Source organism: Panicum virgatum, chromosome 7N (assembly GCF_016808335.1).
Source record: "Panicum virgatum strain AP13 chromosome 7N, P.virgatum_v5, whole genome shotgun sequence".
In the NCBI taxonomy this organism is placed as follows: Eukaryota; Viridiplantae; Streptophyta; class Magnoliopsida; order Poales; family Poaceae; genus Panicum; species Panicum virgatum.
Window position 1 is genome coordinate 11,856,185 of NC_053151.1, and position 144,179 is coordinate 12,000,363.

General features: G+C 47.0%; 4 protein-coding genes and 2 pseudogenes across 9 annotated transcripts; 3 read left to right on the plus strand and 3 right to left on the minus strand.

Moving 5' to 3' along the window:
• Positions 1-29,674: 29,674 nt before the first annotated feature.
• On the minus strand, positions 29,675-41,399 carry LOC120681446 (annotated as a pseudogene).
• Positions 41,400-41,622: 223 nt separating this feature from the next.
• Positions 41,623-46,698, plus strand: LOC120681447. 2 transcript variants are annotated; one of them, XM_039962943.1, is made up of 4 exons: positions 41,623-42,313; positions 42,402-43,676; positions 43,797-43,863; positions 46,452-46,698. In XM_039962943.1, exons 2-4 carry the CDS (start codon positions 42,424-42,426, stop codon positions 46,455-46,457), a joined length of 1,326 nt encoding a protein of 441 aa, XP_039818877.1. In that variant the 5' UTR covers positions 41,623-42,313; positions 42,402-42,423; the 3' UTR covers positions 46,458-46,698. The 2 variants fall into 2 exon arrangements, with proteins under 2 accessions (XP_039818877.1, XP_039818876.1); XM_039962942.1 differs by having other exon boundaries at positions 41,867-42,313; positions 42,420-43,676.
• A 28,881-nt stretch (positions 46,699-75,579) lies between these two features.
• Positions 75,580-78,722, plus strand: LOC120680938. Its single transcript, XM_039962509.1, has 3 exons — positions 75,580-75,712; positions 76,467-76,675; positions 78,444-78,722. The coding sequence occupies exons 1-3, from the start codon at positions 75,580-75,582 to the stop codon at positions 78,465-78,467; spliced, it is 366 nt and encodes a 121-aa protein (XP_039818443.1). The 3' UTR covers positions 78,468-78,722.
• A 3,471-nt stretch (positions 78,723-82,193) lies between these two features.
• Positions 82,194-83,651, minus strand: LOC120680939 (annotated as a pseudogene).
• Positions 83,652-87,926: 4,275 nt separating this feature from the next.
• Positions 87,927-90,528, minus strand: LOC120680683 (chaperone protein dnaJ 10-like). 5 transcript variants are annotated; one of them, XM_039962190.1, is made up of 5 exons: positions 90,214-90,528; positions 90,074-90,133; positions 88,936-89,018; positions 88,486-88,512; positions 87,927-88,316 (listed from the first exon to the last, which is right to left on the minus strand). In XM_039962190.1, exons 1-5 carry the CDS (start codon positions 90,298-90,300, stop codon positions 88,274-88,276), a joined length of 300 nt encoding a protein of 99 aa, XP_039818124.1. In that variant the 5' UTR covers positions 90,301-90,528; the 3' UTR covers positions 87,927-88,273. The 5 variants fall into 5 exon arrangements, with proteins under 5 accessions (XP_039818124.1, XP_039818128.1, XP_039818125.1 ...); XM_039962194.1 differs by having other exon boundaries at positions 90,074-90,091; positions 90,214-90,477; XM_039962191.1 differs by having other exon boundaries at positions 87,927-88,321; positions 88,491-88,512; positions 90,214-90,476.
• Positions 90,529-93,052: 2,524 nt separating this feature from the next.
• On the plus strand, positions 93,053-93,802 carry LOC120680940 (testis-specific gene A8 protein-like). Its single transcript, XM_039962510.1, has 2 exons — positions 93,053-93,514; positions 93,791-93,802. The coding sequence occupies exons 1-2, from the start codon at positions 93,053-93,055 to the stop codon at positions 93,800-93,802; spliced, it is 474 nt and encodes a 157-aa protein (XP_039818444.1).
• Positions 93,803-144,179: the final 50,377 nt, after the last annotated feature.

Consider the following 144,179-nt stretch of genomic DNA (forward strand, 5'->3'; position numbering starts at 1 on the left):
AGCCCTTTGCACCTCGTCATTCCACCACCAGGTATCCTTTGCTTCTTGTTTACCCCCCTTACTCACTCCAAACACTTCTGAAGCCACCCTCCGAACACATGCTGCCATCTTTAGCCACATGTCGTCTGCATCTTCTCCTTCTTCCCATGGCCCGGTCTCACCTAGCATCCTCTCCTTAATCGTTTGCGCTGCTTCCCCTCTAAGCTTCCACCACTTCGTTCTGGCGATCTTGGCACGTTTGTCCCAGTGGACACGTACCCGAAACCGAAAGTCCGCCACTACCAGCTTGTGTTGAGGGACAGCACACTCCCCAGGAATCACCTTACAATCTAAGCAAGCACGTCTATCCTCCCTCCTTACAAGGATAAAGTCGATTTGGCTCGAATATTGTCCACTATGGAAGGTCACTAGATGGGATTCCCTCTTCCTAAAGTGAGTATTCGCTATCACCAAGTCGTAGGCCAACGCAAAGTTCAACACATCCTCCCCCTCTTCGTTCCTACTACCATACCCAAAGCCCCCGTGCACTCGCTCGAACCCTACATTAGTCATGCCCACATGACCGTTGAGGTCTCCTCCAATGAAGAGTTTCTCGTTGATAGGCACGGTACTAACCATGCTATCCAGATCTTCCCAAAATTGCCTCTTGGTGCTTTCCCCAAGACCTACCTGAGGGGCATAGGCACTGATCACATTCAGAGCCTCCAACTACCAGCCGGACTAGGATAATCCGGTCACCTTGCCTCCTAACATCTACGACTCCATCCTTAAGGCTTCTATCGATCAAGATGCCTACACCGTTCCTACCCGATGTTGCCCCCGAGTACCAAAGCTTGAAGCTAGTGCCCTCCACCTCCTTCGCCTTCTGGCCCTTCCATTTAGTTTCCTGGACGCATAGAATATTTACACGTCTCCTAATTGCAGCATCGACTAGCTCTCGTAGCTTACCTGGGACCCTACGTTCCAACTACCTAGACGAATCCTAGTTGGCTCGGCTAACTTCGTTACCCTTCGCACCCGTCGAGGGAAGTGCGAAGACCCTTGCTTATTTTTCACTACACCCGGGCGTAGATATAGCGCGCCACTAAGGATGCGACGACCCGATCCTTGCTTGCTTGACACCGTGCCCAGATCGCGACACGGCGCGTCACAGGGGTGACGACCCGGCCCTTGCTTATTTAACACCATATCCAGGTTCCGACATGGCGCGTCGCTAAGAGGGTTACGCCCCAACGGGATTCTTTTGTGTTTCATCTCCATAAGAGTGGCTAAATTTTACGTTGGCTCGCCAAGCCTAACACAACCCTCCTCCTTTATCAGGGCTTGGGACCACGCTCTATTTATCTACATCTATTCAAAATCGTTAGCAATTAATATATGAGTTTTTCTTTTGTTACTTGCTTACATTTTTTGAGATGTTGCGCATTTATCATTCATATGAATGAATTCGATTTGTATGTTTTTTGCCCGTAGCAACGTCCGCAAGTAAAAGGTGCACCGGTATCGTGTGGAAAAATAAACCCTCGGGTCGTCAATCTGCCAAACCATGCGACCGCGTTCCAAATGCACGGCGCCGGCGGGTGGGACCTCCCCGCGATCGCCCACGTCATCGCGTCATCACCCACAGTAGGAAACAACACCCCCATGTTGGTCGTGGCTCCTCTTCCGCATGCGATCCTCTTGAAATCGGCTAGGCAATGATGTCGCGCTATCTGTTACTGTGTTAATTTCACGAACTTTGCTTTTTGGATTAAATGTCACTCTAGTGTCGGTGTTTACTTTTACAGTATTGTTGTCTTATCGTGCGATCCGTGTGTTTTTAGTACAAAAGTTTAGCTGTCCCGTAGCAACATACGGGCACGATACCGGTGCACCTTTTACTTGCGGACGTTGCTACGGGCAAAAAACATACAAATCGAATTCATTCATATGAATGATAAATGCAGACGAGTCGGTTAAGAGAGACCTTAAGGATTGGAATATCTCTAAGTATTTAGCTATGGACAGAAGCGCTTGGAGACTAGCGATCAATGTGCCTGAACCGTGATCTTTGTTTACTTCTCTGTTTATCCCTAACTCTACCTTTTGTCTTGTGCTTGTTTTTGTGTTTCTCTTATCCTGGTTCTTGTGGGTTTCATCTCTAACCTACCCCAACTGGCTTGGGACAAAAAGGCTATGTTGTTGTTGTAGATAAATAGAGGCGTGCTCACAGAAAAAATTCATTTTACAATTATTACAACTTCTTTATTGTGAACAAACAATTTTAAGATCGCTTATTGCAAGATGCACACAGGCTGCTTTAATGACCTCCGCCAGCACATGCCACCTGCACCTCCTGTTCTTATTCCTGGCCGTTGCAGCAATTGTAAAACATAACCCTACAATTATTGCAAAAATCCTTCAAGTAGTAAACTACAATTGTTAGTAAAATTTGATCATACACCTTTGCTAGAAGTTGGCAATGGTGACATGGACCACCGAGCTCTCGCTAGGCCTGATCTCACTTACAGCACATTCAGTCACCTAAAGCAATTCAATCGGGGAAAAATAAAACATTAAAGGCAACATAGGAACAACCAGAAAAAAAAACTACCAACAATTTTCCATTCCCTAATACATGACGACAATTAAGTTTTCACTTGGCTTTTTTCCTTTTAAAATGAGAAGTTATTTCCCTAGACAACCAAAATATTGGCATCACGACACATTCATTAGTTCATTCATGAAGAGAAAAAAACTCCAGGCCTCCTCAACACTGTCAGACTGTCCTAAAGACACTACATTAGTTTGATTGATTTTCCTGCTGCTTAACAAAAGGAAAACCTCATGAGACCTTGGATGGAGCAAAAAAATTACTTGTATTGATGGGATACCAACAATAATATTGTCTTCAAATGTAAACTATTGGCTGCGGTCCTTGATCAGAGTATTTACATCAAAGTTGTTTTTTGTCTAAACAATTGTTTACCGAAGGAAGTGATACATATATTGCATTATTATATGAAATAGTTCTTATAGAGGTCTGAAAGAAAAAGGAAAGGCTGACCATTCTAAATCAACTCTGCAAAGCTGATGGTGCTGCCCAACCTCTCTAAATCAATTGAAAGGTAGCACTCTTGATCGTGGGGGCACAAATGGCTCACTGATGAAGGTTGTGATAGCGCCTTGAAGCCACCCATCTCAACCTGAAAAGCACCAATGTAGACCAGGAAAAAGAAAATCAACTCGTTAGACATTTAGAGGAAAAGAGTTTCCACACAAGCAACTGCTATACCTCAGCTCCAGACGCTACTTGACAAATTCCTGGATGAAAAACAGGTTATAAACCACAAGGCTGCTCTTCCAAAAACAGGTTATAAACCACAAGGTTATAAACAGGTTATAAACCAGTTCAGAGTCATGTCCAACAAAAGCAAAAGAGATACGACATAAGGAAAGACCGTGCCCACGGTCTACGCATCATCCACGGCAGGATAGAACTAATGCTTGCAGTAGCCATAGAACATATTTCCATCTACAACAAGCGGGACAAACCCTGAGTATGAGATTGTACTCAGCTAGACTTACCCGTCATAAACTAAAAATAAAGTGACTAACAAGGATCATGCAAGGCTTTATCAGGTGTGGCTAGCTCGAAAACATTTTGCATAAAAAGCATAAGTAGCATAATTATTAGCAACTTTAATCCTTCTAGCAGCAATTTATATATATAAACTTAATTAATCTAAGTTGGCATCTGTACTAGAGCAAGAACTGATACTTCGTGTACCTAGAAAAATCTGATAAAATTACAGAAGCTCACACATGCTTCCAGAAGCCTACTGTAAAAATTTCATAGCATTTGGACAAGTATAGCAGCCTACACAAAAATGACAAGCTAGCAGGCTGAAATCAACTTAAAATACTTTACACAGTGAAAAGTGTCAAACAACAGATCTCATAATTTTCCTACTTTCATCTTAGCATAAGATTACTATAGAAAATTATTCATGCATAGATCTTACATATCTTTGCCATAATTAAATTCACAAGAAACTAGCATTTAATCAAATTAAATAGCAAAGCTATTTCCAAACATGCTTACTGTAAGTTACATATTTTTCTTGGCTACAGCATATAAAAACTAGACTAACAACTGGAATCACATTTTTAGCATTTACCAATCTTTAGTTATGCCTTTTCCTACTAGCATTTAACAAAATAAATAGAACAGAATATAAAATTACAACAAAGGTCACATTTTATATTTTAGCAGATAATACACATCACAAGAAAACTAACAAAATTTGTTTCATCACCATTGGACATTCCTAGCTCAATTATGAATTTTACAAACTTATCAACAATTCTGAAAAAGAATAAAAGAAAACATTCAAACCCTAAATGCTAAGAACACCCGATCCAGTGCACCCCGGCACGCGGGCCACGAGTCAAACCCCAACCACACCTGTCATCCTCACGAAGCAGGGGACGACGCTGACCGGCGGGATCTCGCTGACAGCGAGGTCTCCGGCGGCGCGAGTACCCCCATCCGACTCCTCTCCTCCTTCCGCATCAGCTGGGCTACTTAGTTCGGGTCAAAACATCGATGAACCAGCTCAGCGACGCGCATGGCGGGAAGCGGCTGCTCGATGGCGAATTCACCGTTCCTGGCCACAGCGACCTCCATTAACTGCTGTTCCGGCTTTGGGGTGCTAGGGCGAAGCTAGGGTTAGGGTTTGCGGCCTAGGGTTCTATGGAGGCGAAGCTTCGACCGCGTGCATGGCCGCTCAGTGACGAGCACAACGGCGGCGAGCCGGAACCCTAATCAACTAAACTGTCATCAATTTCTCCTTCTATAGATCCTAGGGAACTCTAAATGCTAGAGAGGAGGGCGAGAAACGGTCGGAGCAGGCCTTGCCCTCGGCGGTGCGAGCTCGGCAAAGCTCCGGTAAGGTCGGCGGCGGCAAAAACTGCCCTAAGGTCCTCACCTGTGCTCCGTTGGCGCTGCGTTCGGGCTCAGAAGATGGAGCGGGAGCTAGCGAAATGATGCGCGTGCGTGGAGGAGCAATGGCATGGAAGCAAGGCGCGCGACGCCGGTGAGACCGCGGTGGCGCTGCTGCTGCTTTTCTTCGCGGCGAGAGCGAGAGGGAGAGAGTGAGGGAGTAGAGCGCGAGCTGGCGCCTTGACGCTCCTCCTTGCCATGGCCGTGGGCCCAGTGCCGGCGTACGGCAGCCTGGTGGCCCGCGCGGCCTGGCCACTGTTGGCCTCTGGTCGTCCGATTTCAAATCGGCAATGGCGATTCAGTTGGCCATCAACCGACTAAAACCTGCCTCTTTCCCTCTATCTATCTCCTAAACTGTGTGATGGTTTTCCAAACCAATTGTCCCAATGTGAACAGCTACATGTAGGGATCATCTTTGGTTAAAGGATCATGGCCTAAATCGAGCTAGTTTGTAAAGTACAAGGCTCCAAAGTAGGGTACCTTGAAACTGCAAACATAGTTTGGACTTAGCCAACTTTCAGCAACCTAAAACAACCCTAAAAACTGACTTGTGGGCCCTTTTTGACCATGTTAGGCACTGATCTAGACTTTGGCCCTTAAACAAAGTTTGTTCCCTATAAAATTCTCTACACTTTTTGTTTAGGGACCACTGACATGCAAAGCCTCTACCTAGTTGGTACTGTTAGGTCAAACAAAACAGCTCCTATGGTCATTATAAGTAAGCCATTGGTTAGAAGCTTAATTAGGCAATGCCATGAGCATGAACATTGCTTAATTTTATATCCTAAGTGTGTCTAAGTTGGTTTAATAACCAAATAACCACAACCACTTGCATTTCCAAGAATAATCATTAAGCACATACACATAATTAAGAACTTTTCATGGAAAACAAGCAAAACAAATGAAGTATCATTTCATGCTTATGAATGCAAATGAATGGATGATTCTTATTGTGGCAGAACCACCTGAATTATCCCGGCTCAAGTGCACTGGCCATCACCATAAGGGCAACACCAGCTCAAATGCACTTCAAACGGAACAATTCTTGGTCTGTCGGGTAATGTCCCGATACAACCACCTGTTCTCGGATCGAACAAGCATACCCCGCACGAAGGCGAGTCCAGATATATTACAACCCCAATTTTACAACACAGGCAAAATAATGATTACAAATCAGTTCAAACCATTATTACAAAACCAACTTTAGTAAAACAATTATACAAGCCATAACTATAAGTTCAGAGTTTAGACAGCGGAAGATAAAACATGACGGCTACAACATGTCGCCAAAGTATACCAGGCTAGCCCAAGCATGGTATCACTCGTCATAGTCATTGCCGGTCGAAGACGTATCCCACTCTACGGACCAGCCAGGAGGCAAAGAGCAGGGATAGGTCAAACTAGTAACCTGGTCCTCAAAACTCATACCTAAAAAAGGGTTCCAACAGCAAGGCTGAGTATTCTAATACTCAGCAAGACTTAACCGACAACGGGTATACTTAACCCACTTTAGCTAGACTATGCAGGGTTTGTGAGGTTCTGGTTTCCTTTGCTGAAAAGCAATAAAGAGTAGGTTCTTATTTCACATTTTAGCTTTCAAGTTCTAGCTGGATTAACCATTCTAGGTTTGCACCTAGCTATACAAACATGGTATAGAAATTATTTGCATTCAACAAATTGAGTATGATCCTTGTTTCACTTCTTACTCTATGCAGCAAAGGGATTAAGCAGTCTCATTTCATCGTGAGAGGCGGACGATTCTGAATCGAAATTCAACCTTGCAAGGATAAACCTAGCACACACGCTTGAAGCACCGTCGAGTCACTTCCAAGCAACCTTTGGCTTTTCTTTCCGGTTCATGGATCAGGGCCACTCTCCCCGACTATAGGGCTCTCCCTCATCCCACAGGGCACTTTCTCTCGTCCCATAGGGCACTCTATACCTCGTCCCTCATAGTCGTAAAGTAACACTATGAGTTTCCATATCCTTTATCATGTTATTCATCTTATCCCTAAAAGAGAGTGGGAGGTATGTCCACTTGCCGGGCCGAGAAGTTACTAGGCTTGCCGCGTACCATATTTACGACATGTGGCTAGTACTTTCAAATGCTTAACCACCACTACCACACACTGTGGCCTTAGCAATTTCATGTACACAGACGGATTACCGATGAAGAGGTTGACCAAATCCGTCCATGGTCCTTATAGTGGTTGCAGAAAGGTAAACAAGCAATTCCTATAGAACTCGCGAGTGACAGGTAATCACTCGACTTTTACCGGTCCTATAAGCTTAGCAATTATTCGAACTCAGGTCTAGTGTTCAGTACATAGGTTCCTAGGATCATGCATCTAGGGTTTCAATTCAAAACCTAAGAACTGTAAATGCACAAGTAAGTAATAACAGTAAATGATAATAATTTGAAATATAGGTTATGTCCGGGGCTTGCCTTCTCGGTAGTCGCTAACTATTTCAGCTCTAGGCTCTTCCGAACTTTGGTCCGGGGCTTCAGTTAGTATGGCGGTGTTCGCTTGAGCTTCGAGATCACCTCCTTCGGAATCCGGAATCAGCTCATACGTCCCTTCCGACAAAGTAGTCGTATCTATATGTAATGCAAGAACAGTATTATAAACCCACATGGGCAATCATTTATAGAGTAGTTAATTAACAAATCTAACTACACAAGGCATCATGATCAACAGCACAAGAAAGCTATACTAACTTCATAAAGTAAGTGGTGGTTGATTCCTATAGCAATTAAATCATGGTTTGCTAATAAATGAACAACTCAGAGCACAAATAGTAATAAATTTAGAAAAAAATACTCTAAACAGAAAATGAACAGAGTAGCCTACCCTGTAAAAATCATGCTAAAACATGTAGCCATTTAAACACAACAATTCATTCTTTTAGATAACAGTTAGAACAAGATTGAATTACACAGGCTAAACCATAGCAAAACAGAAGCTCAAAATTTAACAGAGGACCTACACAGGCATTAATTATCTACTGTAAAGTTTTGATGATTTTTTCTACATAGAATTAATTCTGAGAAAATAAACAAAACAGACATCAGATTAGAAAGATTCATTTTTAACTCCTGTTCTAATCATGAACTGGGTCTCAAAATTTACTTACAAGCTAAACTATTCAAAAATATCACTCAGAAATATTTTCATGATTTATCATCAGAATAAACTATTTATCATAATTAAAGTCTACTAAACAAGTATTAAATCAAATAAAAAGCTACACAAGAGAATTGAGCACGAAATTTTTATAGAAATACTAGTGTTACAAGAAAAAACTACCATAAAAATTTCACTGCAGTACAAGGCTTCAATCATCAGTAAAGGGAAAAGAAAAAAACATCTAGTCTTTAATTACCTAGTGACACAAATCAATTTATACAGCAAAAACTTGCAACAAACACACAGCTTATTATGATTCTACTGCATAGAGCTTTGCACAAGGATTCCAAAACATCAATATTTGCTATTTTACGAATTTCCTACGAATTTCTACTGAATTTCAAAGATCACTGCAAAAATTACAAAGGAGTCCTTAGAGCACTATTCAACTGAGTCTAGAGCTTCGCAGACAGCCCCCTGGAGTTTTGATTCTTCTCAACTAGAGGCCCTTGGCCGGGTCAAAGAGGGGGAGGCGGTGGTTGACCGGCCAAATCCTGGCGAGGGGCTCACCGACGGCGAGGGTGGAGGGGTGTGGGAGCTTCACGGGTTCAAGGCGCACCCCAGGGTGGTCTTGGGGTGCGGGGAGGGGCTCGGAGGTGGCGGCTCGACGGAGCAGGGCGGGTCGGCGGCGGAGGAGAACGGCGGCGGGGTGACTCCGGTGAGGATTGGGCGACAAGAAGTGGTCGACCAACTGCGCGAGGGCGAGGCGGATCTAGTGGCGGGGTCAGCGCGGGCAGAGGAGGGGCGGAGCTACGAGTTCCACTGCGGGCAGGGGGCGGCGGAGCTCGAGCTACGACGACGAGAGGGCTCCGGTGAGTTCTGGGCGAGACGGAGTTGCCCGTGAGCTGTGCGGGGATGAGGTGGAGCGATTGACGGGGTCAATTGAGGGCGGGGAAGTGCGGAGGTGTGGGCTCGACGGTGGCTTGAGCTCGCCGGCGTTCTGGGTGGAGCGGCGGCGCGTTCTGTGGCGTGGGAGCAATGAGCAAGCGAAAGGGCGTGCGGAATGGGACGCTGGGGTTTATGTAGTGCTCGTGCGCACGCTAGGAGAAGGCGGTGGCCTCTGCAGTGGCTCGCCACCGCGGCGGCGAGGTGGCGGCCGCGCGGGCGGCTCTGCGCTCGGCGGGGCGCGTGGCACGGCAGGGAGGGGCACAGCGCGAAGCAAGAAGCGGTGGAGTAGCTCCGGGGCGACGCGTGGGCGCCAGCGCGAGCAAGAGGTGGCTCGGGGGCGGCCCAGAGCGGCGGGCGGGCGGCGTACAGCGCTGGCGGCGGGGAGCAGAGGAGTTGTCCTGAGGTGGAAGAAAATGGACTGAAAATTCCAGGGACCAGTCTGTAAACCAGAAATAACTTTTAAAATAGGGCTCAAATGAAAAAGTACCCAACATGAAAGTTGTTCAATTTTTCAAGATCTACAACTTTGATGTTGTGCAAAAATTTATTTGATCAAAGATTCAAGAGCTAATTTTGAAAACATGAAAAGGATTTTGAATTCCAGGAATTTTGTCTTTTTCAATGCAATTTCACTTTAAACTTAGACTTAAAAGCAAAATTTGCTGCCATGCAATAAATGCACTGAATTTTGCAAAAACACCCTCCACAAAGCTATAATTGCACATCCTATTCAAATTAAACTATAGAAAGGACCTTGCACAAAATCATAATTACACATATAACCTTTTATATTTACAAAAAGATCATTTTTCAAGCAATCAAGCACATGATGCATAAAATAGATACACAACTATTGTGCAGACCCCTAGGGTGTCACACTTATGCTCATGCAATGCAAGTGCAAAATTCAAGCTCAACACTGGGGTGTTACACCTCATGCGCTGCCGCCCTTGGCACCTCCCGTCGCCGCGCATCGTCGCGCTTCTGTCCCGCCGTCTTCCTGTGGAGAACGAAAGGATCCTAGCACGTGGGTCATGGGGCTACCCTCTATTTATCAGAGGAAGAGCCCTGGCCATGTGGGAGGCAGCGGCCTGTTGTAGAGCTGGAGCTTAGAGGAGAAGAGAACGGGGATGAGCCGAGGCTCCATTCCCCTGCTAGTGACAAGCGGACGTCCCTGTTGACGTCCCTATTGACGGATGTGCGACGTGGCGTAGTGCCAGTGGTTATATTCTATTACGTCGTGCACATTTAAGACGCCCGCAGGGCGCCGCACCCCTCATGTCCCGTTCACACCACACGTGGCAGCCCCAGGGCCGGCCGAGTGGGCAGAGCCGTGGCCGGGACCCTGGACACGTGGCGCGCCTGGGGCCGGCCGAGTCGGGCAGAGCCGCAGCCGGGGCCTCGGACACATGGTGCGCCCGGGGCTGGCCGAGCGGGCAAAGCCGTAGCCGGGGCCCAGACACGTGGCGCCCCGAGGCCGGTCGAGCGGGCAGAGCCGTAGTGCCGCGGCCCCGGACACGTGGCGCCCCCGGGGCCAGCGGAGCGGGCAGAGCCACAGCCGGGGCTCTGGGCACGTGGCGCGCCCGGGGCCGGTCGAGCGGGCAGAGCCGCAGCCGGGGCCCCGGACACGTGGCGCCCCCCGGGGCCGGCCGAGCAGGCAGAGCCGCAGCCGGGGCCCCGGGCACATGGCGGTTCAGGAGACTCAGATTCGGGGTAGTGCAGTTTGTATGTTGAACTGCTGTGCGTTCCAGCTGCTGTTCGCTCCAGCGCTGAGTCACCCCCTCGTTGCGAGAGTTAGCCATACTATAAAGAGGGGAAATCTTTCGGGAATTACGATTGTCAAGTGCCACTAGGTGATATTGATCATGTATATGCATTAGGACCTAGTGAGCTAACATAACCCTTTGAAAGGTCCCTGTTTGGTTTTGGTAATTGAGTGACAACTTTAGGTGGACTAATTTGTGTTTATGTTCAGATACACAGGAATTAGTCCACAGGTACATGTGTGTGAGCAACATATGCCATGATGGTGAAAATAGCTTGGAGATGTTGCAAGGCTCACACATGTGTTGATGAAGGAGCTCATTGCATATGAGACATGACATGGAGTCATGTGACCAAGGTGGAGAAGATCAAGATGAGGCTTGGCTTGATAGACCGGTTGCAAGTGTGAAGGGCAAGTCAGAGGCTTTGAAGTGATGGACCGCGAGGCGGTGAAGCTTGAGCAAGACTTGGCGCCAATGGACCAATGCAACAGTGAAGAGCAAGTGAGGTCAAGATCGATGAACCAATAGGCTCTCGTGATGATATGGTGTGGATCATATCATTTGGTGATCGTGTTGGTGCATATGTTGCATCAACACTTGGAGGAGATGGAATGGAATGCGCAAGGCAAAGGTATAACCTATAGGGCATTTTCATTTCACCGGGCATAGGTGTGTAGAGAAGTTGATGACCGGGTTTAGGATACATGGCCGTACTATCAAGAGGGACAAACTTGTTTGAATATCGGTCATCTAGTGCCACTTGAGCGATCTAACATTGCGATGTTGCTAGGATCGAGTGGCGTGGTGAGTGCAAGCGAAAATGGTTTATGAAAAATCTTTAGAAAATGCTAACTTGGCTCATGACATGATTTGGAAATCATTTGAGGGTTAGCAACGCTTGTGGAATGAAGATAGAGACACCGTGGATTGAATTGAGTAATCAAAACGGAGCTAACGGAGGTTTTTGCCTCGGGGTGGTCACCGCCCTAGGGGGGTGGTGCACCACCATGGCTATGCGGTGCCCACCTAGCTTGGGCAAAGAGTGAAGGCATGGTTGAGGAGGTCACCGCCTTGTCTAGTGACCAAAAAGTGGTCACCGCCCTGGCACGGCAGTGCACCACCATGGCATGGCGCTAACCGGGGCGGTGGCCAGGGCAGCAAGAGCAGTCCGAGGAAAACTGGTCATATCTCCTAGATTCGATCTCCGATTTTGATGATCTAGGACTCTTTGGAAAGCTAACGAGATGCTCGACAGCCTCGTTGTGTTGGTTTTCAGGTTTGAGCAAAAGTGGGCACCGCCATACCCCGTCCGCTGGCACCGCCCTATTTTTCCAGTGAGCAGCATTTTCGCGAAGTGAGCCAGAGTGGGCACCGCACTGGCACGGCGGTGACCACTTTCAGCAATGGCTAGTTTGAAGTAGCTGTTGGAATTCGACCGTTGGGGTCATTGCCATGGCTGTCCGGTGCACCGCCATGGCATGGCGGTGACCACGCAGAAATATGCTCCAAGGGGTATAACAGCTCTATTTGGCTTGGGGGCTATAAATAGAGGTGGGTGTTGGCCTTGGGGCTTGTTGAGCACCTCGGGGAGTTTGTGTCCTTGCTTGGAGAGTGCTTGGGAGCCCTCTAACTCAAATATTCTTGATAGTGATCATCCAATTGAGTTATAGAGTGATTCTAGTGCGTTGCATTGAGAGATTGCATCGAGTGGCACTAGGTGTTCGTGTTGCAAGCCGGTGGGCTTGTTACTCTTGGAGGTTGCCACCTCCTAGACGGCTTGGTAGCAAGGGACTCCTTGGAAGCACGCGTGGAGATTGTGCGGTGCTCCGGAGGAGGATTTGTGAGGGGTACGTGCTCACCCCGCGGGGATCACGAAGAGCAACACTAGTAGAGCGTGTCATTGAGTTACCGCACTTGTGTGTGGTTTCGCTCGCGGTGCCTTTGAGAGGCATTGGCTTTGGGAGCCACAAACCCGAGGAACCACCAAGGTGTTGGTCGACACAACGAGGACTTAGCTTGGTGGCAACCAAGTGAACCTCGGTAAAAAATCACCGTGTCAACATTGTCTACTCTTCTCGGTGGTTTGCATTCTACATACACAAGCCTTGTATTTACTTACATATATATATATATCTTGTACTTGTGTAGTTGCTCTTGTAATTAGTTAGCTTATGTAGCTTGCTAGTTACCTTCTTGCTTGTATAGCTAGAAGTAGTTTCCCTTGTCTTGCTTAGCTTGTGTAGCTAAGTAAGTTGAGCTCTTGGGTTTAGCTTGTGTAGCTTTGTCCTTGAGCATCTAGTGAGCTTAGGTGGCTTTGTGCTTTTGCTTCACTAGAATTGTGTAGGTGCTCCCTCGCTTGCTAAGTACTAGTTGCTTAGGTTTGTGTGACCTTGCAAGCTAGAATTCTTTAGGAGAGCACTAGCTAGCCCGGCACCTTAATTCTTGTTTAGGATCTTTTATAAGGTTCTTGTAGAGTTATAGATAGAGGGGTGAAGTCTTGGCTAGGCCGATAGACTTTATTCTGCACTTATATCGGTTAGCCAGAGCGTTTAGTCTTAAAATGGACTATTCACCCCCCTCTAGTCCGCCATCTCGACCCTACACCCTTGCAAAATGTTTATGAAAATGCTAACACACATGCACATGGTGATGTACACTTGGTGTTTAGCACATGTGAGCAATGGTGGTGAAGTTTGGAAGTGAAAAGGAGAAGAAACAGGAACCGGACTGTGCCTGGTGCTCGGTCCGGACTGTGCTTGGGAGCATGGTCCGGATGGCATAGTTGCCAGTGGTAGAGGCTGAAGAGGATCTGGGCTGTGCATTTTTGAGGGTCTGGATCCGCAGTCCGGTTTGAGCTCTGTGGCAGCGTGGATGCGTGGCAACGTGTGGTGATCCAGACTATGCCCTGGCTTGGTCCAGATGGGGGATCCGGACTCGGTCCAGATGGAAAAAACCCCCTTGGGGACTCGGTCCAGATGGAAAAACCCCCTTGGGGAGCTTACTGGACTGGTCCGGACTCTGCTCGTGGTTGGTCCGTACCAGCACTATTTGAGGACGGTCCTGTTGGAGGAAAGGCCTCCGGACCCCGCTTCACACACCCTGGTAAGGTTTTTTAAGGCGATCGCCTGGGCCGAAGCCCGCTGGCGGCCGAACCATAGGTTCGGCCGAAGGCGCCCATCGGGAAGAAGACGGCGTCGGTCTTGGTGCAGCGGTCGCCTGGGTCGAAGCCCGCTGGCGGCCGAACCATAGGTTCGGCCGAAGGCGCCCTTCGGGAAGAAGACGGCGTCGGCCTCGGCGTAGCGGTCGCCTGGGCCGAAGCCCGCTGGCGGCCGAACCATAGGTTCGGCCGAAGGCGCCCTTCGGGAAGAAGACGGCATCATTCTCGGCGCAGCGGTCGCTTGGGCCGAAGCCCGCTGGCGGCCGAACCATAGGTTCGGCCGAAGGCGCCCTTCGGGAAGAAGACGGCGTCGGCCTCGGCGTAGCGGTCGCCTGGGCCGAAGCCCGCTGGCGGCCAAACCATAGGTTCGGCCGAAGGCGCCCTTCGGGAAGAAGACGGCGTCATTCTCGGCGCAGCGGTCGCCTGGGCCGAAGCCCGCTGGCGGCCGAACCATAGGTTCGACCGAAGGCGCCCATCGGCAAGAAGACGGCTTCGGCCTCGGCGGCAGTGGTCGCCTGGGCTGAAGTCTGCCCGTGACCGAACTATGGGTATGGCCGAAGGCTCCCTTCAGCGAGAGGATGGCTTCGGCTGGTAATATCAACACGTGTAAAGTAGGGCTGGAAATGTCCACTGTACCCCTGACTTTAGTACAGAAAGGTGTAAAAGGAGGGTTGTTGGAGGACATTATGCTTAGGCCACCTTTTTAGGGCTATAAATAGGGCGCCGCCCTCTGTTGTAAATGAGATTAGAAGAATATACAGTGACAACTACACAGCTTGTCTAAGTCTTCGGCCCGCATCGGGGCCCGAAGGCCCATCTTACATTCTACCAAGCCTTCGGCCCACATCGGGGACCGAAGGCCCCTCCCCTGTTCGTCTCTTTCCTACACGACAACATTGGCGTGCGACCGTGGGGATCGAACCAAAAGCCACCCCAACCAGTCATTGAAAGATGCTGCCAACACGAGCCTCTGTTCGGAAAGCCCAGACCCTCGACAAAAGGGTCGCGGACGAAGGGAACCACGGCCCTCCAACCGAAGATGAGGGGCGCTCCTCCAGCCGGAGCCTCACCTCCCGAGGCTTCTCCCAACGCGCCGGTTACTGCGACACTACCCCAAGCTACACCTGCCACTGGGGGAGCGCCTTCGGGAGCTCCACACGAAGCCGAAGACCGCGCGGCTGCCGCTCTTCGTGAAGCACAGAGAGCGCGCGAAGCTGCAGCTGCCGCCGCAGCTGAGAGAGTGGCGGCCATCAAGAAGCAGACCGAGCTTGCTCAAGTGGTGCAAGAAATCATGATCCGAGAAAAAGCCTTGTGGGCGCAAGAAAAGGCAGCCGAAGAAGCCGCCCAGACGTGTGAAGCCGAAGCTCGAGCTCTGAGGGGAGAACCACCGTTGCCGGATGTGATGGCCAGAGCGGGGACATCATCTGAAGGAACGACCGAAGCAGCCCTTCGTCACGAAGTGGAGACCCTTCGGCGTGAGCTCGCCGTAAGGGACAGCTTGCTAGAAATGCGTCGAATAGCAGACCAAGTGATTGAAGCCCGAAGGGAACCGGTGGAAATGGAAGAGGACACTTCACCAGTGAGAACGGGGAAACTGGCGCTCCGAACCCTGGCATCACCCGAGCCCAGAATCATGCCTTGCAACCCAGCCTCCCCTCTCTCCCTGGGGCTGCAACAAACACCGTTCCCAAAAAGGGTTCAAAATACCCAAATTTGAACTCTTCAACGGGGAGTCGGACCCCCGCCAATGGGTCGTGTCGTTTGAAGCGGCAGTAGAAGCGCATGGAGGATCAGACACAACCATGGCCAAATCCTTCCCTCTCGCAGTTGGCAGACTGGCCCTTCGGTGGTACACAACACTGCCGTCCGGAAAGATATATTCCTGGGAACAGCTTAAAGATGCCATGATAATCAACTTCCAAGGGAACTTCGATGAACCTGTCGCTTCAGGAGACCTCTTCACAGTTCGCCAGGGCCCGAAGGAATCCCTTCGAGACCCTACTGTAATCACGGCCGCTCAACAGGGCCTTCGCAGGGGAACCCCCCCTTCGGAGGCGCCTCGCCCGAAAGCCTGTTGAGACAGTTGATGAGCTCCTCGCCAAAATGGAGCAATATGCACGAGAAGAAGATGACTACCGGAGAGAAGAGAAAATGAAGGAGGCCGAAACTTTCTCCCCACGTGACAGAGACCACAGCAAATGGCGAGAGCAAAGGGATGGGGGCCCATCTCGGAGGGAACGGCCTCCTCATTCCCAGAAGAAGCCATATCAGCAAAGAACGGCCAAAGTCCATAATATTGACAAAGAGGCCCCAAGGGACAGGCATCCCGAGGGGCACAGCAGAAGAAGGAACGCAGGAAGCAGTCGAAAAGACTTAGAAGTACAAGAAGACCGTCGGGATCAGAAGGCAACAGAAAAGACAACCCAGGGCCGGAATGACAACTATCGTCACCGCGACCTGTCCACATCATACTGTGAAATCCATGGTCCGAACGCGGGCCACACAACAAAAATGTGCCCTACCATCATAATTACCAAAGCACAAATGCTTACCAGAGAAGCCAAAGCCAAGGTGGTCTATCACACCTCTTCGGCACGGCCGACCTGGGCGGGAGCCGCCAATCCGTCTTGGACCCCGAAGCCAGCCAGTGAAGGGTTGCCAGAAGAGCCTTCGGGGCCAATCCCGTCGCACGCCACATACGTTGGCATCCCAAAGGCCGAAGCCTGCGCAAAACCAGACGAAGCCCCCAGTCATATTGCAAGCATCAGCCGAAGCCACCGCATTATTCATGCCATCACTGGGGGCTCCGCAACCCCAATAGCGTCAAAGAGGCAGTGTCGTGAATACGTCCGAAGGGTCAATCATGTGGCAGCTTACCATGGGGTTCCCAAGACAAGGTGGTCTCATGTCGTAATCACCTTCTCATAAGAAGACCTACGAGGGCTTGACTACCCTCACAACAACGCCCTCGTCATCTCAGCTGATGTAGCCGGTTTGGAAGTCAGAAGGGTCCTTGTTGATGGTGGCAGTTCGGCAGATGTTCTGTTCCTCGACGCTTATGTCCGAATGGGCCTTCCGTCGTCGCGCCTTCAGCCCCCAGAAAAGCCTCTGGTAGGCTTCAATGGCCAGCCGATGGATGCAGTCGGACATATCACACTTTCTGTAACCTTCGGTCAAGGTGACAATGCCAGGACAGAAGACGTCGTCTTCGACGTCGTTGATCTGCATCACCCCTACAACGCAATCCTCGGAAGAGCATCTTTGAATCGATTCAAAGCAATCCCTCACCACAACTACCTGTGCATGAAGATGCCTGGTCCAAAGGGCGTCATCACAATCTGGGGTGACCAGGGGCTCGCCCGAGAGATTGAGTTCAGCCGAACCCCCGGCAAAAGAAGGTACACACGTTAGATGCCAAAGATGATTCGAAGGCAACACTCAACAAATGGTCCGCAAAAGCGAAGCTCGAAGGCGACACCAAAAAGGTCCCCCCTCCATGAAACAGACCTGTCGAAGACAATCCAGTTGAGCACTGACTTGCAACAAGAAGAAGAGCAGACCCTCTTGGCCCTCCTCATGCAAAACGAAGACGTTTTCGCATGGTCTCCTAATGATATCAAAGGCATTGACAGAAGCATCATTGAGCACAAACTCAATGTCGATCCGAAGATCAAGCCAAGAAAATAGGCCATTCGGAAGATGTCGACTGAAAGACACGAAGTAGCGAAGCATGAAGTCTCAAAGCTGCTCGAGGCAGGAATTATAAGAGAGATCTTACACCCCGAATGGCTTGCGAACCCTGTCTTGGTGAAAAAGAGCAATGGTTCCTGGCGAATGTGCATTGACTTCACCCTCTTAAACAAAGCCTGCCCGAAGGATGATTTCCCATTACCGCGTATAGATCAGCTTGTTGACTCCACGGCTGGCTGTGAACGAATGAGCTTCATTGACGCCTACTCTGGATACCATCAGGTGCAGATGGCAAAAGAAGACGAGCCAAAGACAAGCTTCATCACAGTAGCCGGCACCTTTTGCTACGTCTGAATGCCTTTCGGCCTCCGTAACGCGGGAGCAACATTCGCAAGGCTCATATACAAGGTTCTAGCCAATCAAATCGGACGCAACATCGAAGCGTATGTCGATGACATTGTGGTTAAAAGCCTGAAGGCTTCAGACCACCCAGCGGACCTCAAAGAAACCTTCGAGAATTTGAGAAACACTGGTATCATGTTGAACCCTGCAAAATGTGTCTTTGGTGTGAAGGCAGGCCGAATGCTGGGCTTCTTGGTCTCGCAAAGAGGCATTGAGGCCAATCCTGACAAGATCAAAGCGATAATCGACATGACACCGCCACAAAACCCAAAAGAAGTACAACGCCTCAATGGCAGGCTTGCAGCCCTCGGCCGATTTCTCGCAAGAGCAGCCGAAAGGTCTGTCCCCTTATTCCAGTCCCTTCGGGGGGCTGCACCATTCCATTGGGGTCCTGAACAGCAAAAGGCCTTCGAAGACCTGAAAAAGCACCTCGCTGAAATCGCCACGCTCACTGCGCCAACACCAGGAGCACCGTTGCTACTCTATGTTGTAGCCTCCCCTTCGGCAGTCAGTGCAGTCCTAGTGGAGGAGAAAGGGAACCGCCAAGAACCAGTGTACTATGTATCAGAAGTGCTCGCAGATGCCAAGCTTCGGTACACGGAAATAGAGAAGGTGGCCTATGCAGTGGTAATGGCAACAAGAAAGCTTAAACATTACATCATGGAGCACCCAATTACAATACCAACAACACTTCCAATCGGAGAGGTCCTTTGGAACCCCGAAGCAACGGGACGCATCGACAAATGGGTAGCAGAACTGGCCCCTCACTCCATCACGTTCACTCCAAGAGCAGCCATCAAGTCGCAAGCTGTTGCAGATTTCCTAGCCGAATGGACGGCTCCACCGAAGGCAGTTGAAGAACCAAAGGAGCCTTGTTGGACAGTGTTCACTAACAGAGCTTGGGGGGCTTCGGGTGCTGGAGCAGCAGCTGTAGTCTTGAGCCCGAATGGAAGCAAATTGTTCTATGCCGCAAGACTAAACTTCAACACCACAAACAACGCAGCAGAATACGAAGCCGTGCTCCTTGGCCTTCGGAAACTCCGAAGCCTTGGAGCCCGAAGGGCAGTTTTGAAATCAGATTCCAAGCTGGTAGCAGGGCATGTTGATAAGCAGTTCACGGTGCGAGACGATACCCTCGTAGAATACGTAGCTGCAGTCCAAAGCCTAGAAAAATGCTTCAAGGGTTTTACAATTGTCCATATTCCAAGAGCAGGCAATGAAGAAGCCGACGTGCTGGCAAAGGCTGCTGCTCAGAACCTGCCCTTGCCACCTGAAGTTTTCTTTGAAAGTCTGTGCCTTCCGGCCGTCAAAAAGGAGCATTTGATCACTTCCTCCGTTGCAGTCATCACCTAGGTTGCCGAAGAAGACAGGCGTTTAGAGATACTGGTGTACCTTAACAACACATGCACGCCAATAGATGACACAGAAGAACGTCGTTCAAACCAGCGTTGCCGAAACTACGTAGTTCATGAAGGCCGCTTGTACAAAAAGGGGGTCTGCGCCCCTCTCCTCCGTTGCCTAGCAAAAACCGAAGGACAGAAGCTACTCTCAGAAATGCATGAAGGCATCTGCGGAGCGCACAATGGACCCAGAGAACTGGTAGCAAAAGCATTCCGACAAGGGTTTTACTGGCCAACAGCAGTTCGTGATGCCGAAGACCTCGTCCGAAGGTGCCTTGGATGCCAATGGCATGGCAGGCAATCACACTCGCCCCCAACGCCTCTACAACCCATCGCTCCAGTCTGGCGTTTAGAATGATGGGGGGTTGACCTTGTGGGCCCCTTCAGCACTGCACCTGGAGGACTCAAATATGCGGTTGTGGCTGTAGAGTACTTCACCGGCTGGATTGAAGCCGAAGCCTTGGCTTCCATGCATGCAAGGCAGGTTCAGCGGTTCCTATGGAAAAACGTAATCTACCGTTTCGGCTTCCCTCGGCGGTTCACAGTAGACAACGGAACCCAGTTTGATTGTCAAGCATTCCGCACATTCTGTGAAGAGCTCGGAGTGGAGGTATGCTTCCCGTCAGTAAACCATCCGAAAGCAAATGGCAAGGTAGAAAGAGAGCCAATGGAAAGATTGTTTTAGCACTGAGCAAGAGGCTCACTGGTCTTCCGAAAGGAAAATGGGCGGAGGAGCTCCCGAAGGTGCTTTGGGCACTTCGGACAACAACCACAAGAAGCACAGGCTTCACCCCATTCCATCTGCTCTTTGGAGAAGAAGCCGTGACTCAAGAAGAAGTAAAGGCAGGGTCATTCCGAACCGTTACAACTGCTGAAGCAGACAAAGCCATCACCACTAACACAATCGAAGAAGGAAGGTTGAACGCCATCAACAACCTCAAGAAGTACGCGGAAGCAATGAAGACCAGCTATGATAAGAAGGTTCGGCCAGTAACACTACAGCCAGGGGACGTCGTCCTTCGGCGCTCCGTGAAGGCAGCCATGGTCCCAAAGCTGCAGAGCAAGTGGGAAGGCCCGTTCGTCATCACAGAGATGCTTCGACCAGGTAGTTGCAAGCTTGCGACACCAGAAGGTGATGTGCTCCGGCACACATGGAATGTCGACATGCTTCGCAAATTTCATGTGTAATTTAAAGTTCGAACTATCATGTATCCCGAATGCTACTAATAGCAACGTTTGTTATGATGCATCTTTTTTTTTAGACTCGTCCCGAAGGGTCGCTCCCTTCGGGACACAGCAGATACGAGACAAACGCAAGGGCATCGACCCTCGGCTCAGCAGGCCGAAGGCATCGGCTCGCCCGAAGCCTAATCAAAAAGGCTAAAACCCCCGTAAGACGAGCATAGGCCTTCGGCCGCCCTCGCAGAATGCCGGGCCTAAGGGCACCGAGGACCTTCGTAAGACGAGCACAGGCAGTTCGCCTCCCTCGCAAAAGGAACAGGCGATACCTAAGGGCGCCTTACCCGTAAGATGAGCAAGGGTCAACGGGCCCTCGTTCGCAGGATACCGGACCTCAAGAAGGTTCCGAAGAAAAATTTCCGAAGGCACCCTTCAGAAAGATACCATCGAAGCAACCTTATTTCAAAAAAAAAGACGAGAAGCTCGCTCAATCAGAAGAAAATAATAACAGATCAAGAAGGCGGTTCTATTCAATCAGAAGAATTAGAGTTACAAGCGTAAAATACATGTTCGGGAAAATCCCGTTCAACAGCAGCTATTTTGCGGCGCCCCCGAGCAATAGATGCCCAAAGGGCCTCGTCTACACCCTCAGGGAGGGGGCCACTAGAAGGACCCCCCGAAGAAGAACCCACTTCGGAGCGTCGAGAGCCGAACGCAACGCCTCGCCAGGGGTCTTCATCGGGTTCCAAATCTGGCACGCCTTGTCGAAAGGCCGAAGGCCGATCGCCACAAGGAACCCCTGAACCGACACCTTCGTTGGTGGGAGGATCCTCAAGGGGCTGAGCCTTAGCATCTTCGGTTACCTGCCTAAAAGAAATGTCAGCCTCCGCCCGAAGCCTTCGAAGGCGAGTCACGTGTTCAGGAAGAAAATCTCCTAGAACGCCTTCGGGATTCGCCTTTTTCCATCGGGAGAAGGCGTTTCCACGGATAAAAACGGACACATCCGTGGTTCCAACAGCAGAGCCAGGAACCCGTATGTTGATAGGAAGCACATCAAGAACCTCCACGCCTTCGGGAACGGAATTGGTTTGTTCCGAGTTCGACACCGAAGCACCACCAAAACCCCCGTTGTTTTGGCCTTTGGAACTAGGTATTCCATATTTTTCTTGTGATGCAAAAGAAGAATCCTGGAAAACAAAACCTCAACAACTTAAAAAAGAGACAGAGCATAGCACCGGAGACCAAGCATTCATAGATGCCCCAAAAGTTCGTTTCCATTAAGAACCATTCAGTTACAAAAGATAGCCTCAAAAGACCTAGTTACAAGCTACACCCTAAAACTAACCTACAACTAACCCGACGCCGAGCCCAATAAAAGGTGACTTAGTGTCAAACCTGGGTATCGGCGCCGGCCGGAGGAACGGCCGAAGCTGGCGCCCGAAGAGCAGAACGCTTCTGACACTCAGCCACCGCACGCCGAACGACCGCCCCTCCATGCGCACTCCAAAAGCCAGAATGAAAAGCCTTGGAGGTCGCCAAGCCCGCCTTTGTCAGCTCGTCCATGTCTTGTTCTCCGCCCGGAAGCGCAAAGGCGGAAGCGTTCTCGGGAAGAGAAGAGCCGTGCCGCTTGAGAAGGCCGAAGGCGACCCTCCAGCACTCCCGAGCGCAATAACCTCCGAAGACATCGGCCGCCTGCCGAACACTGCTACCGATGGCCCGAAGCCATTGGAGCCTGGACTCTGTGTCTGATGCCGGAGCCGAAGGAACCGCACCAACCGCTTGAAGACCCTCCGTAAGAGAGTCAACAGCAAGACGAGCCAAATCTGCCCAGCTTTGTTCTTTCGCAACCACCTTCTTTATGGTTTCGCGGGCATCAGCCAGCTGCTTCTCCGCCTTGCCAAAGGCAGCCCAAACCCGCTCCAGCTCCTCTTCGGCCTTCTGCCGTGCCACCTTCTCCTGATCTAACAAAAGCCGGGTAGCGGTAAGCTCAGAGTTGGCCTCTTCACGGTCCTGGCGCTCCTGTAAAATCTGAGCTTGGCATAAGCGCAGGTCCTCTTCGGCCTGGCTACAACGACCCTCGGCGAGCTCTAGCCTCCGCTTCTCCTCAGCCAACTGAACCTTAAGGTTCTCAACACTCGAAGAATCAGCTGCATTCGATTGGACCGCCTTCAGGTCTTTGCTGAGGCTTCGACAGGAAGACTGGAGTTCTTCAATGGTTTTGTGTGCTCGCTCCAGTTCCTCTTCGCGACTCCGAAGCCTCTCCAAACGATAGTTCCGGAGCATCCCACCCTAGAGAGAAAAATCATCAAAAATAGCAGAAAAATAGAATCCCAAGACAAAAGGTAAAAACTTACCACAACAGAAAACTTGGCCTCAGCGTCGCCAAGTTTGTCAGCCGACAACCGGTTCAATAATGCCGAAACACCAGCATCAAAAGAACCTCGGCCGTCATACCTCACCTCCCCTCGAACCTCGTCCTGAAGCTTAAAATCCTCTAAGATCCAAGGAGGAGAAAGGCAGATCACTCGGGAAGCAGAGGACCTTCCCGCTACGAGGAGCCGCAGCGGACGAACCAGCTATCAAAACAAACAGTAAGGCAAATGACGGCAAAGACCGAATGGTAAAATATTACAAGGCGACTCATGGATATCCTCGGGTAAAACACCAACAGCGCCTTCGGCAACGGATTTCCCAGCAACAGCTTCGGCCTGGTTCTCGCCAAGGCATCCTTCGACCGAAGGAATCTCCCCTCCGGGGAACGGGTCAACAAAACAACCATCTTCCAAATCCTCGTCATCACTAAAACCTCGTACAACAAAAGGTGAAAAAGATGTGCCCGCCCCAATCAAGGGCACAGAAGCCGAAGCCCCAGCTTCTCTGGCGACAGCGCCTTCGGCAACATCAGCAGCATCACTTGCAAAAGGCATGGCATCCTCCTGCCTAGTCAGCACCACTTCTTCCCTCGCGCCAATAGGATCCGGAAGGGCATCGTTCATGATTTCGACATAAGCATCCTCGTCAGCTTCGCCCGAACCACCAGCTCCCGAAGCGCCACCTTCCAGAACCCCTGCCGCAGGACTCGCATCCTCATCACTGACAACGCCATCAAGCCAATAATCGATAGCCCTAGCCTTTTTCGCGGTAGGAGCAGCATCGCGGTTAGCCGCCCTCTTTTTAGCTCTTGCCTGAAACTCAGGATATGGCTGAACCTCCACTCCAAAGGCTTCATAAACCCGGTTTCGCCTAGGACCCTTGATCAACTGCCGCCATTTGGTATCCTCTTGTTCAGTACAAGGACCTAGCATCCTGGACACCTCTTGATCAACTTCCTCAATTGAAGGCACTGAAAAACGATTCATAAAAAAATCGAACGATCAAATAAAAACCTTAAAAAATATAAAGAAGGGAAAACAAGACAAAGGGAACAGGAGCTTACAGAGAAAGCCTTCGGGCCAACCAGTTGATTCGAACGTAGCCAACTCGTTCGCATCAAGAGTCCGATCAGGGAAAGGAACTTGAAGGGGGCATTCGGCGGCCAGAGGAAAAATGCCTGCAGCACGGAACTCAGCAAAAAGCTCCCGAACGCCAAGGTTCCTCTACACTCGGCGGAGCACCTTCCCGGCCGTGTCAGCTGCCTCCTTCTTTTCTAGCTTCGGCATGCGAAGGAAGTTAATTGGCTGAACGCCTCTATGAAGACGAGAAGATTCCGGCACCTCATGGTAGAACCAACGCTTCCACCATTGCTTCCCGGAATGGTTCTTGTACGCCCGAACGGGCTGTTCCCTGCGGTTCCGGTTGTCAAAGTAACAGCTGCCAAATTGGAGCTCCTTTTCTTCATCCCCTTCGATCACTATCTTTGGCTTCTTAATACAAACATGAGTCAAAGTAAAACCAATGGCAGTAACAGAATAATGCTCCGAGTACAAAGACCAAATGTACGACTATAACCGAATGAAGGCATTCAGAGAAAGGTGGCAGAGATCGACTTCAAAGTTAAAAAGAATCCTCTCTAGTACGACATTGCAGGGGAGTCGAAGGCCTACTTCAAAATAATCTGTGAAAACCATGATCTGGTTGTTGCGGGGACGGGGTATCACCTCCGAAGGATCAGGCGCAGCAGCTCTTTCCCGGACAATCAAGCCGCATTCGGCTAAGTCATCAAGAACGATGTCCGTCACAGCGCTTCTCCCCAGCCTAAAAGTAGGAGGCGGGTTCTCTTTCGTCCTTTTAGGAGCCATGACTGAAGAATATAACTCAACAAAAAAGAAGACGGCTTTGATCGAGAGCCTTCACGCGAGAGCCTTCGGGCGCGCGCGGGATGAGTGGAGAAATGAAAGCACAACAAACAAATGAAACAGCCACGCCGTTTCGAAAAACGGGCCGCATTAAAAAGGAATCTGGAACAAAGATTTTTTCACGCAGATCTTAAGAAACGGACAAAACAATATAAAATGATCAAATAAAATTTCCGCCCTTTGAAAACCTCCCCTTTGGGTGCCCGGGGGGGGGAGCGGGACCCGGAGACCGTTCCGTTTGGGTCGCAGCTTCGGCCCCCTGAAGGGAAGTCCCAAACTGCGAGGGGCTACTGTTGGAGGAAAGGCCTCCGGACCCCGCTTCACACACCCTGGTAAGGTTTTTTAAGGCGGTCTCCTGGGCTGAAGCCCGCTAGCGGCCGAACCATAGGTTCGGCCGAAGGCGCCCTTCGGGAAGAAGACGCGTCGGCCTCGGCGCAGTGGTCGCCTGGGCCGAAGCCCGCTGGCGGCCGAACCATAGGTTCGGCCGAAGGCGCCCATCGGCAAGAAGACGGCTTCGGCCTCGGTGGCAGTGGTCGCCTGGGCCGAAGTCTGCCCGTGACCGAACCATGGGTATGGCCGAAGGCTCCCTTCGGCGAGAGGATGGCTTCGGCTGGTAATATCAACACGTGTAAAGTAGGGCTGGAAATGTCCACTGTACCCCTGACTTTAGTACGGAAAGGTGTAAAAGGAGGGTTGTCGGAGGACATTATGCTTAGGCCACCTTTTTAGGGCTATAAATAGGGCGCCGCCCTCTGTTGTAAACGAGATTAGAAGAATATACAGTGACAACTACACAGCTTGTCTAAGCCTTCGGCCCGCATCGGGGCCCGAAGGCCCATCTTACGTTCTACCAAGCCTTCAGCCCACATCGGGGACCGAAGGCCCCTCCCCTGTTCGTCTCTTTCCTACACGACAACAGGTCTAGATGCTCCAGTTCACACGCAGTTAAGTGATCAAAGTAGCCGTTGAGATCTGACGGTCGATGTTGAATAGAGGGCGACACGTGGATGGCCGAGGTTTTTCGGACTTGCGTGGCTTGGTTCGGACGGCCCCTAACTTGGTCCAGATGGACAGTCCGGATGGGCATTTCGTGCATAACAGCTAGTGGAGTTTGGGGGCCTCTATGAATAGATTTTGGCCGACTCTAGCTCATTCTCTTGGACAATTTGAACACTGTGGCATCCCTTTGAGCTGAGCAAACTCCCTCCCACTCATCTCTCTTTCTTGCTTGCATAATCTAAGTGAGATTGAGTGCATCCAAGTTCATTTGCTTGAGTGATAGCATCAAGTGGCACTTGGGGATCGTTCTTGCCGATGGATTTCTTATTACTCTTGGTGGTTGCTGCCACCTAGTCAGCTTGGAGGCGTGGAGGAGGATTGCAAGAGTGGTGATTGTTCTTGGCCATCTCCTGGTGATTTGTAAGGGGTCCTGTGCCTTCCCCAGCGGAGAGCCAAAGACAACTCTAGTGGATTGCTCGTGTCATTGAGCTAGCTCACTTGTGGGTAGGTTGTTGCTGTGTTCGTGGTTATATGTGGTGATTAGCATCTGAAGTATGGTTGTTGAAAAAATAGCATTGACTTACAGCTGCTTATATGTGGTGATTTGCTTGGGATTGCTGTGAAGAGGTCCTCTCTCAGTCCATGCCTCCAATGCCTACTTCAGCGCCGCCGTCCCCCTCGGCGAGCACGCCACCAGGCTGACACCGCAGCACTACCTGACGTGACGGGATCACCCTGCCGCCCAGCCATGCTCACCTTAGGGGCATGCACAGTCCATCCACCGCAGTGGCGACGTCGTCGGCCAAGAGCAGGGTGATTCCCCATCCGCGATCTACATACTTCGTCCTTCGCTTCTCCCTCCCAGTCCACGTTTTTGGAGACTTTGAGGTATGGACAGCACCACGAATTTGATGTTTTCTAAAGTTTGTTCCTCATCTAGGGTTTTCTGATTTCTGAAATTGGCAATACAAGCAGGATGGAATTATTCCCTAAAAGTTAAAACGATGTCACCTTCTCTTATATGATTCCATTCTATTTATCTTCAGTGGGATGATGCATTGGTTCTCTATAATTTTGTCAGCTGCATAAATACTTGTTTCAGCCATGCTAGCTTTGGCCTGCAACAACTTTGGCCTTGCAAACTCAAATTGAATCTCGCCAGTATCTTTTTATTTAGAGATCCAGAAAGGAGTAGCTAATGAGTTAATGGAGGCACTGGAACTTGACCCGGCAAGTGAAGAGATCAGGTCAGTTTTTACGGATTGCACTATTCTTAAAAAAAAGAAATCTCTTTCATTGCAGGCTTTCATTCTGGATGATACTTGCAGGGAGGTCACCGGGGCTCTGACGAGCGCTGCTCACTTTGAACAACAACACAACCCTTGAGATGTGCTTGCCAGCATATTTCTTTTCGTTTGGCTGTGGGATTTATAGATGTTTGAATTGCTTTGATTCTATTTTCGTTTGGCTGTGGGAATTATTATTTTATTAGAGCCTTATCTCTCGGACCATACATGAGATGGATACTTCTTTTTATCCCCTTCAAATGCACATAATGCATTGGTACTCCATTTCTTCAATAACAGTTGGCTAATTACGTTTGTTTTTCAGTAAAAATTGACATAATCTGCTCAAGTTTGATTCCTTGCCGGTTGTTATTATTTTTAATTCCTTAATCACCAATGCACCTTCATCTCTTGTGTCTTCGTTTAGTTGTCATAAGCATCACAGAAATAACGCCATGGCGTTAGCACTGGCATACAGTTATTATTAGTAGTCAAGTATTTGACATACGGGGCTCTAAAGTCTCGCCCGCCCACAGGGCATTGGAGGTTTGGCTCGACTGGCAGGTGCAAGGAACAAAAGGTCATTCCCAATATTAGGGCATGTACAGCCCACAGACAGGGACCTATCTACACAACTAAACAGACATGTTATACAACCCACAGACATGAGTCGTCTGTTTAACTGTCGGCAAGTGATTTAATGCTTACATATTGCCATGATCAATTATGAATATCATTCTTATAGACCATTGTGTTACTAGTTGATACAAAACAAATCAAACATAAATTGATTCAATATGATTGCAATATTTTTTTTTAAAACCATCACTTTTTCACACTATCAGCATTCAGCAAGCAGTGCACACTATCAAGCAACCATTCACACTGAAGCCGACCAATGCTGAAAGTACTTGGTTTACTAAACTCTGTATTTTCAGAATCTGAAAACAGTTAACACTTGTGGATAAGCTAGTACTTGGTTTCTGTATTTTCAGAATCTGAAAACAAGCTAGTACTTGGTTTACTAAACCGAAAGGCTGGTAACAACTAGCACTTCAACAGCCAGCAATATTGTGCCAGCCAAACAAAAATGAAGGAGTTCAAACGTTCCCTGACAAAGAATAGCACCGGGAATTTAACAGACATTCAGACAAGTCTGCTAGCACCTCAAAAACCATTTACAGAGGCTTAACTGATCTGCAAGTCGACGATGCTAAAACATAGAGACAGAACTTCTGATCTACAAGTATGAACACACATAAAAGTGACATGCATCCCAACCATGATTCTTCCTTTGGCCGAGCCTTTCTGCCAATTATCAACTGCTGAACGAGAACGAGATCACTAGTACTTCCAAAGTTTCAGACCCCCAAAAGAATTGACCACTAGTACTAGTAGTTCTGAGGAAAGAGATGATAATTTTGACTAGCATTTGCCATTGACCTAAACAAGAATCAGAAGATGCCAAAGAAGAAAGGGCATAAACAAAGAGGGAAGATGCTCATGAACAATGTGTGTCATCAGAATAGTTTAATCACCTGGGAGAAACGCAGCTCAGGCTGTCCGCACTCGTCGACCTCTAAATTCGACCTCTAAAGGAATAATCAGCACACTCTCCAAAAGATTCTGTACTTCCAGTTCAGTTCATGTGTGGACGTGGACCTCTAAATCAGACCTCTAAATCAGACCTCTAAATCCAATATTTTTATTTTTTATTCCCCTCCCCTACCCTCCCCTCTCCTTCCCCTCCCCCGTCGTCATCCCCGCACGAGATGCGGGCACCCGGCGCTCGCCGAATCCAGGCAGCGCTCGCTAGATCCGGCGCCGGCCGACCTCCTCCGCCCACCGCGACGACGCCTCGCCGGCCGACCCCCTCCACCCTCGCGCCTCGCCCCTCAGCCCTCGCCCGCCGCCAAAGTCGCGAAGTTTCCGCCTCCCGACCTCGCCGCGACCTCGTCGGCGACTTCGCCTCTCGCCGGCGACTTGCCTCGGCCTCCGCCCGCTACATCGCCTCCTCCGCACACCCCGTGAACCGCCGAGGTCGGACCTGGGCGGGCTCCCTCGTCGTCGACAACGCGGCGGGACGGCGACGGACATGGCGGCTCACGGCGGCGGACGGCGAGGCGCGGGCTCCGCATCCCCTCTCTCCTCTCCGCTCTCCCTAGCCCGCGCGCGGTGGATAGCGGTGCTACAGTGCACCACTCAGTTTTGTGGTCCACTGTATCTCGTGAGACGCGACCTCGCCTGGATTCCTGTTCGTGAGGGGGCTTCTAGCAAATATACCAAGATGCAGACGGGTCGAACCGATGGGCTGTACATGCTCTTAGGCTTTTCTAAAAAATAATTAAACAGTAACGGCAGGTACGAAGGCAACTGCCATAGTGAAATTAGCTGTTTGGAAATGATAATAATTTATTACAGTGCAGAAACACATCAGAGATGCACAACGATAATAATTTAATAATTTATTGTGCAGAAAAACATCTATCAGAGACACACAACGATAATAATATAATAATTTATTACAGTGCATAAAAACATCTATCAGAGACACACAACGATAATATAATAACTTATTACAGTGCTGAAAAAGCATATATCAGAGACAACGATAATATAACTAGATAGATAAAAGCAGTCGGGAAACCAGGCGGCAGTAACCCATCATGGTGCAGTAACCCATTTATGCCTGGGATAATACGAGTAGAAAAGTATGCATAAGTCAGTGATTGTACCAACTGAAATATAAGAGAGAATCTGAGATACCTTGCTTTCTCTTTGCTAGTTACACCACGAACAAAAATATAATGCAAGGTAAAGTCATTTATGACTGAAATAGAGGCGTCACTACAATAATAAACGACAACTGTGACTAAACTTCAACTGGGTCTTATTGTGGTTGCAATGCTCGGCGTTCTGAATGCTCTGTGCTTTAGGTGGATTGGTGGCTGAGCCGATTGTGTTGTGTTCTCGTATATCAAGGCCATTATTTCTATGTCCTTTGGTAGCTCTCCACAACCAGCTGTGAGACCATTTTCACCTATAACTAATAGTCCATTTGTTTGTTTAAGTGCAAATGCAACGATGAATGCAACAGCCCCGCCCAAACTAAAACTGGCTCAAGTGCGCGGGCCCACACTTTACAGTGTTCTGCATCGCGCACACGTGAAACAGTTCAAATCTGGGGGTTTTTCGGAACCAATTCAGGTCCGGAGCTGTTCAAGCCTCAGGATCTAACACAGTGTTACCACAACTGCGGCCTGTTGCACATCACAACTCGTCCAACCATTATATTACATCCATACATAACGAATTCAGATGTTCCAATTATATTCAGAGTCTCACTAGCAGCGGAAGAACTTACAGCAAGAAATAAATGTCGTAACAGAAAATACGTGAACCGAACTTACAATTACAATTACCGTCTCGAGCCCAGCGAGACATGTAACTCTTCACGCCAAACGCCTTCGTTGTCAGGGTAGCTTGAAGCAACTCCTTCGGTTAGAACCCTAAAACGTTAAATAAACAAGCTTGAGTGGGGACACTCAGCAAGACTTACCCGACTAGGACCTATAATTAATGGTCCGACTTTCAAGGGTATGCTGGATAATTTTTTAGTGGAATCTGACCTATAAAGCCTACAGCTTACTAATGATCAATCCTTATTTCAAGTTTTAGCTGCAATTAAGTGATTAACCTATAGTTGTAAGTTTTGCACCTGGACTAAGATTCAAACAAGTTCAATCAAATTTGATTGTAATTCAAACCATCATCATAAACATCATTCCTTCATATTCTCATTGTTACTACGAAGTCATGCTGAAGGACCAAGTTTCTCTGTGCCGAGAGTACGGCGATTCGAATCGATTTTAAATCTTGCAAGATTAACCCATTGCACGACACGTTGCATCTCCATGCACCGCGGCCACCGTTCACACCGCGAGTTACGAAATGTCACTGCAACCACTCAACCCCGGAAGTAACGACTCCACTCCGCAGTGGGACTCGAACCACACTTACGCAAGCTTCTGCGCCATACTACTCCCGCCAACCCGATCCACCTACAGGGTGGAGCGCGTTCCAGGTCTTCACCTCGTAACCCTCCACGGAGTTACATAGGTTTCCCGCCCGTAGGCAGCGGTATGCAATTGGTTGATATGCGAACCGTGTTCCATATCATTCACGCACTCGCTCGAACCTCAATTTCATATCTCCGTTCATGTCAAAATAATTCAGGTTTCTCAGTTTCAAAAATATGAAAATAACCTATATCTCGCGATAGCATACGACAATCCAACCATCGACTTCTACCGTTTGCAAAGCCATAGCATATGAAAACGTGTCCTACACATACTACAACAGGATGGGTACGAGTATATGTAGGTTGGCTCATGCAAAGGCTCTCAATCAACTCCTAGACCACATAAATGCACAACATAGTATGGACATATACAGTGAATATATATAAACCTAGCTTAAATAGAGGTGATGCACCGGGGCTTGCCTTGAACCGAAAAGGAAGACGACGGAGGGTTAGTTGGTTCTTCAGGCACGGACTCTTCCGTAACAGCAACATCATCTTCTCAGGTACGCCTTCTGGATCCTGTTCGGACGAAACGTCTGCGCGTCGGAAGCGTTGGAACCTACGTAGCGTATTAAAGATTTTTGAGGTTACAAGCCGAAGGCGAAACAAGAGGGTCGAGGATTAGAGCAAAGTTAACACACCATGATTTGCATAGTGCAAGGCAATGCCATGAATGCATGAGTTGAAATTTGGAATTTGAATTTGGAATTCAAATTGAATTTTAAATAAAAGAAGCCATATTTAAAGGGAATTGCTTTTCCAAAAATGTGTAAATAAGTTTGACAATTTTTCTGGCATTTAAAGAATATAAAACAATTATTGACAAATTTTCATTAATTTCGGAAAAAAGAAACTAATTTAATTAATTAGAAAAAGTATACAAAGTTAAACAAAAATTCAATTAAAATGTTTAATTAGGGTTTCTGGTCTTGAGAAATTTTTGTGGTGAAACATCTTTACTTAATACATTTTTAGTGAAGGTTTGATGCACTGAAGATAAACAATTAAATTACAAAGAAAATAACAATTTTCAAGACAAGAAAATGTATTTATTGCATTTAACCTATGAAAAATGATTTTTATGCAGAGATAAATTTTGTACAGATCCAACATATTACAAGGAGATTAAATAACATTTTTGCATATTTTTCAGAAGACTCTAAACATTTATACACAAAGAAAAGATTATTTAAACCTTCATAATTTTTCCTGCAGAAATAAATCATTTTCTTGCGCGAAAAATTTACAGGATGATAGATCATGGTATGAGGAGTACACCATAAAAATTTTATGAATTTCGGATCAAAGGAAGTATTTTTGGTGAATTTTTGGAAGACATATGCAATTTCTGGAATTAATTAAAAGATAAAAGGTTGAAAACAGAAGTGGGCCGGCTCGGAAATTGGGCCCACTACCGGGAGGTGGCCCAGAGGGCGCGTGGGGGCGAGCAGGCCGTGTGGGGGAGCGGGGCGGGCCGGAGGCGCGCTGTGGTGGGCCGCGGGCGGGGGCAGGCCGGCCGGGCCTGGCAGGCGCTGGTGGGCTGCGGGGTGGCTCGGGCCGGGGGCAGGAGGCGGCCCACGGGGGAGGTGCGAGTGGCCTGGGCTGGTTGGGCAGGCAGGTCGGGCCGAGCGCGAGGTGGGCCGGAGCGCTGGGCCGAATTAGGCCAGCGGGGAGAAGCGGCTCGAGCGGCGGGGCCTGGCGGCCGGGCGCCATGGGCGGCGAGCGGCGGCGCGGCGGGCAAGGCCGGCAGGCCGGGAAGAGAGAGGGCGGCACGGGGAAGGCTGGGGCGGTCTCGGCTCGGCCGGAGGAGGGCCGAGGCGGGCCGGCGACGTGCGCCACGGTAGGCGGCCGTGGAGGCGGCGGTCGGAGCGGTGAGGCAAGAGGGCGAGGGGCGGGGGAGATGGTCGGTAGGCCGGTGATGCTCACCGCGAGGGCTCGAGGCGGGAGGTGGACGGTGGCAGCCGGAGTGGCGAAGAGGACGCGGGGAGGCACTCGCCGCAGGGGGAAGCTCGGGCGCCGGAGGGAGATCAGCGGTCGGGGCGAGCGGAGGGGGACGGGGTGCAGGCGCGAGGGCGCTCGCGGCGGCGACGGCCGGCGGCACGAGGAGGGGCGCCGGAGGGCAGCGCCGGCGGCGGTGGGCGGAGGGCCGGCGCACGGCATGGTGGAGGAGAGCGCGCGCACGGGAGTGAGCAGAGGAGAGAGGATCGAGGGGAGAAATATCGGGGTCGTCCAAAAATATCTGGCTCGGAGGGATGACAAGTGGGCTCGGCAGAAGTTTGTGATTTTTTGGTGATTTTTGAAACAGCAGAATTCAAACTCGAATTTGGTGGATCAAATGGATTCCAAAAATTGTGCAAAAATACTCTTTGGATAGATCTTGGAAAACAGAGAGTACTAAGGCAAAATTTCAAGGCTTGAAAAGAAACAGAATTCAAGATATGGCCTTTCCAAGTTGACAAAAATTTCAACTTTGAGGAATTATTTGAGGAGCTTAAACTTGAGATAAAATCACGGAAAAATTTGTAAAATCTTTATTTGACAAGAGAAACATCACAGAATTTTTGGAGGGGTACTTGTTATAGGAAATTTTGGAGTTTCTTCAGAAGGTGCCATTTTTGAATAAATTTGGATCAAATTCAAATTTTGAAAACTCAGTTTGACCAAGCCTCTAAAGTAAAAATCTGAGGTTTGACCAAACACAAAAGTTGTAGAGAAAATTTTAAGCCACAAGTTTTATTTGGATAAAATTTTGAGTTCAGTTCAAATTTTGAGAGTTATTTCTAAATTAAAATTGAAACTCAAATTGCTTTTAAATTTAAACATGCCCTGATTATGCAAAAGCAGGTGTGATTAAGATTTTAATTGGGTTTAGTAACACGGGGTGTTACAATGAACATGTAATAATCTTATTTTCCTCACTGAATATGTTTCTTCCATATAGCCCAGAAACACATGTAAGCAATGTGACCAAACAATTCATATGCATTATGACAATGGTTTGTACGCCCTTTGTTCCAAATTACAAGTCATTCTGACTCAGCAAAAGCAATGTATCTAGACATAATGTATACATATATATGCATAGCAAAAGCTATGTACCTAGAGAGTTGTAATTTGGAATGAAGGGAGTAACTAATACAAACAAAGCTTTTCTTCTCTATATTCTGACAAAAGAGACAATCACCACTAATACTACCTCCGTTCCAAATTGAAGCTATTTTAGCTTTGTCCTAGATCAAACTTCTCTAACCTTTGACCAAAGTCTAAAGAAAAAATGCACAAACATCTACAACATTAAACTGCATTCATTAGATTAGATATATATTTTTTGATAGTTCTATTGTTTGAAATTGTAGTTGTTAATAATTTCTTTTCAATAAACATGGTAATAGGTCATAACGAGATTGAGATTCTAGAAATTGTAGGTGTTAATGCATTTCTCTTTGATAATTAAATTCATCATTAAGTTCAAAAAAATAAGTTAAAAAAAGGGGTAATAAGTTATAGTGTGAGTGACTAGACACGTTCGAGGAAAAAAAAGTCAGTGATAAAAAAGTGAAGAAACTAGAAATGTCAGCCAATACTAAATTTCAGTGCATGCTAATTGTGGCTGCAATGCTTGGAGAGGTAGCTAAGAAGACAGTGCACTGAACATAGATGCTCTCTGCGTTCAGGTAGAAGGATGGTTGATCGAATTGTATTGCAGCTTGACAACAAGGCCATTAGTATTACTTTCCTGCTCTATGGATTAGAAATATTTTTCATGATACCTAAGTTCAATGTTGTTGTGAGATCATTTTCAACCTGCAATCCTGCATGCACCAAAGGTTGGTCACAGGGGTCAGGGTCAAGGCATGTTCCATGGTCCTAGAACATCATCAAACATCTCGTTTCTGCTTAGGTCGTCACTTGAGTTGCAGAAGGACATACCATGGATCGATGGGCTGCATCAAAAAACAGTGGAGGAAAGGAAAGGAAAGGAAAATGATAGGCCTTGCTGTTGCTTCGATGTGGGAAGCAGCGTTGAACAAGACTACCACTACCTACAACCAGCAAACAGGAGTATGCGACTTTAGGACTATCAGCCACCACCTAAAATTAACCCATAGCACATGACAGGAGGTGAGGAAGAGAGCAACAAGGGAGAAGGCCTAGTAGATGTTGTTAGGGTTAAGTTAGTGGCTATTAGGCTCAATGGACGCTGAACAATTTAATGTGTCTTGTACTTTTTTGTTTTTATAATACTCTATTTATTTTCTGTAACTAAAAACACGTGGCATAAAAAATTCATCAAATCAGATTAGTTTGGACTACCCCTTGAACCCATGTTTTACTTTTTAGACACTCACGACCTGGCCGAAAGATTTCTGTGCCTATGGTTGTGATTAATAAAAGTCCATGTGTGGTGAAATGCAAATACAAAACTGAACTGAGAACATCTTATTTTTCTCATTGGATATGTTCATTTTGTAGCCAAAATTTATAACATGTTAATAATTTTACCTAAACATTTTATCTTCATAACAACACTAAGTAATAATTATAACCAATACCAATAAAAAGATCAGTTCATTTTTGACAAAGTAGGCAAGCACCACTGGTGAATACAGACAATTTTTGTGAGGTCCTCTCTTGTGATTCTAAACTAATCCGGAATTATCGGCCTTTCCTATTCGAAGTACGGTCACGAAAGCGTTCGTATGAAAATTTTCGCGTCCGAATCTCAATCCGGGCGACTCGATTGCAAGTTCGTACAGAGGAAAGCCCATATGAGCAAACCTCCATGCTAATTGCAATTCGGATCATCCGATTTCAGATTCGCACAGGAAAATAACCATTCAAAACTTTCTCGTACCCGAACTTCAAATCGGAATACCAGAAATTCCAACACTAGTTCAAAATCACAACATCGCATCGGACAAGATATACACATAATGCATGAAATAAGTTCAAGTGCGAGAAAAGGTTATTACAAAATTGATATTACATCAAATATACAAATGAATTCAAGCTATTGCAAAGTGAAGTTTTGCACCAACGATGATTAATACAACATTCATAAATTTACTTATGGTGTAGTGGAATTACGTGGGAACCCCACCCCAGGCAACACTTTGGACAAGCAAACTATTCTTCGCCGCCGTCTTGCACGTCTGCCTCGTAGAAGAATCATACACACAAGGATTGCTGCATCTAAAATCACTCAACAATAGCACATGAGTACGAAGGTACTCGCAAGACTTACCCAATAATATAAGCAAGGAATATGCATGGCATTGGACAAGGAAGGCACTAGAATAGTTTTTAAAGAATTGATTGCATGAGCATAGCAATGTAATAGGACTTGAAGTAGCACATATGAGTTCATTATTACAACTTATCCCATTAGCCCAAGATGTTTCTCATCATCCACAATTAAGCCAAAGGATCAATCCCAAGCTCCACGCTTAGGCCATACATGCTTCACCAAGCACCAAACCACAAAGATCATCTACGAGATCCAAAACTCGAGCTAGCCATTTAACCGATGGCTTGGCTATTGCAACAGATTTAAAACTCCCGAGAGATGTACCTCTTTACCCACACGATGCATATCACCCAACGTGAGTCATGCACCAACAATTCTCACACATGTCCGAAATATTTAATGTACATCCCCAAACATGAGCCAAAGGCCAACTCCCACTGCCGTGGCGATTTGGACACTTTGCACCGGGATAGCTATCCACTCAAGTCGAGTCGACGCACCAAATATCCAAGGCATGTTGAGAAAGGCTTGCCAAATTCGCACTGGCATGTGGTGGTACGATGAGTAACACATTGCTCAAGAAATTGAAAACATCGAAACGGTCCTTAAGCGATCGAGCGAGGACCAGGAAAAGCAAAGGCAAATCCAAGAAGACCGGCATAACTACCCTTGCTCAACCATCTACAACATTTTATTAACCAAGCCACATGATCCAGGCTATAAGAATTGTTGGGAAAAACCTAACAATGCGACTGACGGCCAACACCCGATCAGCCGACTTCTACCGTCATTTAGCATGGCTAAGCACTATTTTAGCGGGTCACATTTTAGTGTTTGACCAAGTGAGCTACTAGGATTACCTGGGGTATCCTTAAATCTCTAAGAGAGGAAAATGCAGTTCTTAGGGTTAAAACCAACCCACAATTCTAATGCACCCACATGTGATCACATATAAGGTCTAAGCATCATTATCATTCGGAAAGTGAGGAATATAGGATGATAGGTGCTTGTCTTGATCAACTGCAGGATCTACTGCGTCACTTGCGAAATCCGCGTCGTTCTTGTTTCCGGGTTCCTCGGCGACGGGTTCGGACTCCACGTTCGCTAACGGGTGCAATGAGATAAGAATGAGTGCATGCCATGATGCAACATGATGCTAGGATGCATAAGGATGCAAGCACAAGAGAAAACTAAGGTTACGAAGAAAAACGGAATCGGAACCTATACGAACATGAAAAACTACGATACGATTTCGAATTCGTACGGTAAACGACCGTACGAACTAGGGTTTGAAATTAAAACCTTGAAAACAGGGCATAACCTATTTTTCCCTTAAAGAACAACAAAAACTAGGAATTTTAGAGGTGGTTTCACTAATTTAGCATATACGGATTAAACATGGCAAAAAGATCAAATTTAAACTCTAATTAAAGCTACTATATCAAAACAAGGGTCAAATTACTTCAACTATATGAGCCAATTTTATGGTGAGCTACTTACGGCATACAAGATTTATGGGAAATTTTCCATGACTTTTGAAGATCATTATCACGCTCAAATGACACTGACAGGGATTCCAAAGATCGTATGGAACAAGGTATGAAAATAACTTTGCCATGAAAAATGGTAGCATCATTAGATAGAGGATGACGCAAGGGTCACAACAAAACTTGAATCACTAATTTTGGAGCTTCCTAGCTAAAGATACGAATTTTACAAGTTTGGTTCAAAATTTGGAGATTCAAAACGTCGGAGAAAAATGCTAGGGTTACCCAAACCCTAGAAAGGAAATTGCTACGAGTACGCAAGGTGCACACGGGAAATCCGGCCAATCGGCGTGCGCCACGCGGCCGGGCCCGCGCCACGGGGGCCTTCTTCCACCTCCGGCCCTCCCGCGCGCGCAGGGAAGGAGCCCGCCGGAGGGAAGCGGCAGGGGCACGGCCCGGGGCCCGCCGGCCGGGGAAGGAGGGCGGCGGGGGAAGCTCGCCGAGGCTATGGGAAGCCCGTCCCCGGCCGCAACTCGGCCGGCAGGGGACGCAGGCGGGCCGGCGGCGACGACCATCGGGCGGCGGCGGCAAGCCCGCGCGGGGAGAAGAGCAGGAGGGGAGAGAGAGGGAAGGGAAAGGACCGGGAGGTTCGCGCGAGGGTGAGGGAGCTCACCGGCAAGGCGGCTCGGCCGGAGGAGGGATGACGGCGACCAATTTTGGCCGGCGGCGGCGACGGCCACGGGAGCACGGGAACGAAAGTTTAGGGTTTGCAAATGGGGAACGGCAAAACGTGCGAGAGTGAACGCTTGAAGACCGAGTAGATAAGCTCACGGTCCACCCCAAGCCTCTGGAGAGCCCAGACACAAACCCCAGACACTCCGGCAATGTCTGTGCTCACCAGAGAATGAACACGGCCGGCGGCCTCCTCCACAGTGAACAGTGCGATTTCTCTTTTTTTTGGATTTTTCGAAAACAAGTTTTCCCCAAACTTTGGACCTTGAATTGAGGGGGTAAAACTTGCCCACAAATTATGAAACTTGGTAGGTTGATAGAGTAGAGGGAGATGAACACAACCATGGTGGTCTTGCCTCATGAAAGTTCACAGAATTCAAGATTTTTAATTTTGAAAATGGAAGGAATTCAAACTTCCGGGATTTATTTGGGGGATCAAACGAGCTCCACTTGGGATGAAATTTTGACTGAGTAGCACGTGTTCGATGACAAGCACACATGAATTTTTGGAGGTGCACTTGTTATAGAGAAATTTTGAGTTCCTTAAGAAGGGTCGAATTTGAACCGAATTTGGCCGAATTTGGAAATTTTCAAGGAAATTTGAAATCTTTTTGTAAACCATGGACACAAGATACTAATGATGACTTAATGACATGGTTTTCACCAAACTTGAAAATTGGGGTGTGACAATTTTTTGGCAGTTTACCAACCCCAGTAGAGAAAGGTTATGTCGTATGAGTACATATTGCCACATGATACAATTAAAAGCAATTTGAGACTGCTCTTTGTCACTTGATACTTTATAAATCCCAAGAAATTAATTAACTGTGGTGAGCCTTTGTAGAGAAGAATTTAGTGAAATATGTCACTCTTGCTGCAATAAAAAAAACTTTGCTACTAGACACTAATATAACATTTTGTATATTTGCTGCTACACAGGATTAATTGTCCTCTAGTAAATGTTTTAAAAAACCCATTGAGGACATTAAACCATGTTTATTGTGTTCTGCAGCAAAGATGAGTTTTTTTTTGTGTCTTTCAGCAAAAATGGCAAGCTTTTATTTAGTGAAATATGGCATCCCCAGCAGTAAAACCTAAATATGCATAAATAAAATACAACAGAATCATTGCACTATAGGTGAGACTCACCCCATAACGAAATTTTTTCTTCACCTTCCATGTGGGCAACCCCTTACATGATATCTTCCCTTTGTTCCTACAGCAGAGAGGAAAGGGGGAGGGAGGGAGTGAGCTTGCATAGCAACATAAATAAAATGTTCAAGTGAAAGGAACAATCGCAGTTTACTAGAACAAAGATTGAAAACTGGGCACCTACCAGTATGAAGGAGAGCAACAGGTTATGATATGGCACATGATGCTATAAGGACCTGGAATATCTTTTTCTTCTGCAATTACTCCGTCTGTTGCTTGTGATAATGTGTCATTACTGAGGTGGTATTGACTAAGATAAATTTTGGTCTCTCGCATGACAATGGTGTCAGGAACAATGGTAGGGAACACCTTAGAGCTGACACAGAGTGACCTCCTACCAATGAAGGGTGCACTGCCATCTATGGATGTCACATGGACAATCCTTCCCAGCATAAGATCAGCTAGCCTGTAAACTGAATAGTAAACTGCATCCCATTTTGTGCCAATCACCAAAATCTCTGAGTTGCATTCTACCAGACGGAAGTAATACAATGAATAGCTTTCATCGCTTGTTGGCCATTTAAATTTTGCAATCAACTTTGGTGATGGCTCTGATAAAGAACCAATGTCCATACCTTCCTGCTGGGGTGGGTCGATCTGTATGACCTCATGCTCACCTCTCACTGAATTAGGTCGCAGGAACACATAAAGCTTTCCTTGGAATGGCAATGTAGAAGAAAGCTTGCTGCGCTCCCAGGTTGTTGTGACCCTCCATTGCTGATCACCAGAGGTAGCAAAACATATATTCCACACGTCATTTGGCCGCATCATTACTCTGACGAGTCCATCTGCACCCACGCTGATGCTGGCACCACAGATATTTCTAAGAGAGTACCACCGAGACCCCTCCGAGCGGCAGCGCACTTGCGGCAAGAGGGTCTCCAGCGGCGGGAACTCTGCGGTATCACCGGTGAAGGGGTGAAGGAGGCGGATGGCAGTGTCATGGTCCCTCTGCAACAGGAGGATGCCATCGACGGAGTAGAGGACGCAGTGATCCTTAGAAAAGGGGCAGCCTGACGCGGACGAAGGCACCAGTTGGCAGGTTGAAGAATCGGACGTAGCCGCGGAGCTTACCGTGGCCTGGGTAGAGGCCGCGGCCCTCGGGCAGCAGCATCCACCCGTGCGGATAGAAGCGCGGGTCAAGGATGCCGCGGCCACGCGGGCAAGTAGTGCTGGACCGCCAGTGGGGACACACAGCTCGGAAGCAGATGTAATCACGGAAGTCGCCGGCTAGCACTCGCCATCCGATTAGGCTCACCAAATCCTCGTGCAGAGACGCCCACGAGGATGAATCACCGGCGTTAATCTTCCGCCGCCGGCACCTACTGCTGCACACAACTAAGGCCGCTGGGTGATCCCGAGAACACCATAGAGACATGCCACTGCAACAAATAGCAGATCTAGTTCACCAAACTAAGGGTCACAAGATGGTTTCATCGATTCTAAATTCGCCGAAGGAATAAAAATACAATTTTATTAGGGAATCACCTGGCAAAGAACCAGCGGCAGATGCAAACAATGTGAAGGGAGGATCGGTTGCCTTCGTCTTCGCAGCGGCGGCGTATCAGATGGGGTAGGAAGCCCTAGGGCTACTTTTGCCCCGGTTTTCAGAATCCAAACGCGCCACAGTGCCAAAAACCAGCAGCTGGGCCGGGGACGCTTCTCCCAGCTTCTGCCACAGTGCCACCCCCGACACCCCCGGCGCGCCGACCTCCAGATCCATCGACGCCGGTTCCCTCCCCCCCAACCCCGCCCGGCCGCTTCGCCCCTCCGCCCGACCACCCCGCCCGGCCGCTCCGCCCCTACGCCGCTCCGCCCGGCCGCTCCGCCCCTCGGCCGCTCCGCCCGCCCCTCCGCCGCTCGGCTCCGCCCCTCCGCCCCTCCGGCTCCCGGCCGCTCGGCCCCTCCGTCCGGCCCCTCCGCCCGGCCGCTCCGCCCGGCCCCTCGGGCGATGTGCATGGTTGCTCCGCCCGGTCACCCGAGCTCAGATCTGTCAGCACATTGAAAGCCACACGGCGGTGGATCGGCTGTGGCCACATACGATCTTTTGTGCCCACCTTGCGACCATCCGTGTGGCACTTCCTCTACTAAAAACCAGATTCCAGAAACCAGCTTCCAAACAGCACCTTCAGTTTTTACTCAAAAACCAGCTTCTGTAAACCACCTCAAAAACCAGCTTTTACAAAAACCGAAACTCATCCAAACAGGCCCTTAGCCCTAGGGCTTCCTACCCCATCTGATACGCCGCCGCTGCGAACACGAAGGCGACCGATCCTCCCTTCGCCTCGTTTGCATCTGCCGCTAGTCCTTTGCCAGGTGATTCCCTAATAAAATTGTATTTTTGTTCCTTTGGCGAATTTAGAATCGATGAATCCATCTTGTGACCCTTAGTTTGGTGAACTAGATCTGCTATTTGTTGCAGTGGCATGTCTCTATGGTGTTCTCGGGATCACCCAGCGGCCTTAGTTGCGTGCAGCAGTAGGCGCCGGCGGCGGAAGGTTAATGCCGGTGATTCATCCTCGTGGGCGTCTCTGCACGAGGATTTGGTGAGCCTAATCGGATGGCGAGTGCTAGCCGGCGACTTCCGTGATTACATCCGCTTCCGAGCTGTGTGTCCCCACTGGCGGTCCAGCACTACTTGCCCGCGCGGCCGCGGCATCCTTGACCCGCGCTTCTATCCGCGCGGGTGGATGTTGCTGCCCGAGGGCCGCGGCCTCTACCCAGGCCACGGTAAGCTCCACGGCTACGTCCGATTCTTCAACCTGTCAACTGGTGCCTTCGTCCGCGTCAGGCTGCCCCTTTTTAAGGATCACTGCGTCCTCTACTCCGTCGATGGCATCATCCTGCTGCAAAGGGACCATGACACTGCCATCCGCCTCCTTCACCCCTTCACCGGTGATACCGCAGAGTTCCCGCCGCTGGAGACCCTCTTGCCGCAAGTGCGCTGCCGCTCGGAGGGGTCTCGGTGGTACTCTCTTAGAAGTATCTGTGGTGCCAGCATCAGCGTGGGTGTAGATGGACTCGTCAGAGTAATGATGCGGCCAAATGACGTGTGGAATATATGTTTTGCTACCTCTGGTGATCAGCAATGGAGGGTCACAACAACCTGGGAGTGCAGCAAGCTTTCTTCTACATTGCCATTCCAAGGAAAGCTTTATGTGTTGCTGCGACCTAATTCAGTGAGAGGTGAGCATGAGGTCATACAGATCGACCCACCCCAGCAGGAAGGTATGGACATTGGCTCTTTATCGGAGCCATCACCAAAGTTGATTGCAAAATTTAAATGGCCAACAAGCGATAAAAGCTATTCATTGTATTACTACCGTCTGGTAGAATGCAACTCAGAGATTTTGGTGATTGGCACAAAATGGGATGCAGTTTACTATTCAGTTTACAGGCTAGCTGATCTTATGCTGGGAAGGATTGTCCATGTGACATCCATAGATGGCAGTGCACTCTTCATTGGTAGGAGGTCACTCTGTGTCAGCTCTAAGGTGTTCCCTACCATTGTTCCTGACACCATTGTCATGCGAGAGACCAAAATTTATCTTAGTCAATACCACCTCAGTAATAGCACATTATCACAAGCAACAGACAGAGTAATTGCAGAAGAAAAAGATATTCCAGGTCCTTATAGCATCATGTGCCATATCATAACCTGTTGCTCTCCTTCATACTGGTAGGTGCCCAGTTTTCAATCTTTGTTCTAGTAAACTGCGATTGTTCCTTTCACTTGAACATTTTATTTATGTTGCTATGCAAGCTCACTCCCTCCCTCCCCCTTTCCTCTCTGCTGTAGGAACAAAGGGAAGATATCATGTAAGGGGTTGCCCACATGGAAGGTGAAGAAAAAATTTCGTTATGGGGTGAGTCTCACCTATAGTGCAATGATTCTGTTGTATTTTATTTATGCATATTTAGGTTTTACTGCTGGGGATGCCATATTTCACTAAATAAAAGCTTTCCATTTTTGCTGAAAGACACAAAAAAAAACTCATCTTTGCTGCAGAACACAATAAACATGGTTTAATGTCCTCAATGGGTTTTTTAAAACATTTACTAGAGGACAATTAATCCTGTGTAGCAGCAAATATACAAAATGTTATATTAGTGTCTAGTAGCAAAGTTTTTTTTTATTGCAGCAAGAGTGACATATTTCACTAAATTCTTCTTTACAAAGGCTCACCACAGTTAATTAATTTCTTGGGATTTATAAAGTATCAAGTGACAAAGAGCAGTCTCAAATTGCTTTTAATTGTATCATGTGGCAATATGTACTCATACGACATAACCTTTTTCTACTGGGGTTGGTAAACTGCCAAAAAATTGTCTGTATTCACCAGTGGTGCTTGCCTACTTTGTCAAAAATGAACTGATCTTTTTATTGGTATTGGTTATAATTATTACTTAGTGTTGTTATGAAGATAAAATGTTTAGGTAAAATTATTAACATGTTATAAATTTTGGCTACAAAATGAACATATCCAATGAGAAAAATAAGATGTTCTCAGTTCAGTTTTGTATTTGCATTTCACCACACATGGACTTTTATTAATCAAAACCATAGGCACAGAAATCTTTCGGCCAGGTCGTGAGTGTCTAAAAAGCAAAACATGGGTTCAAGGGGGTAGTCCAAACTAATCTGATTTGATGAATTTTTTTATGCCACGTGTTTTTAGTTACAGAAAATAAATAGAGTATTATAAAAACAAAAAAAGTACAAGACACATTAAATTGTTCAGCGTCCATTGAGCCTAATAGCCACTAACTTAACCCTAACAACATCTACTAGGCCTTCTCCCTTGTTGCTCTCTTCCTCACCTCCTGTCATGTGCTATGGGTTAATTTTAGGTGGTGGCTGATAGTCCTAAAGTCGCATACTCCTGTTTGCTGGTTGTAGGTAGTGGTAGTCTTGTTCAACGCTGCTTCCCACATCGAAGCAACAGCAAGGCCCATCATTTTCCTTTCCTTTCCTTTCCTTTCCTCCACTGTTTTTTGATGCAGCCCATCGATCCATGGTATGTCCTTCTGCAACTCAAGTGACGACCTAAGCAGAAACGAGATGTTTGATGATGTTCTAGGACCATGGAACATGCCTTGACCCTGACCCCTGTGACCAACCTTTGGTGCATGCAGGATTGCAGGTTGAAAATGATCTCACAACAACATTGAACTTAGGTTTCATGAAAAATATTTCTAATCCATAGAGCAGGAAAGTAATACTAATGGCCTTGTTGTCAAGCTGCAATACAATTCGATCAACCATCCTTCTACCTGAACGCAGAGAGCATCTATGATCAGTGCACTGTCTTCTTAGCTACCTCTCCAAGCATTGCAGCCACAATTAGCATGCACTGAAATTTAGTATTGGCTGACATTTCTAGTTTCTTCACTTTTTTATCACTGACTTTTTTTCCTCGAACGTGTCTAGTCACTCACACTATGACTTATTACCCCTTTTTTTAACTTATTTTTTTGAACTTAATGATGAATTTAATTATCAAAGAGAAATGCATTAACACCTAAAATTTCTAGAATCTCAATCTCGTTATGACCTATTACCATGTTTATTGAAAAGAAATTATTAACAACTACAATTTCAAACAATAGAACTATCAAAAAATATATCTCTAATCTAATGAATGCAGTTTAATGTTGTAGATGTTTGTGCATTTTTTCTTTAGACTTTGGTCAAAGGTTAGAGAAGTTTGATCTAGGACAAAGCTAAAATAGCTTCAATTTGGAACGGAGGTAGTATTAGTGGTGATTGTCTCTTTTGTCAGAATATAGAGAAGAAAAGCTTTGTTTGTATTAGTTACTCCCTCCATTCAAATTACAAGTCTCTAGGTACATAGCTTTTTCTATGCATATATATATGTATACATTATGTCTAGATACATTGCTTTTGCTGAGTCAGAATGACTTGTAATTTGGAACAAAGGGCGTACAAACCATTGTCATAATGCATATGAATTGTTTGGTCACATTGCTTACATGTGTTTCTGGGCTATATGGAAGAAACATATTCAGTGAGGAAAATAAGATTATTACATGTTCATCGTTGCATTTGCACTTAAACAAACAAATGGACTATTAGTTATAGTTGAAAATGGTCTCACAGCTGGTTGTGGAGAGCTACCAAAGGACATAGAAATAATGGCCTTGATATACGAGAACACAACACAATCGGGTCAGCCACCAATCCACCTAAAGCACAGAGCATTCAGAACGCTGAGCATTGCAACCACAATTAGACCCAGTTGAAGTTTAGTCACAGTTGTCGTTTATTATTGTAGTGACGCCTCTATTTCAGTCATAAATGACTTTACCTTGCATTATATTTTTGTTCGTGGTGTAACTAGCAAAGAGAAAGCAAGGTATCTCAGATTCTCTCTTATATTTCAGTTGGTACAATCACTGACTTATGCATACTTTTCTACTCGTATTATCCCAGGCATAAATGGGTTACTGCACCATGATGGGTTACTGCCGCCTGGTTTCCCGACTGCATTTATCTATCTAGTTATATTATCGTTGTCTCTGATATATGCTTTTTCTGCACTGTAATAAGTTAATATATTATCGTTGTGTGTCTCTGATAGATGATTTCATGCACTGTAATAAATTATTATATTATTATCGTTGTGTCTCTGGTAGATGTTTTTCTGCACAATAAATTATTAAATTATTATCGTTGTGCATCTCTGATGTGTTTCTGCACTGTAATAAATTATTATCATTTCCAAACAGCTAATTTCACTATGGCAGTTGCCTTCGTACATGCCGTCGGTTCGACCCGTCTGCATCTTGGTATATTTGCAAGAAGCCCCCTCACGAACAGGAATCCAGGCGAGGTCGTCGTCTCACGAGATACAATTGACCACAAAACTGAGCGGTGCACTGTAGCACCGCTATCCACCGCGCGTGGGCCAGGGAGAGCGGAGAGGAGAGAGGGGATGCGGAGCCCGTGCCTCGCCGTCCGCCGCCACGTCTGTCGCCGTCCCGCCGCGTTGTCGACGACGAGGGAGCCTGCCCAGGTCCGACCTCGGCGGTTCGCGGGGTGTGCGGAGGAGGCGAGGTAGCGGGCGGAGGCCGAGGCAAGTCGCCGGCGAGGTCGGGAGGCGGCGACTTCGCGACTTTGGCGGCAGGTGAGGGCTGAGGGGCGAGGGCGGAGGCCCGAGGCGCGAGGGTGGAGGGGGTCGGCCGGCGAGGCGTCGTCGCGGTGGGCGGAGGAGGTTGGCCGGCGCCGGATCTGGCGAGCGCTGCCTGGATTCGGCGAGCGCAGGCTGCCCGCGTCTCGTGCGGGGATGACGACGGGGGAGGGGAAGGAGAGGGGAGGGTAGGGAGGGGAATAAAAAATAAAAATATTGGATTTAGAGGTCTGATTTAGAGGTCCACGTCCACACAAACTGAACTAGAAGTACAGAATCTTTTGGAGAGTGTGCTGATTATTCCTTTAGAGGTCGACGAGTGCGGATAGCTTGAGCTGCGTTTCTCCCAGGTGATTAAACTATTCTGATGACACACATTGTTCATGAGCATCTTCCCTCTTTGTTTATGCCCTTTCTTCTTTGGCATCTTCTGATTCTTGTTCAGGTCAATGGCAAATGCTAGTCAAAATTATCGTCTCTTTCCTCCGAACTACTAGTACTAGTGGTCAATTCTTTTGGGGGTCTGAAACTTTGGAAGTACTAGTGATCTCATTCTCGTTCAGCAGTTGATAATTGGCAGAAAGGCTTGGCCAAAGGAAGAATCATGGTTGGGATGCATGTCACTTTTATGTGCGTTCATACTTTTTGATCAGAAGTTCTTTCTCTTTGTTTTAGCATCGTCGACTTGCAGATCAGTTAAGCCTCTGTAAATGGTTTTTGAGGTGCTAGCAGACTTGTCTGAATGTCTGTTAAATTCCCAGTGCTATTCTTTGTCAGGGAACGTTTGAACTCCATTTTTGTTTGGCTGGCACAATATTGCTGGCTGTTGAAGTGCTAGTTGTTACCAGCCTTTCGGTTTAGTAAACCAAGTACTAGCTTGTTTTCAGATTCTGAAAATACAGAAACCAAGTACTAGCTTATCCACAAGTGTTAACTGTTTTCAGATTCTGAAAATACAGAGTTTAGTAAACCAAGTACTTTCAGCATTGGTCGGCTTCAGTGTGAATGGTTGCTTGATAGTGTGCACTGCTTGCTGAATGCTGATAGTGTGAAAAAGTGATGGTTTTTTAAAAAAAAATTGCAATCATATTGAATCAATTTATGTTTGATTTGTTTTGTATCAACTAGTAACACAATGGTCTATAAGAATGATATTCATAATTGATCATGGCAATATGTAAGCATTAAATCGCTTGCCGACAGTTAAACTGACGACTCATGTCTGTGGGTTGTATAACATGTCTGTTTAGTTGTGTAGATAGGTCCCTGTCTGTGGGCTGTACATGCCCTCATTTTAGGAATGACCTTTTGTTCCTTGCACCTGCCAGTCGAGCCAAACCTCCAATGCCCTGTGGGCGGGCGAGACTTTAGAGCCCCGTATGTCAAATACTTGACTACTAATAATAACTATATGCCAGTGCTAACACCATGGCATTATTTCTGTGATGCTTATGACAACTAAACGAAGACACAAGAGATGAAGGTGCATTGGTGATTAAGGAATTAAAAATAATAACAACCGGCAAGGAATCAAACTTGAGCAGATTATGTCAATTTTTACTGAAAAACAAACGTAATTAGCCAACTGTTATTGAAGAAATGGAGTACCAATGCATTATGTGCATTTGAAGGGGATAAAAAGAAGTATCCATCTCATGTATGGTCCGAGAGATAAGGCTCTAATAAAATAATAAATCCCACAGCCAAACGAAAATAGAATCAAAGCAATTCAAACATCTATAAATCCCACAGCCAAACGAAAAGAAATATGCTGGCAAGCACATCTCAAGGGTTGTGTTGTTGTTCAAAGTGAGCAGCGCTCGTCAGAGCCCCGGTGACCTCCCTGCAAGTATCATCCAGAATGAAAGCCTGCAATGAAAGAGATTTCTTTTTTTTAAGAATAGTGCAATCCGTAAAAACTGACCTGATCTCTTCACTTGCCGGGTCAAGTTCCAGTGCCTCCATTAACTCATTAGCTACTCCTTTCTGGATCTCTAAATAAAAAGATACTGGCGAGATTCAATTTGAGTTTGCAAGGCCAAAGTTGTTGCAGGCCAAAGCTAGCATGGCTGAAACAAGTATTTATGCAGCTGACAAAATTATAGAGAACCAATGCATCATCCCACTGAAGATAAATAGAATGGAATCATATAAGAGAAGGTGACATCGTTTTAACTTTTAGGGAATAATTCCATCCTGCTTGTATTGCCAATTTCAGAAATCACAAAAAGCTAGATTAAGGAATAATTTCATCCTGCTTGTATTGCCAATTTCAGAAATCACAAAACCCTAGATGAAGAACAAATTTGAGAAAGCATCAAATTTGTGGTGCTGTCCATACCTCAACGTCTCCAGAAACGTGGACTGGGAGGGAGAGGCGAAGGAGGAAGTATGTAGATCACGGATGGGGAATCACCCTGCTCTTGGCCAACGACGTCGCCACTGCGGTGGATGGACCGTGCATGCCCCTAAGGTGAGCATGGCTGGGCGGCAGGGTGATCCCGTCGCGTCAGGTAGTGCTGTGGTGTCAGCCTGGTGGCGTGCTCGCCGAGGGGGACGGCGGCGCTGAAGTAGGCATTGGAGGCATGGACTGAGAGAGGACCTCTTCACAGCAATCCCAAGCAAATCACCACATATAAGCCATATAAGCAGCTGTAAGTCAATGCTATTTTTTTCAACAACCATACTTCAGATGCTAATCACCACATATAACCACAAACACAGCAACAACCTACCCACAAGTGAGCTAGCTCAATGACACGAGCAATCCACTAGAGTTGTCTTTGGCTCTCCGCTGGGGAAGGCACAGGACCCCTTACAAATCACCGGGAGATGGCCAAGAACAATCACCACTCTTGCAATCCTCCTCCACGCCTCCAAGCCGACTAGGTGGCAGCAACCACCAAGAGTAATAAGAAATCCACCGGCAAGAACGATCCCCAAGTGCCACTAGATGCTATCACTCGAGCAAATGAACTTGGATGCACTCAATCTCACTTAGATTATGCAAGCAAGCAAGAGAGATGAGTGGGAGGGAGTTTGCTCAGCTCAAAGGGATGCCACAATGTTCAAATTGTCCAAGAGAATGAGCTAGAGTCGGCCACAATCTATTCATAGAGGCCCCCAAACTCCACTAGCTGTTATGCACGAAATGCCCATCCGGACTGTCCATCTGGACCAAGTTAGGGGCCGTCCGAACCAAGCCACGCAAGTCCGAAAAACCTCAGCCAACCACGTGTCGTCCTCTATTCAACATCGACTGTCAGATCTCAACGGCTACTTTGATCACTTAACCGCGTGTGAACTGGAGCATCTGGACCGTCCTCAAATAGTGCTGGTACGGACCAACCACGAGCAGAGTCCTGACCAGTCCAGTAAGCTCCCCAAGGGGGTTTTTCCATCTGGACCTAGTCCCCAAGGGGGTTTTTTCCATCTGGACCGAGTCCGGATCCCCCATCCGGACCAAGCCAGAGCATAGTCTGGATCACCACACGTTGCCACGCGTCCACGCCGCCACAGAGCTCAAACCGGGCTGCGGATCCAGACCCTCGAAAATGCACAGTCCAGATCCTCCTCAGCCTCTACCACTGGCAACTATGCCATCCGGACCATGCTCCCGAGCATAGTCCGGACCGAGCACCAGGCACAGTCCGGTTCCTGTTTCTTCTCCTTTTCACTTCCAAACTTCACCACCATTGCTCACATGTGCTAAACACCAAGTGTACATCACCATGTGCATGTGTGTTAGCATTTTCATAAACATTTTGCAAGGGTGTAGGGTCGAGATGGCGGACTAGAGGGGGGTGAATAGTCCATTTTAAGACTAAACGCTCTGGCTAACCGATATAAGTGCAGAATAAAATCTATCGGCCTAGCCAAGACTTCACCCCTCTATCTATAACTCTACAAGAACCTTATAAAAGATCCTAAACAAGAATTAAGGTGCCGGGCTAGCTAGTGCTCTCCTAAATAATTCTAGCTTGCAAGGTCACACAAACCTAAGCAACTAGTACTTTAGCAAGCGAGGGAGCACCTACACAATTCTAGTGAAGCAAAAGCACAAAGCCACCTAAGCTCACTAGATGCTCAAGGACAAAGCTACACAAGCTAAACCCAAGAGCTCAACTTACTTAGCTACACAAGCTAAGCAAGACAAGGGAAACTACTTCTAGCTATACAAGCAAGAAGGTAACTAGCAAGCTACATAAGCTAACTAATTACAAGAGCAACTACACAAGTACAAGATATATATATATATATATATATATATATATATATATATATATATATATATATATATATATGTAAGTAAATACAAGGCTTGTGTATGTAGAATGCAAACCACCAAGAAGAGTAGACAATGTTGACACGGTGATTTTTTACCGAGGTTCACTTGGTTGCCACCAAGCTAAGTCCTCGTTGTGTCGACCAACACCTTGGTGGTTCCTCGGGTTTGTGGCTCCCAAAGCCAATGCCTCTCAAAGGCACCGCGAGTGAAACCACACATAAGTGCGGTAACTCAATGACACGCTCTACTAGTGTTGCTCTTCGCAATCCCCGCGGGGTGAGCACGTACCCCTCACAAATCCTCCTCCGGAGCACCGCACAATCTCCACTCGTGCTTCCAAGGAGTCCCTTGCCACCAAGCCGTCTAGGAGGTGACAACCTCCAAGAGTAACAAGCCCACCGGCTTGCAACACAAACACCTAGTGCCACTCGATGCAATCTCTCAATGCAACGCACTAGAATCACTCTCTAACTCAATCGGATGATCACTATAAATATATGAGTTAGAGGGCTCCCAAGCACTCTCCAAGCAAGGACACAAAGTCCCCAAGGTGCTCAACAAGCCCCAATGCCAACACCCACCTCTATTTATAGCCCCCAAGCCAAATAGAGCCGTTATACCCCTTGGAGCATATTTCTGCGTGGTCACCGCCATGCCATGGCGGTGCACCAGACAGCCATGGCGGTGACCCCAACGGTCGAATTCCAATGGCTACTTCAAACTAGTCATTGCTGAAAGTGGTCACCGCCGTGCCAGTGCGGTGCCCACTTTGGCACACTTCGCGAAAATGCTGCTCACTGGAAAAATAGGGCGGTGCCACCGGACGGGGTATGGCGGTGCCCACTTTTGCTCAAACCTGAAAACCAACACAACAAGGCTGTCAAGCATCTCGTTAGCTTTCCAAAGAGACCTAGATCATAAAAATCGGAGATCGAATCTAGGAGATATGACCAGTTTTCCTCGGACTGCTCCTGCTGCCCTTGGCACCGCCCCGGTTAGCGCCATGCCATGGTGGTGCACTGCCGTGCCAGGGCGGTGACCACTTTTTGGTCACTAGACAGGGCGGTGACCTCCTCAACCATGCCTTCACTCTTTGCCCAAGCTAGGTGGGCACCGCATAGCCATGGTGGTGCACCGCCCCCCTAGGGCGGTGACCACCCCGAGGCAAAAACCTCTGTTAGCTCCGTTTTGATTACTCAATTCAATCCACGGTGTCTCTAACTTCATTCCACAAGCGTTGCTAACCCTCAAATGATTTCCAAATCATGTCATGAGCCAAGTTAGCATTTTCTAAAGATTTTTCATAAACCATTTTCGCTTGCACTCACCACGCCACTCGATCCTAGCAACATCGCAATGTTAGATCGCTCATGTGGCACTAGATGACCGATATGCAAACAAGTTTGCCCCTCTTGATAGTACGGCCATGTATCCTAAACCCGATCATCAACTTCTCTACACACCTATGCCCGGTGAAATGAAAATGCCCTATAGGTTATACCTTTGCCTTGCGCATTCCATTCCATCTCCTCCAAGTGTCGATGCAACATATGCACCAACACGATCACCAAATGATATGATCCACACCATATCATCACGTGACCCTATTGGTTCATCGATCTTGACCTCACTTGCTCTTCACCGTTGCGTTGGTCCATTGGCGCCAAGTCTTGCTCAAGCTTCACCGCCTCGCGGTCCATCACTTCAAAGCCTCTGACTTGCCCTTCACACTTGCAACCGGTCTATCAAGCCAAGCCTCATCTTGATCTTCTCCACCTTGGTCACATGACTCCATGTCATGTCTCATATGCAATGAGCTCCTTCATCAACACATGTGTGAGCCTTGCAACATCTCCAAGCCATTTTCACCATCATGGCATATGTTGCTCACACACATGTACCTGTGGACTAATTCCTATGTATCTGAACATAAACACATATTAGTCCACCTAAAGTTGTCACTCAATTACCAAAACCAAACAGGGACCTTTCAAACGGTTATGTTAGCTCACTAGGTCCTAATGCATATACATGATCAACATCACCTAGTGGCACTTGACAATCGTAATTCCCAAAAGATTTCCCCTCTTTATAGTATCGCTATTGTCAGCGTTGTGGGGAAGGGGTACCCCCATAACGCTAACTCTCGCAATGAGGGGGTGACTCAGCGTTGGAGCGAACAACAGCTGGAACGCACAGCAGTTCCACGTACAAACTGCACTACCCCGAATTTGAGTCTCCTAAACCGCCACGTGCCCGGGGCCCCGGCTGCGGCTTTGCCCGCTCGGCCGGCCCCTGGGGGCGCCACGTGTCTGGGGCCCCGCCTGCGGCTCTGCCCGCTCGGCCGGCCCCGGGCGTGCCACGTGCTCGGGGCCCCAGCTGTGGCTCTGCCCGCTCGGCCGGCCCCGGGGGCGCCACGTGTCTGGGGCCCCGGCACTACGGCTCTGCCCGCTCGGCCGGCCCTGGGGACGCCACGTGTCCGGGGCCCCGACTGCGGCTCTGTCCGCTCGGCCGGCCCCGGGCGCGCCACGTGTCCGGGGCCCCGGCTGCGGCTCTGCCCGACTCGGCCGGCCCCGGGCGCGCCACGTGTCCGGGGCCCCGGCTGCGGCACTGCTCGCTCGGCCGGCCCCGGGTGCGCCACATGTCCGGGGTCCCGGCCGCGGCTCTGCCCGCTCGGCCGGCCCTGGGGCTGCCACGTGTGGTGTGAACGGGACATGAGGGGTGCGGCGCCCTGCGGGCGTCTTAAATGTGCACGACGTAATAGAATATAACCACTGGCACTACGCCGCGTCGCACATCCGTCAACAGGGACGTCCGCTTGTCACTTCAGCAGCACTGCAGTGTCGTTCCTGACAGGTTCTACAGCGTTCTCTCGATACGACGGACCGCATGTTGTCCCTGACAGGGTTTGCAGTGTTCTCTCGATACGACGGACCGCACATTGTATTGACTTTGGTTACCTAGGCTTCTCCTGGAAGTTTTACCACCGGATGACAGAGGGGTCCCACGGTTTGACAAGCAGCAGGAGATCGGCCTTCGAAGGCGCTAGATTAGAAATGAATGAATAAGACAGTGAGCAGATGTACGTGCCCGCTCTCTTAGACTATAAAGGGGAGCGAGCAGCACGGTAGGACGGGACTTTTGGACGGCTTTTTAGACCAACTCTAGGCTCTCTTGTACTCAGGCTTCAGCCATCTTGTATGCAGAGCAATACACACCCCAGAGGACGTAGGGTATTACGCTCAGGCGGCCCGAACCTCTCCAAACCACCGTGTTCCTCACCCTCCGCGTGCATCTCCGGCCACCGTCAGTAAAAAGGTGGTTGCACCCTACTTGCCCCAAAAAGATTCTATTAGGGGCCCCGAGTCTTGGGGACCCCGTCTGTCTTACGATGACAGCTATCAATCCTAAATTACTCACACCCTCTGTGGTGTCTTGAGTGCAAACCAAAAACGGCCCTATCAATATACCTTTGCCTTGAGACCATTTTTGTTTTTCTCTTTCTTCTTTTCCAAGTGTAGAGTATGATCACCATCATCTTATGTCCATCACCATCTCCATGGACTCCATCTTGCTTCACCACTTGGCTAGGTACACCTTAGCTCATGCAACACTTAGCTCAAAGGTTAGTCCTAGGGTTTCATCAATTAGCTAAAACTAAACTAGGGTTTTCAGTCCAGTCATCACTTAAGTGACCGTTGAAGCTCAGTGACCGTTGCGATCCGATGAACGACGTGTGAAGCGCTAGGCCACGTGGACATTGAAGAACGATCGATGCCATGGGCGTGATCGATGGCGAGCAGCGCGTCCGTTCATCGTGTGTTTTGCCTCCTTTGTACCTAACAGTTGGGACTTTGAGTGGGGGCTTATAAATATGGGTTGGCCGGCTTTGGGAGAGCTCTCTTGGCATTTTGAACTTGTGAACATACTTCTGAGCTAAAGTAACTCTCTCCTTCTCATCTCTTTGATTGATTGTGCATCCAAGTGAGATTGAGGGTGATCTAAGTGCATTTGCTTGAGTGCTAACATCTAGTGGCACTTGGGGAGTGTTGTTGCTGCAGGATTTCTTATTACTCTTGGTGGTTGCCACCACCTAGACGGCTTGGAGCAGCAGAGGAGGCGTGGCAGGAGTTGGTGATTGTTCTTGGCCACCTCCTAGTGATTTGCAAGAGGTTCTTGTGCCTTCCCCACGGGAGATTCGCGAAAGTTAGCTCTAGTAAACTGCTCGTGTCATTGAGTTACCTTCACTTGTGGTCGGCTTCGGGTGGTGTCCATTATGTGGACGGGGTTTGTGGGAATACTCAAATAGCCACCATGGCACCAAGTGTTGTTGGTCGACACAACGGGGACGTACCTTGCCGGCAAGCAAGCGAACCTCGGGAGAAAATCAACTTGTCATTGTTGTCTCTCTTGGTTCATTGGATTTCATATTGTGATTGATTAATATCGCTTGCCACGTTCGGTATAAAGTTCTCATCCCTTGTATTTACATTTCCTAGTTGTGCTAGCTCTTTAGTGTAACTAGTTTTGAGAGCTAGCTTACTTTCTTGAAAACTAGTTTGGTTAGTGAGGCTCTTTAGTTAGTCTTTGAGAGCTCACTAACTTAGAGAGCAGTGATAGCCTGTGTGATATAGAGATCATAATTGACTAGAATTGTTGGATAGGTGGCTTGCAACACAAACACTAGGCTACGTAAAATTGCATTGTGCCATCTGTTGTACTAATCCATTTGTTCTAGTGCTTTGTAGAATTTTAAATTAGGTAATTCACCCTCCCTCCAGCCAACTAGGACCTTTCACCATGCCACTGTGGCACACAGACAGGCATAGTGAAGGTCAAACTAGTCCCTGCCCTGACCAGCCAGGCACGACGGGGGGCTCGGTCGGGCCTTTCCTAGCCCATCGGTCAGGAACGCCTCCACAGTAGCAGCAATGACGAGGGGCGAAGCAGGGGAATGGAGCCTCGGCTCATCCCCATTCTCTTCCCCTCTAAGCTCCAGCTCTACAACAGGCCGCTGCCTCCCACATGGCCAGGGCTCTTCCTCTGATAAATGGAGGGTAGCCCCATGACCCACGAGCTAGGATCCTTTCGTTCTCCACAGGAAGACGGCGGGACAGAAGCGCGACGATGCGCGGCGACGGGAGGTGCCAAGGGCGGCAGCGCATGAGGTGTAACACCCCAGTGTTGAGCTTGAATTTTGCACTTGCATTGCATGAGCATAAGCATCATCCATTCATTTGCATTCATAAGCATGAAATGATACTTCATTTGTTTTGCTTGTTTTCCATGAAAAGTTCTTAGTTATGTGTATGTGCTTAATGATTATTCTTGGAAATGCAAGTGGTTGTGGTTATTTGGTCATAAAACCAACTTAGACACACTTAGGATATAAAATGAAGCAATGTTCATGCTCATGGCATTGCCTAATTAAGCTTCTAACCAATGGCTTACTTATAATGACCATAGGAGCTGTTTTGTTTGACCTAACAGTACCAACTAGCTAGAGGCTTTGCATGTCAGTGGCCCCTAAACAAAAAGTGTAGAGAATTTTATAGGGAACAAACTTTGTTTAAGGGCCAAAGTCTAGGTCAGTGCCTAACATGGTCAAAAAGGGCCCACAAGTCAGTTTTTAGGGCTGTTTTAGGTTGCTGAAAGTTGGCTAAGTCCAAACTGTGTTTGCAGTTTCAAGGTACCCTACTTTGGAGCCTTGTACTTTACAAACCAGCTCGATTTAGGCCATGATCCTTTAACCAAAGATGATCCCTACATGTAGTTGTTCACATTGGGACAATTGGTTTGGAAAACCATCACACAGTTTAGGAGATAGACAGAGGGAAAGAGGCAGGTTTTAGTCGGTTGATGGCCAACTGAATCGCCATTGCCGATTTGAAATCGGACGACCAAAGGCCGACAATGGCCAGGCCGCGCGGGCCACCAGGCTGCCGTACGCCGGCACTGGGCCCACGGCCGTGGCAAGGAGGAGCGTCAAGGCGCCAGCTCGCGCTCTACTCCTCACTCTCTCCCTCTCGCCCTCTGTCTTCTCCCTCTCGCTCTCGCCGCGAAGAAAAACAGCAGCAGCAGTGCCGCCGCGGTCTCACCGGCATCGCGCGCCTTGCTTCCGTGCCATTGCTCCTCCACGCACGCGCATCATTTCACTAGCTCCCGCTCCATCTTCTGAGCCCGAACGCAGCACCAACGGAGCACAGGTGAGGACCTTAGGGCAGTTTTCGCCGCCGCCGACCTTACCGGAGCTTTGCCGAGCTCGCACCGCCGAGGGCAAGGCCTCTGACCGTTTCTCGCCCTCCTCTCTAGCATTTAGAGTTCCCTAGGATCTATAGAAGGAGAAATTGATGACGGTTTAGTTGATTAGGGTTCTGGCTCACCGCCATTGTGCTCGTCACTGAGCGGCCATGCACGCGGTCGAAGCTTCGCCGCCATAGAACCCTAGGCCGCAAACCCTAACCCTAGCTTCGCCCTAGCACCCCAAAGCCGGAACAGCAGTCAGTGGAGGTCGCCGTGGCTAGGAACGTTGAGTTCGCCATCGAGCAGCCGCTTCCCACCATGCGCGTCGCTGCGCTGGCTCATCGATGTTTTGACCCGAACTAAGTAGCCCAGCTTATGCGGAAGGAGGAGAGGAGTCGGATGGGGGTACTCGCGCCGCCGGAGACCTCGCCATCAGCGAGATCCCGCCGGTCATCGCCGTCCCCTGCTTCGTGAGGATGACAGGTGAGGTTGGGGTTTGACTCGGGGCCCGCTGTGGCAGTACCGCCCTAATTAATCCGGCTCAAGTGCGCTAACCATCATCTTAAAGACAATCCCGGCTAACACGCACTTCAAACGGAGTAATTCGGCAGTGCTGTCGGGTAAAGTCCCGAAGAATCCACCTAAGCGTCGATCGAACCCAAAGCTTACATGTAACCCACACGAAGGTGGGTCCAGAGAGTACAACATTTCACAAATATATTACATTACCGGGTCTTAACTTAATTATTACAACCCAAGTTCGAAGTCTTTGAAAGGTACTTGAAATTCGAAATGAAAGTAGTTCAGAGTTCATTGCAGCGGAAAATAAAACGAGTTCTAAACGACGATACATGATGTCATGATGAAGCCCGTACATGACATCACTCGGCATTGCCATCGCTGGCCGGAGTCGTATCCCACTCCACCGACCAACCAGGGGGTAAGGTACACGGCCAAGTCAAGCTAGCAATCATGTCCTCAAAAGTATTACCTGAAACAAAAAAATTGGGCCACAAGCAAGGCTGAGTATACTAATACTCCGCAAGGCTTACCCGACTAGGATATAACTAACCCTCTAACTAGACATGCAAGGCTTTTGGCTTGAGGGGTTTGTCTTTGCCAAATAGCAGTGAGTCCTTATTTTCCGATTTTAGCTTTCAAGTTCTATTATGATTAACCATTCTACATTAGCATCTATCCTAAAGCATACAGGGTGGAAAGCAATTATTTTTCATCAATCAACCAAATTTCTCATCATCATCGTTCCACTTCTTACTCTATGTGGCAAAAGGGTTAAGCAGTCTCAATATCCGTGAGAGACGGACGATTCGAATCGAATTTATTAACCTGGCCAGGCAGACCTAAACACACGCATGGGAAATGCAGTCCCCACGCGACTTTTCCCCTTTTTCCCCGGGCATGAAACAGGCCCACCGTCCTAGGGTGCCCTGCACCCGTGCGTGACCATAGACCAGACAGTGGGGAGTATGTTCCACGGCCGGTTCCATCAGGTACTTAAGCTTACCGATTACCATATTCTCGGCATGTGGTTAGTACGTTCAAACGCTTAACCACCACTACCACACACCGCGGCCTTATCCATTTTGACTAAACAGACGGGGTATCACCAGTACAACAACCCCGCCCGTAATCCTTATATTGCAGTGTGTAGTAAGCATTCAACTCCTATGAGCTCGCGAGTGACAGGCAATCACTCGACTTCTACCGAACCATTAGCCTAGCCAACTAGCGACCTACACATACTAGTGTTCAAGCATAGGTACCTAGGATCATGCAACTAAGGTTCCAAACAATTCCTGCAACTTAAATGCACAAATAAACAGGAATATAAATAGTGGCATAAACTCAAATAGGTAGAACATGCTCCGGGGCTTGCCTTCCTGAGCGTAGCTAGCTGTGGGCTCTTCCGAAACTCGGTTCGGGTCTTCAGTGACTTCAGTTAGGTTCACTTGAGCTTCACGCGGCTCACTCTCGGACTCCGGCACCAACTCGTACGTACCGTCAGGGAGAGTAGTCGAATCTATATGAAATGCATATGCGTGAGTTAATTTAGTGATACGATTTAATCAATTCTTCACTAAAGAGCCGAAATTCAACGCAACTCAAGATGATTTATAAAATATTCTGCTACATTGTTTGGGCAACCATTTATAGAGTAATAATCATTATACTGACTCCCTAAAGTAACTCGGATGGGTTGTCTCTTTTATCCCTATGCAGCAAAAGAAAGATTTTTCTTATTTATTGCTAGGTTAAGCATGTCCTTATCCTAAATAATGTTAAACATAGATTCTGGGGTTGAAATTTTTATGCAAGATACATCTCTGAGTAACTTGCCTACTGTGAAATTTTTAGCCCAATTCATGCAGCCTATTAGTCACGAAAAATAAAATCAACAGCTACTGCTAGAAACAAAGATGAATTTTGCAGGTCAAAATATACAAGTACTGGTAATGAAATTTTAACTGAGTGTTTTATATATAAATATGAGCCTTCCATAAATTTTTCACAATTAAATAAGCATTTTACAGGGCATGAAAAATAGCACAAAGTAATGCTGCATGGATCGAAATTAAATTCTATAGGCTGTTATACTAAGTTCCAGAGCCTCATATTTTACCAGCATGGTTATGAACCCAATTTCATCCCCTAGAAAAATTACCAGATTTTTCTATGCAAATAAACTATTTTTCTTGATTTAGTGTAAACATCTATACTAATAATTAGTTGGACAGGTTCCACCCATCTAGAATTTCTCAAAATTTTTGTACAGCAACAAAACATCAAGTTAAGGGTACTGTAAAAGTTTGAGCTCAGTAAACCAAGTTAAACAGTAGGTACAAACAAACTATTTTAAACAAGGCATAAAGCGAGATTTAAATAAACTGATATCTAGGCATGTCAAAAGTCTATGAAACTTTTACACAAGGTTATACATCTAATATGTAACCTACCGACTAAAAATGGCTAGCAACTCATGCTTGTAACTTGAGATCTAATATAAAGTACATTTTCTTTGTATTTTAAATGAAATAAAAACCATTGAGCAAATGAAAAAGTCCATGTAACAAAAGTTGTAGGTCTCTTCTCAAAGATTCCAGAACAGTTGAGTTTGAATTTTTCTGATTTTTCTACGATTTTTAAACGAATTTACAAGTTTACTGGAAAAATTAGAAAACATAAACTCAGATTTGCAAAGGGATCCCTGGTCTTCTCACAGAACCCCCTGGAAACCCAAAACTATTTGCGCAGGGGTCCCTGGCCGGAGTTGGGGACAGAGGCGGCGGCGGTGGGGGTTTTCCCGGCGAGGAGGGGCTCGCCGGCGGCTGGGATGGGGCCCAGGGGAGAGAGCTCACCGAGCTCTACCTAAGGATGGGTGATGCGGTCGACGGGGGCGGCCGGAGCAGGGTCGGCGGCGGCGCCCAGGGAGCGGCGGCGGCGGCTGCAGCGGACGACGGCGCTCCGGTGTGGGAGGAGGGGCAAAAGCCGGCCGGGGAGCTTCACGGCACCATGAGGAAGCTAGCTCCGGGGTCGATTGGAGTCGGGGAAGGGCGGGGAAGGGGCTCCGCGGCGAGGGGGTGCTCGACGGCGGCAATGGCGTGGGCGGCGGCATTCCGCGGCACTGGGAGGCTCTGGGTGAAAATGGGCGGGCCTGGGAGTTGCCTGGGGGTGAATCGAAGCTAGCTGGGTGCTCGATAGGGGTGGAGGAGGGCTGAGCCGGGCTCTCCGCGAGAGCCGTGGCTTGGCGGCGGAAAATGGGGGCGCGGCGGCGCTGCGCGGTGGCGCGGCGGCGCTGGCCGTTCTGGGCGAAGGGGTGGGGCTTGGGCGTGGGGAATGGGGCGTGGGCGAGCGGGCACACGCGCGGCGCAAGCTAAAAGGGGGAGTGAGGGCGTGAGGAGGGGCTGGGCGCAGAAGAGGCAGCGGCGGCGGTGCGCGCGGCCTGGCGGTGGCGTGCTCGCCAGGCGGCCTTCAAGGCGGTTCAGGGCGCAGCAAGCGGGCCGGTGGCGTGGGTAGCGACGCAGTGAAGGCGAGGCGATGATGGCGGGGTGGCGTGCGGGCGGCAGGTGCACGGCCGGCCCGTTTGGGCGCTACGGCGGCGAGGGCGGCGCGTCGCCGAGCGCTTGGCGCGGCGCGCGCGTCAACGGGCAGGGCGGTGCGAGGACGGCGTCCAGGCGCGTGCGCACTCGAGCGGGGAGGGGGTCAGCGGCGCGCGCCCAGGCAGCAGGGCAGCGAGCGGGAGCGTGCAGCGGCGCAGCGAGCGGCAGCGGCGCGCTGAGCGCTCGGGGCAGGGGAGGGTCAGCGAGGAAGAGAGAGAGAGGAGAGAGAAATGAGTGGAGAGAGAAATTTAAAAGCCCACGGTTTGACTTAGCAAAAACTCAAATTTTTCAATTGAAACTCGAAAATTTTTGAACACGAAAGTTGTTCAAAATTAAATTTCCTACAACTTTCCTTTCAGGCAAAACTTCATTTGAGCGATGGTTTGGAAGTTCAAAATTTGAATTCAAGTTTAATGATCCCGCTTGTTTTTCGGGGTTAATTCAAATTTTCATGTTAGAACTTGAAAAACTTTGAACACGAAAGTAGTTTGTTTTGTCCAACTCTACGACTTTTGTTTTGGGCAAGAGTTCATTTGAGCAAAAGTGTGAGGGTTGACTTTTTGGCGTGTTTAAACTGAATTTCGGCTTTGCAGTAATTGAGAAATTGGGGGAGGGTTTAACGTGTCATCGCATGTGAATTGCCTGTTTAATATAGTGTCAAACACCGGAGGTGTTACAGCCTACCCCCCTTAAAAGAATCTCGTCCCGAGATTCAGATAAGCAACTAAGCGAGGGAAAAGATGTACCTCCAGTTGAATTCAGAAAACCGGGGAAATTTTGATTTAGGTAGCTTTCAGTTTCCCAGGTAGCTTCCTCTTCGGTATGGTGACTCCATTGAATCTTGTACATTCCAACTGCTTTTCTTCGAGTAACCCTTTCCTTTTGATCAAGAACCTTGATAGGATACTCGACATAAGAGAGATCAGGTTCCACTAATATCTCTGTTTGTTCAATGATCTCGGTGGGGACTCGAATACACTTCTTGAGTTGAGAAACATGGAAAACATCATGTACTGCTGCTAGTCGAGGAGGAAGTCGTAGTCTATAGGCCACGGGTCCACAAACCTCAGTGATTTCATAAGGGCCAACATATCGTGGAGCTAATTTGCCCTTTACTCCGAATCTTTGTACACCCTTGGTTGGCGAGACGCGAAGATAGACATGATTACCCACTTCAAATTGCAAAGGGTCTCTCCTTTTATCAAAATAACTCTTTTGCCTAGACTGGGCGGCTTTTAAATTCTCTTGTATTACCCTCACCTTCTCTTCTGCCTCTGTTACGAGATCGGGTCCGAATACTACTCGTTCTCCGACTTGCGACCAGCTCAAAGGCGTACGACACCGTCGACCATATAAGGCCTCAAATGGTGCCATTTTCAAACTCTCTTGATAACTATTGTTGTATGAAAACTCCGCTAGAGCTAGACATTTGTCCCAACTCTTGTCATAATGGATGACACAAGCTCTTAACATGTCCTCCAGGATTTGGTTTACCCTCTCAGTTTGTCCATCAGTTTGTGGGTGATAAGCTGAGCTTCGAATTAATTTTGTCCCAAGAGATGCTTGTAACTGTTCCCAAAAGCGTGCAACGAACTGTATTCCACGATCAGAAATGATTGTCTTGGGTACCCCATGCAAGCAAACAATGCGATCGAGATAGATCTCAGCATACTTCTTGGCAGTGTAAGTAGTATGTACTGGAATAAAATGTGCCGTCTTGGTGAGTCTATCCACGATAACCCAAATGGAATCATGCTTCTGGGATGTGTTGGGTAATCCAACAATGAAGTCCATACTTATATCTTCCCATTTCCACGATGGAATAGGCAGAGGTTGAAGCAAACCGGCTACTCTCAAGTGGCTGGCTTTTACTCTCTGGCAGGTGTCACATTCCGAGACATATTTAGCAATTTCCCTTTTCATCCTAGTCCACCAGAAATTCTGCCTAAGATCTTGATACATCTTGGTACTGCCCGGGTGAATAGAAAATTTGGAGAGATGTGCCTCGTCGAGAATTTGCTTCCGAAGATCATGATTTTTCGGAACAACTAAACGACTTTCGAACCATAGGACTCCCTTATGGTCCTGACGAAAACACTTATACTTCCTTTCTCCTTGAGAGAGTTTCTGTTTAATGATCCCAACACCCTTATCATGTAATTGGGCCATAATGATCTGATCATGAAGGGTTGGTTCAACTGAAATGTGATTTAAGGTACCTTGGGGAACCATTTCCAACTGGAGCTTCCTCATCTCATGACAGAGGGTATCCGAATAGGATTCCACGGATAGGCAATGGCAATGAGCTTTGCGACTGAGTGCATCTGCTACAACATTAGCCTTGCCCGGGTGGTAGTGCACCTCAAGATCATAATCCTTGATTAATTCTAGCCACCGTCTTTGTCTCATATTTAGGTCAGCTTGAGTGAAGATATATTTGAGACTTTTGTGATCGGTGTAGATATTGCAATGAGTACCCATAAGATAATGCCTCCACATCTTTAGAGCATGAATGACCGCTGCTAATTCAAGGTCGTGAGTAGGATAATTCTGCTCATGGGGTCGAAGAGCTCGTGACGCATAAGCAATAACTCTATTGTCTTGCATGAGCACACAACCAAGACCAGTACCAGACGCATCACAATACACGTCAAAGGACTTGGTGTTATCAGGTTGAGCTAAGACAGGTGCTGTAGTCAACTGCTCCCTTAGGGTGTGGAAAGCCTTTTCACATTTTTCATCCCACACAAACTTTACTCCCTTCTTCAATAGTTCGGTCATTGGCTTAGCAATTCTGGAGAAATCCGGAATGAATCGACGATAATATCCGTCTAAACCAAGAAAACTGCGAATCTGATGAACGGAGGTAGGAGGTTTCCAGTCCATCACTTCTTGCACTTTGCTAGGATCCACGGCTATGCCTTCGCTGGAAATAGTGTGGCCCAAGAACTTCACACTATCTAGCCAGAATTCACATTTGGAGAATTTAGCATAGAGCTGATGGTCCCGAAGACGTTGGAGAACAATGCGCAGGTGCTTAGCATGGTCTTCCTCATTCTTGGAATAAATAAGGATGTCATCAATGAAAACCACGACGAATTTGTCGAGCTCAGGCATGAATACCGAGTTCATGAGATACATAAAATAGGCAGGTGCATTTGTGAGACCAAAAGACATGACTAAATACTCATAGAGTCCATACCGTGTGGAGAATGCGGTTTTAGGAATATCACATGGACGAATTTTAATCTGATGATAGCCGGAGCGAAGATCAATCTTTGAGAAAATCCTAGCTCCAGCCAATTGATCGAAGAGAACATCAATGCGGGGAAGGGGATATTTGTTTTTGATTGTCACCGCATTGAGAGGTCGGTAGTCCACACACAACCTCAAACTATCATCCTTTTTCTTTACAAAAAGGGCGGGACAACCCCAAGGTGATGCACTGGGGCGAATGAAGCCTTTGTCCAGAAGTTCTTGAAGTTGGATTTTTAACTCGGCCAACTCTTTAGGTGGCATTCTATACGGCCTCTTTGAGATAGGGGCAGTGCCTGGTTGTAGTTCAATAATAAACTCAATCTCTCTATCTGGTGGCATTCCTGGCAAGTCATCCGGGAACACATCGGTGTACTCGCATACCACAGGAATTTCTTCTAGGTTGGATGTGCTCAGGGCAAAAGCACAAGAATTGACACACTCTCTGAAGGGCAAATAGAGAGTAGTGGCTCCATATTTTGGCGAATTTAATTCCACCGCCCTGGCGGGAATATCTATAATAACCCCATGCTGAGTCATCCAATTCATCCCCAAGATGATATATATACCCTCAAGTGGTAGGAGTATAAGGTCGGTGTTGACGATTAAGCTACCCAACTTGATTGGCACAAGTCGTGTTATTTGGTTTGAAGCAATTTTACCTCCTGGGGTTGATATCATGTATGACCCTTTCGTGTGAATAAAATCCAAACCCACTTTTGCACCAAATTTTGCATCAATGAAACTATGCGATGCACCAGAATCAAATAATATAACTGCAGGTTTGTTGTGGATAGAAAATGTACCCGTCATCACTGGTGCGCCCTCAGGAAGTTCTGCAAGAGTGGTGAAATTGATACGCCCTTGCTTGACCTGAACAGTTTGCCTTCTGCCCTTGTTCTTGTTGTTTTGATTAAAGCCTTGGCCCTGGTTTTGTCGCCTGGGTTGCGGGCACTCACGGGCGAAATGAGTTGAGCTCCCACAATTGAAACAACGATTTCCCTCACTTGGACGGGCTGGCGGTGGAGCAGTTGGCCTTGGACCAGTTAATTGAGGAATAGGGAAACGTGCAACACTTTGCTGCAGTGGAGGCCTGATAACCCAACGCCCTGGCTGAGGGGCTTTCTGAGGAATCTGGGGTGCAACGTTCTGTACTATGCGATATCTCTGTGGCTGCGCACTAGAGGGTCCAGCTGGCGCTTTCCTCTTTTTCTCAGCACGGTGAGTCATGATACAGTCTTCTTGAGTGAGTGCGAGATTTACCAGCTCATTGTATGTGTCGACCCTAATGGGGTTTAGTCGTTCCTTGAGCTTGGTGTTTAAGCCTCTACGAAAACGATCACGCTTCTTAACATCTGTGTCAGCATGATAGCCCGCGTACTGACAGAGATTGTTGAAAGCTTGGGCATATTGGAGAACTGTACGTGTCCCTTGAGTAAGAGCCAGGAACTCATTTAGCTTCCTGTCCATGAGTCCTTCTGGAATATGGTGGCCCCTGAATGCAGCCTTGAATTCATCCCAAGTGACAACTTGATCAGCTGGGAGCATGCCAAGGTAGTTATCCCACCAAAGACGTGCCGAACCGCGAAGCTGTTGCGCGGCAAAACGAGCTTTGTTTTGTTCTGAGCATGGTGCCAGAAGTAGTGAAAACTTGGACTCAATTGTGCGAATCCAAGCGTCCGCATCCAGTGGCTCTTCTGTCTTATTGAACAGAGGGGGCTGAGTTGCCAAGAATTCCGGGTAACCAGCAGCTTGAGGTTGATGAACATTGGGTCCACCCCGTTGCTGTTGCTGTTGTTGTTGCCCCTGGACGAGTTGACGGAGTAACTCGGTTTGGGCGGCCAGATATTCCGCAAAGTTGGGTGGCGGGGGTGGCGGTCGCTGCGAACTGCTACCATTCGCGTCCCCGAAACCCTCAGGGTTGCCACGTGTCGCTCCCACCATCTGGAATGGCAAATTCACTCATTAGTAGGATGACATATGACAAACCCCAAGAACAGAAGGGTAAGCGCGGAAAAGTAGAACTGAAAGGAGCACGTAACAGTAGGGACAGCAACGCTGTTTGTTACAAGAAAATTCATAACTTGCACTCTGTTCATCGAAATGCGCCCAAATTTTTACAGCAGATAGATAATTTATCATACTACAACTTTGGTATTCAACTCCAAAGCTGAATCGACAGTTAAGGTGGGCGAAAAATTCAATTTCTCCTGCTCTGTCCAGTCTGTTTTTCAGCAGGCCGAGGTATAATGTTCGGGCCATCAATTTTGACACACAGGTCTAAAAATGCTGAAATTTGGTGAGCACTTAGATCATGAAATTCCCAACCACTTTGGTATTCAACACACAGCCCAGAAATGCAAGGAAACATGGATAAAAATTCAGACAAGTTTCTGCAGCGATAGACTCCACTGCAATTAAACCATTACAACCATGCATCAAGTTCTTAGCTTCCGCCTAAACGATTAAGATACTTTTACATAGGAGTGGTACTCTTTGACAAAAGCGAGGTACTCAACTCTTAGTTAGCCTATTACATCACCATCCAAAGTTAGGCTACACTACAGAGGAGTATGCGCGAACGACTACTTAAGACATCATCTAAAAGTCGTCCAGGTTGTTGACGGAAGACTCGCTCCTCACTGGAGAGTGAGCTCCCGGAAGTGGTGGCAGGGGCACTCCAGACATAGTGTCAAGTCCTGAGATACCCTGAACCTCCTGGGGCTCCTCCTCCATGGCCTCAGGCTGGGCCTGCTGAGCCTCCAACATCTCAATGTGATCAAAGGCAGCATTCAACTGAACCTGCTGGGTGGTGAACTGCTGCTCCAGAAGTGCAAAGTCAGCATCCCTGTTGTCCAAGAGGACATCACGTTCCTCAATCAGACCCTCCAGTTCGCCAACATGGGCATCAAGATCCCTGATCTGCTCATTCTTAGCAATCACTATCTCATGGCTGGTCCGTGCAGAAGCGATGATCTGGGTCATGGCCTTGGCCTGTAAAGTCTGCAAGCGGTAGAGTGCATTCATGCACTTCACTGTCATGGAGATAGTCTCTGCAGCTCTGTTCTGCTGAAGGTACCCAGTGTGTCCGACCCGACTAAGCCAGTTAGGGTCATGGGGCTGCTCTGCTGGGAAGAGGCCAATAGGAGCTAGTGTGACAGCTGCGTAATTCTTCTCACAAAACTTGTTGAGTGCTGTCATGGCTGCAACTTCCCAAGTGTCAATCAGGCGGTGTCCAACTACCTCTAGCTCCAAGGAAGCCCAGTGATCTGGAAAAGGGTGGGGAGCATGAGTCATGCGCACGCGACAGCGCGCAACTCCCATCTCATGGAACTCCTCGCCCACATAGCGCGGGGGACTGGGATATCCGGCATCGCGCATCACCTCCCAAAGAATGGAGGGAAAACCCTGCCAGTGTGTGCACTCGGAGTGTGCACGCCCATCCTCATCAAACACCAGGAGAGCAGGGGCAGCCATCTGTACAAATAGATATGCACAAGTGAGTGATGGCTGAAACAGAATTTGGGTAGTGCACGAAAACGAGTATAACTGAAAACACGGAGCTCTAAAAATTCTCAAAATTTCCAGGAACATTCCTTAGGTTCTTAGGAACAACTTTGCTAGTCAACTCAAGAGCTAGATCAGAGCCTAAGAAGGTCTTATCCTTATAGTTTGCTTTGCTGTCAGCCCAAAATTTTCAGTGACCAGAGAGCTAGTAAACTGAGTGCTGAGGTCAAACCACTAAGCCTAAAATCACCAAATTTTTACAGAAGCTTGGTGAGTAAATTGGGCACAAGTTTTGTGTTGAACACATCTGCAGAAAACATTTCTATGACGGCCTAAAAATTCGTGCAACACAGGTGCTCAAAGCTGACAGAAAAAAAAACAGGGTGTCAAAGTTTCTAGTGTACCCTATGGTATACAAGTTGGAAAATTCTCAAATTTAAACAGAAGCTAGTAGACAAGTTTTGGAGCAAAATTATCCACTGGCGCTTCTACCGATAAAGTCATCTACCATGTCAAATAAATTCACCTTCCAGGCTATAGCAGAAAATGACAGATTTCTAGATAGACCTTAAGTGAAAGGAGAGGAACCGTGCTCACGGCAACCTTAACATTCCCGACTAACCCACATCTATTTTCTTTGGCTTTCAATTTTATGAGCATGATGCATGCACGACCTAACCGTCCTTCCAAAGAAAACAATTGCCAATTAGTTTTGGGCTTACGGGGTTAGCACCGGTGGCAGGGCACAACTTACGTCTCTCCCTATATACATTTCTAGCCGAGTTCTAACCGTGCTTAACTTACGTAATCGCGGTTAGCGTACCTGCAGAAAATTGACAGATATAAATTTCATTGAACCTTTCATGCCAGCACACATGAAAGCGTCCCCATACATTACCGCTCACTATAGAAGCGGCATCCATGCGTCCCTCACTGCATGGACAGTGCTCATACGCTACCGAGGCGACGTATTCACGGTTTTTCTTTTACTCCCAATATAATCGACTGATAGTCGGTATATTGGCAGCAGCTCAAGTAGGCCACTGCTTGAGCACAGCGTTCGGTTCGCATCACCGACGGGAAGGTCAGACTCCCTCAGCTGACTGAGTATACTTTACTCCCAATATAGCCAACTAACAGTTGGTATATTGGCAGCACCTCAAGTAAGCCACTGCTTGAGGGCAGCGTTCGGCTCGCATCACCGACGGGAAGGTCAAACTCTCTCAGTTGACTGAGGATTCTTACCGTCTTACCTTGGCGTAGGTGCGTCGTCACATAATGTAAAGTACTGAATTTAAAGTACAGAAAGTAATGTGCTGGAAGTCAGATATAAATAAACCATAAGTTAGATAGCCACCTAAAACTCCCATAATATTCCCTAGGGCTTTACGTACTATATACAATCCTTAACGAACCAACGTATTTACCAAACGCGATTTTGTGGCTAAGTTTTAAGTAAAACTTTTAAAATCTAGTCGCACTCTCGGGTGTGCGCTTTGTTCGGCTCTGATACCAGCTGTGGCAGTACCGCCCTAATTAATCCGGCTCAAGTGCGCTAACCATCATCTTAAAGACAATCCCGGCTAACACGCACTTCAAACGGAGTAATTCGGCAGTGCTGTCGGGTAAAGTCCCGAAGAATCCACCTAAGCGTCGATCGAACCCAAAGCTTACATGTAACCCACACGAAGGTGGGTCCAGAGAGTACAACATTTCACAAATATATTACATTACCGGGTCTTAACTTAATTATTACAACCCAAGTTCGAAGTCTTTGAAAGGTACTTGAAATTCGAAATGAAAGTAGTTCAGAGTTCATTGCAGCGGAAAATAAAACGAGTTCTAAACGACGATACATGATGTCATGATGAAGCCCGTACATGACATCACTCGGCATTGCCATCGCTGGCCGGAGTCGTATCCCACTCCACCGACCAACCAGGGGGTAAGGTACACGGCCAAGTCAAGCTAGCAATCATGTCCTCAAAAGTATTACCTGAAACAAAAAAATTGGGCCACAAGCAAGGCTGAGTATACTAATACTCCGCAAGGCTTACCCGACTAGGATATAACTAACCCTCTAACTAGACATGCAAGGCTTTTGGCTTGAGGGGTTTGTCTTTGCCAAATAGCAGTGAGTCCTTATTTTCCGATTTTAGCTTTCAAGTTCTATTATGATTAACCATTCTACATTAGCATCTATCCTAAAGCATACAGGGTGGAAAGCAATTATTTTTCATCAATCAACCAAATTTCTCATCATCATCGTTCCACTTCTTACTCTATGTGGCAAAAGGGTTAAGCAGTCTCAATATCCGTGAGAGACGGACGATTCGAATCGAATTTATTAACCTGGCCAGGCAGACCTAAACACACGCATGGGAAATGCAGTCCCCACGCGACTTTTCCCCTTTTTCCCCGGGCATGAAACAGGCCCACCGTCCTAGGGTGCCCTGCACCCGTGCGTGACCATAGACCAGACAGTGGGGAGTATGTTCCACGGCCGGTTCCATCAGGTACTTAAGCTTACCGATTACCATATTCTCGGCATGTGGTTAGTACGTTCAAACGCTTAACCACCACTACCACACACCGCGGCCTTATCCATTTTGACTAAACAGACGGGGTATCACCAGTACAACAACCCCGCCCGTAATCCTTATATTGCAGTGTGTAGTAAGCATTCAACTCCTATGAGCTCGCGAGTGACAGGCAATCACTCGACTTCTACCGAACCATTAGCCTAGCCAACTAGCGACCTACACATACTAGTGTTCAAGCATAGGTACCTAGGATCATGCAACTAAGGTTCCAAACAATTCCTGCAACTTAAATGCACAAATAAACAGGAATATAAATAGTGGCATAAACTCAAATAGGTAGAACATGCTCCGGGGCTTGCCTTCCTGAGCGTAGCTAGCTGTGGGCTCTTCCGAAACTCGGTTCGGGTCTTCAGTGACTTCAGTTAGGTTCACTTGAGCTTCACGCGGCTCACTCTCGGACTCCGGCACCAACTCGTACGTACCGTCAGGGAGAGTAGTCGAATCTATATGAAATGCATATGCGTGAGTTAATTTAGTGATACGATTTAATCAATTCTTCACTAAAGAGCCGAAATTCAACGCAACTCAAGATGATTTATAAAATATTCTGCTACATTGTTTGGGCAACCATTTATAGAGTAATAATCATTATACTGACTCCCTAAAGTAACTCGGATGGGTTGTCTCTTTTATCCCTATGCAGCAAAAGAAAGATTTTTCTTATTTATTGCTAGGTTAAGCATGTCCTTATCCTAAATAATGTTAAACATAGATTCTGGGGTTGAAATTTTTATGCAAGATACATCTCTGAGTAACTTGCCTACTGTGAAATTTTTAGCCCAATTCATGCAGCCTATTAGTCACGAAAAATAAAATCAACAGCTACTGCTAGAAACAAAGATGAATTTTGCAGGTCAAAATATACAAGTACTGGTAATGAAATTTTAACTGAGTGTTTTATATATAAATATGAGCCTTCCATAAATTTTTCACAATTAAATAAGCATTTTACAGGGCATGAAAAATAGCACAAAGTAATGCTGCATGGATCGAAATTAAATTCTATAGGCTGTTATACTAAGTTCCAGAGCCTCATATTTTACCAGCATGGTTATGAACCCAATTTCATCCCCTAGAAAAATTACCAGATTTTTCTATGCAAATAAACTATTTTTCTTGATTTAGTGTAAACATCTATACTAATAATTAGTTGGACAGGTTCCACCCATCTAGAATTTCTCAAAATTTTTGTACAGCAACAAAACATCAAGTTAAGGGTACTGTAAAAGTTTGAGCTCAGTAAACCAAGTTAAACAGTAGGTACAAACAAACTATTTTAAACAAGGCATAAAGCGAGATTTAAATAAACTGATATCTAGGCATGTCAAAAGTCTATGAAACTTTTACACAAGGTTATACATCTAATATGTAACCTACCGACCAAAAATGGCTAGCAACTCATGCTTGTAACTTGAGATCTAATATAAAGTACATTTTCTTTGTATTTTAAATGAAATAAAAACCATTGAGCAAATGAAAAAGTCCATGTAACAAAAGTTGTAGGTCTCTTCTCAAAGATTCCAGAACAGTTGAGTTTGAATTTTTCTGATTTTTCTACGATTTTTAAACGAATTTACAAGTTTACTGGAAAAATTAGAAAACATAAACTCAGATTTGCAAAGGGATCCCTGGTCTTCTCACAGAACCCCCTGGAAACCCAAAACTATTTGCGCAGGGGTCCCTGGCCGGAGTTGGGGACAGAGGCGGCGGCGGTGGGGGTTTTCCCGGCGAGGAGGGGCTCGCCGGCGGCTGGGATGGGGCCCAGGGGAGAGAGCTCACCGAGCTCTACCTAAGGATGGGTGATGCGGTCGACGGGGGCGGCCGGAGCAGGGTCGGCGGCGGCGCCCAGGGAGCGGCGGCGGCGGCTGCAGCGGACGACGGCGCTCCGGTGTGGGAGGAGGGGCAAAAGCCGGCCGGGGAGCTTCACGGCGCCATGAGGAAGCTAGCTCCGGGGTCGATTGGAGTCGGGGAAGGGCGGGGAAGGGGCTCCGCGGCGAGGGGGTGCTCGACGGCGGCAATGGCGTGGGCGGCGGCGTTCCGCGGCACTGGGAGGCTCTGGGTGAAAATGGGCGGGCCTGGGAGTTGCCTGGGGGTGAATCGAAGCTAGCTGGGTGCTCGATAGGGGTGGAGGAGGGCTGAGCCGGGCTCTCCGCGAGAGCCGTGGCTTGGCGGCGGAAAATGGGGGGCGCGGCGGCGCTGCGCGGTGGCGCGGCGGCGCTGGCCGTTCTGGGCGAAGGGGTGGGGCTTGGGCGTGGGGAATGGGGCGTGGGCGAGCGGGCACACGCGCGGCGCAAGCTAAAAGGGGGAGTGAGGGCGTGAGGAGGGGCTGGGCGCAGAAGAGGCAGCGGCGGCGGTGCGCGCGGCCTGGCGGTGGCGTGCTCGCCAGGCGGCCTTCAAGGCGGTTCAGGGCGCAGCAAGCGGGCCGGTGGCGTGGGTAGCGACGCAGTGAAGGCGAGGCGATGATGGCGGGGTGGCGTGCGGGCGGCAGGTGCACGGCCGGCCCGTTTGGGCGCTACGGCGGCGAGGGCGGCGCGTCGCCGAGCGCTTGGCGCGGCGCGCGCGTCAACGGGCAGGGCGGTGCGAGGACGGCGTCCAGGCGCGTGCGCACTCGAGCGGGGAGGGGGTCAGCGGCGCGCGCCCAGGCAGCAGGGCAGCGAGCGGGAGCGTGCAGCGGCGCAGCGAGCGGCAGCGGCGCGCTGAGCGCTCGGGGCAGGGGAGGGTCAGCGAGGAAGAGAGAGAGAGGAGAGAGAAATGAGTGGAGAGAGAAATTTAAAAGCCCACGGTTTGACTTAGCAAAAACTCAAATTTTTCAATTGAAACTCGAAAATTTTTGAACACGAAAGTTGTTCAAAATTAAATTTCCTACAACTTTCCTTTCAGGCAAAACTTCATTTGAGCGATGGTTTGGAAGTTCAAAATTTGAATTCAAGTTTAATGATCCCGCTTGTTTTTCGGGGTTAATTCAAATTTTCATGTTAGAACTTGAAAAACTTTGAACACGAAAGTAGTTTGTTTTGTCCAACTCTACGACTTTTGTTTTGGGCAAGAGTTCATTTGAGCAAAAGTGTGAGGGTTGACTTTTTGGCGTGTTTAAACTGAATTTCGGCTTTGCAGTAATTGAGAAATTGGGGGAGGGTTTAACGTGTCATCGCATGTGAATTGCCTGTTTAATATAGTGTCAAACACCGGAGGTGTTACACCCGCGTGCCGGGGTGCACTGGATCGGGTGTACTTAGCATTTAGGGTTTGAATGTTTTCTTTTATTCTTTTTCAGAATTGCTTGATAAGTTTGTAAAATTCATAACTTGAGCTAGGAATGTCCAATGGTGATGAAACAAATTTTGTTAGTTTTCTTGTGATGTGTATTATCTGCTAAAATATAAAATGTGACCTTTGTTGTAGTTTTATATTCTGTTCTATTTATTTTGTTAAATGCTAGTAGGAAAAGGCATAACTAAAGATTGGTAAATGCTAAAAATGTGATTCCAGTTGTTAGTCTTGTTTTTATATGCTGTAGCTAAGAAAAATATGTAACCTACAGTAAGCATGTTTGGAAATAGCTTTGTTATTTAATTTGATTAAATGCTAGTTTCTTGTGAATTTAATTATGGCAAAGATATGTAAGATCTATGCATGAATAATTTTCTATAGTAATCTTATGCTAAGATGAAAGTAGGAAAATTATGAGATCTGTTGTTTGACACTTTTCACTGTGTAAAGTATTTTAAGTTGATTTCAGCCTGCTAGCTTGTCATTTTTGTGTAGGCTGCTATACTTGTCCAAATGCTATGAAATTTTTACAGTAGGCTTCTGGAAGCATGTGTGAGCTTCTGTAATTTTATCAGATTTTTCTAGGTACTCGAAGTATCAGTTCTAGTTCTACCCTATTATATGCACTAAATGAATAAATGCTTAAGGAATTTAATGAGGGTTAACCATGATGCTTTTTAGCACTTTTGTGATGAATATAAACTGTTGGGTTGGTTGGCTATGCTCAGTTTTGATTTGTTGTATGCAGCAAGCTAATAATTGCTTTATGTTGTATGTGCATATAGTTCTCCAATGTTTGGTTTGCTTAAGTATGAACTTGGTACTTATTAGTAGATGCTTAGGCTAATTCAAATAAGTTGCTAGCTGCAGGTTTTAGGCCTCTTACTGATGATGAACAACTGTACCTTATTTTGTTAAAATGTGGTAAGTGCATGTTTACTTTGCTAGAGAGGAGATATGCACCTACTCGGTAAAATAGAATCGATATTGTTGTCATATTAAAATAGCTAGTGAATAAACATGTATGGACATATGCACTTCATCACATCATGCTTGCATTTCCTTCTATGTGCATTCCCGATGTTCATTCATATATGCATGCATACATCATTCATATATGCATGCATACAGGATCCCTAGAGGGGTGATGCTTCTCAAGTTTGAGCCCATCGAGGAGGAAGTCCCACCGGAGTTGCAGTCACAGGAGATTCCAGAAGACGTAGGACATACCACCGAGCTTCCTGAGTTTCCCGATCACCAGCCCTCAACCTTTTTAAAAGGTAAGCCCCAGAGTATCATAAGACTCCCATGATTTATAAATGTTAACTTAAGTCTTTTACGTTTGATGCATTAAGTTGTAGGAGTTGCTTGAAACTTGTTGATGCATATATACCTTCCTTGTCCACTTTTATATACCTTGAATCCTATGTAGGTCTAGGATCGAATATTTGCTTAGCCATGCTTAGACCGGTAGAAGTGGGTGATTTCCTGCACTACTACAGAATCGATTTTTAGCAACGGGGATATTTTAGATCAGAGACGGTTGGTATCAGGAGCCGCCTATGATCTGGAAGAATTCCGAGCCGTCTTTAAAAATCATTTTTAGAGGATTTATTTTTAGAGTCGGTCGGAAAATCCAGCCGCCTCTAAAACTGATTTTCAGAGGCGGAGTCGGTCGGAAAATCCAGCCGCCTCTGAAACTGATTTTCAGAGGCGCGACTCTAAAAATAGATCCGGACCCGAAATTTTGATTCACTTTGATTAACAGCCGCTCTCGAGTCCGATCTATCCGGCGGCCCCCCCCCCCCCCCCTCCTTTCCCTCTCTCTCTCCTCCCCCCCCTCTCTCTCCAGCCCTCCCTCCCTCTGTCTCTCCCCTAGAGCCTCTCTCCCCTCCCCTCACCGCGAGCGCACTGCCCCTCCCCTCACCTCACCGCGGGCGGCGGCGTCGGGCGGCGGCGGCGGGCGGCGACGGATTCAGGCGGGGCGGATCCCTCGGGCGGCGGCCTCAGGCGGGCGGCGGCCTTCGGCGGATCCGGCGGCGGGCCCCGGGCGGCGGCGGATCCGGGCCTCGGGCGGGCGGGCGGCGGCGGCCTTCGGCGGATCCGGCTTCCTCCCGGAGCTCCGCGCGGTCCTGCGGGGGTTCCGCGCGGCCGTCGACGAGCGGGACCTCTCCATGGACCCCGGCTTCCTCCCGGAGCTCGCCGCGCTGCTGCCCCACCGCCGCCGCGTCGCGCTGCCCCAGGTCTTCTGAATTTTCCTCGTATGTTTTGTGATGGTTTTGATTCGGAATTTGCAGGGGAACGATGCGATGGCAACGATCGAGAATGTCTTTGCTGTTATCGAAGGTGAGGAAGAGCCTGATAGGTATTAACGCTTTGTCATTTGCATCAGCTTCCGTTTTGTAGTGACTAAATTAAGGGAGGTTCTGTTTGTTGTAGACTGTAGTAAAACCCACTTGGCATTTACAATCACTACCTTTGAACCAGTCATTGACCTTTAGATGATTAGTTCTTGAGAAGTATTCACCTACCTGACAATTTGGGGAAACTAGAACTGGCAGTAGTAATAATCTAGTAGAAAACAGAATTTGGGCAGAAAAAGGTATGATATCCTGGCAAGTTGTGCATGGCACATTTGCCCCATTGATGCACTACGGGTTTTATAATCATGTAACGCATAATCTTCTATGCCTACTATATCCCATTGGGATCCACTTTGCAGATTGGACAGGTCTGCAACCACAACCTTCTTTTGAAAGAGACTATAATCTATTTTAACTGTTCTAACTTCATATCATGTTTGAGGTAGCTTCAAGTGCTCACTTATAGGCTGTCGGTGAAATGAAGAAATATAGCTATGATTAGTTAATAGTGTTATCCAATAATTAGTATTTCCTTGAGGGCAGGAATATAGTTAGCATCGTTAAGCATGAAATTGAAAAGGCCAGACACGATTTTTTTTAGAGCTTTTAATTTATTGGGCACCGTTTCCTTGAAAGCAAACAATTAGACTCAGTCCTGGACCGTCAGAGTTTAAACAGAGATATTAGAGACGTGGCAGTCAGTAGATAGTAGACAGATTTTTTTTGCTAAGAGTGTGGGTGAGCTGAATTTTTGACACCTTGTGATACAGATATGTTATTCTGGGTAACCATCGTGATGCTTGGACGTCGCCGGGTCGCGCTGCCCCAGGTCCACCACCCCCTTCCTTGCCCCCCGTCCTCCTTGGATTCATGTTTGATTATCCTATGAATTGATACAATTGACCAATAATGTTCTGTGCATCTGTGTGCTTAGCTATTTGTTTGTTTATTATGCATCTCTTTGTTGCCGAAGAAATAATTTAGTGGAAGACAAGAACTACTTGGCTGATTGAGCACGGGCTTTAAGGGTATCTTTTTTCTGCTTGGCCTCGGCTATCTTGCTTTCAAGAAGCTACAGATGGGATACTCCACATGTTAATAAATGTGAGCAAATAGTTTAGCAACGTGAAACAAGTCATTTTCTCCATGCTGCACATGGACTAAATGAAATTTTACTCACACATCTGGTAAGGAGAAAAAGATAAGTCAGCCGCTTATTAGCTTATGACATGATGTTTCACTGACATGATCTATAAATGTTAATTCTACGAGTAATGGAAGACGGATTATGGACCTAGTATAGTATTGTAAAGTTAAATGGCACATATCATAATAGTTCGTTACAACAAGCTACTTCGCAAAATCGTTGAAGAGGACAGAGGTACTACAGAAGTACGGTCTTACAGGTAATATTCAGTAGTATGTAAGTATCTGTTCAATTTATGAAATATTTGATACGCTGTTTGGAGACCAAAAATCACATGTTTCATCATTTTTAGATGTGAACACATTGTCAGCAATTTTCTGCAAGTGAAACTTCCATGAGTTTGGCCATTTGTTCTGCAAGTTTGTCATTGTTTTTTTTTTATAGTTCTGTAATATGATTTATAACTCAAATGAAACTAAACTAACATATAATTCTTGGCAGGCGGAGGGAAAGTACCGATGTTGAGGACATGTTTCTTGCTCATAGAAGGATTGCTTGGTCAATGGTTAGCTTACTCAGAGTCTTTGAATCAAATCAGTGTGCTCATTTCCTTGCATGATGACTCCTTTTGTTTTTTTAACTTATTTTGACTTCAATAATTAGATGTGTACACTATGACTACTATTCCAAATACATTCAACTCCTGAGCAGATTAACATGGGGTTGGCCTAATTATTGGAACAAGTTGTCCTTAAGTATCTAATATTTTTTCCCTGTCTAGCCTATTTTTTGTGATAGAGTATGTGTGATTTACGATTGTCATGGATGTAAAAATAACCTTTAGGGCATACCACTCGTTTCTTTGCTAGTCTTGATTCTGTTTCGTGTTCTTTCTAATGCTATATATCTGTTACATTTATCTACATTGATAATTGAGTGGATCCTTTGTTTTTTGGAAAATAAGTCTGTAGAATATTTACTGTTATTATTTACTTTTTTTAATTCAGTTGGCCAATGGAAGGCCAGGTTCCTCCGCGAAGCGGAGGCCCGTCGCCGGTAGGCTTGGGCCGGAGCGAGGGGTCGATTAGTTTATGGTGACGATGACCTCCGGGTCTTTTATAGATAGATAGATTAATTTGGTGACTTCATTACTTAACTGACAAATCATCAGACATAATTACAAGAACATCATTTGGGATAGAGCTTGTGATAAGTGCCTCCCCTTGGACACACTCGTAATCCAAAGCAGCCAAAACATGAGCAGAACATGAGCAGCTCTGTTTCTAGCCCTACATATATAGATAGATATAGAAGAGAAGTATAATATATACTCCCTTCATCATACTAAAAAATGAAGTTGTTTTGGACTTTGACACGGACTTCAAAGCATAACTTTGACTTCTTATTTTTATAAAATATTTATTGAAAAGTGATATATCTATATTTTTATTTTTTAAGATAAATTTATTCATGTGGTTTTCATATTTCTAAACTCAATAACTTAAAAGTTAGTCATGATTTATATTTTCAATGTTTGATCCAAGTCTTGACCAAAACGACCTCATTTTTTTAGTATGGAGGGAGTATAGAAAATTGATTTGATTTTGTGGTACGTAGCTCTCTGGCCCTGAGTGACCTCCCAAAGCAGATGGATGGAAGGGCTGAAAATTTGAGACCTCAATGTCGGGTCGTGACCCACCATAATTCTGTTATTATACCGTAAAATGTTCCTCCAGTGTAGGTGTACTTGCAGTGAGGTTGTGGGGAGCACTGCAACTTAGTTATCCATTTTTGGCATTTTGCATCAGTGGCGTAGCTGTTGATAATATCTTGTGTCCAGTCAGGTGTGGATGTGGTGATGGCTGAGAGCTGCTCGACAATATATGATCCTGATTTCTTCTGGAAAGGGCATCTGCCATCTGCCACTTTATTTTCTTTTCCTTTGTTGTATTCAACCATATAGTGGAACTCAACCAATTTATGCTGGACGCTGAATCAAAAAAAAATGCTGGACGCCCTCAGTCAATCTTTGAGAGGTGATGAACTTCAGAGTCTGTTGGTCTGTTCTGATGATGACCTTACTGCCCAAAAGATAGTGTCTCCACTTTTTTAGAGCCGCCAAAATAGGGCTTTTTTCATACAAAGACTGAGCAGAGGCCTTAAGACCCAATGTTTTGCTGAAATAAGCTATTTTCAACCCTGCATCAACACAACCCCTATGCCAGTGTTGCATGCATCAGTTTCGAGTATAAAGGGAGCTGAGAAGTTAGGCAAGGTGAGGACAGGGGCAGTAACTAAGACTTGCTTGTGGTGTTCAAAAGCCAAAGTATACTCCTGCAACCAGTGAAAGTTGTCCTTCCGCAACAAATCATGGAGTGGACGACAAATGAGGCCATAATTCTGAGTAATTCGTCTGTAATAGCCACACATGCCAGGAAACTTCTGAGTTGTGTTGAGTGGTGGGTTGGGGCCAATGCACAATATCTTGAATCTTTTTCGGGTCAGTAGAGACCCCTTGAGAATAGATGACGTGTCCAAGGTACTCAACCTGGGAAACAGCGAAAACACATTTGTTTAATTTCGCTTTAAGCTGACTGACCCTCAATGTTGCTAGCACTTGGCTGACATGCTGAATATGTTCTTCTCTCGACTTGCTATAGGCCAAGATGTCATTAAAGAAGACGAGAATGAAAACCTGGAGATGAGGAGCAAAAATTTCATTCATTAAGGACTGAAAAGTTGCAGGGGCATTAGTGAGCCCAAAAGGCATCACTAAATATTCATAATGGCCAAGGTGAGTTCTGAAGGCAGTATTGAAAATGTCATAGTCCTGTATTCTAATTTGATGATAACCAGACCGCAAGTCAATTTTACTGTAAATGACTACACCTTCATCTAAAAGATCCTCAATGAAAGGCATAGGAAATTTGTTTTTGACAGTGGAGGCATTGAGCTCACGGATAGTCCACGCAGAGGCGCCATGACCCATCCTTTTTTCTCACAAGAAGCACTAGAGAAGAGTAGGGACTAGTGCTAGGCTGAATCATATGTTGGGACAACATTTCCTTGATCAAGTGTTCCAAATCACTCTTGCGATGTGGCAGGCGATAGGGTCTGAGGTTAGGTGGCTCGGTACCAGGCTCGAGCAGTTGAGCGTATCCCATGATCACAATGGCGGTGTGGTGGCAGACAACTCACAGCTGATATCAGAAAAAACAGAAGAATACTGCTGCAGTACCCGGGCCATATCGAGAAAATTGTGAAAATAGACGCCCCGGGAGGTGGCTTCTTTAAATTAGACGTCGCCTTGGGCTGGACTGCAAATCTATATGTTTCTCGCCCCCCCCCCTGCAATCACCTTCCTAAGAAAGTCTATATTTGAAGAAGCCACTTAGTCACGGCGTCTAAAATATCAATTGCCTCGGCCATATCAGGATCAGACAGTGGAACCATCTGGTAGGACTGGAGTGATATCTTGGCAGTACAGAATAAATACTAAAATGCCCTGGTGCAACAGTTTATCAAGTTGCATTGTAAGGCTATTATCACTAGAACTTGCATATGGGCTTGCAAAACACTGTTTCGGCACTGTAGCTACACTGTAGACAGAGTGGAGTTTGAAATGGAAGGTGGGATAGAAAAGCTGGTGAGAATAGCCAAGGCCTTTGCATGTGAACGAGGAGTGTGATCTTCAAAGACTAGTTGCCTACCTTGCTTGTGAATAATTAATGTCCTGTCATGGAGACCTTCCTCTTTTCTTATTTTTACTTTTTTATACTATCTTTCTAGTAGTTACATAACCTTCTATGGTCAGACACCCTAAGATAGATGAGAGCAAATATAATAAGAGCTCATTTGATGTGGCTATTCGGGGCTCAGACTTCTCTACCATAGTAGTGGGAGCCCGTGAAGCCCCCAACAACCCAAATTATAAGTCATTATAATTCTATTGGAAAGTCAAAGCATCTCAACTTTGATCAAAATTATAGAGAGAATTGTAAAGATTTATGACATCAAAGGCATGGTCTACCTTATTTTCATGGTCTACCAAATTTATGACATCAAACGGTACGGATATTTTTCGACCGTATTCGAGACCGAATTCGTTTAGAGGGGTTTAAATCCATCCGTATACAAGTCCGGATATTCAACATCCGATACCGTATCCGTATCCGAATACTCAAATCGCATATTTATGATGTCGATATCCAATCGTATCTTATCTATATCGAATCCGAATCCGGACAAAAATATGAAAACAAATATGATATTAGTGATATACGTCCATATCCGATCCGTTTTCATCCATAGTTATAGGTGACAATTTGCACTAGGGTCCGGCTAAACTATTAGCCATGGTCTGACAAACTTTTCAGACCAAGAGGCTACGCGCGCTGGCGTCCTCGGAGGCGGGGAGATGGCCATGGCGTCTGAGAGAGTCGACGGCGTCGTCGAACATCTCCTCGACGCCCTTGAGCTCCGCCAGCCCCAGAGCAAGGGCCCGGCTAAACTATTAGCCATGGTCTGACAAACTTTTCAGACCAAGAGCCTACGCGCGCCGGCGTCCTCGGACGCGGGGAGATGGCCATGGCGTCTGAGCGAGTCGACGGCGTCGTCGAACATCTCCTCGACGCCCTTGAGCTCCGCCAGCCCCAGCACAAGGGCCTTGGACGTGTCGAAGCCGTACGACTGCTCGCCGTAGACGTTGGGCAGGCTCCTCGGGATCAGGTACGCCGGGAACCGCCGCGCAAGCAGGGCGACGAGGTCGCCGCAGTCCAGCACCGCCGCGTTGCAGATGTACCTCCCGTGGGCGCCGGCGGACTCGTACGCCAGGATGTGCATGGCACCTCGCCACGTCGTCGATGTGGACGTACCCCATCCTCCCGTACACCGTGAACTTCGCCGTCTCTCCTGCAACCACAGCAGCAGCGTGCGTCTCATTGCTCACCCTTTCATAAACCTAGCATGCCACAAATCGACCTTTGCATGCATATTGTTTACGAAAGTTCAGTCCGGCAATCCCGTGCCATAGTTCTTAGAAAACAGTGTTTCACCTGTCCTGTTCATGGTCTTTCTTTAACTATTTATAAATATTATAATATATTTATCCACAGTGTGTCCCTTAAAGAAAACAGTGTTTCATTGGTATTCTCATAAGGATATATGAGACTGATGAGGCTTTTGCATACCTTGGAATAAACCGAGGAAATCAGAAGCAGTGGGGCCGAGCTCAGAAGACAGGTTAGGTCCAATAACAAAGGTCGGAAGAACAGTCACAAGGTCGATCCTGTGCTCTTTGGCAAACTCCCAGGCTGCCTTCTCGGCGAGGATCTTTGCAACGGCATACCATATCTAAAGGAGCAGCACATTGTCACGATCCAAATTACCCTTCAGAGAAAATCGTTGCACAAGATGACAGCCTGAATTTGGGTTTGATAACCTTACGCTCACCTGGAGACTTTTGCAGTACTCAATGGAGCTCCATGACGTTTCATCCAGCAACACGTTTGGAGGCAGGTCGGCTTCGTCCTTGATCCTCACGGTCGCCGACGAGGACGTCAGGACAACCCTCTTGAGGGATGGATTCTTCTTGCATGAATGTTGTGGCGAGCACGGGTTGGCAAGGGTGGAGTCGCTTGTGGCGCACCCCTGCTGCGCAGGGCGTAGTCGCCGGTAATGGTAGAGCGAGGTTTTGCCCCTCTGCTCCCCGTTTTGTTAGAGAGAAATAGACAGGAGAAAGATTACTTCTTTGTTGATCTGATCAAAGGGCGCCCAACGCTTACATATAGCCTGCTGGCTTGAATCCTACTCTAACTCTAACTTGAATCCTACTCAAACTCTAACTCAATCTCTATCTCTGTCTGATAGCCTGCTGGTTCGAATCCTACCCAAACTCTAACTCAATCTCTAATTAACCTTTTCTAGTACAATTACCATATCTATCTATAGGGCGCAAATCAGCCACTAGATTGGCCTGATTGGCCTGCCTTATTCTTGCCTCTACTGAAGTATGTTTTCCCCCACATGACATCTCTCCCCCTCCCCCTCGACGAGCAGCTCGTCCGCGAGCTGGAATTGCAGATACCGCTGGACAAAGGAGTCAACATCTTCCCATGAGGCTGCTGAAGCAGGTTGGCCCTGCCATTGAATGAGAACCTGACGAACACCCCGGGCCAGACGAGCTTTCACCGCAGCAGCTGGAACTGGAATGGCAGCACCGTGATGCATGGGAGGCAAAGGCGGAGGGGACTCCGGAGGCTGGCCGTTGAAGCGCTTGAGGAGCCCAATATGAAACACGTCATGGATGCGAGTGTTACGAATGAGAAAGCGAGAATGGATCAATTGTATTGAGACCCATAGGGGTGCATATATAGAGAGTACATGAGGGAACCCTAGACTATAGGAAATGACTCTAATACCCTTAACACCCCCTCAAATGCAACGTGAATACAATGGCGTTGCATTTGAAGAGTGGTACTAAGTACATGAGTTGAAAGAGAATAAGAAAAACACTAATACATGACTAATACATCCAAAGTCCTAAAACAACAAGGATGTCGTTGAAGCGTGCAGCTCCTGAACATGTCTTGTAGAACGATCTCCTCCACAAGTGGTGAACAACCAAGTCTTCACAAACCAGTGCATCGACTCTTCGACGGGAAGCTTGCTTTGGAGACTTTAAACTTGACAATGTGTGAGATGTGTCAAATCAAACCAAATGGATGATGGATAAACCACTGCTGCAAGACGGCAAGCAATGGGTCTTGATGACGACGAAGACCATTGGTCATGACGTGTAGCAAGACGGCTACGAAGGGACCAAGAGGGCAAGATCGCATCAAGGACATGACAAGGTTAGCTGAATCGACGGGACTCGGCTAACCAAACAGGGTGATTGGTTGATTGACATTGAAATTGTGGACTGCATAGCTTTGGACGAAGGTGATGCAACAATTGGACTTGGATGGACACTGGACTTTAACACAGATGCAATGGAATTTAGGAAATAGGCCTCAATACACTAGCAGCATGAAAGACAGCAGCAGCAAGCAGCAGACATGAGTGACGAGGATCAGGGGGTGACGAAAAAAAAAGCAGGACGTGGGCAGCTGCACAGACTTGCAGCAGACGACGACTGGCAGATGGAGGGCAGCCCCGCAATGGGCGGCGCGCGGCCAGACGGGCCACGGGCAAGGAAGGCGGCGGCCTGACGGTGGTGCGGACGAGGACAGGGGCCGATGGACGGAGGAGGCTGCTGCCGGGCGAGGACGGCGGCGGCCCGACGGCGGAGGCGCTCGCGGCCCGCGCGCTGAGGCCGCGATGGACGGACGGGCGGCGCACGGGCGACGGCGGGACGACGACGGGGCGGCGGACGGCCGGATGGGCGGCGACGGGCCGCCATGGCCGAGATCCAGCCTCCACAGGGCGGATCCGGCTCGGGGAGGCCCGTCGGCGATGGAAGACGGCGACGATGGAGGACGACGGGCGCAGCGCGGACGGGGCGGATCCGGCTCGGGGAGGGCCAGATCTGGCCCGAGGAGCCGGCGGCGGCTGCCATGGCGGAGAAGGTAGGGCGCGGCCGCGACTGGCGGCGCGCGGACGGGGACGAGGAGGCCGCGACGGCGGTGGGAGTGAAGGATCCGCGGCTGCTGCTGCTTGAGGACGAGGGCGCGGTGGGAGGGAGACGACGACGACGGCTGCTGCTGCTGCTCGATCTGCTGCTTCTACTGCTGCTACGGACGATGGATGGAAGAAAAATCGACATGCTGCCCCCGGGAGCGGAGATCGATCCTCCCGGGGGCAGCGCAGGGGAGACCGGGTTTTGCGCTAGATCGACAACCTAAGCTGTGATACCATGTTACGAATGAGAAAGCGAGAATGGATCAATTGTATTGAGGCCCATAGGGGTGCATATATAGAGAGTACATGAGGGAACCCTAGACTATAGGAAATGACTCTAATACCCTTAACAGCGAGCTCCCAGAGGAAGTTGCAGGCGAACAGCAACCTCATTGATTATCTCTATAACTTAGCGGGGACAAAGCTTGCCTGAAGTTGCTGTTTGTAGAGTCAGAGGAGTACGATGACGAACCCTCAACCAAACCCAGTCGCCCACGGTGGCGACGATCATAATAAGACTTGTATACGGACTGGGCCTGCTCCAGCTTGCTGCGAACATCTGCCAATAACTCATCATGTTCCTCCATTGTTTTGGCCACTGCTGCAACCCTGGAATCACCGGCCTCATAAGAACGGATGGTGGGTGGTTCCCTGCCATAAACCAATTTAAATGGCGTCTCGCGGAGAGATGTTTGGAAGGCTGTATTATAAGTATATTCTGCCCACGGAAGCCACCGTAGCCACTGTCGTGGCCGATCACCTGTAAAGCAGCGCAAATACATTGTGATTATTTTGTTGGTAGCTTCCGCCTGACCATCTGATTGTGGATGAAATGCTGTGGTCATATGAAGCTTGGCACCAGAAAGAGTGAGCAGCTCCTTCCAAAACAGCGAAGTGAACACAGGATCTCGGTCGGAGACAAGTGACTGAGGAATGCCATGCAGCCGTACAACTTCAGCGAAGAAAACCTTGGCAACTGATTCTGCTGTGTAAGGATGGCCCAAAGAAATGAAGTGCGCATATTTGGAGAAACGATCCACCACAGTCAGAATAACAGATTTACCACCCACTTTGGGAAGCCCTTCAATAAAATCAAGCGCAATATCAGCCCATACCATGGACGGAACAGGGAGGGGCATTAGCAAACCGCCCGGTAGAAGATGCTCTGTCTTGTTTCGCTGGCATGTGAGACAGCCCCGAATAAACTCCTGCACAGCTGATCGTAGATTGGGCGCATGGAAGTCGCGACGAAGGCGATGCAGAGTCCGCTGAATGGCTTCATGCCCATCGTTGTGGATGTCTGCCACCAAATCTTGTAGGAGTGGTGATGTTGGCGGAACATATAGCTTCGCGTTATAAGTGACGAGGCCATCGGTAACAGCCCATGGTTCCTCACGGTGTCCTGCCTGAATTTCCTCCCGGAGCGCTACCAGTGCTGGATCAGTGGTATTGGCCTGGCGCAGTTGGTCAAAAAAGGTAAACTGTGGTGCTGACAAGTGAAATACTGTGGCTATGTCGGTGTCGCGGCGGGAGAGTGCATCAGCGACAATGTTGGTGTTGCCCGGCTTGTACTCGACCTCAAAGTCAAACCCCAATAACTTGCCCACCCAATGGTGCTGGGGAATGGTTGCCAACCGTTGATCTAGGAGAAACTTGAGGCTGTAATGATCTGTGCGGATCCTGAAATGACGGCCCCAAAGATAAGGCCTCCAATGCCGAACAGCTTGTACGAGACCGATGAGCTCCCTCTCGTAGGCCGCCAGGGAAGAGTGCCGTGGTGCTGCCGGTCGGCTGAAGAAAGCTACAGGTTTCTTTTCTTGAAGTAAAACCGCACCAAAGCCAGAGGATGAGGCATCGCATTCCACAATGAATGGCTTAGTGAAATCTGGAAGTGCAAGTACAGGAGCTGTTGTCAGCGCCCTCTTGAGAGCTGCGAAAGCTGCGGCTGCCTCATCAGACCAACCGAATCCCTCTTTGCGCAACAGTACAGTCAGTGGAGCCGGATATAGCCTGCTGGCTTGAATCCTACTCTAACTCTAACTTAAATCCTACTCAAACTCTAACTCAATCTCTATCTCTGTCTAATAGCCTGCTGGTTCGAATCCTACACAAACTCTAACTCAATCTCTAATTAACCTTTTCTAGTACAAATGTACAATTACCATATCTATCTATAGGGCGCAAATCAGCCACTAGATTGGCCTGCCTTATTCTAGCCTCTACTGAAGTATGTTTTCCCCCACATGACATGAACGTAGGAACATAGGAACAACCAGTATGCCGCGGACTGTGGCTGTTGTCTGGGCACCTAGGCTGGCTAACGGCACTTTGCACTTGTCTTGATTACAGGCCAACAATTGTGGATTCGTAAAGTAATTTGGCTACTTTACTCTCTATTTCAATTTCAATAGAATATTGAAATAGATTTCCAAATGAGTACTATGTGAAATTGCACTCAGTTCTATACTTCTATGTTTTATCTGCTGTATATTGGAGTACTATGTAATGTTATACATGGCAAATCAAACCTTTAGATTGTTATTAAAAAAAAAATCTACCCTTTCATATTTTGAATACCCAGCCTCAAAATTTTGGGCCCGCCTCTGTCAGTATCATCTGTTTCAGTTGCAGCAGTCAGTTCTGCTCTACCGGAGTCTTTTGTAACTTGTCAATGCTGACTCTTTTTCTTTCATAAGTGTGTAGCCGGTTTTTCAGTGTCTCTGCAAGTTTTTCTTCCCGTTCCTTTTGAACAGCCTGCAGTTTTAGTTTTCCATTCAGCATGATATTATTGCAGAAGAGTATGAAATGCAAAAGGAAAAAGAAAAACATGGATGGGATATTGACCAACCAACAACCATGATGATATTAAGTTATTAACCATCTATCTGGAAGTTTATATAACAATCCTGCTAAAGGAACATACCTGCATTCTCTCTTGCAGCTTCCTTCCCTGTCAAATGTTGAAACCATGTGAGTAGGGATTTTGCTCTCTTATAAGATTATTTGCAGCATGAGTGAAATCATCGGTTAACCCAACAAAATCCCATCTTCGGTGGGGAGAACATTATTTGCTCTAAAAAAGTTCCAAATACGATATCCATGATGGTTAATTATGAATCCTGACTCTATGGTCTTAACACCCTCCCCTTTTGGTACAGCCTTTGCTTCCTACAATCCTACTCAAAAGATGCAGCAGAATCATGCCATTTGGTAGCACTTTGAAGCAGTGCCAAAAAAATAAAGGCCTTGGACTGGTTTGGAACAACATGAAATAGTTTAATTCACATAGGAATAGTAAAATTTTCCCTTGTTCCAACAAGCCCTAGTTCCTTTGACAAGCGGCAGCATGTAATTTATTTGTAACTGAACATACGTTGAGATGCCGTCTTTCCCATGTGAGTCATAAACTTGGCGCTGTGTGGGGTCACTGAGAACTTGATATGCTTCTCCTAGTTCCTGTTATGAAAATTCTATTGAGAACAGAATAGTATGCAAAGTTGCAAACAAAACTGTGGAAAGAGCATCATATCTTTCCTCATAAAGTGATGCCACATAATGGTATCAAATCTTATTTTGGTCATGAAGAATCATATAAGGTATATATAGCCATTCAATAGCAATGCGCAACATGTTCATTAGTGATGTAGAAGTGTTTTCACTGTAAGCAATTAAGCATTATGTCACATATTCAGATAGAGGGATAGAGGGGGAGAGAGAGAGAGAGTCACATATCACAGTTTGTCAGTATATAATATCACCAGAATCACAAGTAAAATGTAATCATAATTGTCCCTGCACACAGTCACAGACACCATACTAGTGAAATAGCCTAGCTCAATGCAACAAGTAAAGAGCATTCAACCTACATTGAGGATGTTATCTTTGGATAAACGAGTTTGTTGTGGAATTGAGAAATTCATGTCTCAAGTATGAGCAATCCTATTTCTAAAAACGAGACAAATGACAAGTCTCAACGCGACCTTTCTTTTTAAAATGACATTATGATACATGTATAATGTCTCCATTCTTAAAGCAGCAGCCAGATACCTTGTAGGCTACAAAGAAGAATGGCTATCTAAATGTGCATTACAAAATGATATGGATCAACTCTTCAGTATAAAACACTAAAACAGTAACGGAATGCATCATATATGTCTGATTTAGATTTTGTTCACTCGTCCAAATTGTTGTTTAAAAACTAAATTCCTATTAATCATACTTCCTGTAATAGATTGTTTTGACTATCCTGTTAGCAATATTAAGGTATCATTGAAGTGAACAGTCGTTCAACAGAAAAGTAATACGTCTAGCCACCTAATAAAAACCCATTTAAACCAGTAAACCCGGCAGTTAACACTGCCTAAACCTTTTGGGCATTGGCGTTGAGCAATAAGTCCCTAATCTGATTGAATCGAGGATTCTACACTGCAGGCAGAGTATCTCGCAGCAGCATCTGTAAGCTGAGCAAAGCATAGATACAACAAACTGGGAAATGGCAAAAACACATATACCTGGAACTTCTCCGCGGCCTGCGGATCATTCGGGTTCTTATCGGGGTGGACCAGCCTCGCCTGCACAACCACAACCAGCAGCAGCGACAGGAATCAGATCAAATGCCTGCAGCAGAGCAAGCGGGGAGCCGGCCGCTTACCTTGACGTAGTACGCCTTCTTGATCTCAGACTCGGTGGCGGACGGGTCCACGCCCAGCACGTCGTAGTAGCGAGTATCCTTCATCATTTTGGCTCCCTCTGGCCTCTGCTCAAGCTTCAATCTCCCCTCCGAAACCCCCCGGATCAGGCTCCAGGTGGGAGCGGATCCGTCCGGGTATTCGGTTGGTGGAGAGGTGACGGGGTGCGTCGGGCGGTGGGAGCCGGTGGCGGCGGGGCCACGGCCACGGCCACGACCACCGGCATCGGCACCGGCACGGCCACCGCCGCGTCCACGCCCGTGCCCACGGCCACCGGCACCGCCACGGCCACCGCCGCCGCCGCCGCCGCCATGCCCGAGGCCGCCGCCACCACCACCGCCGTGCCCGCCGCCGCCTCCGCCGTGCCCGCCGCCGCCTCCGCCGTGCCCGCCGCCGCCGCCACCACCACCGCCATGCCCGCCTCCGCCTCCGCCACCGCCGCCGCCGCCGCCACCACCACCGTCGTGCCCGCCGCCACCGCCACCGCCGTGCCCGCCTCCGCCTCCGCCCGCGCCCGCGCCCTGGGCCCCACCACCTTCCTGCGCCCATTGGCAGATTGAGGTCGATGCCTCTTGGGGGGCGACGGTACCCACCTGGACCAACAGGCTGATCGTTCCCAGGTCTGGCTGCGAGGACGCCAGGAGGCCTGGCACGGACCGGGTGAAACACAATGTTTGGGTCAGTCTCCATGGCGATGACGTGAGCACCTCTGTTGTGCTTGAGGTGCCCCACCCGCTGCCATTGAAAGACCACCGGTTCAGGGTCAGGGGCCGGGATTCCAGTGACTGCTTCAAAGTCATCTGGTAGGTACCATCGCCGCCGCAGCCACAAATTTCCCTTCACCTCCTTCCATCTCAAGGTCACCAAAGCTGCGTCCTCTTGGAATCTATTGGCTCTCAGATTCTTCGTGATGCTGCACCACTTTTCTTCGTTCCAGCCTCCGGCCTTGTAGTTAAACCACCAGTTTAGCCCTTGCTCCGGAGCGTCGAGGACATCGAGGGCCTGTCTCATTGCGTCCACTTGCTCAGGAGTCAATACGGCAAAATATGAGTCCCTGCTGACCATATGATCCTGGATAACACCATCCTGAGCCTCATCCCACCAGAAATGCTGGGCATTGAGCTTGATAGCGACCACCTCTTCTGCCAGCAGGAACCTCTTTTCTTCATAGGCCCAGGAGAGGGAATTGGTAAGCTGTTCGAGGGTGAAGAAGCCATGGATCAAATGCCCTACAAGCTGTATCAAAAGAGAAAGCGAATTGAAGATGTTACAAATCAGAAAAGGGTCAAACTAAATCTACGTTCCTATCCCGGCCAAATTTGGAAGGAAATAAAGGCTGCTGTACAAATCGAAACAATTAGGCGTGCCTATCAAATTTAGGGAAACGTGTGTTAATTAAGGAAGAATTCCTCTTCTGGAAACAAAATTAACGAAGAATTCGCCCCATCATCAGAAGCCAAGAGCCCATCATCAGAAGCCAAGAGCCCATCATCGGCGGGCGGAAGCGGCGCAAGGCCTTAATTAGCGCAAAACCAGTCGCTCAGCCCATACAATTAACTTAATTAACCGGCAAATCGCTGCCTCGCTATCAGCCCATCGAAAAGACACCGCCAAAGCCAGAGAAAACACCGCGGAAACAAGACTGGAGCGGCACTATACCTCGGGGAGGGGTAGCTGGTCGGCCATCTCGATCCGCACCGCACCTGTCGCGGTTGGAAGGTAGGTGAGGTGAGCTGGAAGAGCTGGAACCCTAGATAGCCGGGATTTGTTTGTTTTTTTTTATAGAAAATGTACAAGTGTCAGCTTCGGCCGGGCGTGGCGTCGGCCGTCCACCAAGCAAGATGACAGGTGGGTCCTTGGCTGAGCGAGCTTTTTGGAAAGGGGACATTTACAGTCGGGCCCTTAGTTGAGGCACATTCCTCAGTTTTAGCCTTAGTTCTCCCACCTCCTCAGATTTGACCCCCACGGCGCGAAGTTTGCTCAGTCTTGCCCTCCCACGCCGTCTCCGTCTCATTTGCCGTCACTAGCGCGCATGTCCCACCTGTAAGGGCAGCAGCGACGCCGTGGCGGTCCGTCCGAACGGCTAGGCCGTTTCCCGTTCCAATCTGGACGCGTCCCCATTCCCAGATCGAGGCTGTTCGGACGCGCCACCCCCCGCCGCCGGCCATGCCCGCCGCCGCACGCGCACCCCTGACAGCCGCCACCGCCCACGCCCGCCGCCGTCGCCGCCGCACGCGCCCCCCCCCCCCGCCCGCCGCCACCGCCCACGCCCGCCGCCGCATTGCCGGATCCAGATCGATCTGCTCGGCCTCCCTCCCCTCCGGCCGTGCCGAGCCGGCCGGCTCACTTGGCCGCCCCTCCCCTCGCGCGGCCCCTCCAGCCGCACCGCCCCGGCCGTCGCGCCAGCCCGCCCACGTTGCGCCCCTCCCGCAGTGGCCCTCCCCTGCTCTGGGAACGTGACCCAGGCCGCGCACCCGTCCAGTTGCTGCACTGCTGTCGGCGCTTCCCTCCCTGCGCCGCCTCCCCCGGCGCGCCGCCAGGCGGACGTGCGAGCCCGCCCTGCTCGTCTCCCCTCCCGCCGCGTTCCTTCCCCTGAGCTCCGGCCGTATGCCGCTCCCCGAGCCGTCGGCGGCGGTCCCCTCGCTGCGCGCGGAGGGTGCGCTCTGTTGCCTGCGCCGCCCTCTGGCCGCGGCACCCCCCTCCCCGCGCCGCCGCGCCAACCCCTCCCCGCGCCGTCCCCTCCCCGCGCCGCCGCGCCGACCCGCTGCCCTCCCCGCGTCGCCGCGCAGGCCGACGCGTTCCATGGAGTCGCCGATCCCCTGTCCGGTGTCGTCCAACGCGCCGGAATTGTCCCGCGCACCCTTGGACGTCTCCTACCGGGGCGCCGCCGCAGTCTGTCCTAAGGCGGCCTCTGCCCGACTGCCGTGCCCGGTCCGGAGGTGGCCTCCCCCCGACCGCGGCGTGGCGTGGTCCGCGGCTATCGCCGCCTCCGACGCCAAGTTGGCGGCTGCCGCTTCCGCGGAGGCTGCGGCAGAGGCTAGCGCGGCAGCTGCGGCTTCTGCGGAGGCCGCGGCAGAGGCTAGCGCGGCAGCTGCGGCTTCTGCGGAGGCCGCGGCAGAGGCTAGCGAGGCAGCTGCAAAGGCAAGGGCGGCGGGCGGTGTGGCAAGGCCGGCTGCCGCTGCTGCAAACGCTAGCGCGGCTGCTGCAAAGGCCAACGTGGCCGCCCACGAGGCCGTGAATGCCAACACCGTCGCCACCAACAAGGTAAGAAGAATTTGTTTCCAACATGGATGAATGAAGTTTGCAACATGGATTCATGAAATTTCGTCGAAAATGAGCTAATACATGATCTTGTGCACTTTGATTAGGACGAATCATGTTTGAAGAGCCATATGACACACGCCATTAACAGGCTTGCTGTGACATCCCATGTCACTAAACACATTTAACGGCTTAATCCCAGTTTCATTTGCATAAGCACTGCATGTTTATTTCGATTTCAATTCAATTTGTGAATCAAAATTTGAATTATACTCTCAGAAATTGAGTTGAACTTGAAAATTTGTCAAAAGGAGAATTGGAGCCAAACATTTATTCCACAACATTCATGTTTGGTCAAACTTCAAAATTGCATTTTAAACCCTTGGTCAATTCAAATTCAAATGGAAGGTTTAATTCAAATTAATTCAAAAATGGTATGTTACGAAGGAACTTCAAATTTTCCCAAAACAAGTGCACCTCCAAAAATTCACATATGAAGTATATCCCAAATAAGAATTTTAGCCAAAATTTGAACCCAAGTTGAATTCATTTAAACCCTCAAATAAATCCTCAAAATTTAAAAAATTTCAAACTTTGAGAGGCTATAACTCAAATTCAAATTTGTTTCAAGAGCTCAAATTTGACCGGAGTAATCTTTGTTCCATAAACTTTACAACAAGTATTTTTGCGCGATTTTTGAAATTCATTTGAATCCTCAAATCTCTGTTTGAATCATCAGTTCAAATGAAAAATCAAAAAAATGAAAAACCGTCGCAGCAGCCGTGCAACATCTCGCTTCCTCTGCTCCGCCCGGATTTCGCGCTCTCCCGTCGACGGTGAGTCACCGCCGGCCACTGTGCGTCTGTCAGCCCGTCCCCTCGGCCATCACTCCCCGTCCTCGCTGCTCCCACGCTGATCTTTTCTCCTCCGTCGCCTGGAAACAGCCGAGATCGGCTATAAAATGCAGCCGAACCTTTCTTCTTCCTCTCTGGCGTTTGCTTTGTTGCCTCTATGTGGCGTGGTGGTAAGCATCTTGAAACTTTTTGTGGTAGACTTTTTTAGCCTCTATGTTTAACCCATAAAATTTTCAGACATTAATTCAATGTTTTACTGTTATTTTATGTATTTCCTTGTATCTGTTTTAATTAGTTCTTTAATTAAAATACTTCCTAATAGCCAATAATTCCCAAATTTGAATGAGAGTCATTTTGAACTATTAGGAGCCTCTGTAAAAATATTGAGAGCTTGGAAACTTTTCTAACAAGCCAAACCTTTAATTGTCTTTATTTATTTAATTAAATTCAAACTGTTGTGATTTTGCATTAGAGTTCACACCTCAATTAAATCCCAAATTTAATTTCAATTGTTCCAACTTGCATCATGACATCACCTTGCACTCATAAATTGTTTGGTTGAATTAACCATGCATTATCCAAGATCATCACATTATTTTATTGCATTTCAACTTACGCACACATGCATACCGTACTGTCGGCAGAACTCGACGAGCCTGAGGTGCAGTACGAGCAGGACACCGACGTTGCTGCAGAGGACGTAGGAGCTGAAGGGCAAGAAGCTGCTCCAGAGGACACTGCTAACCCCGACCCTTCCTCCCTCTCCTCTGTCGACCAAGGCAAGCCCCGGTGCATTATTTAATTTAAGTTAGGCTTAATATATGCACTTATATATATGTCCATATTTATTGTGCATTTACGTGGTCTAGGAATTGTTTGAAACCTTTGCATGAGCCAACCCACAAATATCGTACCCATCCTATTATAGTAGGAGTAGGACTCGTGTACTTGGCTTTGCAAATGGTAGAAGTCGATAGTTGGATTGGTTCCGCTATCGCGAGATATAGGTCATTTGTCCTGCTTTGAAAGCTGGCAAATGTGAATCATAAAAAGTTGAGTTACTTGAAATGTTAAATATGAATTGAGGATTGAACGAGTGCGCGCAGGATATGGAATATCGTTCATATATCCGGGATATTGAACAAGGTTCTCATATCTGCCTCGTTTGACCGATTAAGGACTCGACGCGTTGTTGTGCATACCAGGTTTGAACAATGCCATTGCATACTGGTGCCTACACGCAGGAAACCTATGTAACTTCGTTAGGCTTACGAGGTGAAGACCTGGAACGCGCTCCGCTCTGTAGGTGGATCGGGTCGGCGGTGCAGGTATGGCAATGAACTCGCAAGCGTTGCAGTGAGTAGAGCCAAATGCATTCGGGCTGAGCGGTTGCAGTGACACTTCGTAATCCGCGTCGTGAATGGTGGCCACGGTGCATGAAGATGCAACGTGTCGTGCAATGGGCGAAATCTTACAAGATTGGAAATCGATTCGAATCGCCGTACTCTCGGTATAGAGAACCCTGATCCCTGTGCATATTCGTAGTAACAACGGGAATGTGAGTGAGATGATGATGGTTGGAATATAATCAATTATTGATTGAACTTGATTGAATTTTAGCTCAGGTGCAAAACTAGAACTCTAGGTTAATACTAAGTCTGATGCTAAAACCTGAATTAAGGATTCACGCCTAGTAAGCTGTAGGCTTTTCTAGGTCAGCTTCCACCAAACAGAATTCCGTCATATCCTTGAAAGTCGGAACATTAATTATAGTTCCTATTCGGGTAAGCCTTGCTGAGTATCTTTATACTCAGGCTGCTTTGATTAACTTTTTAGGAGCTTTAGCTGAAGATGACTACACTCGCTACGTCGACAAGCAAGGCGTGTGGACTTTGGATCCCCATCCCTGGTGCTGAAGATTTGCGTCCCTTTGCGTGTGTGTGTTTTGCATGCCTCGTTGGGCTAGAGGCTGTAAACTCTTAAGTATTGCTTGACGTACTCTTATGCGACGATAAGCCAGGTTTGTAATTTAAAGACTTCCGCCGTGTACTGAGATGATGTAAGTTTTTGGAACGGACGTGAAACCGTTAAGGTATTGTAATATATTTGGTTTGACAGGTTTAATCACTACAAGAAATGTGGTGATCTATGACGAAAATTTTATGATATTTTAATGGAGCGTCACAATTGCACACAATCTATGACGAATTTGAAGGTATGGACCCTAGGCCCACAACTTTATGGCGTTTTATTGAATTCGTCATAATTGAGCCCACAAAATATGATGTTTTATTAAATTCGTCATAATTTAGCCCACAAAACATGACGTTTTAACATTAATGTCATAAAAATCGTCATAGCTATTTTAACTATATGTTTTGACAATTTCATTTTTAATTCAAGTTTTTTCTTCTCTTATTTGATGCTTAGGTGGCAACCTAGTCAGCGCACAAGTGGTCTGCTGATTGGGCCCACTTGCGAGCCAGGTCAGCAGCGGTCTGCTGATTGGGCCCACTTGCGAGCCAGGTCAGCAGCGGCACTTACGCAGCGCTAGTAAAATAAAAAAAAATGCGCCTTGCGCGCAAGGTCTGGGAGTTGATCCCGCGACCTACGGCCAGGCAGTGAAGATGCTTACCACCACGCCACTTGATTGCATGTGGTTGTGTTTAGAACAATATTTTCTTTGTAGTGTTGTTGCATAACAGCCAAATGAAAAAGTGACATCCCGTGAGTCAACCCGCGAGTCCGGCCAGGCGCAGCGCTGCATCCCGCGGCACCTGCGCCGCCGCTGCATACTACGTGACCGGCGCCGGCGCCGAGGCTCCTCCCCTCCGGCGCGGCCTCCTCTCCGCGGCTCTTCCCCTCCGGCGCGCCCTCCCCTCCGTGGCTCCTCCCCTCCGGGGAGGCCCTCCACTGCGTCTCCTCCCCTTCGGCGTGGCTCGCCGCCACGGCTCGTCCCCTCCGGCACGGCGGCCTTCAATAGCTTGGACACGCTGGAATCATCGATTGGTGGGCACCCGTCTTGTCTTTCCCCTTCTTCCTCGCGTGAGCACTGGCCGGCATCCAAAGGTATATCAATTTTTTTCTTGGTTGTGTTGATAGTAGCTTATGGATTCAAGCAGATTTGTTAATTGGGGGTTTTTTTATGCAATGCTTGTCTAGATGGATCGAAGTTGGGTGCGTGGTAAATTATTTTCTCCAGAATACATGGATGGTGTCAAACAATTTATGAGCTTTATTAAAGGGAAATTCAGTGACAATTTATGAACTGAAGGGAATATAAGGCCCGTGGAACCTAAGATTGCTGCAATGTATGCCACTGAATGCAACATTGCAGTCAGGAATCATATTCCTGTGTTCAAGCACTAGAAGGAATACAAGAAGCACCCTGCGCTGTTTGAGCTATTTTTGGGAAGACTACGTGTAATTACCTTGCCCTAAATTAATTGCAATTGCCTTTCTGGACTACAATTATATTGGCATTATACTCCTAGATGTGGGCAAATGGTAATTGCACCTTATACAATTATTTTTCACTAGAATATGGAAATGTAAATGTGGCTGTACATTTTTAGCTGCTGGATTTTAGAAATGAATTTTAGTTACTGTAATTTCTTATTGCAAGTTGTTTATTCCTTGTGTTAGTTGCAAAATTTCTTATACATGTTTCAACATATGGATAGGCAAAGTTTGACATCGACACAAGTAATGAAGTAGTCAGAAAGGGTTGCTTGGAGATGATGCAATCTGCAGTTCGCCAACAGCGATACAAGCTGAAAAAAGATTTCTTTGATTCTGTTCCTCTACATCTGGTTAGGAAAACTTCTCCTGTAAAAGTGATGAGTAATGAACAGTGAATTGACCTTGTGGACTCATGGATGACCCCCAAAAAAATGGTATTTTCCAGAAAACAGGACTCTATGCTTGTACATGCTAATCTTTCACGTTTCTTACATGTATTGTCTTTTGATGTAGGAGGCAAGTCGAAAGAACAAAGATAATCGAGATGATGTAAAGTTCCACCAAACAACGGGCTCCTGCAGCTACCCAGTTTATGTAGAAAAAAAAATTGGTAAATTAGCTATGTTAATATGTACTTTATTTATTATGCTGCTGTCTCATATATAGCTGCTGTACCAAGTCATGTGTACTTTTAGCTGCTGTACCAAGTCTACTTGTAGTTGCTGTACCAAGTCATGTCTACTTATAGCTGCTGTACCAAGTCAGTTTAATATGCACTTTATTTATTATGCTGCTGTCTCATATAAAAAGTTAGTCATGTCTTTTGCTGGGCATGTGGATTCTGGAATGTTATTGTTTTGCTGAGTTGTCATGTGAATTCTGGATAAATCTTGTTATTATGGCTGTGATGTGAATTTTGGATTAATCTTGTTTTGATTAATAATTTTGGGCTGAAATCTTATTAGTTGATTATTAATATTGGGCTGAAATTTTGTGAGCTGATAATTAATTTAGGCCTGAAATCAGGCCCAACTTGGTGGCCCACTTTGAATTCAGCCCATCAACTCATGGGCTGTGTAGCTGATGTCAGCAGCCACGTCATCTGCCACGTCGATTGCCACGTCAGCCTAACTTTCCATGTCAGCAGCCATGTCACCGTCCACGTCAATTTACATGTTATCACTGCCATCCATGTCATCACCATGTCAGCAGCCACGTCATCCTCCATGTCATCAATGTGTGACATGGCAATTGAATCTGTGACGAAAATTATACTGTTCGTGACGTTAATTTTCGTCATAGAAAACGGGCTTGGGCTGGGTTTCCGGGAGCCCGGAGACATACCATGACGATTTCAAAACGTCATGGATCGAGCAATCTATAACGAAAATTTAAGGAACGTCACGAGGTGTGATCTGTGACGCTCAGTACATTACGTTATTTGAGATCGTCATAGATACTGTTTTATGACGGTTTTTCAGTGATCTGTGACGAAATCCAAACGTCATGGATCAACAGATTTTTTATAGTGAATGTTGGAACAGGTCGCCTTCGTGCGATAACACTGTACTTGATCCTGTTTGTAAATCACCGTCAAGCGGCGGGATGTTACAGCTAGTATTAGAGCCGAGTACAGCTTGCAACATTAGAATGTCGCCATATATTACGTAGAATGTACGAGTAGAAGCCCATTAGAGTAAAGGTTAGAGGTTTGGTGGCAACTATACAACCTAACCCCGGTTAAGGGCCTTTACTAAATTCTGTTTTAAACTCTGTAACGACGCACCTACGCTCAGGTAAGAAAGGTAAGATCATCCTGCCACGTGATGGTGATCGTGGCCATCCTTTTCGCGAGGATCAAATCGCGAGCGCTTTCCTCAAGAAGTGGCATACTTGGGGACAATGTCTATGTGGTTTAAGCATACGAGTTGTAAGTGTCTGTCATGAGACTGAGGTCATGATGGCTTGCTACAGGGAGGTCATCGACCTGTAGACGTTCCGTGTCGGCAGGCACGGAAAGTGAATACGTGTTCTGCACGTATGAAAGCGTTATCCATGCAGCGCTTAATGAAGTATGGGCACCACTTCTATATAAGTGTGTGTGTTGCATTTACTTTCATAAACTGCCTAAGATTTTGATGGTGTCATGATTCGCTACAACGTGTAGAATTCGACTAGATGCATATAGGAAGAGCCGTTCATGCCGCCGAATTATTCGAGTCTCGTATAGCTTTTTTTTTGTGAGAACGAATAGGACGTGCATGCATCATGTTCATTCATTAAAAATTGTACATTTAAAAGTCTTCCTAAATAAATTACAATTTATTTCTGTCTTAATATATGCCTTGCTTCTTCAGATGGCTCACACCAAGCAGACTGCCCGCAAGTCCACTGGAGGTGGAGTGCCCCGTCGTCAGCTTGCTCCCCGCAACGGAGAGCAAGGGTCAGGGTCAGAGCAGCCGCCACTTCAGAACCCATCCGAGTGGGTCGATATCCCAAACCCCCTAGCCTGTGGTTTTGGCCCACTCGTCCAGCAGGCCCTAGAGCGACTGGAGATTACCACCGTAGCGACTTACCTGGCGCGACACGGGACAGCTGACGGAGAGTCCGTGTGGGAGGTGATAGTGCAGATGCCAGCTTCGCCACTTTTCCCGGAGGAGTACCCGTGGTCAGTTCGAGTTCAGGGCGCAGAACAGGTTGAGATCATCACCAGAGCCGCTCACCGAGCCTTGACAGTCCTAGTTGAGAGACGCCACGACGACCTGCGCTGTCCATAGGGATACTTCCCTATCCGAGACCAGTCCACCCTGTCTTGGTGGCGACGAGTACAGAATCTTCGCCGTCCCAGCCGTAGCACCTACGACCTCCACACCGCTGCCATCGTCGACTACAGTCGTGCCATGTTTAGCATGGAGTTGGAGACGCAGATCCGCAGCCAGGCTTACGCCAAGGAGGCCAAGGACGCCAAGAAGCAGTTGGCAGCAGCACGTGAGCAGATTCAGAGCCTGAAGACTTCCTACGCCACCCTTCAGCGTGACACCACCCGCTACAAGGAGGACCTAGGAGAGAGCATTGATCGATGTGAGTTGACTCAGCAGAACAACCAGTACGAGCACCACAACCACAGCCTGATGGAGACCAACAGCTCAGCGTTCCACTATATTCTACACCTGGAGGAGACCATGGACGACCTTCAGGGTCAGTTAGACGACATCCAGGGTCAGTTAGACGCGATTAACCTTCCAGTCCCAGCTCCAGCCCCCGCAGCAGATCCAGAGCCTTCTTCAGGGATGGATACCGAGGACGGGATGGACATCGACGACGACGAGTAGTTGGTTTGTACTTAGGAGTATCATTGTCAGAGCTAGCTTTTGTCTTTTGTTGTACAGAGGGATGTGTTTCCCCTTTCATCTATAGTTGTAGTCTCTTTCAGTATCAGAACTTGAGAACTTGTATGGATATGTTTGTATGACTTATGGATCTTTGAGATGCATGTGAATTAAAGTGATGTATGTTCTTGTTTTACCCATTTCGAATGTCTATGATTAACCCTTGCAAATGCCTGTGAATGATGTGTTTGAATGGATCTACATTTCCCTGCATTTATGGAGTTTTCAATCTATCTTACGGGAATGTATATACAAAGACGTGACTAAATGTGGCAATGTCGTTTATGCAGATGAATACTCGTGGGAATACTTCCCGTGATGCCAACCGTCAGCAACAACAGCCAGAAGGACCGTCTGATGTGGCAATGTTAGTACAAGAGATGCGAGCCCAGCGTGAGCAATCTGATCGTCAGTTTGCCGCGTTGTTACAAGGTCAACAACCCCAACAGCGTGATCATCATCAACATGTGAACCAACCCACATCTTATTCGGATTTCCTTGCTACTCGCCCTGCCGTGTTCCTGCAAGCCAAGACACCACTGGAGGCAGATTATTGGTTAAAGACCACTGAATCCAAGTTTAGTCTGTTTGCAATGCACTGAACAGCAGAAGGTACAGTTTGCAGCCCAACAACTTTAAGGTCCAGCCGGAGCTTGGTGGAGAACGTACAGTGCTACGTTACCAGTTGAACCCCAAGTTACATGGAATCAATTTCGTGCAGCTTTTCGGTCCCACTTCATCCCCGAGGCTGTAATGAAAATCAAGTTGAAGGAATTCCTCTCACTCAAGCAGGGGAATAACTCTGTCATGGCCTACATTTCAAATTTCAACGATCTGGCTCAGTACGGGTCCAGCTATGTTGACACTGAGGAGAAGAAGAAGACTTGTTTCATCGAAGGACTATCCACCAAGATACTTAGCAGAGCACATTTCACTGCAGATGCCACCTTCAGCCAAGTTGTCAATGAGGTTTTGACTTTGGAGGAGAGACTTCGCCTTCATCAGACTGAGAAAAGCAAGAAGCGTACAGCTGTAGGACAATCCAGTGGTACCTCTCAGCGTCCACGCCTAGAGAATCGTGCACCTTATCGTGCGCCTTTCCGTGCCCCTTATCGCCCTCAATATCCTCAGCAGCAGTACCAGACTCAATATCGTCCCCCAGGGCAATTTCAACCCTTCAGGGCCCCAAATCCCCCAATGACACGCCCTCAACAGCCAGTCCGCCCTGCTACAGCAACACCAAGAGCCCTGCTACCCTGCTTCAACTGTGGACAGTTGGGACATTTCGCCAGGAACTGTACCCAACCCAGGAGACAGAACGTACAACCGACGGCAGCCACTGGCAGAGGTACAGGAGGCAGAACCAGGACCGGACGTGTCAACTTTACCGAGATGGCAGACGCACCAGCTGGAGAACCTGTCATGGCAGGTATGTTCCTCGCCAACAGTCATCCAGCAATGATGCTTTTTGATTCTAGTGCAACGCATTCATTCATCAGTTCAACATTTGTCAACAAAAACAATCTAGAGTTTGGACATACATATCATGAGTATGAAATCAGATCCCCAGGAGGGATAATAAGGTCAAATCAAGTTCTAAAATGCCTAACCTTGAATATGAATGGATATATCTTTAAGGCCAACCCTGTACTTTTGAATCACCAAGGAATAGATTTTATTCTTGGTATGAATTGGTTATCCCTACATGGAGCCATATTGGATACCCAGACCAAGACCGTACAATTGAATAGCCTAGAGCATGGTGAACCTGTAGTGATATGTTTGGAGAACCACAAAGTGACAGATGACTCTGTGCATCATATAGAAGTCGAACCCAAAAGAATAGAAGACATCCATGTAGTGTGTGAATATATGGACGTGTTTCCAGAAGAATTGCCCGGATTGCCCCCAGACCGAGAAGTAGAGTTCGCAATTGATTTAGTACCTGGCACAAACCATGTTTATAAGAAGGATTACAAGATGTCTCCCAACCTGTTGGCAGAAATGAAGATTTAGATTGATGAACTGTTAGAGAAGGGATTCATTCGCCCAAGCACTTCTGCTTGGGGATGCCCCGCAATGTTTGTTAAGAAGAAAGACCGCACAATGAGAATGGTTGTAGATTACCGTCCGTTGAATGAAGTAACCATCAAGAATAAGTACCCCTTGCCTAGAATAGACATTCTGTTCGACTAGTTGTCAGGAGCCAAGGTGTTTTCCAAGATCGACTTGAGGTCAGGATACCATCAGATCAAAATCCGGAAAGAGGACATACCGAAAATGGCGTTCACTTCTCGGTATGGACTCTACGAGGATTTGGTTATGTCGTTTGGACTTACCAATGCCCCCGCCTATTTCATGTATCTTATGAATTCGGTATTTATGCCGGAGTTAGGCCGTTTTGTAGTAGTCTTCATAGATGACATCCTGGTGTACTCCAAGACGGTAGAAGAACATGAAGAATATTTGCACATCGTCCTGCAAAGACTCAGAGATCATCAACTGTATGCCAAATTCAGCAAGTGCAACTTTTGGATGCAAGAAATATCTTTCTTGGGTCACATATTATCATCAGAAGGAATTGCAGTAGATCAGAGCAAGGTACAAGATGTATTGAATTGGAAACCTCCTAAGACCGTTCATGAGATTCGTAGTTTTCTTGGATTGGCAGGATACTATCGTCGATTTATTCCAGACTTTTCCAAGATTGCCCAACCTATGACAAAGTTATTACACAAAGGCGAGAAGTTTGTTTGGAGTCCAAAGTGTGAAGATGCCTTCAGAAACCTCAGAAAGTTGTTAACCTCAGCCCCATTTTTAGCACAGCCGGATATCACACAGCCCTTTGACGTGTATTGCGATGCATCAGGAATTGGACTAGGGTGTGTGTTAATGCAGAATGGCAGAATTATTGCTTATGCTTCTCGACAGTTGAGACAACATGAGCAGAATTATGCAACCCACGATTTAGAGTTAGCCGCAGTCGTACACGCCTTGAAGATCTGGCGACACCATTTATTGGGAAACCCATGTCACATCTACTCTGACCATAAGAGTATGAAGTACATTTTCATCCAATCTGAATTAAACATGAGGCAACGGAGATGGTTAGAGTTGATCAAGGATTATGAATTGGAGATCCGTTTCCACCCTGGTAAAGCCAACGTAGTTGCAGACGCCCTGAGTCGTAAAGCTCACTGCAATTGCCTGACAGCAAAATCACCCTTATCAACATTATGTTGGGAAATGGAGAAATTGAGTTTGCAGATGATACCTCAAGGTACGATACACAATATTAGCCTGACATCAACCCTTCGAGATTAGATAATTGCAGCTCAACGTGATGATATTGGAATGGGTCACCTACGCAGACGTCTACACGAAGGAGAGCCATTGTGTTTGAGAGAAGATGCTGATGGAGTATTATGGTTCAAAGATAGATTAGTAGTACCCAGAGATTATGAACTAAGAAGACGGATTATGAATGAGGCACACAACACCAAATTTTCAATTCACCCAGGAATCACCAAGATGTATCAAGATTTGAAGCAACTATTCTGGTGGACCAGAATGAAGCGAGAGATAGCCCGTTACGTGTCCGAGTGTGACACCTGTCAATGAGTGAAGACCGATCATTTGAAACCTTCAGGCCTATTGCAACCCCTACCCGTAGCCCAATGGAAATGGGATGACATAACAATGGATTTTATTACCAGATTACCCAGAAGTCAAAGAGGTCATGATTCTATATGGGTCATAGTTGATAGACTCACCAAAACAGCCCACTTCCTACCTGTGAAAGAAAGTTATTCCGCCAGTACCTATGCAGATATGTATATAGCCAGAGTTGTCAGTTTACATGGTGTGCCCAGGACCATCGTTTCTGATAGAGATCCCAACTTTATGTCGAAATTTTGGAAACAGTTAAACGATTGTATGGGTACCAAGATAATTGCCAGTTCAGCATACCATCCTCAGACCGACGGTCAGACAGAGCGAGTTAATAAGATATTAGAAGATCTATTAAGAGCCTGTATTTTGTCTTTTGGAGAGAAATGGGAAGGATGCCTACCCATGGCAGAGTTTTCATATAACAACAGCTACCAGAGTAGTATCAAGATGGCCCCATTTGAAGCACTTTACGGCAGAAAATGCAGAACCCCGATCAATTGGTCAGAACCAGGAAAGAGAAAACTTTTTGGACCAGATATGGTAAAAGAAGCAGAAGAACAAGTAAAAATAATACAACAACATATCAGGGCAGCTCAATCAAGGCAGAAGAGTTACGCAGATAAGAGGCGCAGATCTTTAAAATTCCAAGAGAATACGTATGTTTACCTCAAGGTATCACCAAGACGAGTGTTGACACCAAAAATTGACATTTTGGCTAAAAAGAGCAGATTTGGAGTTTTAGGCCAAAATCGGCTAAAAACAGGTGAGTAATCAGAAATCGGCTAATCGGTCATCGTTCGGCAGCATGAAACCGAAGATCAACTCAGTGGCGACGGTCATCGACATCGACGTCGGCGGCGGCGACGACTATCGACATCGACGTCGGCGGTGACGACGACTATCAGTATCGATGTCGGCGGCGACGACGACCATCGGCATTGATGTCGACGGCGGCGACGGCGGCAACGGCGGCAGCGGCGATGTCGACAGCGGTGTTGGCCAACGGCGTTGACGTCGGCGACGGCGACAACCATCAGCATCAACGTCGGGGGCAGCGACGGCGGCGACAACGGCGGCGGTGGCGTCGACGGCGGTGTTGGCTAATAGCATCGACGGCGGCGGCGACTATGGGCGTCGGCAGCGACGACGACACCGCAGACATAGTGCCGAATCACCATAAGCCCAAGTCAAGGTGGAGCCACAAGCCCGATATACGTTGAAGCCCAATTTGTCTGCGAGTTGGATTCGGACTGCACAGACAGGCCGAACGAAAACGGACGCCCAGGTCGCATACGGACTCCGTTTTGGACGTTCTAGATATGGATGGAAAGTTAAGAAGATAAGCTTTCCAACGCGACTAGTCCCATGTCCAAATTCGTCCCAGATCAATGGGAATCGTGGAAACAACATGGCGTCCAGAATCTGGTTTCTTCGGGATATCAGCTGATATTTGGGAGGCAAGAGTCCAGATTTAGTTAGAGATAAGATTAAGTCAGTTTGAGTCCAATTCTATCTTGATGTAACAGACTCGGAGAGGTCTTGCCTTGGGTATAAATATAAACCCATGGCGGCCGATGTAACAATATCTCTCAATCAATATACTTCGGCGCATCGCCAACCCGTTCTAGGGATTATCTAAGCGTCAAGCTGCCCTGGTGCTGTATCTTCTTGACCATCAGGGCGACTTGATTCTTCGCATTGTTCTGCCGCCAACACGGCGGATCGGCGCGACCACGCTCGACTAGCCGTCATCCCGGCGAGTCGTCGCGACTACGATCGGCAAGCCGTCAACACGGCAAGCCGGCGTACCTTCGTGCAGCAAGCCGTCTATCGCAGTTCGGCGTGTTCGCACGACCTCGAGCATCCTCGGTCCTTCTAGCCGATCGACCGATCTGCTCATCCTGCTGGCCGTGAGATCTTCGTATCGGCCTACAGGCTATCTTCATCGACTCCAACCTCGATGTCGACCTCAACTCCAACTTCAACATCGACTTCAGCCGGATCGCGGCATCGATCACGTCTACAACGCTTCATCGACTCAGCTGAGCGATCGATCGACGACCGTTGGTGATCACCGTCGTCGACTACATCAACGTGCTTCATTGGCTGGTGGATATCATCATCGACTACGTCGACGCGCTCCTATCGGCTGGTGGACATCTTCAATCGACTACGTCCGTAGCACTCCATCGGCTTGTCTACGTGATCGGCCGACGGCTGCAGATCTATCCTTCCTGGCTAGTTGGTCAAGCCAGGTGGCACGCCCGCGCATCTACATCATCACGCACCCACTGTGCTATACTTGGACCCGTCTCAGGAGTCACAGAACTCCCGGCTCCGCGTTGGTGAACAAGAGCGATTTCCTCATCGGCCACGACCCGATCGGCCGGTGTCCGGGAAACCGTTTTTCCGCGCCAACAAATTGGCACGCCCGGTGGGACCACTTCGTCTGATAGAAGTCAAGGTGCTGCACAACTCCATCATGAGCTATTACGACACGTCGTCTGACGAAGAATCGGAACGCTACGCGTCCTTAGGTGTGAATTACTACAATACCATGCCTTATGGTCTACAAGCTTTGGATATCCGGCTTGGCAACAGCCGATTCCAGAGATGCCATCAATCCATCGTCAGCAACCGATTGCATCTGAATTTCAAGCGTCGACATCAGAATTTTCACAATTCCCGTCGTGCGCTGACGGCAGACTCGGGGGCAATGGTGGGAAGATTGGATCAACGAGTGGGCCGATGTTATCGAAAAGGATGTCAAGCGCCAGGTGGAATCATGGTTATCGGCCAAGAAGCTGATATATGCACCGGCCAGCACAAAAGCTCGTGCCCAAGAAGTCAAAGTGGTGTCGTCCGATCAATGGATGGCCGAAAAAGGACCGACAGAGGGTTACAAGCTTTTGAAGCCCAATATGTTGAAGATTCGAGAAGCTGCTAGTTCCGCGAGGCCGATTCAATCGACGCAGGAGAAGGAACAAGACCAAGAGCAGATGCAATTGGTCCGCACTTCGGTTCAAGATCTGGAATTCCAAGCAAATCCGCTCAAGCTGATCAAGACTGAGGTGCGTATTGAAGAATCAGAAGATCAATCAAAGTCCGAATCGGAGAGCACACCAGGCGATCAGACGAGTACATCGGCCATCGACGAAGGAAACTTGGCCGATGATGATTCAACAATTGAAGAATTCTTTGATTGCCTGGATATTGTTACTTGGGAAGAGCTAGATGATGGAGCTGATTCATCAGGCAACAATGATAATTGGCTAGAAGGCGAAAAAATCACTGCCAGTGTTGAAAGATCAGAGGATAAAAGTCGATTAGTTAGAGGAGGATCACCCGAAGAAACTACAACAACATTGGTAGATAATATACGGATAGGAGAGGCCTCCGGCAAAGAACTGATGCTATCGTCACCTGATTTTGGAAGAAAAGTACAACAAATGGCCAAATTTGTGCCCAAAAATAGCTCTGAAGGCCATAAAAAGAACCAAAATCAGGAGGTTCAGTCATCGGCCGGAGGGGAAAGTACTGATTTATCGGCTAATAAGGATTGTTCCAAGTCAACGAAGGTAGCCGATTCAATAGACAGTACAGTCACGGATGAGGTCCGGTTGACCAAGACTCAAAAGCGTCGGCTACAGAGGAAGAAGTGCCAAGAACAGCAGAGGAAAGATAGCCGATGTGAGCAGGCAATCGGACAGGAACCAGATAAACACTGGGACTGCCCTTTCTTCAGATATTGCTGGGAAAATCGGATGAGGTTGCCAACTCTTGAAGACTGCCCATTGAATCATCATGTGCCCAAACATGCCGATTTTCAAATCAAGCAGAAGGCCAAGAAAAATCGATGGGATAATGAGTGCCTTCAAGGGAATAGCAACACCGACCAAATCGGCAAGATCGATGGAAGTCAAGCAAGGGTATCGGCAAAGCCAAAGAAAGTATGGCGTAAAAAGGAGAAGGTGTCGATAGCCGATAGTCAACCTAAAGAGAAGGTTTCAAGTCTACCAGGCGAGCCCGAGAAAGAAGCAAAAGGGCCTGGTAAGAAGCTGATCGGTATTACGGCTCAATCGATTGCCAGTGCATCAAGCGCATCGATTGGCAAGGAGTCAGAAAGGTCATCGGTTGGAGTCACCGAGCGTCGACAGGACAAGAAGCACTTGCAGCCGTCAGGATTGGTGAGCAGTCGGCCGATGACAAGGAGAGGGCCGATTCAGAAGAAGCCGATAGCTAAGCCTAAGGAACACGTTGAACCATCGGCAAGGTCCATAACAGCGTCGATTCGAACGAACCAGAAGGGATCGACGCCGATGATCAAACTCGGGGGACAAGCCTATCAATCGACGAGAGGACCTGCAACAGTGTCGGCGTGGGGAGCAAATGAATCGGCGAAGGGAAAAGTAGGGGTGCCAACGTGAAAATCGACGCAGATAGATGTACAAAAGCCGATCGACGGAAGAACGACGCCTGATCGACAAGCCGATTACAAGGATAACTTTGAAGCATGATTCCTCATACTTCAAAGCTGGGGGGCATGTGTTGACACCAAAAATTGATATTTTGGCTAAAAAGGGCAGATTTGGAGTTTTAGGCCAAAATCGGCTAAAAACAGGTCAGTAATCAGAAATCGGCTAATCGGTCATCGTTCGGCAGCATGAAACCGAAGATCAACTCAGTGGCGACGGTCATCGACATCGACGTCGGCGGCGGCGACGACTATCGACATCGACGTCGGCGGCGACGACGACTATCAGTATCGATGTCGGCGGCGACGATGACCATTGGCATTGATGTTGACGGCGGCGACGGTGACGTCGGCAGCGGTGTTGGCCAACGGCGTTGACGTCGGTGACGGCGACAACCATCAACATCAACGTCAGCGGCAGCGACGGCGGCGACAACGGCGGCGGTGGCGTCGACGGCGGTGTTGGCTAATAGCATCGACGGCGGCGGCGACTATGGGCGTCGGTAGTGACGACGACACCGCAGACATAATGCCGAATCACCAGAAGCCCAAGTCAAGGTGGAGCCACAAGCCCGATACACGTTGAAGCCCAATTTGTCTGCGAGTTGGATTCGGACTGCACAGACAGGCCGAACGAAAACGGACGCCCAGGTCGCATACGGACTCCGTTTTGGGCGTTCTAGATATGGATGGAAAGCTAAGAAGATAAGCTTTCCAACGCGACTAGTCCCACGTCCAAATTCGTCCCAGATCAACGGGAATCGCGGAAACAACATGGCGTCCAGAATCTGGTTTCTTCAGGATATCAGCTGATATTTGGGAGGCAAGAGTCTAGATTTAGTTAGAGATAAGATTAAGTCGGTTTGAGTCCAATTCTATCTTGATGTAACAGACTCGGAGCCGTCTTGCCTTGGTTTATAAATATAAACCCATGGCGGCCGATGTAACAATATCTCTCAATCAATATACTTCGGCGCATCGCCAAACCGTTCTAGGGATTATCTAAGCGTCAAGCTGCCCTGGTGCTGTATCTTCTTGACCATCAGGGCGACTTGATTCTTCGCATTGTTCTGCCGTCAACACGGCGGATCGGCGCGACCACGCTCGACTAGCCATCATCCCGGCGGGTCGTCGCGACTACGATCGGCAAGCCGTCAACACGGCAAGCCGGCGTACCTTCGTGCAGCAAGATCGTCTATCGCAGTTCGGCGTGTTCGCACGACCTCGAGCATCCTCGGTCCTTCTAGCCGATCGACCTATCTGCTCATCCTGCTGGCCGTGAGATCTTCGTATCGGCCTACAGGCTATCTTCATCGACTCCAACCTCGACGTCGACCTCAACTCCAACTTCAACATCGACTTCAGCCGGATCGCGGCGTCGACCACGTCTACAACGCTTCATCGACTCGGCTGAGCGATCGATCGACGACTGTTGGTGGTCACCGTCGTCGACGACATCAACGTGGTTCATTGGCTGGTGGATATCATCATCGATTACGTCGACGCGCTCCTATCGGCTGGTGGACATCTTCAATCGACTACGTCCGTAGCACTCCATCGGCTTGTCTACGTGATCGGCCGACGGCTGCAGATCTATCCTTCCTGGCTAGTTGGTCAAGCCAGGTGGCACGCCCGCGCATCTACATCATCACGCACCCACCGTGCTATAATTGGACCCGTCTTAGGAGTCACAGAACTCCCGGCTCCACGTTGGTGAACAGGAGCGATTTCCTCATCGGCCACGACCCGATCGGCCGGTGTCCGGGAAACCGTTTTTCCGCGCCAACAACGAGGTGTAATGAGATTTGGAGTAAAAAGCAAGTTAGCCCCAGGTATATTGGACCTTTTAAGATTCTTCAGCAAAGAGGTCCTGTAGCCTATCAATTAGAGTTACCTCCCCAATTGTCAGATGTACATGACGTGTTTCATGTATCCCAACTCAAGAGATGTCTTCGAGTACCTGAGACTGAAGAAGTGGATGTCCAAGATATTGAGGTTGAATCAGATTTGACTTATTAGGAGTATCCTATCAAACTTTTGGATCAGAAACAAAGAGCAACGAGACGCAAGAGTATTACCATGTACAAGATTCACTGGAGCAACCATACAGAAGAAGAAGCTACATGGGAGACTGAAGAAGACCTATGGGAGAGATTTCTAGAGAACATGCGAGCCTTAGGAGTCAAGCCAATGTCTAAATGATAAGCTTCGTAGGAATTAATGAAGGAGATACTTCAAACCAAAGATCCCTTTTGTTGTAAATTCTACAAAGCACATTATGAGCCCCAATGTAATATAAAGCTTTCCCTAGTATCATTCTTTTAGTCTACTTCTGGTAATCTCGGGACGAGATTTCTTTAAGGGGGAAGGCTGTGACATCCCATGTCACTAAACACGTTTAACGGCTTAATCCCAGTTTCATTTGCATAAGCACTGCATGTTTATTTCAATTTCAATTTGTGAATCAAAATTTGAATTATACTCTTAGAAATTTAGTTGAACTTGAAATTTTGTCAAAAGGAGAATTGGAGCCAAACATTTATTCCACAACATTCATGTTTGGTCAAACTTCAAAATTGCATTTTAAACCCTTGGTCAATTCAAATTCAAATGGAAGGTTTAATTCAAATTAATTAAAAAATGGTACGTTATGAAGGAACTTCAAATTTTCCCAAAACAAGTGCCCCTCCAAAAATTCACATATGAAGTATATCCCAAGTAAGAATTTAAGCCAAAATTTGAACCCAAGTTGAATTCATTTAAACCCTCAAATAAATCCTCAAGATTCAAAATTTTTCAAATTTTGAGAGGCTATAACTCAAATTCAAATTTGTTTCAAGAGCTCAAATTTGACCGGAGTAATCTTTGTTCCATAAACTTTCCAACAAGTATTTTTGCGCGATTTTTGAAATTCATTTGAATCCTCAAATCTCTGTTTGAATCATTAGTTCAAATGAAAAATCAAAAAAATGAAAAACCGTCGCAGCAGCCGTGCAGCATCTCGCTTCCTCCGCCCGGATTTCGCGCTCTCCCATCGACGGTGAGACACCGCCGGCCACAGTGCGTCTGTCAGCCCGTCCCCTCGGCCATCACTCCCCCTTCCTCGCTGCTCCCACGCTGATCTTTTCTCCTCCGTCGTCTGGAAACAGCCGAGATCGGCTATAAAATGCAGCTGAACCTTTCTTCTTCCTCTCTGATGTTTGCTTTGTTGCTCAAGCTCGGCCAACGCTTCAAACCGAAGCACCACCTCCCCAAGAACCCATTTGAAGCACCGGAAGCCCTCCCTCGCGACACAACTCGCCGGCGAGCCCTCTCTCGGCCGAAACCCTAGTTTTGCCTCTCCTCTCGGCTACCGCAGTTTTCCGACATTCTCCCCTCCATGCAGGCACCGGGCGAGGACGAGGACACCCCGACGCCTCTCCCTACGAAGACGCTTCGCCTCTCATGCCGTGACGCGCCCGCTCGAGCTCGCCGCCACCCGAGGCCCTAGATCTCCTTCCCGCGAGCACACCGCCACACGCCGTCGTCCTCCGGCTTCGCCGACTACCGAGGTGAGAGAGCTCTTCGAGACGGTTCCAACGCGCCTAGCCGCTTAGATAATGACTGTAGCGAAAATGGCCTCTCATGCCATATTTCAATATAATGTTTTGGCGATTGATGACACACACAACACTTGGACTAATATGATTGTTAAGATGAACATTCCCAGGCTTTTAGGTTCAAGTGATGACAAAGAGAAGATAGGCATAGCTAGGCCCGAAGGGCCGCCCCTATGGGGGTTCCGCTTCAGTCCAAGGGACAAGAATTGAAGAGACCGTGAAGAAATCCAAGTCAAAAAGATCAAGACGAAGCAAATTTTCTATCACCGGTTAAACCGATGATAAGCAAATTTGTACTCATCGGTGAAATGAACTTGGCACCGGATTAACTGACGTTGGGTGTTTTACACTCACCGGTGTAATGGACTTGGAGGCAGAAGAAACAACAGAAGTTTTACAGGCGCCGGTTAAACCGACGATCAAGGCAAAGTAAGCGTTGGTGCAGTTGTCCAGAGACTCCATTTTTTGGGGGTTTCTGAGATTACATACACCGGTTAAACCGACGTTAGTTTTAAGAGCGTCGGTCGATTGATCAAGTAGCCGTTGAAGCAGTAACGGCAAGTTGCTGGGAAAATACACTCACCGGTTAAACCGGTGATGACAAAAACTGGAGCGTCGGTTTAACCGGCATTAAGGGATTTTGTCAGCCTTTTTCCCAACGGCTAGTTTGGAGGGTTGGGCTATATATATGCCACCCCATGGCTCATTTGAGAGGGCTGGAGACCAAGGAAGTATACAAGAGCCAAAGATCATCTCCAACCACCATAGTGCTTCATTGTACATCATATAGGCTTAAGCACACTTGTGAGAGTGATTAGTGCTTGTTTAGGCTTAGTTCTTGAGAGAACTAGCTTGAGTGAAAGCCTTGCTGCGGCAAGCATCTTGTGATCCGTCGTGTGACCCTCCGTCTTGGTGTGGAGTGGCAACGACACTTTGTGCGGGGGAAGAGGAGACCCCCTCCTTGGTGGAGAAGCTCCGTAGTGGATTTCGGCCGGGTGACAGAGAGAGACGGTGGCGGTGCACGAGACTCGGTGTCTTGTGGGCACTCGCCTTTACTTGCCGGCAACGCCTTGGTGGTGTGGTGCAAGACGGTGATCGGAAGAGCCTCGGTGTCCCGTGGACGTAGGCGTTTGTGCCGAACCACGTTACATGACCGTGTTTACTCGGGAGTTTGCATCCCTCTTGCACTTACCTCTTTACTTACCGTATTACGTTTCCGCATTTACTCTATCTTGCGTTCCTTTACTTTCCTAGTTGGTTTGATTAGGATTGGCTAGGTTGCAAGTCTTTTAGGGGTAAGTAGAGAGTAGCATAGATAAACCTTAGTCATAAGTAGCATGTATAGGACGTGTTAGGTTTATCTTATGCAAATAGATTGAGCCCTAGGTTAAAAAGTGATTAGCGACCCTATTCACCCCCTCCCCCTCTAGGGTCGGACACCACGGTGATCCTTACAATGACCCACTGTAGCCCGAGAACGAAGCTCACCGGAGTTGAGCGCATGGCGCCGCCGCTCGCCGGTTTCCCTCCTCCCTCCGGCCGCCGTCACTTCCCCTGGGCCGTCTGCCCCGCGCGGCCTGCGCAGCCCCCGCCTCGCCCGGTCGCCCTATGGGGGGGGGCGACAGGCCCTAAATATAAATTTTTTTCTTCAAATTTGCAACGAAGTCCCTGGCCGGGGGCGCGCGCGTGCAGGGGGGCCTGTCGCCCCCCCCTCGGGCGACCGGTGGCCCCCGCCCACAGGCGCAACAAAGGGGCCTGTCACCCCCCCCCGCGGGCGACAGGGGGGGCCTGTCGCCCCCCCTCAGGTGTCTGGGCCATGCCCCCCTATATAAGCATTCTACCCCCATTCCCTCCTCATTTGAGCCCAAAAATTCCACCGAAAATCCAGAAAAAAAGAGAGGGCTGAGGAGAAGGAAAGCGGCGAAGCCCTGCCGGATTCCACACTTGTGATATGCAGGTTAGTACATTTAGTTTATGTATTTTTCCATTGGTATTGTAGAGTAATTAAATTTAATTAGTGCTATAGTAGAACCATTTAAGTAGGAGTTTAATGATACTTTAGTTACGTAGTAGTTAATTAGTTTAGAAAATTAGTACTACGCATTTATTATTACAATTGCAGTACTATTAGAGACGTGTTTATAAATTAATTATGATTTAGAATAGAATTTTGTATATGCAGTATAGAATTTGAGTGTCATCACGTAGTTATGAATACTTATATGTTGTAGTTGAATTCCATACTTAGTTTTTACGGATTATTGAATAAGGTAGTGAAAAAAGAGTATAACTCGATAAGTATTCTGTGATATACAGATATGTCGAGCAAGATGCAGTTTCAAGTATTTTATGGTGACTATAATGTTTTGTATGGGCCAAATGGAGTAGACCTTTCTGCCTTTAAGTGCACATCTAGCGCCATAGATAAACCTCTGGAAAGGAGTTTTGGTTCCATATGTAAGTGGCTGCAGCGTGGGTTCCGTGTTGATCCGTTGACATATGTGATGACCGTCCAGTCTCTTGTTAATTGGGAGGTATAAAGTGATTTATGGGAATTGATAATGATACACAGCACTGATGACTGGCAGAAGTACATGCAAGCAGCTCTAGAGCGTGGGTGGCCTCTGGCCATTCTTTTTCAAATCCGGGAGAAGACACAAAATGAAATCCAACATGGTGCAGATCAAGCAACTCCGAGTATTCGAAGAGAGACCAACTATGTTGAGCAAGATGAGTCAGAAGAGATAGAGAACCAAAACATGGGACCACAGGGCCTTGCTGATGAGGGAGAGAGGATACATAGCATTGTGGACAAGATGGAGGCAGAAGACCAAACCGCAATAGAGATGGAAGAATATGAGGGCTCATCTGATGACGAGCAGTACTCATTGCCAAAAGAGTGGAAGGAACATGGTTTTGGCAGTCATGTCGCAGAAGACGTACGAAATCAGGAGTGGGAGTATAGAGGGAATGAGGTAGTGCAAGGTGCAACATATCCAAACATTGAAGTCGTAAAAGATGCTGTGAGACTATGGGCAATATCATTGAAGCGAGAATTTAGAGTCGTGAAGTTTGGCAGTAAAAAATATGAGGTGAAGTGTGTGAATGATGGATGTCCATGGCGAGTACATGCATTCAAGGGAAAATGGAAGTCGAACTGAAAATGTTCTATTGTGACAGAGCACACTTGTTTGCTGTCAGAAGTTCAGCCCTCGCATGGCAATATATTATGCGACTTTGTTGCAAAGCAAATATATGGGTTGATTATGGACAACCTAAATTATGAGCCAAAAATAATTGTTTGACACATTGAGCAGACTTACCAGTACACCATTAGTTATTTGAAGGCATGGCGGGCTAAACAAAGGGTGTTCGAGATGCGGTTCGGCACATACGAGGCAGCATATGATAACCTACCTCGTATGTTATCCCAGGTTGCTGCTAGAAATCCTGGAAGCTTTTATGACACATACCTCGTACCAGCCGTGACTAGGGGGCAAAGCATTTTGCAAATAGCCTTCTTTTGCATAGGTGCTTGTGTTAGGGCATTTCAGTGTTGTCTTCCAGTGATCTGCATTGATGGCACATTTCTGACTGGAAGGTATAAAGGTCAGATACTCACTGCAATCGGGGTAGATTGCAACAACCAAATAGTTCCGCTCGCATTTGCATTTGTTGAGAATGAGAACTTAGACAGTTGGTATTGGTTCCTTGAACGAGTGAAGGTTCATGTTGTTGCTGCACGTCCAGATGTGTGCCTTATTAGTGATAGGCATGCAGGTCTGCTGTAATTAATACTGAAATTGCAACGTGGAACTGCGACAACGCCTCCATTGTGGCCCGATGTCCAAAACAGGTGGTGCATTAGGCATATGGGTGCAAACTTCTATGACCACTTCAAGAATAAGGATCTTAAGAACAGGTTCAAGAGGTTGTGCACCCAAAATCAACAGAGAAAATTCAATGCATTATGGTAGATGCTTGATCAGTTGACTGCAGAGCTAGTGAAGGTAAGGGCATCAGGAACAGGCACGAGTCAGGCTGCAGAGGCTAGGGATTCAATTGAGAAGCCATTTTCACACTGGATTCGAGGTGCACCTAAGGAGAAATGGTCATTCCTTTATGATACCAACGGAATACGGTATGCTATTCAAACAATGAACCATGCCGAGTATTTCAATATGGTTATGCATTCTTGTCGTGCCTTTCCTCTTGTGGGAATTATTGAGTTCATCATGTATGGGTGCATAAAGTATACCAGAGAGCGTTACATGGCTGCAAGCATAAACATCAACAACTCCCAAGTTCAGTTTTGCACAAGAGTGACACAATATATGCAAGAGAAGATTAAAAAGGCCAAACTGCACCGCGTCATATCGACAGGTACAATGGAGCATAGATTTGAGGTTCTATGCAAGGATAGAACTGGTCATGGTATCCGTAGAGATAGGGTGGTACAGGAGAGTTTGATTACAGTAGATGGCAAAGCCTTCTGCTCCTGCATGAAGCCTAAGTTATTGCATTTGCCATGCTTGCATCTCATTGCGGCATGTGCAGAGTCTGGGTTGCAGCCAGGAGTATTTGTTTCACCTTACTTCAGCAAGGAAGCAGCTATATCCACCTGGGGACATGAGGTATATGGGATTGGAATAGTGGGGCCTTTCATTCAGGATAATGAGAATAAGATGTTTATTCATGATCCAGCCACTAAGAAAGGCAAAGGCCGCCGTCAGACACGTCGTATTCGGAATGGTATGGACGAGTCCGAAGCAAGCAAGGCACAAAAATGTTGCAGCCAATGTGGAGCATTGGGTCACAACGACAAGAAGTGTCCTCAGAATGCACTTCACGATGCTGCTGACGTCGGTCCTTCCGGAAACCCCAGAGATGGAGCACCTCCTACGTTCAGACGACCATCGGCGAGAATTGCTCGTGGAAGGCATTCGGTGTCATGATCCACAATTGTATCGAACATATCTGTAATATGTAGTAATCGTGCGTCCAGTTTGTATGGAACATATCTGTAATGTATAAATATCGTGCGTGGAGTTTGTATTGAACCTATCTGTAATATGTAGTAATCGTGCGTGGAGTTTGTATCGAACCTATCTGTAATGTATAAATATTACACGTCTAGTTTGTATGAAACATATATGTACCTATGTGTTCTCATATATTTTTGAATGCAGGTATGGAGATGGACTCCTTGCTAGACCCAGTTATCGACTCGAGCCACATGTCTTACTTTGCAGCAGTTGAGCACCGAGCCCTAGAGGTGCTACGTCCTTGTCCACCCGGGGAGGCGATCTCTATACACCACGATTGGTGTGACAGGTATGTAATGAACTATTATTGTTTATCACTTATGTATTCGTTGGTATTCCTTTGTTTCGACAATTTTGTTTATTGCAGGTTACGTGAGGCCGGTCTACTGACTCTGGGCCATCTTGTCGAGGGTGTGCCTATTCAGCTCGACCAATCCCTCCTGACGGCGCTCGTTGACAGATGGAGGCCGGAGACACACACGTTCCACCTCCCGTGTGGGGAGATGACTCCTACGCTGCAGGACGTGGCCTACCTCCTCGGTCTCCCTATCGTCGGGGAGGCTGTAGGGCCGTGTGTGGTGGCGGCCTCGTGGAAGGATGACTTGGAGGCCCGTTTTGCCCTGGTTGACCGCGTGGAAGAAGCAGGTCCGATCAACCCGCACCTGCGAGCAGCAGGTCCTTCGAAGACCTGGTTCCTACAGTTTACAGTACGCATTCATTGCATATTTAAATTTAATTGTTACAATTCACATGTTGCATTGTCAGTTGAAACCATTAATCTTAATTGTTTATGCAGCCTGCCCTATTGGCTGCGGATGCCGACGAGTACAGTGTGACCAGATCGCTGGAGGCGTACCTACTTTGGTTGTTTGGTTACATCATGTTCAACAACACTCATGGCAACTCGGTCGATAGGATTCTCCTTCCGTATGCACGGGAGATTGCAGATGGAGACGAGGACGTACCGGCCTACAGCTGGGGTGAGGCGGTACTTGCAGCCACTTACCGTGGACTCTGCGACGGCTGCATGAAGACACATGGGAACGCTATCCTGGCAGGGTGCCCACTACTGCTTCAGCTTTGGTCGTACGAGAGGCTAGCCGTTGGTCGGCCCATGGTCAACCACGAGCCTTACCACGGGGCCATGTACGGCGACGAGGAGGACGACAGGCCCACTATAGGAACTCTCTGGATCTGGCGTCAGGTACGTTCGTAACAAATCTAATTTTGTTATTCATTGTTACATGATGCATTAGCGCACTTTTAATTTTACTTATTCGGAATGCAGAGGTCCTGGGCGCATGCGCAGGTTAGACGCGCATATCTTGAGTTTGTTTCGGAGCTCGACATGCTGACGCCCGAGGACGTTGTCTGGGAGCCTTACAGCCCAGAGGCTGTGGCTACCCGTGCACCAGCAGGCCTGTCTTCGCACTTCTCCGCGAATGCGAGCCCGTGGCTTACTACAGCCGTCCTGGTTTATGACATCGCGTTTGAGGCATATTGCCCCTGGAGAGTCAGGAGACAGTTTGGGCAGCGCCAGGAGTTTCCGGTGCCCACCGCGTTGGAGCGTGTCAGTCGCCAGGACCACAGGTAATTATGAATGAACTTGGCTCATACATTCGTGTCGAATCTAACGATTCTTCGTGGTCCACTTTTGTAGGTTGTTAAGGAGTGGCTTGCCGTGCACTGATGATTGGCTCACCAAGATGCAGCCGTGGGTGGACCAATGAGAACAGGCAGACGAGCACTTGGTCCATCCAACATGACCACACACAGACAGCTCCTTTAGGGCTTACCTCACCTGGTACTTACCCCGGACTCGGGCTCGTCTGGTTTATGTTGACACTCACCCGCAGCCACACCAGGCGAGGCCTCAGGATGGCTATGCCCGGTACCACGTAGAGGCACTAGCTGGCGCGGTGAGTCTCTTGATCATTTTTGCATATATATATATTAATATTCATAAGATAATTCATGTGTTTCTAACTGTTCCTTTACTGAATGGATGCAGTTTCGCCTTTGCAACATGATGGAGACGGACTGCTCGACTTACCTGATGGGGGTACGTGCCAGATCCCCAATGACCCAGTTTGAGCAGACAGAGGCATGGTCGAGGCAGCGTGACTAGTTGCGTCAGGTAGTGCACAACTTGGGAAGCCGTGTGCAGTACGAAGACAGCCACGGGTCGTCCCAGGCCTCGTCATCGTTCCCGTGTCCGTCGACCGTGCACGGGCCGACGTCGCAGTTCTTCACAAGTGCAGGTAACGTAGATGTCTCATTAAAATTAGATCAAGTGTTCCTACATATTTACTAATATCACAAATAGGATGCAATCCAGCTACTACGTTCGGCCATACTGGAATGTTTAGAGGGACAGAACTAGTTGGCGGACCGTATCCAGGGATGGTACCGGGGCCACAGATACCGGCCTACACAGGTTAGTTTATGTTTCGTATTTCGGTTTCTACATGTCCTGACGAAAGACACGAGCGTACGCTAACATCCGCATTTTATGCGTAGGATTCTACCCCGATGCGGGCACCGGACCTTCTTCTTCTTCCTTTCGACCTGGTACATAACACTCAATCAATGCACTCACTAATTTACCACGCAACATATGTTGGTTTACGTTTATATGTTACGCAGGGTTTGTTTCGAGTACGTTCATTCCAGATAACGAGGGTTTCACCTTAGACGAACTTGACAGCCTGACTCCAGACTCACCTGGCGCGCACGGTGACCCCGATGTCTTGGGGTATTCACAGCTAGGAGGAGCACTACTTGGGATCTCTCAGCAGCAGACACCGCAGCCCGTTTTGCGTCCTGAGCGACAGGTGAGGTCTCCGGATCGTCACACCTACTCCGAGGGCCATGTCCGTGCCCAGCAGAGGGCTAAGAGGGTCCGACGCCCTAGGGGTGGTTAGATATATCTGATGTTTGTATCTCTGATGTTTATTTGTAATGAGATAGCTGTGGACCGCTTCATTGTATCCGATGTTTATGATTGTGGTAGTTTACTTGTCATTTGTTTCTATAGATACCATTGATGTGAACTTGTTATGTTTGTGGGTTCCATAATGCTCGTGAAATAAGGGAAGTTCTTGCGAATTTTTTCCGTGATTTAATGAAGGACAAGTTATGTGCGGTAGGAGTGAGCGGCCGAGATCCCGCCGACGATGATGACGACTACCGCATATAGTGTAAACTTCGTGACAAGCTTGAATTGCTCAAAATAGGAACCATATTGTATCTAGCTGCGAGTACGAGATCACAAGTTGCCACTGCTCAGCACGGCGATCACGGGTTTCCCAAATGTCGCATTCTTTGCCCAGACATACGTGACAAAAGATGACAACCCAATAGCAGTGCCCTTCCACCATTTCAAAAAGATGTGACAACACGGCAACCACACCAGCTCACCTTCAAAACAGTCTCTCTGGTGAGGACGACGGACCTGTCATTCTACAGTGAAGGTCTGTGGCGTGTAGTGGGGAAGGCGTCATCTAGGCACGATCGACCGAGCGGTAGCAATGCAGTGCTGTGAGTCTGCATGCACATAGATGCTCTACATGCACAGAGATGCATCGAGTAGTCATTTCGAGAATCGAATTTAGCCTTTTCGGTGTTAGGTCAGCTAGCCCCTTCACTGTGTTGTCATGTAGGCTTTTTAGATGCATTTACACTCCACACTCCGGGTATCAGACCTTTGTGCGCCTATAAATACTTCGAAGTTTGTGAACTCCCAGCAGCACTCAAACACCAAAGCTCATTGTATACCCAATGTCGGAGGTGGGTCTAGCAGGAAGAATTACTACGGTTTTGGGAAAGGAAAAGGGGGAAGAAAGGGAGACCCCATAATATGGGAGGGGCCTCTTGGACCTGATTCCTTTCCGGAACCAGTGTTTAAGTTTTCGCCACATCACAAGAGTGAATTTACCAATGAAACTCCTCTTCGACAATACGATAACCGTAGAGAACCGTGGCCAAAATGCAGACATGGTGAGGACTGCTTAGTGCAAATGTGCACCGACGGGATGGATGGCGGTCGGCGTTTCTTTAAATGTCCACACGCATGGGTAATACTCGGTTGTTTCATTTCTTTATCTTCAATGAGACACCTTACATGAAATTTGTTTTGCAGTCTTCCGATGCTTCAGAAAACTATGGTTTTACTAGGTGGGTCGATCCTGCACCAATTGATTCTGTTCAGGAGTAGGTGAACCATTATGAGGAAGTGAGCGAGGGTAACAAAGACGACGAAGATGATGATACCAGCAATGCTGCCGGTTCACTGGATGAACCATGCACTATTCCTTACTGCAACTGCCCTTGTCACAAGAAGAAGGGCCCTGCACCTCCGGCACCACCGCCTGCACCACCTGCAATGGGTGAATACTGCGGAGAAGGCTCAACGCAGTATGCTACGTGGGGGTATGGCTACTAGGACTACCCTAGTGCTAGTGACATACTGCATCGTTGTGTTTGTTGTGTTTTTTTTAAATTACCTAAGGCATGTTAGGTTAGTCCAGAATCTGTTTACCGTAGTTTGCAACACGTTCTGCCATGTCACTGCATGTGTGATGTGTGTTTCATTATCATTGTATTATGATGTAAAATTTGATGGTTCACATTATGTAATGCATTTCTTAGTTCTTATTTCTTATCGTTATATTAATTAAATGTGTGCTTTTTAGTATTCTAGTGACATGAAAAGCTCCGAAAATATTAAGGACAAGTTCAAAGATTTCATAGATTCCCGGCTACAACTGCAAATTAATGGTAAAAGTTACAACACACAGAGTCAAGCTCTCAACTGAAAACATAAACAACTAATTGCAGTGGCATGTGCACGCGACAAGGTAATTTCTTGTTGCATCTAAACCTACCATGCCTTATGGAATGTAAAATACCGGGATTACATGGTACTACTCTACTGAGTGCACCGAGGATATTTGCCCTTCCTAATTGCTTCGGGCTCGGCTTCCTTCGCACAGCGTGCCCTCTCTCGCTTTCTCTCTCTGTCAGCTTCACGTTCGGCCACCGCCTTACGATCCACCTCCTCCATCCTCTTGCGGATCTCTTCTTGCTCTTTCTTGCGCTTCTCCTCTTGCTGTTCCTCGTGCTTCATTCTGCGCCAACGTTCTGCAGCCCACCTTGCTTATTGTTCCACAAAGTCCTTTGCCTGCTGCGACTGCACGGTGTCGAACTACTGCATAAAATCACAAAGAGGCGGAGGAGACTTTGTCCAACAAAAGTTAGAATCATAACTCAATGTTAGGTCACAAATAAAAATAGCGTCTGTTGTCCTACTACCTTGGCCCGGTCTTTGCCGTATCGCTTAGGTGGATTATATTCATAGTTCTCACACATAAAGAACCTCATGCCGTAGTCATCTCCTAAAACCTCAGATTGCATAAACTTGCATAACGAACCGCAGAAGCACATTGGTACATCAATTCCTTCAGGTACGGTGGCTTCACACTTGCTCCACGGAATGTAGGTTGATCCTGATGAAGACATTGGCGCTATAGTGTGGTGCGCCAAATGACGAACAATGATTTAAATAATGCACATATCGTATACCAAATCGATGCGTGAAAATATAGGTACTGTCATAATTCTATTCTAATGCATAATTAATTTAAAAACAAGTCTGTAATTGTACTGAAATTGTAATACTAAACGAGTGTTCTAAAGCACCAAATCTAATTCAGCTAATCCGCTAATTAAATTAAATTGTTATACAATATCAACGGATTCATACGGAAGTTACCGGTAGATCACAAGTGCGGAATTCGGCAGAGCTTCGCCGCTTTTCTTCTCCTCACCCCTCTTTTTTTCTGAATTTTTAGGCTCAAATGACAAGGGAATGACGGCCAGGGCTTATATAGGGAGGGAGGACCCTATCGCCCCTGGGGTGGGTGATAGGCCCCCTCCCCCGGGCCAGGGACCTCTTTGCAAATTCCAAAAAAAAATTACATTAGGGTCCTGTCGCCCGTGGCTTGGGCGACAGGACCCCTGTCGCCCCCCAATTGGGCGACCGGGGGATAGTTTTGAAATATTTCAAAATGGACATATATTTTTGAAATTTTGATTTTTTTAAATATAAAAAAGAAAAAGGCGCGCCCGCAGGCCGCCTGCCCATGGCCCGCTCCCCCGCGCGCCCCGGCCCGCAGCCGCCCGAGCCGGCCTCCACCTGGGCCGCCAGTCCCACGGCCCAGCCAGCGCCCGCACGCGCCCGGCCGCCAGCCGAGCCGCCTGCCCTTTGGGCCGAGCCCTGTTCCGGCCCAAGACCGCATAGTGCTCCCTTTCTTTTATTTAGAATTTCAGATTTTGGATGAACTTCAAAATTCATAAGAAATCATAGAAAATCCTAAAATAGCAAACTTAATTTTGTAGTGCTCCTTGTAAATAGATCTACAACTTTGTAAAAGGAATTTTCCCAGAAACTTTACTGTTTTTATAGGAAATATTCAGAACCTTAATTGCTGTTTTTATTTTTCATGCCTTCTTAACTGCTCCCAAAATTACCAAATTTGGTCAGTATACTTGTTTAGTAGTTATGTTTGTTCTGTAAAAATTTCAGAGCTAGATTCAAAAGATAAGTTGATCTTTTAATTATTTCCCTTGTATTTTGTTTTGAATTTTATAAATTTAATGCTTAAGCCAAAAATTATGAAATTTTTGTGGTATTCTTGTTTAGCCTCTATGTTTAAACCATAAATTTTTCAGACATTAATTCAATTTTTTGTACTGTTAGTTTATGTATTTCCTTGTATCTGTTTTAATTAGTTCTTTAATTAAAATACTTCCTAATAGCCAATAATTCCAAAATTTGAATGAGAGTCATTTTGAACTATTGGGAGCCTCTGTAAAAATATTGAGAGCTTGGAAACTTTTCTAACAAGCTAAATCTTTAATTGTCTTTATTTATTTAATTAAATTCAATCTGTTGTGATTTTGCATTAGAGTTCACACCTCAATTAAATCCCAAATTTAATTTCAATTGTTCCAACTTGCATCATGACATCACCTTGCACTCATACATTGTTTGGTTGAATTAACCATGCATTATCCAAGATCATCGCATTATTTTATTGCATTTCAACTTACGCACACATGCATACTGTACTGTCGGCAGAACTCGACGAGCCTGAGGTGCCTGAGGTGCAGTACGAGCAGGACACCGACGTTGCTGCAGAGGACGTAGGAGCTGAAGGGCAAGAAGCTGCTCCAGAGGACACTGCTAACCCCGACCCTTCCTCCCTCTCCTCTGTCGACCAAGGCAAGCCCCGGTGCATTATTTAATTTAAGTTAGGCTTAATATATGCACTTATATATATGTCCATATTTATTGTGCATTTACGTGGTCTAGGAATTGTTTGAAACATTTGCATGAGCCAACCCACAAATATCGTACCCATCCTATTATAGTATGAGTAGGACTCGTGTACTTGGCTTTGCAAATGGTAGAAGTCGATAGTTGGATTGGTTCCGCTATCGCGAGATATAGGTCATTTGTCCTGGTTTGGAAGCTGGCAAATGTGAATCATAAAAAGTTGAGTTACTTGAAATGTTAAATATGAATTGAGGATTGAACGAGTGCGCGAAGGATATGGAATATCGTTCATATATCCGGGATATTGAACAAGGTTCTCATATCTGCCTCGTTTGACCGATTAAGGACTCGACGCGTTGTTGTGCATTCCAGGTTTGAACAATGCCATTGCATACTGGTGCCTACCCGCAGGAAACCTATGTAACTTCGTTAGGCTTACGAGGTGAAGACCTGGAACGCGCTCCGCTCTGTAGGTGGATCGGGTCGACGGTGCAGGTATGGCAATGAACTCGCAAGCGTTCGGGTAGCTCCCGACTTGGAGTAGAGCCAAATGCATTCGGGCTGAGCGGTTGCAGTGACACTTCGTAATCCGCATCATGAACGGTGGCCACGGTGCATGAAGATGCAACGTGTCGTGCAATGGGCGAAATCTTGCAAGATTGGAAATTGATTCGAATCGCCGTACTCTTGGTATAGAGAACCCTGATCCCTGTGCATATTCGTAGTAACAACGGGAATGTGAGTGAGATGATGATGGTTGGAATATAATCAATTATTGATTGAACTTGATTGAATTTTAGCTCAGGTGAAAAACTAGAACTCTAGGTTAATACTAAGTCTGATGCTAAAACCTGAATTAAGGATTCATGCCTAGTAAGCTGTAGGCTTTTCTAGGTCAGGTTCCACCAAACAGAATTCCATCATATCCTTGAGAGTCGGAACATTAATTATAGTTCCTATTCGGGTAAGCCTTGCTGAGTATCTTTATACTCAGGCTTCTTTGATTAACTTTTTAGGAGTTTTAGCTGAAGATGACTACACTCGCTACGTCGACGAGCAAGGCGTGTGGACTTTGGATCCCCACCCCTGGTGCTGAAGATTTGCGTCCATCGTGTGTGTGTTTTGCATGCCTCGTTGGGCTAGAAGCTGTAAACTCTTAAGTATTGCTTGACGTACTCTTATGCGACGATAAGCCAGGTTTGTAATTTAAAGACTTTCGCTGTGTACTGAGATGATGTAAGCTTTTGGAACGGACGTGAAACCGTTAAGGTATTGTAATATATTTGGTTCGACAGGTTTAATGTTGGAACAGGTCGCCTTCGTGCGATAACACTCTACTTGATCCTGTTTGTAAATCACCGTCAAGGGGCGGGACGTTACACTTTCGTTCCTTGAAAAAGAGATGCGTGAGATTGCTGAACGAAGCATCTCCCCCGAGGACTGGGTGGAAGTGTTCTACATGAGAGGACTGTCACATGACGTGGAGTATCTTGCGAACATTGCGTTGGAAACGGCTTTCGAGTGCCAAGCTTCGCTACGTGAAGTCACTACTCCCGTCGAGGACCACGGACTGAACAAAGTGAGCAAGATGTGTGACAAGATGATGATCTGTGGCAAGATCTGTGGCAAGATGTTTGGACTCTAGAAAACCATTTGGCTAACCTTGACTACGACGAAGCGCAGTGGTGTAGTGACAATGGTGTTGACTTCGACGAGATCCTTGATCGCATGATGTGAAGTATGTGAGGGTTGAACTAGGTCCGCAGAACTGAGTGTGTTAGTTACGCCAATGTGTATGTATGTATACGTCCGTTGAACTATCTGTCAACTATGATGTATCTGTTGAATTACTTGTGAGCCATGAAGTATTTGTCGTGAAGTGTCCCTTGAAAATAGTTAATTTGTACAAATTCACCCCAAGTCTATGGAAGGAGATCAAATACAAGGACATCTATGTTAACTAGAAATATTACACTGTAGGTAGCGAACATAGTCCAGGGCACATCAAACTTTCATTACATAGAGTTCAGCACACATAATATATCGAACATAGTCCAGGACACATAATACATCACAGATTTGGGGTTGATCAAGTGCAAGACGAGCCGGAATAAGCTTTTTTCATCTTTTTCAAGCAGGGCAATGTAACCACGTGTTTTTCCCATTGCACTTGGTTTTCTTCATCGTCGGTACTACCAGAAAGTGCTGCAAGGCCTGCTGTGAGTAGAGGGGAACCGGGTTCGGGTTCTGTAACATCCCAGAATTTTTGAAATGCGTTTAAAACCCTAATCACACCTCTTTTGCATAATCATGGTATGTTAAATTCAAAAACAATTTGAATTTCGATTTTGATTTGAAAATAACTTTCAAAATTTGAACAGAACTCAATTTTTTGTCCAAATAGAAGTTGCAGTTCAAAATTTTCTCCACAACTTTTGTGTTTGGTCAAACCTCAGATTTTTATTCTAAGGGCTTCGTCAAACCTAGTTTTCTAAAATTTGAATTTGATCAAATTTATTAAAAAATGGCACCTTGTAAAGAAACTTCAATTTTTCCTATAACAAGTACCCCTTCAAAAATTCTGTGATGTTTCCCCTTGTCAATCAAGAATTTTACAAAATTTTCCACGATTTTATCTCAAGTTTAAACCCCTCAAATAATTCCTCAAAGTTGAAATTTTTGTCAAATTTGAAAGGCTATATCTTAAATTCTGGCTCTTTTCAAGCTTTCAAATTTTGCATGAGTACTCTCTGTTCCAAGACCTTTCCAAAGAGTATTTTTGCGCGAATTTTGGAATTCATTTGCACCCTCAAATTGTGGTTTGAAATCTGCTCATTTGAAAAATCTCAAAAATCAAGAATCAGCCGGGCCCACCTGTCATTCCCTTCGAGCCAGATATTTCTGGACGACCCCGATATTTCTCCCCTCGATCCTCTCTCCTCTGCTCACTCCCGCATGCGCTCTCCTCCACACCGCGTGCCGGCCCTCCGCCCACCGCCGCCGGCGTTGCCCTCTGCCTTGTGCCGCCGGCCGTCGACGCCGCGAGCGCTCTCGCGCCTGCTCCCCCTCCCCTCCGCCCGAGCCACGCCGCCGCGTCGCCATGGCCGCCTCTCCACGTGCGCCTCTGCCCCGCGCCGAGCCGCCCCGACGCCAAGCGCCGACTTCCGCGCCACCTCCCCGTCCCACTCCGCGGTGAGCACCCCTAGGGCCGTAGCCTCCTCCCCCACTATTTTCCCCTCCTCCTCCGGCCTCCGACCGCCGCCCCGACAAGCTTTCGCCGCCGCCGCACCGGTTCGACGTCGCCGGCCGCCCTCCGGCCTCCACCGCGCCAGCCGAGCCCACCGGCGAGCTCGCCGTGGCCCGCCGCTCCTTCTCCCCTACCGGCCTCGCCCGCCACGCCGCCGCTCGCCGCTGGCAGCCCCTCTCCGAGCCGCTCCGGCCATGGCGCCAACCGCGCCCTGCGCGCGCCCAGCCGGCCCGCGCCGCCCCCAGGCCGGTCGCCTGCCAGCCCAGCCGCCTCCCGGCCCGATCGGCCCAGCCGGCCCGTTCGCGCCCCTCCTCGGCCCGCCTGCCCCGACCGCTCGTGGGCCGCCTGTCGGCCCACTACCTACTGGGCGCCTCCACTATTCAATCGGCCCATGATGAATAGTGACTTTTAATCTTTTCTGAATTCCAGATTTTGTTTAAATAGTTGCAAAATTTAGAAATTCATATAAATTCGTAGAAAAATCCTAAAATTGTAAACTTAATTTTGTAGTGATCCTTGTGACAAACCCTATACAGTGGTGCACTTTTCATACATGTTAGAGTTCCTGATTTTGTACAAAAATTGAAAATGCTTGCAACATATTTAAATTCTTATAGGTTCTTTGTGAGCTCTAAAAATTTGAGAAAATTCATATTTATGATCCTTGTGACATGTTAGATCTGTGAAAACTGTATCTCTGCATGAAAATCATTTTTCATAGGTTAAATGCAATAAATACCTTTTCCTGTCCTGAAAATTGTTATTTTCTTTGTATTTTAATTATTTATCTTCAGTGCACCAAATCTTTGCTAAAAATGTGTTAAGTATAAATGTTTCACCACAAAAAATTCCTATGAGCTCCTCATTACCAGATCTACACTTCTGTACCATTGGTTCCCCATGAATAGTCCTCTATTTTTCTAATATTTATTGATGTGTTAAATGCCTTTATATGTCAATTAAATATTTATCTTAATCTGAAAATCCTAGGAAAATTCTAGTATGCTCCTCATGACATGTTGGCCCTGTGTTAATTTTTGGCAGGCCAAGAAACCAAATTTCCTTGTGCATCTTTCTTTACAAGTTATACCTTGTTCTTTAACTTGTAAATTTAATCTAAATTCCTTTATTATAGTGCTATCCCTAACACTTCCCCAGAAATTCACTCTCATGTTTATGTCCATCCACAAAAATTCCCAAGTCCATAAATTCCTGAGTAAACATTTTAATTTGAATTTTGTTTAACTTTGCACTCTTATTTTAATTAATTAAATTAGTTCTTATTTCCCAAAATTTAAGAAAATTTGTCAATATTTGTTTTGTGTCATTTAAATGCAAGAAAAACTATCAAACTTAATTGCACATTTTTAGAAAAGCATTTTCCTTTAAATATGACTTCTTTTATTCAAAATTCAATTAATATGCAATCTATTTTGAATTTTAGAAAATTAATCCTTAAGCCAAAAATTATGAAATTGTTGTGGTAGACTCATCTAGTATCCATGTTTATGCCATAAAATTTTGAGATGCAAATTCAAAGTTTTCACTGTTATTTATGTATTTTCTTATATCTATTTTATTTATTTATTTGTGTGAAATGCTTCTTAATTGCCAAAATTTCTCAATTTGAATAGAAGTCACTTTGAACTATTCTTAAACCCTGGAAAATTGTTGGAAACCTTGAAACCTTCCTAAAGAGTCAAATCTTGATTTATTTCTTTTTAACTCAAGGTTTTGTGATTTTACATTAGAGTTCACACCTCAATTAAAATTCCAGATTTAATTTAGTTTGTTTCAACTTGCATCATGTCATCACCCCTGCACTGATACATTGATTGGTTGAGTTAACCATGCATCATCCTTGAACATACTTTATTCTACGCATTTCAACTTACGCATGCATTCATACCGTAAGCAGATACGATCCTCGAGACGCCAAGAGCCGTGTACGAGCAGGATCCAGAAGGCGTATCCGAGGAGTTTGGTTTGCTGATTTGGAAGAGTTCGTGCCGGAAGACCCAACTAACTCTCCTTCCTCTTTCTTCAGTAAACAAGGCAAGCCCCGGTGCATCACTTATATTTAAGCTAGGTTTATATATATATGCACTGTATATGTCCATACTATGTTGTGCATCTACGTGGTCTAGGAGTTGAGTGAAAACCTTTGCATGAGCCAACCTACAGATATCCGTACCTATCCTGTTGTAGTATGTGTAGGACACATTTTCATATGCTATGACATGGGTTCATATGCTATGGCTTTTGAAAGTGATCGGGTGCTCTAGCCTAAGAGGGGGAGGGGGTGAATTAGGCACTCTAAAAAACTTAGACCTATGGCTCCAACTAGATTGCACAAAACTTAAACTAAAACAAGCTATCTAGATGTGCAACTATGGTTGTTCTAGTGTGAAACCCCTATCCCAAAAGAGTTTAACAACCTATAGCCTTTCCTATCAAGAAACTACTCTATGAAAGTAAATGCATATAAAATGCTAGTATGAAATGCGGAACCTTAATGAGCGGGATAGGAGATAGCAAACTCTTGACGCGGGTGTTTATCCTGTGGTTCGGTTAGCCACAAAGGCACACCTACATTCACGTTGTTGTAGCACTCACTAAGAGTATTGCTACTCGGCCACCAAGTCTCTTCCGTGAACACAATCACGGTCACCTTGGCCCTGGGTTCCACTAAGGAGCTTCTCCACAAAGGATGGGGGTCTCCACATCCCTCGCACAAAATGTCGTCGCCGCTCCACACCAAGTCGGAGGGTCGATGACGTTGCCGGCGAGCTTCAAAGCTCCAAGGTGCCGGCGCACCAAGCTCTTGTTTTGGTTCACTAGAGAACCACAGCACAAAGGCTCAAGGCCTTGCAATCACACTCACTAAGAGCTAACCTTTACACAACACTCTCAAAGTGTGATAAGGGCTAAGGATATGATCTTGATGCTTTTGTATGGCTTGGAGATGTTCTTGGGTGTGTGTGGGATGTCCAGCAACTCCAGCAATCTTCAAATGGCCGGGGTGACGCGTATATATAGGCCACCAAGTCTTGTAGCAGTTGCTCCAACAGTTAGCAGAAAATTTGCGTATCATCGGATGAACCGATGCCTCTGGCAGGGCTAGCGTCGGTTCATCCGGTCACTCTAATACCCGAAGTAGCCGTTAAACTCCTGACAGCTGACACAGTGACCACCGGTTGAACTGATGCCTCTGGCTGGGGTAGCGTCGGTTCATCCAGTCACTCACAGCACTCAGCTCTTCTGCTGACGTCATTACACCGGTGCTTTGCTCTGATGCACCGCCGGTTCAACCGGTGCTGAAGACTTGGCTCTTGCGCGCTTGACATCGTCTCTGGAACATAGTACATGGAATGCACCGATGCTTGTTTTGATCCCGTCGGTTCAACCGGTGCCTATAAGCTGACTTGGCTTCGATTTCCTTTTGAACCAAAATACCATGGCGTCGGTTCTTCCGACAACCATCGGATGCACCGATGCTCTTGGCGTCACCGATGCTCTTGGCGTCGGGCCTTGCTATGCCTATCTTCTCTTTCTCTTTGTCATCACTTGAACCTAAAAGCCTGAGAATGGTCATCTTAACAATTATATTAGTCCAAGTGTTGTGTTGTCATTCGATCACCAAAATCACTCAAAATGGCATAAATGGTGCCATGTTCGTTTCAGCTTTGCAAATGGTAAAAGTCGATGGTGGGATGTCGGTCCACTATCACGAGATGTAGAAGTCGATTGTGGGAGTCAGCCACTATCGCGAGACATAGGTTGGAGGTACTGGGTAGCATCGTAACCTCCATTGTTCCGACATTTTCTGACCTTTACTAGACTTGATAGGAATGTTACAATGACTTGAATCTGGGAAATGTGAAACATGATAAATATGAATTGGATGAAATCTTGGAATGAATTGAGGTTTGAACGAGTGCGCGAAGGATATGGAATATCGTTCATATATCCGGGATATTGAACAAGGTTCTCATATCCGCCTCGTTTGACCGATTAAGGACTCGACGCGTTGTTGTGCATACCAGGTTTGAACAATACCATTGCATACTGGTGCCTACCCGCAGGAAACCTATGTAACTTCGTTAGACATACGAGGTGAAGACCTGAAATGCGCTCCGCTCTGTAGGTGGATCGGGTCGGTGGTGCAAGTATGGTAATGAACTCGCAAGCGTTCGGGTAGCTCCCGACTTGGAGTACAGCCAAATGCATTCGGGCTGAGCAGTTGCAGTGACACTTCGTAATCCACGTCGTGAACGGTGGCCACGGTGCATGAAGATGCAACGTGTCGTGCAATGGGCGAAATCTTGCAAGATTAAAAATCGATTCGAATCGCCGTGCTCTCGGTATAGAGAACCCTGATCCCTGTGCATATTCGTAGTAACAATGAGAACATGAATGAGATAATGATATATGGTGATGGTTGAAATACAATCATTTATTGATTGAAACTTGTTTGAATCTTAGTTCAGGTGCAAAACTAGAACTCCAGGTTAATCACCAATTCTGATGCTAAAACCTGAATTAAGGATTTACTCCTAGTAAGGAGTAGGCTTTTCTAGGTCAGCATCCACCAAGAATAATTCCATCATATCCTTGAGAGTCGGAACATTAATTATAGTTCCTAGTCGGGTAAGCCTCGCTGAGTATTTTTGTACTCAGCCTTCTTTGATTAACGTTTTTAGGGTTACTAACCGAAGAAGGTCCTCGAAGCTTCCCCGACAACGAAGGCGTTGGTGTGAAGAGTTACATGTCTCGCTGGGCTCGAGACTGTAATTGTGAGTTCGGTTCATGTATTTTCTGTTACGACGTTTATTTCTGGCTGTAAGTTCTTTCGCTGCTAGTAAGAAATTGTGTTATAATTGGAACGTTCTAAATTCTTTATTGTATGGATGTAATATAATGGTTGGACGAGTTGTGATGTGCAATAGGCCATAGTTGCGGTAACACTGTGTATGATCCTGTATTGTAAGTAACGTAACCCCTAAATTTACATTGTTTCAGGAGTGTGAGTTGTAAAGCACTGTAAAGTGTGGCACCCAGGCCTGGGCCAGTGTGGATTTGGGATGGGATGTTACAGATGGTATCAGAGCTAAACACAGTTTCCACCTCACCCGTCGCCTTATGTTACTTCTTAGCACGTGCGTGTAGAAGCCCTAGGTGATAGGTTTGTGAGTTAGGTGGCAACTATACAACCTAACCCCGGTTAAGGGCATTTACTAAATTCAGCCTTAACATTATGTAACGACGCACCTACGTTCAGGTAAGTAAGGTAAGATCATCCTGTCACGTGATGGTGATCGTGGCCATCCTTTTCGCGAGGATCAAATTGCGAGCGCTTTCCTCAAGAAGTGGCTTACTTGAGGACAATTTCGTATGTGGTTTAAGCATACGAGTTGTAAGTGTCTGTCATGAGACTAAGGTCATGATGGCTTGCGACAGGAGGTTGTCGACCTGTAGACGTTTCGTGTCGGCAGGCACGGGAAGTGAATACGTGTTTAGCACGTATGAAAGCGTTATCCATGCAGCGCTTAATGACATATGGACACCACTTCTATATAAGTGTGTGTGTTGCATTTACTTCCATAAACTGCCTGAGATTTTGATGGTGCAGGTACGCTAACTACGATTCGCTACAACGTGTAGAATTCGACTAGAAGCATATAGGAAGTACCGTTGTGTCACCCAATTATTCGCGGTCTGCCTTGTGACGTTTTCTTTTGTGAGAACGAATAGGACGTGCATGCATCATGTTAAAAATCCGTCTAATAAGCCATGCTCTTTATTCCTTCCTTGTCTATGCGATGTTGCTCCGATGGATGTGTCCACCATCCAGTTGAAGACTCAAGACACAAGTTGAAGATTATTCAAATTCACCTAAAGTCAGCTCTGCGACACAAGATTGCAATCAACCCACTGCGACTATATCTGGACACAAGATACAGATTGAAGATTATTCAAGTTAACCAAAAGTCAATTCAACCCAAACAGAAGAGTTTTGCAGACAAAAGATACACAGCTTGCAACGTGAGATATTTGGTTGGTCACCAAGTGAGACGATCAGGGCTATTTCTCGATGAATCTGAATCCAAATTCCTTATTTGAATACTTCATACCATATCCTTGTCATCAAACAACTCGTTGCTATTGAGTTATCCTGTTATTACTAAATAGCTCCTTGATGTTGAGTCTGTTGACACATAAACTTCTTGATGTAATATCTAAGTCTCGTTTCTTATTGTTGATACCTCCAATTTCATGACCACAATCGTTTCTGAAATTCTTGTGTGGAGCCTCCTGTTCCATTCAATCCGTTGGTGTTGGTCATGATCTCGACTCTTATCTTGGTTTTTCTCGTTCTTGCTCAATTAATGAAAGTGATAGTTTAGTACATTGCACCATATGAAAATATCATCATGTCATGTTTTTGTGGTCCCTCTCCTATGGCCACAGAACGCCTCTTGTTTTTACAGTGACCACTTATATATGGTGTTGCACAACAACCTAGGGTACCGTGACGGAATGCAGAGCCCTGTGTGTGCTGCAGCCATACAGTTGTGCTACTGTGTGCGCACGGATGCCTTGGTATGTATGGATGCGACGCTAGTCTGAGTGGAGTACACTATAATAAAATTTTGTTACTTGGCATTGCACCATATCATGTTGATTTTGCATATGCATATGCATCAGGACTAATGATTAACTTTGGGCAAGAATGAATTCATCAATTCAACCCTATCATCTGTTACGATCTTAAATTCTTGGCTCTCCTGCAATGATCTATGCTGATGTAGTCTTTTCAGTCCCTCGCATCTGTTACTTGGCTTCATCTTAAAATTCTTTGAGGTTACTAACCGAAGAAGGGTTGAGTTTTTGGCTTCATAATTTTTGGCTTAAGGATTAATTTTCTAAAATTCAAAACAGATTGCATATTAATTAAATTTTACAAAATAAACAGTAAAGTTTCACGAATAAAAGAAGTCATATTAAAGGAAATTGCTTTTCTAAAAATGTGCAATTGAGTTTGATAGTTTTTCTTGCATTTAAATGACACAAAACAAATATTGACAAATTTTCATAAATTTTGGGAAACAAGAACTAGTTTAATTAATTAAAATAAGAGTGCAAAGTTTAACAAAATTCAAATAAAATGTTTACTCAGGGATATGGACATAAACATGAGAGTGAATTTCTGGGGAAGTGTTAGGGATAGCACTGTAATAAAGGAATTTAGATTAAACTTACAAGTTAAAGAACAAGGTATAACTTGTAAAGAAAGATGCACAAGGAAATTTGGTTTCTTGGCCTGCCAAAAATTAACACAGGGCCAACATGTAAGATAAATATTCAGAGCAAGATAAATATTTAATTGACATATAAAGGCATTTAATACATCAATAAATATTAGGAAAACAGAGGACTATTCATGGGGAACCAATGGTACAGAAGTGTAGATCTGGTTATGAGGAGCTCATAGGAATTTTTGTGGTGAAACATTTATACTTAACACATTTTTAGCAACGATTTGGTGCACTGAAGATAAATAATTAAAATAAAAAGAAAATAACAATTTTCAGGATAGGAAAAGGTATTTATTGCATTTAACCTATGAAAAATGATTTTCATGTAGAGATACAGTTTTCACAGATCTAACATGTCACACGAATCATAAATATGAATTTTCTCAAATTTTTAGAGCTCACAAAGAACCTATAAGAATTTAAATATGTTGCAAACATTTTCAATTTTTGTACAATATTAGGAACTCTAACATGTATGACAAGTGCACCACTGTATAGGGTTTGTCACAAGGATCACTACAAAATTAAGTTTGCAATTTTAGGATTTTTCTACAAATTTATATGAATTTCTAAAGTTTGCAACTATTTAAACAAAATCTGGAATTTAGAAAAGATTAAAAGTCACTATTCATCTTGGGCCAATTGAACAGTTTAGGCGGCCCAGTAGGGAGTGGGCCGATAGGCGGCCCACGAGCGCGCGGGGCAGGCGGGCCGAGGGGGGCGGGGCGCGAACGGGCCTGCTGGGCCGATCGGGCCGGGAGGCGGCTGGGCTAGCAGGCGACCGGCCTGGGGGCAGCGTGGGCCGGCTGGGCGCGCGTGGGGCGCGGTCAGCACCATGGCCGGAGCGGCTCGGAGAGGGGCTGCCGGCGGCGAGCGGCGGTGCGGCGGGCGAGGCCGGTAGGGGAGGAGGAGCGGCGGGCCACGGCGAGCTCGCCGGTGGGCTCGGCTAGCGCGGTGGAGGCCGGAGGGCGGCCGGCAACGTGGAACCGGGGCGGCGGCGGCGGCCGGAGGCCGGAGGAGGAGGGGAAAACGGTGGGAGAGGAGGCTACGGCCCCAGGGGTGCTCACCGCGGAGTGGGACGGGGAGGTGGCATGGAAGTCGGCGCTTGGCGTCGGGGCGGCTCGGCGTGGGGCAGAGGCGCACGCGGAGAGGCGGCCATGGCGACGCGGAGAGGCAGCCATGGCGACGCGGCGGCGCGGCTCGGGCGGAGGAGAGGGGGAGCAGGCGCGAGGGCGCTCGCGGTGTCTACGGCCGGCGGCACGAGGCGGAGGGCAACGCCGGCGGCGGTGGGCGGAGGGCCGGCGCGCGGTGTGGAGGAGAGCGCGCGTGGGAGTGAGCAGAGGAGAGAGGATCGAGGGGAGAAATATCGGGGTCGTCCAAAAATATCTGGCTCGAAGGGAATGACAGGTGGGCCCGGCTCATTCTTGATTTTTGAGATTTTTCAAATGAGCAGATTTCAAACCACAATTTGAGGGTGCAAATAAATTCCAAAATTCACGCAAAAATACTCTTTGGAAAGGTCTTGGAACAGAGAGTACTCATGCAAAATTTTAAAGCTTGAAAAGAACCAGAATTCAAGATATGGCATTTCAAATTTGACAAAAATTTCAACTTTGAGGAATTATTTGAGGGTTTTAAACTTGAGATAAAATCGTGGACAAATTTGTAAAATTCTTGGTTGACAAGAGGAACATCACAAAATTTTTGGAGGGGTACTTGTTATAGAAAAAATTGATGTTTCTTTACAGGGTGCCATTTTTGAATAAATTTGATCAAATTCAAATTTTAGAAAATCAGGTTTGACCAAGCCCTTAGAGTAAAAATCTGAGGTTTGACCAAACACAAAAGTTGTGGAGAAAATTTTGAACTACAACTTCTATTTGGACAAAAATTTGAGTTCAGTTTAAATTTTGAAAGTTATTTTCAAATCAAAATCGAAATTCAAATTGTTTTTGAATTTAACATACCATGATTATGCAAAAGAGGTGTGATTAGGGTTTTAAACGCGTTTCAAAAATTATGGGATGTTACAAGTTCTGGATGAGGTGCTGTAATCCCTGGAGGCAGAGGCCGCTTTTGAATCCCAATCTCTGCCCACACCGCTCGCTTGTGTTCTGGATCGACCTTGGGAAGAACATAAGCTTTGTTGGCCTTGTGTTTGGAGTGTACTCACCCTTGCATAATCGCTGTTCAGAGCAAGGTAATTGCCCGGAGTTTCCAGAAGACTTTGAAGAGTTCTAGGCGTATGTCTCCCAGTCATCTGCCTGTGAAGTTGAAGTCCGCTGCTAGAGTATCGTTTGCTTTTGTTTAAGATTAAAGACTTTCGGTCATGTAATAAATACTATATTACTCTCTTTCGTTATGACATTGTTTTGGATACTCATTTATGAAGTCTATCATATGTGTGGAACTTAGATCCTGGCGCTCATATGAGATGCATTCAGTTACTTTCTTAAACGGGGTGTGACATGTTTACATGTCTTTCGTTGCCATGAGCCGCTTGAGGCTCCAGGACTATGTAAGGATGCTCGTTGCAAGTGCAAGGGCGAAGCAGAGCAGAACATAGCACCCGCGAGGCAAAGGCACACTCTCTACTCTCTCTAGGGCGCCAGGGCGGAGAAAGGCAACATGGAAGCCAGCGCAAACCATGCCATTCTCTGCCTCTGCGGACGCAACTGCTCTGCTATGCATACACACACAGAGATGCCAAAAGGGCGGAGGTGCACCAAACCGGATATGGATTATCAACGAATAGGAACTTCGTCGGTCTCTAGTCGACCATCCAAATTATTCAATTTAGAAAACTTTGCCATTTACTTTTAAAAAATGTTTAAAAAATTAACAAGGCCATGACGAAGCCACATAATCTACTTAATTAGGAGTATTATTTCATTCTAGTTTTGGACCGTGCATTTCTACGTATAATCAACTCTATGCCCTCAAGTAACTATTTACCAGTATATTAATAAAAACATTAACGTAGATGAGTTTGAATATATTTGTCTACCCATCAAAGACATAACCAATCAAAGACGACTTATAGGAGCAAGCAAACTACACATAATAATTAAGAACGTATACAATCAAAGGGATGGATAATTGTTTGCTGGCAGCATTAAGTTGAGGCTGCGCGCGCGGCATGTCCTGCGTGTACATTTACAAATTGAACCATGCATGTCAACGATCGACGCGCACAATTAATTAACAAGGGCATGACGAAGCCACATAATCTACATAATTAGGAGTAATTAACAGCTGGCCATGTCGTTTGTTAACTCTAGGAACCAATCATTTGTTCAGATGCTGCCTACTATTTACCTGTAGTTTTGAATTCATAATGTACTGATGGGGTCTATTAGAGTTGCCCTATTAGATTACGGCAATATAAAATGAAGCGGAGGGAAGGCGTGATCCACACGATTATGTGCAAAGACTGTCTAAAGCCTCCTGCACTCATAAAAAAAATCAATGACAGCTTGGCGACTTGCGTGTTCATGTGCGGAGGGCGGTTGGCAACTTCGACAGTCGAGAGAAGCTTTTTTTTTTTACACATGCTAGTTTGCCACCACCATATGATGTGATGCTCCTATATACTATGTACCAGATGATAACTACGATCCACGACGAATCTAATACGTAGACAAACAAAGTCAACCAAACGAGCGAGCTAGTTGGTATACTAGATGCCTCCCGCCCGGCCGGATCGCTGAGGCCATGTTGAAATGGAACAATTTATTCCCAATTTAGACTTTTCTCTGTTTCTAAAGCCTTGGAAATTTTGTGCGCCCTATTTCATCTAGGTAGGTGAAATACTCTCATATCTCGCCTTGTAATCATTTTTACATGCCATCACTTTTTACTATACTGCACCTAATGATAGGAATGAAACCCTCAATGTGATTGGCCTATTTGTTTTATCAAATCCATCACAAAATATGTCTTGACAGTGCATTTCTTTGGTATTCTATATCTTAACACACCTTTTTCTAAGGACTTAGTCAAAGTTTGAAAATGGATTCAGAAAAAAATGAAGTGAACATTAGTTAAGTAGTTTGAAACAGAGGAAGTGGTACGTGTACGTAGTTTGCAAGCAGGCCATTAGCTCGAGATCCGCGATCACGTGCAAAGACAGTCCAAAGCCTCCCGCCGTCATAAAAAAATCGCTGACAGCTTGCCTTACGTAGTTTTACCCCATCGCTAGTTTGCAACCACCACAAAACTAGCTTATTCAGCACCTCCGCTTATTCAGCACACCACAAAACTAGCTGCTACTTCTCATCTTATCACCATCCTTTTCCAACAAGCAAGTCTTTCAATTGGCTAGCTACTTTAATTTGCATTACACGTACATATATATACAGTCATACATGCGGGAGAATCATTACAGACATGTTTATTATTTTCTGTCCATCCATTGAGACCTGAACAGGAGTACGCAAGTAGCTAATCAGTTAAGCTTATGGGTGATTACTAATCAGAGCTTATGCCCGATTTTCTACAACCAGATACATTTGCACGAGCCATGGCGACCGTCTTGGATGCTTTTGCACCCTACATGAAGAAGCTCATCTCCGACATGGCACTGGAAGAGGTGTCTATGCTGCTGGGGTCTCCACCGAGATCACCAAGCTGGAGGACAACATGGAAGGCCTCAAAGCCTTCCTCGCGGATGCCAAGAGGAGGCGCCTCACTGACATGAGTGTGCAACGGTGGGTGAGGAAGCTCAAGGGCGCTCTTGACGCTTCTTAGAGCGCCAATTTACGTACCGCAAGCGCACGGATCGTGGTAGCTTTTCTCTTAGAGTACTCCCCCAAGGTTTATCAATCCGTGGATCGGAAGTAAACCGACTAGAGTTTACCATCTAATCTATCGAACCTATCCTAAACATGAAGCGAAGATTGCATATAAACTGAACACTTGATAGATATGAATGAAGCATAAGTGTTTATCACACCCACAACCGTAGATGAGATAACACAACCAAGGAGCTAGGGCCTACCATCTCTAGGTACAGTTCTAGTCAAAAAGGTGATCAAAACATAGATTGCATCTCAACTAAAGGTACACGAAATCATCTCTCAGAAAGGCGGCTCGCAAGCGGCCTATTTTCCCAAGGTCGCCAGTGCGAGGTGCGTATCGACGCCTAAGATTTCCCAAAGCTTTACCCCAAACGTCCACCAAGTGCTCTTACTCGAAGCTCCTCCTCTTGGTGGCCGCGCAACGACTCCCATGGTACTCGCCATCGATCCTATTCCACATCACGTCATCACTAGAATTTTTCATTCCGCCATACTGTCACCACACCGGGGTAATCAACCAACTAGCTAAAACACGCTACCTCAACGTATCCGCAAGATATAGACTAATCACCACGAATAGATCTAATCTTACTATGAACATATGGATGCATCACATATGAGAAAGAAAGCATGCATTGAAGTAGACCAAAGTCGAGACAACTAGAATAAAGAGTAGATTGATATCACCATCGTGTGTGTACATACCCCGACGAATGTTGGGGATGACTCCCGAACTCCACCATGGCACAACCTCGCAGGGAGGCCATGGCGGCTAGGGGTGGCCTAAGCCATCTCCTAGGTACCCTCGAAGACTTGCAGCGGCCGTTCGCCTCCCTCCGGTCTTGGCCCTAGGTTTTCGTCGAGTTCTGGGTGGATTGATTCCCCGAGTTGAATAAGGTGCGAGCTATTTATAAGCCGAGGAAGCCACCGGTCGAAGGGGAGGCCGAACCTCCTCGGAAACGGGCTAGGCCGGCCGGCCTCATGGGCCTAGGCCAGCCGGCCGACCCTCTTTCGGGCCCGCCTCGGTCTCATCTTTTGCGTGTAGACTCCTCACATCTTCTAGAGTTTATGTCCTTCATGATTGCACCCCTTTTTACGTCGTTATCTTGGAGATATCTTCAAGGAAAGGATAGGATAGGGAATCCTTTCTTAAATCTTTATTTGCTTTGCTTAATCCCGAAGTATCTTGATCTCATCTTTGTGGGCTTGGTCCTTTGGGCTCTCTTGGAGGATGGATGTGCATGAATGGGCTTCGAATCAACATGGACTTTGGTCCTTCCTTTGGGCTTTGGCCTTCGTCTTTCTCCGTGTTAGCGCTCGATCACGGGTCTCGTCATTTCATGCTCCAAAATAGGCCAAAAACCTGCAAAAACGAAGTTCCTCCAAAATATATGTGCAAATGTGAAAATGACCAATAATTAGGTCGGGGTTAGGACAGTTAGTGATTTTGATATTAAATTTGTTCCATTATCAAGGATAAACAAGGGATAAAACGGGTACTTAAGGAGCGCCAACATTCCCCCCATGCTTAAACCTTGCTCGTCCTCGAGTAAGTCCAGGAGCTTTGCTTATAAAGAAATCAGTGTTGCCCCTCAATGTCCTCTCTGCACTTAGTCATACATAACAAGACATATTGCTATCTCAAGTATTTAGCATTTAAGTTCATGTTGTGACCAACTACTTTTTCATTATGGAAGATAGACTAGCAATTAAAGAACAAGCCACAATAATAAATAAATGAAATGTTCTCAAACTTAAGCGAACTTCAAACCTTTACCTTGTTTCATCGTGAAGAGTTTTCAAAAGAATGCATATCAAACATAAGTGAGGTTCTCTTGCAAAAGATCATGGAAATACTCATCTCATCAAGTCTCTCAAGCCTACATTAGATTGTCTTCAACCTATTCTACTCATATATAAAAGTGGAAGGCTTATGTGGAGCTTGGTAGGTAAAAACAATCCTAGCAAAACATTATATCTGAAATATTGTCAAACTAAGAGAGAGATCTATTGGATTTACTGAGACTTGTCAAAAAGGCCATTGGAAAATAATGTTGGAGAGGGAGAAAGATGAAACACACACATTTAGATAGGTGGACATGTGCAAGTGGCAAATGGATGATCCCGAGACACAAATGAAGTTCTTGTTATCGGATTGCATATGGTTGGAAGATTTGAGTATGGAATAGTTCTTCAAAGTAACTTGGAAAATTAATGAAGCCAAAAAGAGGTAAGGAGCATTTTATTCTTCTCTTTTTTCTTTCATTTTTCTTTTCTTTTCTTTTCTCTTTCTTTCTTTTTTTTCTTTCTTTTTGCTCCTTTGAACATTTGATAACATAGAATACTTACCCAGCCATCCCCCCATACTTGAACGAATGCTCGTCCTCGAGTATGAATAGTGGGAGAACCAACTAGCTAGGGTAAGTATTTTAAATTCACCTTCTTCTTCGTAGAACCTCTTAAATCTCCGGGGAGCCTTATCTCCCAAAACTTTTCTTTATATGGTGCCCTTGATTCTTTTGATTCCGTCAAAATGATAATCCATACTCAAATTGGGTTGTGGTCAAGGAGGTAATCACAAAAAGATATTTTTGGTTTAGGGTGGATATCCAGCAAGGTTTGTAAAATTCCCGAAGTAGACCCGAAGTAGAAACTCACAATGCATGGATAAATAGGCTAGCAAAAAGAAGGTTACACAAAAAAACAGAATGACCAGCTTCTTAGTCTCATACCAAAGAAATCAATCTTAATCCAACTCATCAAAATATAAGTTTGCAATCTAAAGGTTTCATCATGAAAGAATATGTATGTATAGGCTTTGGTAGGTAGAACTTTGCAAGAGATTCACAAATGTAGATAGCATAGGAATTAAGTTTTCAAATTAAACAACACAAGGTGTAAGGTCATCGGTAGACTTAAATCAAAGAGCAACATAGAATATGTGGGTCTAGAATTTAGTCATTTAACCTTCACAAATAAAAGAGCCGGTATTTTAGTCATTTTAATTCCATTTAATTGAGAGCAAATGGTCAAGTCATATACAACATAGCGTAGGTAAAACAAAGCAGTAACTTTCATCACTTTTCCATAAGCAAGAGCATATAAGAATATCATCGTGGCGAGCTCAAGGTGATGGTGGTTATCATTCATTGAAAACAAAAACAAATCTAGGTTGTACTCCTAGTAGCCATGTTATTATAGGGAGAGATAAACAAAGGTTGCATCTATGGTTGAAGGCATATATGTACAAGCATTTAGAAAAAGAGAGAGTTGAGGAAGAATTATCGTCCTTCTCGATGCTTGTAATGAAGTGTAGCGCGGCCTCCCCCATACTTAAGCATTGTGCTAAGCATGGAAAAAGAATCATGAGCACCTTGTGGCAACTATGATTATCTTACTCCATGAGATCTTTCTTCTTTGTCCACGAAATCCTCCCCCATGCTTAGCATGATGCTAGGCGTGGAAGGAT

Coding starts and splice junctions, on each gene's coding strand:
- LOC120681447 (XM_039962943.1), top strand. CDS start 42,424: ATGTCTCTATGGTGTTCTCGGGATCACCCAGCGGCCTTAGTTGCGTGC. Junction 43,677..43,796: donor TGTTGCTCTCCTTCATACTG/GTAGGTGCCCAG, acceptor TCTCTGCTGTAG/GAACAAAGGGAAGATATCAT.
- LOC120680938 (XM_039962509.1), top strand. CDS start 75,580: ATGCTTCTCAAGTTTGAGCCCATCGAGGAGGAAGTCCCACCGGAGTTG. Junction 75,713..76,466: donor GCCCTCAACCTTTTTAAAAG/GTAAGCCCCAGA, acceptor CTTCGGCGGATC/CGGCGGCGGGCCCCGGGCGG. Junction 76,676..78,443: donor GCCGCGTCGCGCTGCCCCAG/GTCTTCTGAATT, acceptor AATTCTTGGCAG/GCGGAGGGAAAGTACCGATG.
- LOC120680683 (XM_039962190.1), bottom strand. CDS start 90,300: ATGATGAAGGATACTCGCTACTACGACGTGCTGGGCGTGGACCCGTCC. Junction 89,019..90,073: donor AGGCCGCGGAGAAGTTCCAG/GTATATGTGTTT, acceptor TTTTCATAACAG/GAACTAGGAGAAGCATATCA. Junction 88,317..88,485: donor AGCTGCAAGAGAGAATGCAG/GTATGTTCCTTT, acceptor CTAAAACTGCAG/GCTGTTCAAAAGGAACGGGA.
- LOC120680940 (XM_039962510.1), top strand. CDS start 93,053: ATGGAGTCGCCGATCCCCTGTCCGGTGTCGTCCAACGCGCCGGAATTG.